The sequence below is a fragment of the Aulonocara sp. 'chitande type north' Nkhata Bay genome, linkage group LG15, assembly GCF_057382095.1.
Source record: "Aulonocara sp. 'chitande type north' Nkhata Bay isolate Kocher_YH1m ecotype deep benthic linkage group LG15, A_spYH_male_GT1.1, whole genome shotgun sequence".
Classification (NCBI taxonomy): domain Eukaryota; kingdom Metazoa; phylum Chordata; class Actinopteri; order Cichliformes; family Cichlidae; genus Aulonocara; species Aulonocara sp. 'chitande type north' Nkhata Bay.
In genome coordinates, this window is record NC_141358.1 from 29,541,041 (window position 1) to 29,685,219 (window position 144,179).

Genomic DNA, 144,179 nt, shown 5'->3' on the forward strand with positions numbered 1-144,179 from the left:
TTATATAGAGTCAGGGCTGACGTTTTTTTTTTTCACATACACTGGAATCAGGCAGGAGATGGGCTAGTCCATATTAAAAAAAAAAAGAAAGAAAAAAAGGTGGTGAAAAAAACCTCTTGTGTTTTATTTTGAAAGTCGTGAACGGAACTTGAGTTGGCTGAACGCGCTTGTTAAAGCTGGGCTGCTTCCCTGACTTAAAGCTGCTGCTCGGCAGTGGAGCTTCAGAGCGCCTTTGCAGCTCAGGAAAGTGGAAGCAGCTTCACGGGAATTTTTCTGTTTACAGCCCCAGCAGCCGAGCGGTTTCTTTTCTAACACTGAAATTGAAACGTGGGACCGTGGGAAATACACTGACTTCGGAATGACTGATGACTGATGATCAAAGAGTGAGTAAAAAGCCAACCCTTTAACACCGTTTTTCTGTTAAACGCACGTGCTTCATGTAAAGCATGTTTTCTGAAAAGGATTTTTTTTACTTTACTAATTTTTATTTTTCTATCATTCGTTTTAGTCACAGGGAATTCCCAGGATGAAATAAATAAATAAAAATAAAAAAATCTAATATTAATAACAAATGCATAAAGCTTTAAAGTCTCAGTTAAAAATGTTTTAGAACTTAAAAAAAGCATTTTACAAATCATTTTAAATGAATATTCCTGTAATTACAGCAATTCTTTTTCTCATTCATTTAAAAAAAAGTTTTATTTATTTCTCTTTTTTTATTTTTTTATTTTAGGCCTCCACAAATAAGTAGGTAAGTACATATCTGCAATCAGCTGGGTCTATTTTACTATTTTTTTTCTTGCTTTAGTTTTTACCTTTTAAAACAAGACACCACTAGACACCTTTCTGAATAATTTTGTTACATTTATTTTTTAAATGAACAACAGCTCTTTTGTTAATTGCTTTTGTTTCTTTCTCTTTATTTGCTCATCATTGAGTCTGGGACCACAGGTTCCACCCCCTTAAAGACACAGGTTTTTCTTGTCACTTGGCATGACCACTACATACAGTGGCGGAGCGGGGAGGGGGGGGGGGCTTACTGGGCTTAAGCCCGGGGTCTTTTGGAGTGTAATTTTTTCATAGTTAGATGCCTGGCTGACAACTGTATAAAGAAAAAAACTACACACAATATTCGAAGCACATAGTGCACACTGTGGGAATTTACGACTGTTCGTAAATCCCCCCTAATATTGGTATGATCCGAGCTCAGGCACTAAGCGGGGCGGGGCAGCTGCTGCCTGCCAGTCCGCTGTTGGAGAAACGGAGCTAGGCAGACAGAGGAGAACTGAAGTTTGACCAGGTACCAAAGCAAAGCATTCGTACTGTACAAATAATGTAAATATGACGGTGTATCACGAAAGATTGATATCAAACTGATCACTTGACCCATATTATGTTACTCGCTCTTCAAGTGAATCAACAAATGGCGAAATGAAAAGCCGAACAACAACAATGCTGTTTCTTTAGAGAGTCTCAGCTTACATGTGTGTTTATTTCATATTTTCAGTTGTTACCCTCCACGGCTAAATAAATCAGTTTCAGTAATGTACTGATATACAAGAATGGACATAATGAGCGTCTTTCAAAGAAAAAACTCTGGTAGTATTTTATATATTATGCTTTGAATGTTGTTCAGTATATTTCTATGCAAAACATGAGGAACTTCATTACACAGCAGTATATTCACAGTTTAAACCAGATACTTACCTACACTTTATGGAAAACACAAGAACATTTTTTTACTGTACAACATTAATTTAGAGTAAACTTGTTTTGTTTTGGATAAATAAATATTGAAATATCGTTTGAATTAGTTAAATGTCAGAATAAAGAGAGACAGAGCTGTCTATTTTTATCACTTTCATCAAATTTAGCAGTACATGTACACTAAGTTTGTTAATTAATAAGAAAACTCCAGACGATTCCATTCTGAGCTGAAGAAGCTTCTGATAAGTTAGTAGAGTCCATGTGAGTAAATTGGTGGCACACCTGTGGATGCATATAAGGCAAAACACAGAGCCTGTTTCTTTGAAATGGGAAAATCAAGAGATGTCAACCAAACACCAGAAACAGAACTGTGGAGCTCCATAAGTGTGGCTCAATTTTGAATACAATTTGGTGCCATTTACAATTAAGAAATACAGATAGTTTCTCTCTTTACTCTTAAAGTTAACAAATATGTTTTTTATATTTATCAATCTAAAAAAATAAACATTTAGTCCAATTTGATGTTAAAATTAAAATTTGATCTGAAGAGTGTGTAAATATCTGGTTTCAACTGTATATTTGATTATTGTAAGCACAAAGAGGAACAGAGAGGGAGAGAGAGGGGAGATGGAGAATGAGGACAGAACAGAGATGGAACAAGAGCAGGTGAGAGACACATGTTAGTCAAATGGTTGTTTACCAAAAGTATCACCGTATCATAGGTCCTCATGTATCTCGTACCTAGTGTTTCTTTTTAGGTTTGCAATTTTTCAAATTCTACATTTATTAAGTTATGCAGGCTTGTTTGCACAACAAGGCTAAATAATTATATAAACTTTTCTCAATCTAAATAGTGTACTTTGGTAGAATTAAAAAGTGCAGGTCTACGATGATTTTCAGTGCTACTATCATCTAGTTCTAGTTCTGATTCTGTCTTGGTTAAATCCCAAGTAGTCCTGATTTTGAACTGTTGTAGTCCTGTTTTAATTCCGGATCAGTTCAGGGTCTGGTTGAATTGGGGTTTAGTCCTCGTGTCTTGATACAGCCCCGACTTTGTTCTGCCTTGCTGCTTAATTAAAAAACTAGTTTAAGGTGTCCTGCATATGTGATATATTTTTTTCCCTATATGAAGTCATCTTTGAACAAAACTCAAAACTACCCTTTAGGGCTAAGCCCCAGGTGTTTCAAATGTCTGGCTCCGCCTCTGACTACAGACATAGTAAAATGTTCAAAATAAAGTCATCCACAGGCAAAATTAATATAATAATTCCTTAGTGATGTTGGTCAGCTACTGTAGACCCCAGAGAGGTCTGTCTCCTTGTTAAACATAAACAGATGGTCATGCAACTCTAGTAATATTCTCATCTGGGATTTGGTGGAAGTGGTGCATCACAGTCACTGAGCAGATGAAAATCCGTTCACTATAGCTGTGTGTTACAGCTGGGATCATTACATTGCAAAATTAAGTTCTTTCCCCCATAACTTAATTTTTTTAGAATAATAAAATATTAAGTGATTGTATTAAAATGAGCAGAAGTGTGGTATAGCCTAGGTGTCTGTGAAGGTTCTCAGTCATCCAGGTCATCGTAGTCAAAGGAGCTTGCAAAGAATATAGCCTAGGGTTTAAGGTGGGATTTGGCAGGTGTAGGAGATGTGCAGTGGAGCATGGGAAAAGGAATCTCTTACAAATGACAGATGTAAAAATGTATGTTTTTAGTTCCAGTAGATTTTTCTTTGTGCGCAGGCTGTGATCAGCTGATCTGTGTCACAAAGAGCCATTATTTCCTTTGATAATAATGTCTTATCTTCCTCTCCCGTCCTCTCATTCTTACATTTTTTTTTTTTCATTTTTGGGTGTCACACTTTAATGTTTTTTTTCCTTTCCCTGATATGTACAGCATTTTTACACAGCAAAATTTCGCTTTTAAGACATCATGTGTGGCATATTGCACAGAACTAGAGATACACTGATTTAATTTCTCTGAAAGTGTGACCCACTGATACGTATTTTTGCTAATTTTCTATCTAACAATTATAACTGACAACCTATAGAAGCACAAATAAACTTGTTTTCATAATAACATAAATGATTAAACTACAATACAAAACAAAAACCAGTATGTTACTTGAAAGAAATATAGAAAATTTACTGAAAATTAGTTGCTTGGGCGATATGACCCGAAATTCATATGTCGATATTTTTTAGCTGGATGGCGATATACGATATATATCTCGACATTTTGTTTTTAAGCCATAAGTTAAGAACAAAAAGAGTTCTTAGTCAAAGCTGTGTCCCAGATGTCACACAGGCACTTTTATTAACATACAGCTCGGGGCGGTCTGCCTCTCCCCACCGCAGGGAAAAGGGTAACACCACCTGGGTCTGGGTGCAGTTCCCCCCTCCAGGGGCAAGGGTACCTAGACCCGGTTCGTAGAGTACGCTTGGGGAGTGTGATCGTGTGTACAGCGTCTCTTTATGTCTGTCTCCATGTTGGTTGAGTGTGGAGTAAGTGCATATGAGAGCATAAGGGTGGGGATGGATGTTTGTGTCTGTGTGTGCCTGTATGTCTGTGTCTATATGTCAGGTTGGGTATCAGACGTCACCTCTCTGGGGACATCTCAGGCCCTCCAAGGTTTGGAGGCCTATCTCCACCCACCACTTCCCCTGCCGGTGGCGGACTCCCTCAGACATCGGTGCGTTGGTGGTTCTTTGTGTCTGGGGGTGGGCGTCCGGGTACACACCGGCTCACTCCTTGGCGGCCGCTTATCGGGGCCTGGAGCCTGGGGCTCGCTCGGGCCACTTCGGAGGTGGGGTGCCCCCGGCCTCTCGGCCTGGGGCTCGGTCAGTCGGGCACAGCTGGCTGCCGGCGGAGCTCACGGGCGCGTCACTGCAACTCCCCCTGGCTTCTGCTCCGCGGCTGCTGAGTGAGCCCTCATCTGGGACTCTCCTCAGCTCTTACTGGGACAGTGGCGCGGCTGCCCCTCTGTTGGTCTTCCTTGGTCTCTTGTGTTCTGGGGACCTCTGGATGTCTGGAGTTTTGATCTCCTCCATACCTGCTTCATACCCTGGAGGACGGGGCTGTGGCCCCCCACACTCCCTAGCAGATCGTTACATGGAGAAACCTTTGGAATGCAAGCATGCTGATCCACACAGGTATGCACACAGGTGTACACACGGGTATTCACAGACGCGGACTACAGCTTTCTTGGCTGCTGCCTCAAAGCACATTGTACGCTGTCTATCTTGCGTGCTGCACAATATCGTTTATTATTTAGTATCTACTGATATCTACTGCTAGCTAGTTTATTGTGATGGTGCTGTTTTTTTTTATTATGTTGCTCTTTGTTGTTTGCTTTCTCTTCTGTTTTTTTTCTCCATACAGGTGACCCAGGTGTTTTTTTGTTTTTTTTTGTTTGTTTTTCTTTCTTTCTTCTCCCCCTTCTCACCGTCTCTTCTCCCCTTTGGTTTTCTTTCTCTCCCTCTCTTTCTTTCATTCTCTCTCCCTGTCCTATCCCCCAGTCATGTCTGTCCCGTTTGTAGCAACTGAAAATAAAATAAATTCATAATTATAATAAAGGTCAATCAAATGGACCAATATGGCAAGGCCATGATGATCCACTTGGTAAAATAAATCCGCTTGGCATCTTTCTTGGCCTTAAGACAACAATTCTGATGGCTAAAGATCCAAACGGGACACAAAAAACAAAAAAACCCCAAAAAAAACATACAGCGTAGATGTACATGAAGAAATTACTCAAAAATAAATTATCAGCATTTATTAAATAATAATGCTCCATAAATAAAAGAAAACAATGTTGTCTTTGTGCATAAAAAAAAAAAAAGCTCACAATTGTGCAGTCAAAATGTAAACTAAAAGACACTGAGCATAATAACAAAGACAGATTTCACAGCTGCTCTATTCCCAAGTTCTACTGCGTGACTGACAGGCTGGAGTTTGAAATCTGCTTCATAACCGTGTCTCTTAACAGGTGCCATTTATGGTCCTTATACACACAATACGGTAATATTACGTTGAAGCACAGTACGTATTACTCCGCGAGGCTCCTGACTATGGTAGCCATAATGCTTCAACAATGCATTAAGCAGTGCGACTTCGTAGCTTACCAAAGTCGAACTAAAGCATTTATTGACAGATTGCTGAGCGCTGTGTACCACATAAAATCGGTTCGCGGTCAGTAAGCACAACCAGAATTCATACATAAGGCACACTGTCGATTTTTGAGAAAATGAAAGGATTTTAGGCCATGCATGTCGTTAGCGCGGTTAGCTCGCTAACACGTCGACGCTGAACAGCCGCACGCACGGGGCGGTCCGCGGTAAGTCGTTAATGGAGATTTGCTGTGTCCATCTTGTCGTTGCCTGCAGGTGAAGCAATGGGGGAGGGGGAGTTGTGTTCAGTGAAGGAGAGGCGAGGCCCAGTAACGTTGCATAGTGACAAAAGTGGATGAAAGAGAGGCAAACTTGCGGCTCCACAAGTATAATTATAACGTAACATATACTATATCGATATAAACGATATTGTCACATCTTATATCTCGTATGAAAATATATCGATATTTTTAAAAAAACTCGATATATCGCCCAGTCCTACTTTACCCCCATATGACATATTTTACCTCGCTAAACTTAAGCAGGTGCAGGAGATTTCTATAACAAAACAAGTATCAGTTACATCATTTTTCAGTATGTTTATAACTTCACCAGATAAGAGGATTTGTCTCTATGTCTCCATAATTGTTCTCATAACTGCTTTGAACATTTGCTTATACCAAGGCTGTTGGCTTGTAGCTTGTTTGCTGATTTTGGATAGCTTTACCTTTAGCTACTTTCCTTTTTTTTTTTTAGCTTCTTTAAAGTGTCAATGTTCATGTGGGTGAGGTCAATTTAAAAGTCTGGTTAGATTTGTTGTAGGGCTGCTCAATTAATCGAATTTTAATCACGATTACGATCTGGGCTTTCAACGATCATTAAAAATGACTGAGCCGATTATTAGCCCCTCCCTCGTTTATCCGCGACACCTTAAAGGCCGGTCCAAACCGGTCGTGGCGCAAAAAAGGTTGGAGACCGCTGATTAAGAGGACCCGAGGGAAGCTCGGAAAGCTAAGCAGGAGTTATTTGGAGAGGAGAGTGACTGCCGTTGGTTGAAAAGAGAGGTAAAAAAAAAAAAACTTCAGTGGTGTTGCACACTATTTTATATTATTTTTTAAAGTCATTGTTAACCCTTTAAAGCCGGTCAGAGCAGCACGCTCCGTTTTGTGTAACTATTTTTAAATCCCTGTAGAACCGGAACCGCGTAAGCTAGCGCAATAATTTGTTTTGCATATGAAACCGGAGGAGTTGTACTTACATCTGATGCCATCAGCTTGTCCTCGGTCATGGTTTCCTTCCACATATAGCTTTGCAAAAATTGCATAAAAAGCGCTTGCAGGAACAAAAGCATAATATTCCAGAAACACGCTTCGCCGATCAGCTGTTCTTAACACTTCCCACCGTGAAACAGACGTCAGCGCGAACTATCACATGTCCGCCATTTCCTGGCCGAAACCGGAAGTGAGGTCATTTTCGCGGAAATGTAGTTTTTTACTTGTAGGCCTTAAAAGCCTATACTGGTCATGTTTGACTTTTCTGAATAGTTGCTGGGATGCTTAGAACTCGAATTGCACTGCTGGAAATAGTTTATTTTGATGCACATGCTGTTTTCTTTGCAAATTTGCATCATAGGATTGTTTTTTGTTTTTCCTGCAGTATATAAAAATTGGTGTATCTCCAAAATAAAACTATGAACACACTCAAAATAAATTTCCTGTTGTAAACTATTTTTTGCAACTTTTTTGTATTTAAAGTTTTGAGGGATAAACCTCTTAAATTTCTCCAAGTAATATATGTAAAAAAACAAACAAAAACGATTTAAAATTTTTTTTTGTAGTTTATTGCACTTTTTTGCAATTAATGTAGTTACTATGGACTTAATGCATACATATTATTAAAATATGGGCTATAACAGTTGTATAGCAACTTGAAATGCTCCCATAAATGGCACTACAACATGTAAAAAAATAATATAAGCTCTGGCGGACTTGGTTCTATAGTAGGTCTTAAAGGGTTAAATAAATATCGTCAAATAATCGAGATCTCAATTTCAGTGAAAATAATCATGATTATCATTTTTGCCATAATCGAGCAGCCCTAATTTGTTGTTATGAATACTTTTGTGGCATTCCCCATATGGTTTAATTAGGAAAAGTTTGTATTTTCTCACAGTAATGGTGTGTGCACACCGAACGCGATTGACGCGAACAAAAACGTGCCAGACGCCCCTAATTTGACGCGTGCACATTCGCACCTTAACGCGTGTCCAACACAAATCAATCGCGCGTCAAAATATGCAATTTTGACGCGCGTGAACCGGAAATGTCGGAGGAATGTGGGAGGAAGTTGTGCCATCGAGTAAAACGTTATCAGTGCTTGCTGTACATACAGTGGGGCAAAAAAGTATTTAGTCAGCCACCGATTGTGCAAGTTCCCCCACTTAAAATGATGACAGAGGTCAGTAATTTGCACCAGAGGTACACTTCAACTGTGAGAGACAGAATGTGAAAAAAAAATCCATGAATTCACATGGTAGGATTTGTAAAGAATTTATTCGTAAATTAGGGTGGAAAATAAGTATTTGGTCACCTCAAACAAGGAAAATCTCTGGCTCTCACAGACCTGTAACGTCTTCTGTAAGAAGCTTTTCTGTCCCCCACTCGTTACCTGTATGAATGGCACCTGTTTGAACTCATCATCTGTATAAAAGACACCTGTCCACAGCCGCAAACAGACTCCAAACTCCGCCATGGCCAAGACCAAAGAGCTTTCGAAGGACACCAGGAAAAGTATTGTAGACCTGCACCAGACTGGGAAGAGTGAATCTACAATAGGCAAACAGCTTGGTGTGAAAAAATCAACTGTGGGAGCAATCATCAGAAAATGGAAGACATACAAGACCACTGATAATCTCCCTCGATCTGGGGCTCCACGCAAGATCTCATCCCGTGGGGTCAAAATGATCATGAGAACGGTGAGCAAAGATCCCAGAACCAGGTGAATGACCTGCAGAGAGCTGGGACCAAAGTAACAAAGGTCACCATCAGTAACACACTACAACGGCAGGGAATCAAATCCCGCAGTGCCAGACGTGTTCCGCTGCTGAAGCCAGTGCATGTCCAGGCCCGTCTGAAGTTTGCCAGAGAGCACATGGATGATCCAGCAGAGGATTGGGAGAATGTCATGTGGTCAGATGAAACCAAAGTAGAACTTTTTGGTATAAACTCAACTCGTCGTGTTTGGAGGAAGAAGAATACTGAGTTGCATCCCAAGAACACCATACCTACTGTGAAGCATGGGGGTGGAAACATCATGCTATGGGGCTGTTTTTCTGCCAAGGGGACAGGACGACTGATCCGTGTTAAGGACAGAATGAATGGGGCCATGTATCGTGAGATTTTGAGCCAAAACCTCCTTCCATCAGTGAGAACTTTGAAGATGAAACGAGGCTGGGTCTTCCAACATGACAATGATCCAAAACACACCGCCCGGGCAACAAAGGAGTGGCTCCGTAAGAAGCATTTGAAAGTCCTGGAGTGGCCTAGCCAGTCTCCAGACCTCAACCCCATAGAAAATCTGTGGCGGGAGTTGAAAGTCCGTGTTGCTCGGCGACAGCCCCAAAACATCACTGCTCTCAAGAAGATCTGCATGGAGGAATGGGCCAAAATACCAGCTACTGTGTGTGCAAACCTGGTAAAGACCTATAGTAAACGTTTGACCTCTGTTATTGCCAACAAAGGTTATGTTACAAAGTATTGAGTTGTATTTTTGTTATTGACCAAATACTTATTTTCCACCCTGATTTACGAATAAATTCTTTACAAATCCTACCATGGGGATTCATGGATTTTTTTTTTTCACATTCTGTCTCTCACAGTTGAAGTGTACCTCTGGTGCAAATTACTGACCTCTGTCATCATTTTAGGTGGGGGAACTTGCACAATCGGTGGCTGACTAAATACTTTTTTGCCCCACTGTACCTGTGGGTGCAGCAGCAGGAGCTCAGGGAGCCAGGAGAAGCAATTGGGGATGGCTCTGCTGCAGAATAAGTTGGTTCTATCAAGAAAATATTAAATGTTAACAGGTTGAATACAATAATCATAGAGAAAGTATATACAGTGGTCCCTCATTTATTGCAGCAGGGGTTCTCAGAATAACTAGCCCCTCGCCACACACTTTATACACTGTTTTCCCCACACACGAACATTAGTCACAGTTCTCACAAGTTGTTTGTCAAAGTACAAACCTTTGTAGATTGCAAAATGTTAAAGTATTATTATGTCACGTTTTGCGACGAAATGATCACCAAATTCATTGCGACTTGCTCACAAAATTCATAATAATGTTGTTTATTTATAATAACAATTCTGTTATAAGTTAATATTGTAATTAGAGTTGATATCAGCTATTTGCTAATAGGTCAGTATTGGACTGTATAACAGCCGAAATATGAAAATTTAAAACAGTAGTGTTCTGAGTTTTGAGCTTTTCCACTAGAGAGCAGTGTGCAACTTTCCAGTTGACAACACTTATTCGGAATTACCAAAAACAGAACAGCTAGCTAATCTGATTCGAATCGTGCAGAGTGTAAGCAAGTAATCTATGAACTGTTCTGATAATCAAACAAGATTATTTTTAAATTGAATTGTGTTAGTAAAGACTCATAAATAACTACATGTAACAAATGTTGGGCAAATCTGTTTATGGTTCGTGTGTCTAAAAGAAAAAAAAATTGCCTGACATATTGGATTTTTGATATCACCAAGTATCAGTGTTGGGATTGGTTTTAAATCTCATACATCAGTCATGTTCTAATTGGTATTAAGTCCAGTCCATTCCCAGTGATCACGAGAGGAAACACGAGACTGAGAATATTTGGGAAATTAATTTATCTAATTTGTCAGAAAATAAATTATCTATCTATCTAAATGTCTATATTACAAGTTACACTGAAATGCTTTTTGAAATAGAAGAACTAAGGGCAAGGAAAATGTAATTATTTTTACATTTTTAAATTTTTTGCTTTAGAAAGACTTATCTGTAGACAGTGCTGCACCAGAAGGAAGAAGAATTGAACTTTGTTTTAGAAAGTACTTGAAAAGAGGGAGCATGCAATGGACACGTGATGAACTATTTTTTATCTCATAAGAAGCCTGTTTGTGTGCTCTGCAGTTGATTTTATTTTAGGCAAAGATTTTGCAAACAAATGTCAGTTAAATGTAATAACTGGGTAGTGTAAGTTGCACAAACCCCTAGTACTCAGTTACAGTAAATGTAGTTCGCAGCTGTGTTTAAATACATAAGTACTTGTGTAAATATATTGTAGTTAGTTACAAGTAGTTGTTTACCTTTTCAAACGTATGTATGGAAACTTAAATTGTTGTTGCTAGCCTCCTGAACTCATCTAAAGTGTACGGGTCTAAAATTAAGTGTGAGGCATGAGTTCTTTGGTACTTTTTTTCACCGGAAATGACCCTAAATATCAGTTTTCTGAGAAAAGGAGTCTTTCAAAGAATTTCAGAGAAGATTTGATGTCACACATGAAGTGCTACTGAAGTTACTGTCGCCGATGAAAATTATGACGCCATTATGATCAGTTGGGCATTCACAAAGATTCCTTGTATGAAGAATTGCTCCTAGAGCTGAAATTCTTAGAAATTCTTGGAGTTATAAGATTTTCTAAGAATTTGACCTTAAAGCTGAGACTGTTTCTTGTAGCAGAAATTATTTGCAAACCATCTTAGCCCTTGGGAGAAACCGTTTGGTGAGAAAATGATGACTTGTTGGAGGCTTAGGATTTTGTTTTAAACATTTTAGAGGACTATTTTTTTTTTTATTATTTTTTTGCTTGTTTGTTAAGCCACTTAACACTGACCTATGAATTATTCAGGTGTAAAAGCTATCAAACTCAAGGGATCAACTAGTTTTGTGTCTACACAAAACAAAATGTAGTAGAGATTTTTATTTTAAATTGTATTTTTAGACACGTTGTTACTAGTCTTGAGAGCATTTCTTTAGTTAAATCTACAAAAAATGCCCTCAAAGTAACACCGTTTGACAGGCATAAAAAATTATTATTTTTGTACCAGCAAGGTGATTCCCAAAGAGCTGTTAGCCAAAAACATGGCATATGTCAGCATGGTGTGCAGTGCAAAATGGAAAAATTGAAAAATCCTAACAAATGACATGGGACCTGGGAGATGTATCTTGCCCTTCAGTTGAGGCTGTAGTTTTAGAAATGGTCTCAATGGGAGGTTTGCTGCCAAGAAGCCAATCTGAGGTAATCTGAGACCAAATTACTCACCAACTGGACTTGAAATCAATGGTAACAGCTTTTATGGGGTTATGAATCCAAATTTGGAATTTTTCGTTCAAGTCGTCATTATGTATGGAAGATGTCAGGAGAGAGGTACAACAGTGAGTATCTACGCCCATCTGTAAAGCATGGGTGTAGCAGCTAGAACCCTATATCACACAAGAATGACACAATGTTCCTCTCCCAAAAGTCAAACTTTTTCTCAGTTTAAACATTTGATATGTTTTCTATGTTCTATTTTGAATGAAAAATGGCTTTATGAGATTTGCAAATCATGGCATTCGGTTTTGTTTTTACATGTTACACAGCGTCTCAACGTTTTCCAAATTGGGTTTGTAGATAGCTAATGACGTTAACATTAAGTTGTTTAACAGTTGTGACTTGTGTCTAAAAAAACATCCTAAAAATACATCATGTGCAGATGTTTTGACCCAGCGGGGGTCATTTTAGGTCAGGAATAATTTAATAATAATAATTCAACTCTGCTCCAGGGAGAGGGATTTATACTATGAGCTGTATTAGGAAATACTTGAGATTTTAGTAAGGAGACACTGACTAAATAGATTGTGCAGAAGCCTTAAGGAAAAACAGTAGTCTTAATCATGCCATCAGGTACCTGCACTGTGTGAAGCTTTTTTTTTTTTTTTTAAACTTATATGCCCCACTGTGAATAGTAGTTGATATGCTCCCTTCCAAATGTCTGCTCTCTTTGCTGCAATTCAGTCTATTTCTAGGCTTTTGTTTTTTTAGATTTGCTAATTTCTTCTAATCTAATGCATCTAACAAATCTAATCTACCACATCATGTTTTGTCATTATACTCCTATAGATATATGGAGGGTCGATTAATCTTTGTTCCCAGTTCAGGTAGAAGATCAAATACCCAAACTGGCAGTGGAAAATTAAAAATGAGTTAAACCTTATTAAATTTGGGCTTAATTATCTGGAAAGCTATTTCAGCAGTATTTCCGTATTTCAGCAGCTAGCATGCACCAAACAAAGGATGTGGGTTTTAAGAAAGTATTATTTTCTAAGTGACAGAAAAATGCTAACGTTCTGTGTTCTTTGAGCTGCAAAGAACACATAAGCTGTTATTGTGTAGTTTCCCTTGGAGAGAAAACTTCTTCACTAAGAGATGGAAAAAAGACATAATGTAAAGTAACAAAAGGACTGACCAACTGTAAATTTAATGCTTAGATGTAAGGTCCTTGTTCATTTTAACATCTTGCAGTACAAGTTGAAGTATAAGAATATTTTGTTGTTCACATGTTCACTGAAAGAAATTTGGTGAAATTTGCAATGAAGCCCTGTGTTTGACTGGAGCAGAGCAGCTGTGATGTTCATGATCAATATTAGGGTATAAATGTAAGGTAATGAAGCTGTATAGAAAGTAGACCTACTTTTTAGATTCCCTTTGGTTTTTCTGGTTTTTGTAACAGATATTTAAGCATTATTATGGCATAATATGAGGTTCATTTAGCTTGACAAAAAAAATTACCTGGTATAAATGTCCTCCAAAGACCTACTTTTATCTTTTACTTCAGCATTTACCAGAAAATGTTTTAACATTAGTATCTATACTTAGGCTTAAGTGACTAATGTGTATACTTATGCTTACTTTTCTTTGGTTATAATGTGAAACAGTGAAACAAAGAACAGTTCTGACTGCTCTGCTTGTGTTTTGCCAGTTTGATTTTTGTCAGAAAAAAAATAACCCTAGGATTTTTTCAGCATTATTATATAAAACATTCTTAACATAGAAGCCATATCCCAACATTTGAGACTGGAAAAAACAAAGCAGATGCACCATAAAAGACAAATACTCGCATCACACTAAAAGACCCTTTATAGCAGGCACGTGCGGGGGGGGGCTTGAGCACCCGCCCCTTTCCTGATGGGTGCCCAAAGTGCCCTTTTGTTGAGGCAACTTATAAAATTTTTTTTTTTTTTTTATGTGTGTGTGCGTGCGTGCGTGCGGAGTCCTGTCTGTGCCCCTCAGCAATAATATTTAACTATTAATCACAGTTTTGCTAAATAAAAGGATCTGGCTTGCATCAGCCACATGATCACATTTAACCAATGATCGCCCTTGACGGCAGAACGCGCTGGTTACGAGCCGGGAACGAGCTCACAAAAAGCACGCGCATTTTTAGCGGTCCGGAGCTGTAGGAGAAGCTAACACAGCAGAGTGAAGCTGACCCCCCACCCACTTGAAACGTAAAGGCAAATAGGCGGAGCGGTTAGTGCTACGTTTGTGCAGATTTGTGCAGGTAAGATTAGCGTTTGTGCTGCTACGGTTTCCGAGATATTAAACTTTATTTTATAGGTCATTCAAAGGTCACCATCCCCCCAGACTGCTCCAAAACGGGCCAAAATGGTCTACTTTTTTAGTGCTACGTTTGTGCTGGTTTGTGCAGGTAAAATCAGCGTTTGTGCTGCTACGGTTTCCGAGATATTAAACTTTATTTTATAGGTCATTCAAAGGTCACCATCCCCCCAGACTGCTCCAAAACAGGCCAAAATGGTCTACTTTTTTAGTGCTACGTTTGTGCTGATTTGTGCAGGTAAAATTAGCGTTTGTGCTGCTACAGTATCTGAGATATTAAAAGTTATATTTTTTGCTGATGACATCACCATCCCCCCAGACTGCTCCAAAACAAACCAAAATGGTCTACTTTTTTAGTGCTACGTTTGTGCTGATTTGTGCAGGTAAAATTAGCGTTTGTGCTGCTACGGTTTCCGAGATATTAAACTTTATTTTATAGGTCATTCAAAGGTCACCATCCCCCCAGACTGCTCCAAAACGGGCCAAAATGGTCTACTTTTTTAGTGCTACGTTTGTGCTGGTTTGTGCAGGTAAAATTAGCGTTTGTGCTGCTTCTGTTTTAAAGATATTAATGAAAATGTAAAGGTCAACCAGCCCCCCCACATTACCCAAATCCAACAAAAGTGGTATCAAACGTTTGTGCTACGTTTGTGCTGGTTTGTGCTGCAAAGATTTTCGTTTGTGCTGCTATCATTTTAAAGATATTAATAACAATTTCTAGAGGTCATCAGAGGTCAACCAGCCCCCCCACATTAATTAAATCAAACAAAATGGGTGTCAATCAACTGTGCTACGTTTGTGCTGGTTTGTGCTGCTAAAATTTTCGTTTGTGCTGCTTCTGTTTTAAAGATATTAATGAAAATGTAAAGGTCAAAAGGTCAACCAGCCCCCCCACATTACCCAAATCCAACAAAAGTGGTATCAAACGTTTGTGCTACGTTTGTGCTGGTTTGTGCTGCAGAAATTTTTGTTTGTGCCGTTATTATTTTAAAGATATTAACAAAAATTTCTAGAGGTCAACCAGCCCCCCCATATTAATGGAATCAAACAAAATGGATGTCAAACGTTTGTGCTGGTTTGTGCTGCAAAAATGTTTGTTTGTGCTGCTAACATTTTAAAATGTTTAATAAAATAACGTCTTGATGCGTGCTTAATCATCCAGGTAAGTAAATCCCAAAAGGTTGATTCTGTTCATCTGGACATTTTCAGTTGGAGAAACGTTTCGTCACTCATCCAAGTGACTTCTTCAGTCTCAGCTGACTGCAGGTTTCCCCAACCTTATAAACAGTACATTTGCATAGTGAAGGAAACTAGCCACTGAATGAACAATGTGCCGGGGGGTTAATTCCATGATTGTTAGTATGCAAATTCTTATGACCATTGATCAATGACAACTAATCAAAGCCTATTGATCAATGGCAGTGAGTACCATTCACAGAAAGTGGGGAATGGCTACAATCACAGCATTGTAGGATGGCGAAAGATGTACCCTTGGGCCCCCCTTCTCGATCCAGAGATGGTCAGCATCCTGACAGCCCGATGGACGAAGCTGTCTCTCAGTCTGCTGGTTCTGCCCCGGAGGCTCTTCAGTATCCTTCCTGATGGCAGCAAACTGAAGACGCTGTTGAAGGGATGAGTGGAGTCACCTGTAATGGAGACGACCTTCCAGATGAGGCAGGTGCAGTAGATCTCCTGGGGAGGGAGGCAAGAGAGGTCCCCACAATGCTCTCGGCTGCTCTCACTACCCGTTGTCATTTTTTCCTGCAGAACCCAATGCAGGAGTCATACCACACAGTGATGCAGCTGGTGAGGATACTCTCAACTTTGCCTCTGTAAAAGGTGCTCATAATGGGGGTTGAATCTCTTGTGCTTCTCAGTTTGCAGAGGAAGTAGAGTCACTGTTGGTCTTCTCCACATTCAGGGACAGGTTGTTGTTGCTGTACCACTCTGGCAGATGGTTAACTTCACCCCTGTAGTAGATCTCGTCGTGGGTCAGCAGAGTGAAGAGAAGGGAGCTCAACACACATCCTTGGGGAGCCCCCGTATTCCGTGTTCTTGGGCTGGAGGTGTTGCTGTTGACCCGTACTGTCTGCTGTCTTCCTGTCAAGAAATCTAGCAGCCCGTTATACAGCAAGGTGCTGATCCCCAGCAGATCCAGTTTGTGAATGAGTTGCTGGGGAATGATGGTGTTGAATGCTGAACTGAAGTCTATGAACAGCACTCTGACATATGAGTCTCTAGTGTTCAGATGTGTGAGGGCTGAGTGAGGGGCAGTTGAAATTCCATCATCGGTTGAGCGTTTTGACCGGTATGCGAACTGAAATGGATCCAGGTTGGGGGAAAGCAATAATTTGATTTGATGCATGACTAACCGTTCAAAGCACTTAACTTAATAATGATGGAGGTGAGTTTGACAGGACGGTAGTCCTTAAAGCAGGAGATAGATGACTTCTTGGGTTCAGTAATGATGGTGGAGAGATCTCCACACACTGTCTGGGGATTGTGTCACCACGGTCTGTAGAGTGGGCTTGTAGTCTGTGATGGTTTGTATTCCTTGCCACTGCCTCCAAGTATCTCTGCTGTCGCTGAAGCTTTGCTGTAGCTGATGCCACGTGACAGGTTTGCCCTTGCTGTTCTTAGACTCCCCTAATTCCCGGCTCTGAAGGCTTGCATTTTTCAACTTTAGGAGCATTTAAACCTGACCTGTGAGCCATGGTTTCTGATTGGCCCAGACAGTGATAGTCCTGGTCTCTGTGACATCATCGATGCATTTTGGGATGTAGGCAGTGACAGTTTCTGTATATTCCTGAAAGTCTGTGGTGTTGTCGTGTGTGGCGGCCTGTGGTGGAAAAGCAGTGCCTCTGAGGACCCTTCTGGCCACACCTGTACCTGCTTACGAACTGGTTTGGTGACTTTGACCAGGGGCCTGTGGGAACCCATGGCACACCTAGATTTCTGCCTGTACTGACCCTTATGCAAAATAGGTGGAATTAAGACAGTTCCAAAAGCAAACACAACTGATCAGTGCTGAGAGTGGTCCTGTTGCTGAGGTTGGGATGATCCTGTAATCTCTTATGAACGACCTCCAACGCTTCTATGACTGGGATGCAAGTGAAGACAGATGTAACATCTCTCTCTCACTGTACATGTACTGTTTATAAAATTAGGGAAACATAACCTGCACAAACAAAATAATTTGCAGGACAAATGTTTGACATCAATTTTGTTCGATTTGAAGAAGGTAGGGGGGGCAACTTCACTCACGGGTGTTTATAAGGTTGGGGAAACCTGCAGTCAGCTGAGACTGAAGAAGTCACTTGGATGAGTGACGAAACGTTTCTCCAACTGAAAATGTCCAGATGAACAGAATCAACCTTTTGGGATTTACTTACCTGGATGATTAAGCACGCATCAAGACGTTATTTTATTAAACATTTTAAAATGTTAGCAGCACAAACAAACATTTTTGCAGCACAAACCAGCACAAACGTTTGACATCCATTTTGTTTGATTCCATTAATATGGGGGGGCTGGTTGACCTCTAGAAATTTTTGTTAATATCTTTAAAATAATAACGGCACAAACAAAAATTTCTGCAGCACAAACCAGCACAAACGTAGCACAAACGTTTGATACCACTTTTGTTGGATTTGGGTAATGTGGGGGGGCTGGTTGACCTTTTGACCTTTACATTTTCATTAATATCTTTAAAACAGAAGCAGCACAAACGAAAATTTTAGCAGCACAAACCAGCACAAACGTAGCACAGTTGATTGACACCCATTTTGTTTGATTTAATTAATGTGGGGGGGCTGGTTGACCTTTACATTTTCATTAATATCTTTAAAACAGAAGCAGCACAAACGCTAATTTTACCTGCACAAACCAGCACAAACGTAGCACTAAAAAAGTAGACCATTTTGGCCCGTTTTGGAGCAGTCTGGGGGGATGGTGACCTTTGAATGACCTATAAAATAAAGTTTAATATCTCGGAAACCGTAGCAGCACAAACGCTAATTTTACCTGCACAAATCAGCACAAACGTAGCACTAAAAAAGTAGACCATTTTGGTTTGTTTTGGAGCAGTCTGGGGGGATGGTGATGTCATCAGCAAAAAATATAACTTTTAATATCTCAGATACTGTAGCAGCACAAACGCTAATTTTACCTGCACAAATCAGCACAAACGTAGCACTAAAAAAGTAGACCATTTTGGCCCGTTTTGGAGCAGTCTGGGGGGATGGTGACCTTTGAATGACCTATAAAATAAAGTTTAATATCTCGGAAACCGTAGCAGCACAAACGCTAATTTTACCTGCACAAATCTGCACAAACGTAGCACTAACCGCTCCGCCTATTTGCCTTTACGTTTCAAGTGGGTGGGGGGTCAGCTTCACTCTGCTCTGCTAGGGACCCTCCAGACGCTTTCCACGGACCTCTCCCCTCCCCTCAGTGATTCCAACCCGGACTGGCACAGTAAGGCGAACAATTCTCCAGTTCCTAGTTATCTATGCTCCAGTTTTCCCTTCAGATTATAACTACCTCCTCCTCTGTTACAGAATATTTCCGCGGCTTACTGACCTCCTCCCCGTCCCTACAACTAGCCTGATTGGCCCCCCCCTTGTCGCGTTAGGTCGCTTTTACGATTAAAATTCATTGTAAGCATTCCTCGCCCGTGTTTGTCTGCATTTTTGGGTCCACTTTCCTGATCGAACCTGATGGTTCATGACATCCCACTTAATCTCAGAGGCTTATTGGCAACCCACACATACTGAACATTATTGGCTGATTTAAGAAAGAGTTTTTTTTTAACCATCTGTTGTACCAAGGTCGATGTTGTTATTTGCTAAGACAGCATAACATTTTTCATTTTTACATTATAGCTGTAATGAATATTTGACAGTAAGGTATTAAATTTTACAAATTCAAGTTTTCAAGTAGTGCCTACACAACCTATTCTACCTCCAAAAGTGCAAGTGTATAATCTAATGTAACTTTTGGAATTAAGTGAGCTATTTTGCATGTCTTTTTGCCATTTGGTTTATTGGTTTCCCAACTGCTATAGTAATTTTGGCTTACTTGGCTGCTTCCCATTGCCATTGGTTAACAACATTAAGGGAGTTCTTCTCTGTAACTGCTATATTTCATTTTTGGATTGCTGATATCATATCTTACTTCGGGATAAATAGAATGGGCTTCCATGAAGGTTGTGCCAGCCATAAGCATATGACGGGAAAGCCTAATTAATTTAAATTTTTTGTCAGCTGATTATATTTTTCAATTTTTTATTATTATTTTTTTTAACAAAAGAAGCTTTTGCTATCAAGCTTCCCCGCAGAATGGCTTTCATTGAATCCCAAAGAATTAGAGGGTTCACTTCTCCGTTGTCATTTTCTTTAATGAATGTATCTATTTCTTGTTTAATATGTTCATTTGTAATAGATTCATTCAGATTTGGTTTATATTGTTTTTCATGCAGCCACACGATGAGGTTCCGTGCAGGTCATGTTCGTGTCTGTTTTCGTCATGCCATTTGGTTCACAGTTTCCATGCATCTGCACAGCACTCTGTTCATAGTTATTCCTTTCAGTCAGGTTAGTGTTTTTCCAGTTTAGGTTTTTTGTTAGTTGCAGTCTCTGTCCCTGTTATGTTTTGTCTACTCCCTTTTGCATCAGCCCAAATAAAGGCTCACTTTCAGTTTAAGTTCACTCCCGTCTCTTCGCCTGTGTTCGCGCCTGGGTCCACCACACACACTCTCCACACGTTGGCCGTGACAGAAGCCCTACATTAAGGCGCCAAACAGTTTTCCTTGGAAGTGAGTCCAACTGAATTGTCAGAAAAATCGTGTTATGATCTGAGACATCCGCTACCCCAATTCTACAGTCTAACACTCTATGACATTCTTCCTTTTGCATTCTTGTTTAATTTTTGCTAATACTCTGGCTCTTTTGATTGGATTTCCCAGGCCGTTAAGCAACATCAATTCCAGACACTGTGACATAGTATACTGTTGTGGAAATAAAATGATCCTCCACCACTGACCTCAAAAACAAACAAAACCTAAACCAAAACATGGTAGAACAAATAGATGAACAATTAAAGAGAACTGTAGAATTCAAAACTCGAACAACATTGCAATATGACTCCCAATATGAGGTAAATGACACACCCCCACACAATGATGAGAGGGAGAGCCTCACTGGAAGTGAGGGCTCTCTCTTAGAATCCGTGAGAACCCCGATCTGAGTCACACTCATCCTATCTTAAGTTGTTGGCTACCTCAAGGTATAGCAATTATACACAACTTGAACTATGAAGAACATATTAATTATTCAAGAGAGCCAGATACATATTTGGAGTGATTACGTTATCTGCCCCTACACTGAAATAGTTTCTATAAAGTCAAACCCTTCTCTGTTTCCTTGTAGTTTGTCGCGCACTCTCTGAATGGCTCCGTTGTTGCTTCTCCGGGTCGCGGGTTGCCATGGTGACGCTTGCTCCAGTAGAGACATAGGGTCAAATCCTCCTCTTTCGTGTGGCTCCTCCACCGTAAATCCTCTCCGCTGCATCTCTCGTACCGCCTCCGCCGGACTGTGGTACACCTGAGGGCCTGTGTCCCAGTGGTTCCAGAGTTTTGTAAATGGAGATTGCCCTTTTGTTTAAGTGTGCTTTTCACTTCTCTATGTGCACGGCGCTGTTGTACTACCGTAGCAGTAAAGTCATGGTCAAAACCAATGGGTTTGTCTTTGACAAGGATCTTCTTCTGCCATGCGTTTCTGAGGACAGTTTCCTTTGTTTTGAACTGAAGAAAACAGACGACAATGGAACGGGGAGCAGCATCAGCACCTGGCTTAGGACCAAGGGATCGGTGAGCCTGTTGTATTTGTGGGTCAGTGCCATCAGCCATTAGCCTCTTTCTTCTGATCACATTTTCAACAAAGCTTATTACCGAGCTGCCCTCTTCTCCTTTGGGGACTCTGTAGATTCGCAGGTTATTTCTTCTCGATCTAGACTAAAGGTTTTCTAGCCTTTCGGTTAGTTTCCTCTGCCCCATTAGCGATTGTCTCAGCGCGTTGTAGGCCACCGCTGACCAGCTTTCAAGCCCCGCCACTCGTGTTTCAGCTTCCTCAAGCTTCTCGTCGTATTCTTGGACTGCTAGCTTATCAGCCGTTAGCTGTTAGTTCATATCTTCTTTGAATTTCTTCAGGTTGTCTTTCAACTCACGCCTGAAGACTTCTTTGAATGCGTTGAAGTCAGCTTTCATCTCCGTCCGGAGGTCAAAGATTTGTTGCCTAATATTTTATATGACCTCTTGCAAAGAATTGAGATTGGTCCCCTCGCCATTTTCTTCATCGGAGTTTGCCATATCAGCGTGCGTGTCCTCTCGTTCTTCTGGAAAATACTGTTCAGTTGGTTCATGTATCTTCTTGTTCTTTTTCTTTGCCTCCCCCCCCCCGGCATTGTTTTAAACATAGAAGTAGTCAGAAAACTTGAAATTAAGGGAGAATTCGCTCGACCCTGAGGAGCTCAGAAATTACGCCGCCATTCTGCTCGCTGCCAGCCGGAAGTCCGCTATTTTTATTACTTTGAGTTATCCAAATTAATCAGGGAGTGGACTGTGGACAACTTTCATGTTGGCAACCACAGCAAACACCAGAGCACTCAAAAACCAAAAACTCTGAATTTTCAGCATGTTGTCACAATGCTTTATCAAGGTTCTTGCCCTGTTTGTAACCCATGCGAGCACACTACAACTGTTATCGATTTTTCCCCTATTTTTTTTTAAAATTTGATTTCTTTTGGTAGGCACTAGAACTGATTTAATGGAAGTTGATGTTTTCCTCTTCTTTGTGGGAGAGTTTTAATTTTGTTCTTTCTCTGGCAGTCAGGAAAAATGTGCAGTGAGTTTTCCTTGACTGCTACATTAATGTCGAACAGAAATGTTGACACTTGTGACATGTGCAGCTGACTTAGGCGCATATGGAGCATTCAGGTTTGCATAATGCAGTACGGAAATGTAGATTATGTGTCCTTACCTGATGTCTACATGTTTGCTTGTGAACAATTTTCAACTTAAGGAAACAGCTCCATTGTTTTAGCCTTTTCCTGTATTTCACAGGACATTCTCTGCTGATGGCAGTGATGGAGAACGCAACGTGGCCACATCCCTCATACCTCCCACATTATCTCCTCCGTGGTGACCCTTTCGCCTCAAGACTCTCCAGGGAGGCGGACGTTGTTGCAGCCCTTTACGTCTGTATCATAGGTGAGTCTTTTGTTAAGAAGAATCATCATGTTTGCATAAATGTCTGATTTTCTACCATTCTGCTCTATGTCCTACTTCTATTGGACGAGAAAACAGACTCAAGTTTGCTTTAACTAACTTTAACAAACGTAAAAAGATGCAACATACAGTTTGATTTTCTTGTCCTGTACAACAAAATGTGGTCCAAAAGGTTAGGGTTTACTTTAACTGACTCAGATGGAGGTGTACAATGGTCCCGTAGGGAAAATGGGAAATTCCATAACACTTGGACATGGTGTCAGTGTGACGTATATGATGAAAAATATTATGCTCTGCTGAACATAGTGTTGTAACTGAGATTACACAATGAAAACAATAAATAAAAACTCTGAGGTCTGAGGCATGATCGTGATGACCTAAATCCTAACCCTAACTCAAACCCTCTACCTAAAAATCAGAAGTTTTTGGTTTTATGAAATTGGTCAAAATTATTGTTCTACCTGAGACATAAAAAACTGTAGCATGAGGGTAGGGTTAGGGTGATGCATCATACTTCATGGAGATTTCAATTACTGATGGAAACCATTATTCAGCAGGAATAAACTCGGGGCAGATATCTATTTATAATTAAAACTGAATTACATTTACTGGGGGTACGGCATTATCAGAAGGAGCACGTGATTGGTGCATTAGGATGTCTCTAAGATCTAAACACTGCTCTTACAGTTTGGCTTTTCACTTCAGGTTTCCTCATTTCAGTCACATTTATACACATACAGGGAGTACAAAAGCCTTTGAGTGTCTCTACTTAAACCTACGGATGCTCCTTTTTGAGTTTGTTAGATTGCATGAGTCATTATTGTAATGAAATGGTTGCCTCTGTGTCTATAAATTTGTGTCATGTGAGTGGACCATTGGCACTCTTATATGTGCTTGATTGCAGTATAACGATGAGTCGTCCCAGCTAGTAAATCTGCACTGTGTATTTTCTCCAGGTACACATACCGTATGAGAAACGAGTAGCACAGCAATTGGAAAGTATGCAGACTGTAAATTGTATCATTTCCGTGTAATGTTAAAGGCTGGTCTCCTGGTCTTTTTTTCCCAAAGAATGTTTTCTTAATGTGAAGATGAGTGACTGCAATTTCTTAAGCCCAACAGAATATCAGATTCCTGACTTTTTTCTGAGAAAATCAAAGACCTTCTGGAGATGCTTCAAGCAGGCAGAAGTACAAAAAGTCATTGTTAAGATCACACTTGGTCACGGTAAAAGTTGTGAACTGACATACTGTTTGTCCCTTCGTTTTTTTAAATTATGTAACCATGTTTTCGCAGAAGTACAAATTCAGGTTTGTAATGGAGGCCATTTGTGCTAAATAGGGTTCATTGTAAGCAGCAAACTAAAAGAATACATTTCAGACTTTGAGGTAAATGACGCAAGCAAATGAATTTTCTGAGAAAGCTGCTGCCCTTTGATTACCTTCAACATGTGATCCATTACCATGGAATCCTAACTTTTGAATTATCTTCTCTTTTCTTTCCTATTTCCATCCTTATGGACTGGTGTAGACAGTATGAAAAAAAAAAAAAAAAACGTAACATTTTACGGGGCGATCGTGGGTCAAGAGTTGGGAGTTCGCCTTGTAATCGGAAGGTTGCCGGTTCGAGCCCCGGCTCGGACAGTCTCGGTCGTTGTGTCCTTGGGCAAGACACTTCAACTACCGCCTACTGGTGTTGGCCAGACGGGCCGATGGCGCGATATCAGAATCAGAATCAGAATACTTTATTGATCCCTGGGGGAAATTATTTTTTGTTACAGTGCTCCATTTTAAACCAACATTAAGACAAGACAGACAATACGCTAACTAAGAATAGTACAATATATACATACATACATACATACATACATACATAAGTCACTTATAAATAAATATTTGGAAAAGAAACATGTGTAGTTGTAGCAGCAAACAGTGTGTTAAGTGGATGCGTTGTACAGGGAGATGGCCACAGGCAGGAATGATTTCCTGTGTCGTTCAGTGGTGCTTTTCGGTAATCTCAGTCTCTCACTGAACGAGCTCCTGTGACTGACCAACATGTCATGGAGTGGGTGGGAGGTGTTATCCAACATTGTCTTTATCTTGGACAGCATCCCCCTCTCCGACACCACCTTGAGGGAGTCCAGCTCCATCCCCACAACATTGCTGGCCTTACGGATCAGTTTATTAAGTCTGTTGGCATCTGCGACCCTCAGCCTGCTCCCCCAGCATGCAACAGCATAGAGGATCGCACTGGCCACAACAGACTCATAGAAAATCCTCAGCATTTTCTGGCAGATGTTGAAGGACCTCAGTCGCCTCAAAAAATAGAGACGACTCTGGCCCTTCCTGTAAAGTGCTGTGGTGTTTTTAGCCCAGTCCAGTTTATTGTCAATGTGTACTCCAAGGTATTTATAGTGCTCCACAATGTCAACACTGACCCCCTGGATTGAAACAGGGGTCAAGTGTTTCCTGGTCTTCCTGAAGTCCACGATCAGTTCCTTGGTCTTTGCCACGTTGAGCTGCAGATGATTCTGCTCACACCACGTGACAAAGGAGTCGACCACAGCCCGGTACTCTGTCTCATCATCCCTGCTGATGCATCCAACCACCGCAGAGTCATCAGAAAACTTCTGAAGATGGCAGGTCTCTGTGCAGTGGCTGAAGTCTGTGGTGTAGAGGGTGAAGAGGAAGGGGGAGAGGACAGTCCCCTGTGGTGCCCCTGTGTTGCTAATCACCTTGTCAGACACACACTGTGGGAGACGTACATATTGTGGTCTTCCTGTCAGGTAATCAACAATCCAGGACACCAGAGAAGCATCCACCTGCATCGCTGCTAACTTATCACCCAGGAGGGTCGGCCTGATGGTGTTGAAAGCACTGGAAAAGTCAAAAAACATGACCCTCACAGTGCTCGCCGGCTGGTCCAGATGGGTGTAGACACGATTGAGCAGGTAGATGATGGCGTCCTCTGTTCCGAGACGAGGCTGATAAGCGAACTGAAGGGGATCCAGATGTGGTCTTACTATGGGTCGCAGCTGGTCCAGGATGAGCCTTTCCAGGGTCTTCATGATGTGGGAGGTCAGTGCCACGGGCCTGTAATCCTGGGGGCCACTGGGACGAGGCGTCTTTGGTACAGGGACGAGGCATGATGTCTTCCACATCACCGGGACCCTCTGCAGACTCAGACTCAGCATAAACAGTTTATGAAAGACTCCACACAGCTGGGGGGCACAGGTCTTGAGGACAAGGGGACTCACTCCAGGGCAGCTGTGGCTACAACTGTAGCTCGCTTCCACCAGTGTGTGAATGTGTGTGTGAATGGGTGGATGACTGGATGTGTAAAGCGCTTTGGGGTCCCTAGGGAGGACTTTTTCAAATCTCTGCTATAATTTTTGCTGCAGTATTCCCTAAATAAGAATTGGTATGTTTCAATTAGTTTTCTAGAAACTACAATACATAACATAAGTCAGACGTTCCCAGTTACAAGGATAGTGTAAGGTAGGAAGACTTTAGGACTAACGTGTGGCCCTGATGCTTAGTACTTTGCATTTGTTAAATGACCCATGTGTAGCTATTATGTTATTACCTTTTTACTGCTTTTTAAAAAAAACAAACTTGCTCAGCTTCTATTAGAGGCCTGAGAGTTTGAGAGTTCTGTGCAGTATCCTAGCTGTTTGAAGCACTGTTTTGGAGAACTTTGCGTTGCAGGGGGGCTTGCTGGTCACACAAAATGAGTTTAGTTGAAAATAACAAGAACACTACAACACTATTGTTTGTAGTGAAAACCATTTCACTAAAATTCACATTTTGAGTGAAATGAATGTTGTTGTAATGTCAAATTTTGCAATGGGAGTAAATTGGATATGATCTAATTAACAGGCCACCAAATTAAAATGTCAGCAGAAGACTAGTTTAGTTGCTGATACACATTTTACACAATCTTACATATCACACACACTGACTCATTTAATGACATGTCATTAAGTCACATGTCTGACAAAAAAAAAATGTAGTCAGCTTATTAGTGTGTGTTAAAATGGGTTGTCTGTAAACCTGAATATCACTGACAGACAGGGTCTGCTCTCTGTGAAAAATGTATACGGCAGGCATCCATGAAAGGGTCTCCTGCATGAAGGATTGGGCAGCACCAGGCCCCGACACGGCTACTGGTTGAAGACGCTCACTGCATCCCATGAGCGTCTGGCAGCACAAACGAACCTACCAGCCAATAACCTGGCTCAGTACCGCATGGAAGCTTAGAGCAGCTAAGATGAACAGGCACATGGCTCAATACATGAGTGGGGCACAGAAAGAAATAGCCCATAGCACAAGTCACCATCAAGTGTGGGATCTACCAAGGAGATGCGCGGTCCCCACTGATGTTTTGCATAATTATTGACAAGACTTACTACAGATACCGACTACAGAATGGAGCAGTTGTCAGCCACCTCCAATACATAGATAACATTAAGCTGTATGTCAAGAGTGAATGACACATCGATTCACTGATCCACAGCACCACTCTATATACACTACACTTGGAATGTCATTTGGATGTTTGGATTGGAGAAGTGTAGTGGGTTGGTAACAGAGAGGGAAGTTAGTCACAACTGAGGGGATCGAAGGGCGGCTACAAGTACCTGGGGATCCTGCAGGCAAATGGGAACAACGAAGAGGCTGCTAGAAAAGCTGCAACCACTAAGTACACCGAAATTTCTCATCCGTGGGATAATGAGGGTTTATTCTATTCAGTCCCGAGGAGTCCAGCTTGAACGGTAAGAACCAGATCCAGGCTATCAAACCTATGCCCTGCCCTGATCAGTTACGCTGCTGGGATAATAAGCTGGCCAAAGGAGGTGAAAGAAGCCACTGACATCAAGACCGGGAAGCTCCTGATACCACATGGAGGGTTTCACCCCAAGTCAAGCACCCAGATGCTGTATGCTAAGCGGAAGGAAGGGGGCATGGACTAGTGAGTGTCAGAACCATGGTCCAGGATGAGACACAGGATGAGAAACGAACATTGATGAGTACATCAGGAAAATAGCTCCATCATACGTCGTGCTCAGTGAATACCTCAGGCAGCAGAAACCCAAGAAAGAAGAGCAAGAGGAGGAACTATCATGGAAGGATAGGCCCCTGCACGGTATGTACCACTGGGAGATAGAGGAAGTGGCTGACATCCAGAAATCCTGCCAGTGGCTGGACAGAATACTAACAAACTTCTATCGATGCACCATTGAGAGTATTCTTACTGGCTGCATCACCACCTGGTATGGCAGCTGTAATGCTCTGGACCGCAAAGCTCTAGAGAGGGTGGTGAGATCTGCCAGCCATGCAGGATCTCTATAGACGGTGCTGCATGAGGAAGACGCAGTGGATCCTCTCTGATTCCAGCCACAGACTTTTCACACTCCTACTGTTCGGCAGGCGGTTCAGGAGTATTCAGACCCGCACTAGCAGACACAGAGACATTTTTTACCCACAAGCCGTCAGGCTTTTGAACTGCTGACATTCTATACACACGATTACACACTCACTACAATTACAGGACTACACACTATCACTTAAACAAATGCCAATTAAATGCTCATTGCACAAGTTATGCACAACCTGTAAATACTCTTGCACAAACTGTAAATACCAACTTGTCTTAAATTCTCTAAATATTTAATTTTTCTTCTCTCTGTTTCTCTTTTATCATTGTTATTATTATTACTGCTATTTTCTGTTATTTTCTTCTTAATATAACTGCACACTTTCTATATGCTTATGTAAAGCTGAGGAGCACGAGCCAAAGAATTTCATTATGGGTAAATGTGGCTACACTGTTTATCTGTACATGACAATGAAACTTGAAACTTGAAACAATGATGCAACATGTGAAATAACACAAGAAAGTGTTTTCTGTGGCACCCTGTCGATGAAGCAAGCAGCTGTTATATGTGATATTGTGATCTGGTACCTGGAAGTTTTGAAACAGTCTTTCTTTGCATTATTATTTTTATTTTCTTGCTACATATTCCAAATATTAGTAATAACAACTCATATTTTATTTTTGCTTTGAGATTGACTCATCTCACTTCAACATGTAACATGTGGTAGGTTTTGTGAAAGGGATTATTTGTACATTAGAAAAGTCCTTTTCTTAATCTGTCATGTACTACTCATTAGTGTAGTGAATATAAAAAGTACTGCAGACTTGTTCTTGTTTCTACTTTTTCTTGTTGTACTGTACCATACATTTTTGTTCAGTGTCTAGTGGGATGGGCAGGCACTTTATATTAGACATATTAGAAGTACATGTTTGGGGGATGTTTTTGAACCATATTATGGGCGGTATGATTACACTTCAAGTGTTTGTTTGTTTGTTTGTTTTTCTTATCAGATTTCACTGGCAATTCTACATTGCACTGATCATTAGATTTGAATTTGTAGCTCTCTCCTGATTGATGTAGATTGGGGGGATTCAAAGTAACCACCCAGATTTGTTATGAGGTCACGAGGCTTGCTTCTAGAAGTCTTTGCCTAAATCTAGCCAAACAGCAAGGGAAATTCGTAAGTGAAACTCGGCCTGACAACTACAGAACAAACCACAGTCTCCTCAGTAAAATTCCTGTCATCGTCTACATGCTGTGAGTGCATATTGTCACCCGGGGGAAAGTGTCAAAAAAATGTTAAAGAAATAGAATATTGGCAACTGTTGTTGCTCTTTTAGCTTAATCCCTACTTTGGAAAATGCAGACATTAGAGACATTTGAGCCGCATAATATTTGAGCCGCATAATGAAGATGCACAGTCTATTAAGTATTAATGGGCATATCAAAAGCACTAATAGCTGTAATTAAATTCTTGTACTACACATAATTACTTCTTTCTTTAACGTTACATTTTTATTATATGAAAAAAAGTTTTAATTGCAGGTATTAAATGAAAGAACTGGAATAAAATGGAACAAATAGCAAGTGAAGAACAAAAGTATGCCCTAGACGTTTTTGCCTAAACAGTCTAGCCAAGCAGCAAGTGAGAGTAACAGTAAGGTTGTAATTAGTCCCCAGAGGGTTACACACAAAATTGTCAGACTAAAGTGTATGAGACTTAATTAGAAATTTAACATCTTCTAGTTTTGATGGAAAAATGCCTATTTAGCATGTGCCTTTAAGTCCAGCTCTAACTTGAGATGTTAAAGAGAAAACATGGGACTACAGAATATAAGTGAAATAAACTTCTCACTGTCTGTTTTCTTTCTCATCCCCCACTGTGTATTTAGAGATGCACAATTAGTCCATCTGTGGTTTCCTATTAGCAATGTAATTACTTGAGTGTGAATTTAAATCTTTCAGCCACCCACATCTTCCCTGTCCTGTTCTAAGCTACAAGGGTTAATGAGGAAGAAACCTTGTGTTTGTCATTAACAGAGACAAATCTCATAATTCGGATAACATGTTTCAATGCTTCAAAGACCCACTTATAGTCAAAGAAGTTTTAATACACAGAAAAGAGTTGTCCTTGCTTTGCAGCAGTGACAGCAGCTCAAACTGATGATTTCTTCAAACAATGACAGACTTACACACATGCTGCCCTATAACAAGGATGGGAAACTAATTTTCCAAAGAGGCCATATTAGAAACTAGGACTGGGGATGTTGTGGAGGGCTGCACGAGGAAGCTCGCAATTCACTTCATCTTATGCCGTGGCCCTCCACAACAGTCCCAGTTTCTCATGTGGCCCCTTGGGAAAATTAACTGCTTACTCTTGTTCTTGTGAGATTTTCATTGTTTACAAGCTGAAAATAGCAAAAGGGTAATGTGCACAGAAGCAGTTTGCACAGCCAGTGCCTGGAACTCCCCACAAAAGCAAAATGTGTTCTGATAACATCAGCTGGAAGTCACATGAGACCTTCAGGCTCACATATTTTCAATCACACCAGTGTCTGTAGATTTCACTGTACTCTTAATCTGCAAAACACATGCACATGATAAAAACATCTTCACCAAATTTACAACACACGTGTAGGATTTTAAAGGACATGGAAAGATGGAAAACAACCAAGCACAGAATGCCCTAATACATAGTGGAAACAAATAATGACATCAGTGCCAGCACAGAACACAGTTGCTAACACAAACCACAACCCAAATCTAAAACGCATGGCAAATATAGCCTGTTATCGGACAAAGTGAAGATAAAAACAGAGTGTAATAAGTTAATGTCTGTTTGCTCTCCCTTTGGCTCATTTCCATGAAGTAGGAGATTTGATTTCCCCAAACCATTTACTAGAGGTAAATCTGTCTGCCTGAATCCAACAGTAAATTCAGAACTGTAAGACCAAAATATATGTGTGAAACCTTAACTGAAAAGTAACCACTTGTAGTTTCTAAAAATGTTCCTGTTGAGCCTGTGGCTGAAACACAGCCAGACTCTGATGTTTCTGTAATTAATTTCAGGTTGCTGTGCTCTTTGATTTCAGGAATGTGCAGTTTTTTTCTGTATTTTGTTGTTTTTACACTTTTCAGCTTATGTGTTGCCAGCTTGATGGTTTTCCCCCATCTTTATCTATTTAGAGGTATTTTCTTAAGTTGGACTCTGTTGAACTGTCAGGGTTCAGGTACTGCTGTCAGCTTGTCATGATATGATTTCATTAAGGAAAAAGTAAAAAAAAAAAAAAAAAAAAAAAAAAAAAAAAACAGCTGCAAAGTGAAACCAAATGAGTAACGCATGTTTAGATACATTTTTGGAAATGTAAACATTTCTTGTTCTTTATATGTCAGGCCCATGCTGATAGTGTTCACTTTGAGTTCTGCAGTGTTTGTAATTATACGTTAATGACATTAACATACATTACCCGAGTTTGTGGCTGTCTGTGGCTGTTAATTTTTTTTAATTGCTAGCTAATTTCTCTTGACAGCCTCTGTCATTAAATGATAACAACTCACACAAACATAACTCCTCGTGAATAGAAGGAGCATTAAGCACAAGGATGGCAACTAATAACAGAATTAAAGTTTATGTTGGCATTTATGTACTCCAAGTGACTTGAGGACCAAAGAGGTCTGGAGACTCTCTGACAGATTCTTCCAGGTATGTAACTTCAGCACCTTTAAAGGCTTTCTCGAACTGCATGTGCATGTGCACTGCCATTGCCAGTAGAAATACAATTAGCAAACTGGCTGCAACAAGAAGGAGGAAATTGTTATTGGAGCTGTGTGATTGTTGTGTGTTACTGTTTTTTATAATGACAGAGTAGCAAGAAATGTTGTTTACCCTCTGAGGTCTAAGTCATCATCAGTGATGACCCCAACCCTTAGCTCTGAACCCTAACTTCTTGTTAAGTAGATTTCTTTTTAATGTAAATAGGTTTTTCACATTACTGTGAAGGCCCTGGAGAATAATGTAAAAACGGTAATCAGAATGGGAGGAGGAAGATCGGGTTGCGTGTAGAACACTTGATGGACACTGGAGCAGCTCTTTGCACTCACAGTCAGAGTGAACTTGTACTTTCTTGCAACCCTATTTCTGTTTATTCTTTTTCTATTAATTCTTTGCTCTGTGTCAATGCCTCAATAGCAGTTTGAAATAGCGCAGTGAAAATGTTGCTGTATTTCTTCAATAACATAATCAAGTCTGAATGTCACTGTTGCTCCATTAACTTGCTTAGACACCAACATCCACACTGATCTAGATCAGTCACTGTACAATTAAGTCACTCAGAGGTTCCTCTTACAGTGGAGGTAGTACTACAGCAGTACTACAAATTACCCAAAAACTGGTTTTAAAACCGCCCTGCGACAGACTGGCGACCTGTCCAGGGTGTACCCTGCCTCTCGCCCTATGACAGCTGGGATAGGCTCCAGCGCCCCCTCGACCCTGAAAAGGAGAAGCAGAAGCGAATGGATGGATGGTTTTAAAACCTTTGATATTTCATAGTTCAGTGCTAAAACACAAAATAAGGAGAAAATCCCTCCTTACAGGAATTTATAGGGTTATAGAAGCTGTGAGTTTGATATGTCGTCCATGTACCATATTCAGGAAATATAATTTTCCATTGGTTTTAAATTTGCCTTTAATGTGGGATGTCAAGTGTTGGCTGTGTGACAGGCAGGTCGTGGACCCAAATGCACCACTTGGGAAACCGGTATGACTCAAAATATCAGTTTAAGTGCCATCATTCACAATAATACAGGAAAACCAGATTATACACAGGGCAGGGACTCAGAATATCAGTAGATTGTGGGAACAGTGAACAAGGAAACACAACCACGAGGGATGACATGACAAAAGACAATAGTATACTATCAATAGTAATTATGAATGGAAGAAAGGAGGAAGTGAGAACTAGAAAGATAATCTGGAGTCAACAAAATATTTGACTTAACAAGTAGGGTCCCCGTTTAACCAATGATAATTAGATAACCTTAACCACATGATTATTATTGCAACTTTGAATACGAAGGTCCTCTTTTCATACACATATTTCTTCTCACAGATGCTGTCTGCCTTGTCTTTGTATTCTGCAGCTTATAATAGTAGATACTCATTTGTTTTTGTAGACTTTAATCTAGTTTGTGTAACAGACACGGCCACTACTTCATCTTGGAGATAAATTTTTTAAACACGAGAAGTAGATAATCTTTTTTACCTGGCACTGATGAGTTACTGTATATGCTTGTAAATTCAGTAAGACAGGTGGCCTAATTTGATTTTCATCTATCTTACAATGTGACTGAGATACCGGAGAATAGAGCGGCTTAATGTATGATGACAGAAACAGATGTACAGAGCAAAAGGCAGCGTGGGGGATTCATGTTCTGTTTGTTGTGGTTTTCCATTGTTCCTTTTATTCTTGTGGGAATCCTCTTACAGCCCCTTCTTGGCACTGTGTCTTTGCTATTATATTTTTTCCTGGTGCTGTGCATCAAATGAGTACATGGAAATGTGGACTCATTGTGCTATTAGTTAAATTATTTTTCCTTCAAGTGCCCTTATAAATAAACCCTCATAAATGAATCTGGTTTATTCAGCAGTGAACAGAATGTGTGTGCAAAACAAACATGCTGAATAGGAAGCAGCTGACGGGGTGGCCGCTTTATCCCACACAATCTCTGCCATTTCAGTGGTTCAGTGGGGAGATGGAGTGTTACTAAACTGTGGTTTCTGCATGTCTTTGACACTTCTTCTGATTCACTATTTTCATTAATTATAAAATTAATGAAAATAGTGAGTTAATGTCTGTTTGTGAATCTTTTTCATTTGATTAAAATGGTGGAGCTTTTAAGTGGAGGAGTAGATTTGCATTATCACATTGTATTCAGGCCTGGTTAATATTAAGAAAATGACAGTTTTCTTCGTCTTTTTTTTGTTTTACTTTTTTTTTTTTTTAATTAGATTTTCATAAACAAAACACACACACACACACACACACACACACACACACACACACACACACACACACACACACACACACACACACACACACTTTTCACACAAACAAACCCATAAATCTTCTTGCTATCAGATTCTATGTAACATACTGAACTGCATTCCCTCTCAGGAGAGATCTCGCTATGTCTCCATCAATACATAGGCATTCCAGAGTGTGAATAAAGCTGCATTTGGCTTATCTTATTTAACCTTATCTACATGTTCCTGTTTCATCTTGTGATATCATCCATATCATTGGGAAAATGTTGTACAAGACATGGATAGGGAAGAAAGTACCGAGTGTCTCTGTCAAAGACAGAGAGTGTGAGAGAGTAATGTGTTCTGAATTCCCAACTCATTTCCTGTAGCTGTATCATGCACTGGTCAATTTGACACACAGCAGATTAAAATGACCCTCAGACCACTGGGAAATACCCCAATGCCTTTGAGACGCTGTTTTATTTTGAAATAAACCTGCATGCAAATAACCTATGCATGCAAACAGCTTCTACAAACATTTGAGAAAGAATCGGTGGCTCTCAGGAGCTCAGTGAATTCCAGCGCAGTACCGTAATAGGATGGCGCCTAAAAATTTCTTTGCTGCTAAAAATTGAAAATTCAGCTGTTAGTTCTATAACTCTAAGCTTCATGTGGCCTTCAGATTAACTCAAGGACAGTGTGCCTTGAGTTTACTGCTGTAGTATTTCACCATCGTCTGAGATCAGTTGTAATGCTGTTATTTCAGGGGGAATTGAATGTTACATTGTGACATAGTTTGTGAGGAATAAAAAATGGGTTATTATGCCTTCTATTAATAGACAAACATATGTCTTTACGCTTGGCATCCAAACCCACGAATAAAATGGAACTGAAATTATGTAACATTATATAAAATATTTGATATTAACCATAAAGAGTGCTGGTGGTGCCGGATCCAATTTTAAAGCACATGTCAATGTAGATATGTTTAGTAGATGCATTTAAGTCTAAATGAGTCCATAATTCTTCAATATTTAAATCCAAACAGTGAGCCACCTCTTTGGACTTTTTCAGTTTCATATTAAAGAAAATCCAAAATTTAAGCAAGAGGGAATAACATTTCTCAGGAGAGAACTTAGCCTGTCCTGCTGCTCTGAACATGTTGAAATAATGAACATCAACACTCTGTTTTAGGTCTAATTTTGGGCTCTAAAACTAGGAACAACAAACTCATTGTTTGAGTCTCAGTGTTCCTGTTGAAAATCATACTCACAAACTAACTTGTGGGGTAACTAACAAGCTAGATTAGTTAGCCGTTTGTGAAACACAGAGGCTCTGTCAAGATTTGGGCCTGCAGTTTAAATAGTGGTATTGAGCATCTGGTCAAAACTGATGGAAAGTACTAAAAAATACTCTCTTGATTTTGATCTACCATGAAGAATGATGGGAAAGAATCTGAACTAATGGATAATTGGTATGATCGCAGTCTTTCTTTCTCTTTTTCAGGAATCATGTCTGCAACAGGGAATGGATATGTCATTTATATGACCATGAAACGGAAGACCAAGTTAAAGCCTCCTGAGCTCATGACTGTTAACCTAGCCATCTTTGATTTTGGCATATCAGGTACTACATCTCTCAACGCAGCTATATTTGTCTACAGGAGATATAGACTGTGTGGTAGCTATTAGTATCACATATTATTTTTCAACTAGGAGAACTACTGTTCATTACTTGATTATAAACTGTTTGCATCAAGTCAACTCATGTGTCTTTACTCCTTAATTTGTACTTATTGTCATTATACAATGCATGTAATTTCATTGAGTAATAAATACAATTATTATATTGCTTTCAAGTAACAGTACTACAAAAACTGTGATTGTGCTTGACACTATTTAGGAATTTAAAATCTTCAGTATTAATTATGCAATATCATTTGCTACTTATAATTTGAGTCCAAAGCAAAAAGGTAACTTGTATTTAATACAAGCGTTAAAAGCAGCATCTAAACTTGGTGAAGCATATAAGTCACTGCTCTCTCATCTACACAGATCGTACAGTGGTTGATTGATTAGGAGCTGCTGTGTTCCTGTGTCTTTAAGGTGGCAGATATTTTACACTTTAAATTGCAATTGCTCTAGAAAGTTGCTTTAACCTGTGTTAACTAGAAAACTATATTTTTTAACAATATGCAGTATTCCAGTTAAGTTTTGTCCTACATGTTTTTAGTGTCTACTGTAAGTTATATTGTAGTTACACTGAGTGAGCCAGATCAGTCTGGAGATAAGCAGTAGTGTGTCATGTGACTTATTACATTTTGACATGTGTTTCCAAACAGACATGTTTCGTACTTAAAGAGTTTTGATAGCTTTGAAACGTGTCCTATCATTTCAGGCTTTCCATATGGAAAAGAAATAGTAAAAACTTATATGTGATTACTCATGAAAATGGCCACTTTCTCATTACTTTCATACATTGCTTTAGTAAGTATCCAAAACATACAAGTTTCATTACATAATTTTTCAAGGGATCTTATATCTGTTTTCACTCTTATATGCTTTTCATACAAGTTTCACACAAGACAGATACAGACTTTATAAAATTTATATATATCTTTTCCATATGGGTTACCTCGTGCCTAACTAAGTTGACTGTCAGGTCTGTGTTGCACTGCAGTTCATTCATGGCTACCATCATCAGGCGAAAGGCTCTGCAAGAGACCTGAAGGCAGAAATGAGATTCAAGTCCTACTCCCCACTTGTTACATGCTGTAATTCTATTTGTTAAAAAAAGACTAAAAGAGAAGAGCTGAATAAATCAAAGCATAAACATGATAGAATAAGAATCTTATATCTAAAATGATTACAGACACCACATTCAGCTGCCAAAAGAGTAAGGAAAGACACCAATAGATATGATAAAATACAACATTTAGTATTTTTTCATATACAGATTAGTCCAGTAGAGTCTAACATGACTTTTTCAATGTCCATTTCACACATAATGAGACTGTAGTCAAAAGTGCTCCGCTGTTAACCCTTTTAAATGTGATGAAGAGGGTGATGGATGTACTGAATGCAGTTCCTTGTTTTGCAGGAACCTTGTATGCTGAGGCTTTTCGTAGTGAGCAGCATTGTTCCTAATCTCAGTTTTATGATGAACGCTTTTACACTCTTAAATGCCACATTGACTTGTTTGTTTGAACCCCGCATGTTCTAAATGAACATGTCACACCTCTGTATAGTGTCAACTAAAAAAAGATTTTGACCCACTTTGATTCAGTGAGTTGTGAAACATGTGTCCTCCTACATGAAAGCTTTGATTTCCTCTCTCAAGCGCTGCCCCTGCTCAGCCAGCTCAGTGAAGAACAGGACATCCCTTTATGCTGCTTCAATTTCCTGACAAGAGGGCAGGAAAAAAACAACACTTCATGACTCCTGACCTGATGTCGCACATCCATTTCACTGTCTGCTAGGGCTATAGTTGGTGTATTCTGGTCCGAATCAGTGGATGAGTTTGTAAACATATAGCTTTTCCCTGTGGTTGAGTTTGTTTTCATGCTGCCAAATTATATTTGTGGTGTTAATTTCTTTATTAGAGTTATTTTTACCCTACAGTTAAAGGTTTAATTAATTAAAAAGAGAAGATATAAAAACCCCATCTCCCTGATGAAGTCAATGGAACCACATCATCTGCAAAAAGCAGAGATGAGATCCTGAGACCACTTAAGCCTTCAGCCACTTGCCACCAAAATATCCTGTCCATAAACATTATGAAATTTTTTGTCTGCAGTGCGATTCCCCCCCCACTTCTTTAAGTTGGCAAAATACATAATACTAAATACAAATAGACTGGTTGGGCAAAGTCCCACACATACTCAGATATCCTGGAGAGAAAAAGGAGGCGGACCAACGAGTGGAATGAAAACCACATTATTCCTCCTAAATCTGACATTTGACTAGCAGACTCTGTTCTGGAATTTCTTCTCGAGTACTGTGATGAAGAACTTTCCAGTCACTGGGATTGAAATGCTTGATCCTTCCTTCCACAACCTGACTATATCCTCAGTTGAAGCCAGCAGCACCACAAAACCACTATAAAGTGTGAGCAGGACAGTGTTTACACCCCTGAGTTGCCAGATAAAAGGGTGATGGAAAGTCTTGTTCCATGGTTAAAAAAATATAAAGCAATATTGAAGTATCAGATACGCACAATAGATTTCAGCCTTAACTATTCGAGGGAAAAAATGACAGCATATTACTGTGAAAATGTTAGGAAATGTTGAGAACTGGTATAACTAACTGATGAGAACTAACAAACAACAAGCAACCTTGAAAACCATTAGAAAGTCAATCAGCTATCTTCAGTGGAAAGGAAGGTGATCCTAGTGTGTTACAAAATGTAACTGGTCCTTAATGTCAATGTATTTCTCATGCTCCTCCTCTCTACAACATTCCTTGTAATTTGGGCTGGCCAGAGTAATGATATTAAATATTAGGTGTGGACGTGTATCTAATGTCCAACAACCCCTTAAGCAAGAAGTAAGGTGGAATTTTTATCGTGTTTCTTACTGCTTCCCTAACCCGATCTGAATATAAATTGCCCAGCATCAGTCAGCTCCTTTCCCCACCTCACTCAGGCCACCTTCACTAAAGCTGTATTAGCTCACCCTTAGCATTTTCATTGATTCATTTATTCACAGACACAGGATAAATTAAATAATTTCCATCCCAATAGCTCTTTCCTCTCCTGGTGAGATTGGGCTGTCTGTCTGTTTCCTGGCTTTACATTTCATTTTAAGATTTTAGGCCTTTTTGTTGCACTGCATCCCATATGTTGTTGTTCAGACTGAAATAGTTTCAGATCAGGTTTAGTTTAAATCCCTTCAGAACACAGAAGACAGAGAATAACTTCTACTTTCAAAAACAATTTATTCTATATTCATTCTTTCATTTCTTTTCTTTCTTTTGAATCATTTTCATTTTTAATGAAAAAAAGATTTTGGACCAAAACGTAATTAATTTGAATATAAAACTAAAATTAAAACATATTTACATGTTTGTTTGTTTGTTTTGTCTAGTGTCCATAGAGTAATTTCAGTCGTCTAGCAAACAACCCTAAACAAATAATAATAATAATAATAATAATAATAATAATAATAATACTAGCAATACAGGGTGCGCCATTTATATGGATACACCGTAATAACATGGGAATGGTTGGTGATATTAAAGTCCTGTTTGTGGCACATTAGTATATGTGAGGGGGCAAACTCCTCAAGATGGGTGGTGACCATGGTGGCCATTTAGAAGTCGGCCATCTTGGATACAACTTTTTTTTTCCAATAGGAAGAGTGCCATGTGACACATCAAACTTATTGGTAATGTCACAAGAAAAACAATGGTGCGCTTGCTTTCAATGTAACTTTATTCTTTCATGAGTTATTTACAAGTTTCTCTTTGTTCACAGCCATTGACATGTCGAAGAGTTTAACATGTGAGGAGCAGATCGAAATTGTGTTGATATCTGGTGAACGCAGTAACGGGGTCATTGCAGCAGATTTCAATGCAAGACACCCTGCGAGACCACCCATCTCCCATGCTACAGTTCAGTGTTGAATTTGCCAAAATGTGGACGCAAGAAAACTGTCACTAATGAAGAAACATCAGTGGCTGTCCTAGCTTCATTCAGCAAAAGCCCACAGCGTAGCACTCGGCACATGTCACTGGAGAGTGGCATTAGCCGAACATCCCTTCGGCGGATATTAGCTACTCACAAATGGCACCCTTACAAACTCCAGCTACTGCAGCATCTCAACGAGAATGACCCAGATCGGTGCACAGAATTTGCAGAATAAGCAAAACAAAAATTGGAACAGGGCTGTCAGTTCACGAAGGTTTCAAATAATTGCTCTGTCTGAAACATGGTTAGATGAGAATAGGGGTTGTAATTTCTGTATTGAAGGGTACGATTTATACTTTGTAAATAGAACTAAGAAGAAGGCAGGAGGGGTGGCACTTTTTGTTAATTGCGATTTGAAATGTAAAAAAGTTGAATGTGTGTCTGTGGCTATAGACGATTTAATGGAGTCTGTGACAGTGGAATTGGATATAGAAAGAAGAAGTAATATAATTGTAACGTGCATATATAGGAAACCGGGGTCACAGATTGAGTTATTTACAGAAGCAGTAGAAGACTTATTGAGTAAGGCTAAGGGAAATAAGACTGTATGTTTATGTGGTGATTACAACATTGATCTTTGTAAAGAGGCAAATGATAAGGCTTCGTCAGATTTTTTTGAATTATTATTTGGTAAAGGATTTTATCCTTTAATCATAAAGCCGAGTAGAATAACGGATAAATCAGAAACACTAATTGATCATATTTTAATTAATAGTTTGGAGAGTAATATTATGAGTGGCCTCATCATGAATGATATAAGCGATCATCTACCAGTCTTTTTTACTTTTGATTTAAATATGAAAAGAAAGGAAGAAGTTGGTTTCATGAGTCATAGAAGGGTAAGAAATAACGAGGCAATTAACAAGTTTAGACAAGACCTCATGGAAGTGGACTGGAAGGAGGTTTATGTTAATGAGGTCGACGTTGCATACGGAGCATTTTTAAATACATATTTGGCCTTGTATGATAAACATTGTCCATTGGGATCATTTAAGTATAAGAAAAAGAATAAGAATATGAACCCTTGGATAACTAAGGGTCTTGCAAATGCGTGTAAAAAGAAAAATAATTTATATAGGGATTATATAACAGAGAACTAAGAATGCGGAAATGAAATACAAAGTTTATAAAAATAAGTTGGTATTAATATTGAGGAAAGCCAAGAAAGACTACTATAATAAACTTTTTCAGGAAAACAAGAATATAATTAAGGGCATTTGGAATATTTTTAGGGAGGTATTGGGTAACAAGAACACACCCTTAGATCGGCCTAATTATTTTATTAAGAATAATCAAGTTGTCGAAGACAAGACTGAAGTAGTAAACGAATTCAATTCCTTTTTTGTAAATGTTGGACCTACTTTAGCAAATTTAATTAGGAAAAATGACGATCCAGAATATGAGGAAGCCTGGAAAGGAGATAATAGAATGGTTAATTCCACATTCTTGGCCGATATTACCATAAAAGAAATAGTAGCAATTGTAGAAAATTTTAAAAATAAAAAATCTACTGACTGTGATGGTATAGACATGGTTATAATTAAAAAGACTTTAGATTGTATAAGTATTCCTCTTTGCTATATTTTTAATCTTTCGCTACAATCAGGAGTATTTCCTGATCGAATGAAAGTGGCAAAAGTGATACCCTTATATAAATCAGGAGATAAGCATAGTTTTAACAATTATAGGCCAGTGTCTCTTTTGTCACAGTTTTCAAAAGTGCTTGAAAAACTCTTTGCGCAAAGACTTGATAGTTTTATTGAAAAATATCAACTAATAAATGAAAATCAATTTGGATTTCGTAAAAATAGATCAATGGCATTAGCATTGTTGACTTTCATTGACGATATTTCATCTGCAACCCATAATAATAAATATACAGTGGGGGTATTTGTTGATTTAAAAAAAGCTTTTGATACGTTACAACATTCTACTTTGATTTCTAAATTGTATAACTATGGTGTGAGAGGAGTGGCATTGAATTGGTTAAGGAGTTATTTAGAAAATAGGTTGCAATATGTACATTATCTCGGCAATACTTCTGAAAGATTGAAGATTGTATGTGGCGTTCCTCAAGGTTCTATTTTGGGACCTAAACTTTTTAATTTATATATTAATGATATCTGTGATATATCAAAAAGTTTAAATTATATTTTATTTGCAGATGACACAAATTTTTATTGCTCTGGAGAGAATTTGGAAGATTTGGTTGAAATTATGACTTCTGAGATGTTAAGATTAAAAAAATGGTTAGATGTAAATAAATTATCTTTGAAACTGACAAAAACTAAATTCATGATATTTGGCAATCGTGTAAAGGAGGATGAAGTCATTATGTCCATTGATGGAGAAGTGATTGAAAGAGTTACTGAATTTCGTTTTTTGGGTGTAATAGTAGATGAAAATTTGACGTGGAAATCTCATATTGAGTATATTAGAAAGAAGATGGTTAAAAGCATTTATATTTTGGGAAATGTAAGAGATTTATTAGATTATAAAACAATGCGCATTTTATATTTTTCATTGTTTTTCTCATACTTTAGTTACTGTGTTGAAGTTTGGGGGAATACATATGAGAATACTATAAAACCTCTAAACTTATTACAGAAGAAAGTGATACGAATGATTCATAACGTTACATATAGAGAACATACAAATAAATTATTTATAAAATCAAAATTATTAAAATTAGGAGATTTAGTGAAATTACGGACACTATTAATTATGTTTAAGGCTAAAAATAATATTTTGCCCTTTAAGTTACAAAGAGTATTTTTAATGTGTTCAGGGGGAGAAGATAGTAGAAGGAAATTTTATTTTAAGCATCAGTTAGCTAGGACAACACAAAGATTAATGAGTACAACGGTTAGGGGTATACGACTGTGGAACTCTCTTCATTATAATTTAAAGAATTGTATAAGTTTACATTGTTTTAAAAAGTGTTACATGCTTAAAACGATAACTCAATATGAAGAATGCGAATGAAATTGGAGTTCATTGAAAAAGGATCCTTTATAATTTTTTGTTTTATTTATTTTAATTTTATTTTTCTCCTTGTTACTATGTGGAGTGGTATATTCTGATTGTAAATTTGTTGTTTGGTTTGGGTTAGGACCGGAGAGAAATGTTAATATTAGTTTGTTCCCTGATTTTTGGTGCCCACTTGTAATATAAGTTGGATTGTAGATAGGGGGCAGGGTTTAATAAGAATATTTTCTTCTTCCTGCTCCTTTTCACACATGGTTGTAGTGCTTTATTGATAGAAAGTGTGGTTGATTTGTTTGATCTGTTGTACCAAGTGTGAAATAAATAAATAAATGAAAATGAAATGAAAGAAGATCTTGTTCAGCGATGAGGCAAACTTTTATGTGAATGGTGAAGTTAAACAAACAAAACCGCCGCTATTGGTCTGACACTAACCCACATTGGATGGATCCCTCCAAGACTGTTGGAACAACAAAAGTGATGGTTTGGTGTGGTATATGGGGTACAACGATAGTGGGTCCATTCTTCATCAATGGAAACCTCAAGGCCACTGGATATTTGAAATTGCTACATGATGATGCGTTTCCCTCTTTATGCACTGAAGCTGGCACGTTCCCTGAGTTTCTCCAGCAAGATGGTGCACCACCACATTATGGGTGCCAGGTCCGAGCATTCCTAGATGAACAGTTTCCTGGAAAGTGAATTGGTCGTCGTGGGCCAGTTGAATGGCCCCCAAGGTCTCCCGATCTGACCCCCTTAGACTTTTATCTTTGGGGTCATCTGAAGGCATGGTGTGAAGATACGAGATGTGCAGCACCTGAAACTACGGATACTGGATGCCTGTGCTGGCATTTCTCCTGCGATGTTGCTATCAGTGTGTGAAGAGTGGGAGAAGAGGGTTGCATTGACAATCCAACACAATGGGCAGCACATTGAACACATTTTATAAGTGGTCAGAAACTTGTAAATAACTCATGAAAGAATAAAGTTACGTTGAAACCAAACACATCATTGTTTTTCTTGTGTCATTACCAATAAGTTTGATGTGTCACATTGTATCCAAGATGGCCGACTTCTAAATGGCCACCATGGTCACCACCCATCTTGAGGAGTTTGCCCCCTCACATATACTAATGTGCCACAAATAGGTCTTTAATATCACCAACCATTCCCATGTTATTACGGTGTATCCATATAAATGGCCCACCCTGTAGTTTTGTACAGTAAAAATGTAAAATGTTATGGGAAACCCCAGCCTTTAGAACACTAAAACAATTGCCTTCTTGCAAACTTTACTTATAGCTGTATGTTTATATATTGTTTTGCTTGTTTGGAGTTAGAGGGATCCATACATTGAGATTTCAAGCTATTCTCTTTAATTCAAACACTTAAAAATTTGTCATTTTGAATGAAAACTTGAGATAAGTGCATGTTTGATTTTTATCTTCACACATGATTTCTTCAACAACTAGACGTAGACTGTATAAACTGCAACGAATAAATAAAAGAACAAAACAAAAAAGTTATATCTTTGAGTGGTGCATTGGGTAGCATTCCCCAAAATGCAAGGGGACACTAGATGCTTTACAGTAGTAAGATGTTTCTTTCTATACCCTCTTTCTAGCACAAACCATCCATCTGCAGCTTGGGTCTTGCTTTTTGGGTGTTAGCAGGATTGGCATAAGTGCTACAAAATTTGCATCGAGGTTGGTAGACTGATTCGCCCAGCTACTCCAGCTTGCATGCCAAATTATCCTTGGACAATATACTGAACCCTGACATGCTCCGCGCGCGCGTGTTTGTGTGTGTGTGAATATTGCACAAGTGCATCAAAGGTGCTTAGAAAGAAGCTCTTGTATGAATGTGCATGAAACTGGATGAATGATTCTTGTAGTCAAAAGCTTATTGAGTGCTTATTTAGAGTAGAAGAGCACTATATAAGTACCAGCCCATTACCATCCAGTTGTGATTGTAGAATGCCTGTAAAGTACTGACATTGATGAAATGGCATACACCTTCAGTGTGCTTTTTATATGATGAATTTTGATCATCATCTGCCTGCTGTGCATGGATTCTGTTTGCACATATTAGCGTGGGATGCTGACCTGTGTGCCCCACGCTGTGCAGACAGTCTGTAGTTAAACCAAAAAAGACCATGTGCACACCGAAAGTGAACAGAGCCAGCTTATCAACCCATGTGTTTCCCCTCTAGCTACTTGTGCAGTTGTCCTGCCTCACAGTAAGTGTTTTTCAAACCATCCTGCTGTCCTCTGCTGCCTTGTGATATGAATGATGACATCGCTCTATTGAGAAAAACTTAAGACTTTTATTCAAAATTGGGTCAGTTGAGTACTCGCTTAAAGGTCAGAATGTCTTGCTACACTTATGAACCATATCAGCCAAGAATTCTGAATCATGCTGCAGTGATTAGCAGTGTTTTGGAAGACTTAATATTACATCTTTATTAGGTGTACATTTAATTAAATTTGATTATTCCTGAAAGTGTGTTTGCCAAAAGCCACAACACTGGGGACTAAAAGAATGAAGTCAAATTCACCTGTTATTTTACTGACTGGTTGAGGCTAGCTTCTCTTTGACTAAGAGGGCAATATGAAGCTTTATTCCATTATAGAAATGTAATTGATAGCTGTCTGCAAGGCCTCAACTCCACTAACTGGACCTCTCAACTGTGTTTGTGCTGTTGTTGCCTTTAGAAGATTTCAGTGGAGATACCTGACAAATAAGCTGCTTTGTAAATGGTAAATGGAGTAGTTCTTATATAGCGCTTCCCTACTTTATCTGAGCACTCAAGGCGCTTTACACATCTTGCCACATTCGCCAAAGCACTCTGTTCTAACATTCACACGCCAATGGATGCATCGCTAGTATCTTGGATATTTGGCATGCAGACTATAGTAGACAGGGATCAAATAAAAACCACCGGCCTTCTAGTTGGTAGGTGACATCCTCTATCACCCAACTTAGCCCCAGTGAGGACTGATCTCACAACCCCTGGTTTAGAAAACCAGTGTTCTAACCACTGAGCTATGGAGGTTTTTCAGTTCAGTCTATAAGTTTAGTACTTAGAAGTGTGTCTATGTACTGCAGCTTTTATGAAGTAAGCTAGCTGGCATTAGCCAATAGCATCACAGTCTAGTTCAAATACCTATATCCAAAAAGCTAACACAGTTTTCAAAGTACTAACTCTGAAAAGTTCAGAAATCAATGGCTGATGCCACGGTGGTTAAAACATCAATTTAAAAATATGTATATTTTTTGTAGGTATTAATTTTTGAAAGGAATATCATACACTACATTAAACTATGGTCAATTTAAAGGCCACTATTTTTACTGCTGCAACTACTACAAGGATAATTTACAGTATGTGCTTTGCAGATCAGGGTTGTGTCCCTCACCTCAGGCATCGATTATTATGATATCTTGCTAATTGAGATAATATTATGCATATATTTTATAGTATATAGTTTCACTGCATCTTTGTAGATAGCTAAGATGTAAGTGTGTGTTTATGGTGATCAGTTTTTTTCTTTTTGCAGCGACTGAAGTTAATCTCAAGTTGTTGTTTAATCGTGTGTGTGTGTGTGAAAGTGTGTATAGTGGAGGGCATGCTCAAGAGTGGAGAAGAGACTTATGAAAACAGCCTTAACTAGCTTATTAGTTGAACTATAGGTCCACAAAAAAGAACCAGGCAGATTTTATGACATTATAAAGTTTAGCTGTTAAGACCTGTCACCGTATGGTCACTACTTAAATTTGTTCATTGCTGTAGGTGCACGCTAACCCTACTTTCGAACATACTTAATTGCAGCTATATTGGCTAATCTAACAATCTAACAGCGAGTTGATAGGTGGTGTCCAAAACAGTACAGGTGGATGTTCAGTTCAATTCATTTTTATTTCAAACATATACATTCACCAACATTCCATAATATCATTCCATTCAGTTGTTTGAAAAGGAGTAGGCAGAAGTATCTACTTTTGTTAGGATGCCTGGGTCGTTGACCCAGGGTTTTGAGTTTATATATTATTTATCATTTCTATGCTTTGGTTTCTTTGTTAGAGTTATGTCTTATGGTTTGTCTCTGTGTAATCCTTAGTTGCTGTCTCCCCTGTCCGCTATATCCCCGTGTCCAGTCAGTGTCTGTGTCTGCCCTGGTCCCACGTCTCTGTTCCCTCTGTTGTAGTGCCTGCATGTGAGTCTGTGTCTTTGGTTCAGTCTGTGTTATGTGTTTCCTGTTTTACTTTGAAAGTCCATGTCTGATGTTAATGTATCTGGTTTCGCTTCCCCTTGTCTCGTTAGGCCTGATTTGCCCCAGCTGTGTTTCCCTCCTGTTACCCATTCCCTGATTGCTCCCTCTGTGTATTTAAGCCCTGTGTTTCTCTGTGTCTGTGTCGTGATCTACCGTTTATTTAGCTGTGTGTTCTGTCAGTCCTCTGGTTTAAGTTTAGTTTGATTTTTCCCCCCCAGTTATGTTATATTTTGAGTTTTACATTAAAGCTGTTTTGAGTTCACGACTGTCTCCGGAGTCTGCACCTTGGGTCCTATTCCTGTCTGCACACAGCCACATGTAACAACTTTATTTACCCCCTTATTTCTTTTTTTGAGTTTTATTTTAAACTGGTTTAAACTGTTTATGCTTCTGCCGTTAAGAATATCCATTAAAAAGTCAATCTATAATATGAAGTCTTATTTTTGCCACTGTCAATTGAGCTTTTTTTTAAATTTCAGTCACAGTGGTTGATAACCAATAAGTACCTAAACCGTTACACATGAATGGGAACAAAATGGGGGTCTTTGGGAACTTCTCAACTGATTTTGATTCTAATTCCAATATGTATATTCAAAACCATCTATTCATTGATGCAGTAAATAGAAAGGGGCTTCGGTTTGCTTTGAGAGTCTCTTGCACCAGTGAAATGCTAAATGAAGCATTATTTATAGATTTAATTTTGAGGGTGACTTCAGATTGATTCCAGAAAGACCTGAAAATAAGCAATCTTTTAGATGCAAGGGAAGTGTTAGGGCAGTATGACAAGACAAAATATGTGTAACTGAGTTTGGACATTAATTCAACTTAGTTAACCCTAACTGAACAATGGTTTTACAGTTTAGAAAAGACAGGCATCCTTGACGTGACCCAAACAGTGAAGGTTGCCTCATACGACACGAGTGCATACGCCCTGAGCGGCTCTTCCACGGTGTGACTCCTGGACCTTTTGCTTCATGTCAGTCCTCTTTTTCTGTGCTTCTCGTGATTCTTTCAATTTTGAGTCAGATGTCAAGATTCAAGATCCTTTTATTTGTCACGTACATGTCAATATTTTAAATTATGATTTTAGTCTCAAGCCACATTCTTAAGTATTTTTGTAACAAAGAAATATGGCAAAATGGAAACTTTAATAGCAGGATGGTTGGGTGAGTGAGAATTGCATAGTTTAAAAGTGATTAGAAGGAAACCTGGGGCCAAAAAAATAACTTGTTCAGCGTTATTTCTGCCACCAGCAGCTGTTATCATTGAATCAGCTCTGATAAACTCACTGTAATGTTACTACATATGTATTGGATCTGGGAAAGAATGCTAAATATTGGTACCACGATGCATCAGTGAAAATTAACAACATTTAATATTTAGATGGAACAGTTGAGATCATCGCTAAGATAACATGGATAGATGTGTTAATTGTTGGTTTTTTGGTCTACAACTGCAACTATATCTTTTCTTATTTCAGGAGCTGCTTCAGATGCTTTCACATCTTCACTTTATTTCGTTTTGCATGTGGAATCATTCAGTTGATTGCAGTGAGGTGCCTTTTATAAAAAGCCCCTTTTATTCAGTAGTGAGTTCACGATGTTTGTTGGTCTGAGGGTGTCTTTTTAATGTAATTGATGAAAATTGTCTCAGAAAAGGCACAGAATACATTTTCACTAGACAAGATCTACATTTTTGTTTGTAAAACACTCCCCTATCGAGGCAATTTTACTTGAATCACTGAAAAAATGGTTATTAATATGTGTAAGTGTAGAGATAGAGTTTTAGACTCAAGATCGATAGTGTTAGTTTAGTCAGGCCAGAAAGTCAGGCTTGGATGTAGTCACAGCAGGTCATCATCATCAGCTGATAGCTTAACTAATCGCCTGCTACACATTTTGTTGACTGCTACATATAGTGCATCTTAAATCAGCTACTTTAGCTTGCCTACAATTCCTGCACAGCTGCAAGCCACTTTGCAACCCACCTCTATCTCAGCTGTAAGCTCATGAGACATTATAATGTTTAAATTTACACTGTGCAAATTTCAGTGTTAAGCATAAATTTAATCTAATTTGTTCATCAGTATTTATTTTTTCCTGATAGTTATCAAGTGATTTTTGTACTGTTACCTAAGATAGGGTGACCATATTTTGATTTCCAAAAAAGAGGACACTTGGCCCAGTCATGAAGAACTTTAATAATACTGTTTGCCTAAAGAAAATTTTAACATATTTAAGCTATGCCGTCTCTGTGCAGTTAATGAATGGTGAAATAAAAAAAATGTGATATAGGCTGTTACAAGTCAACAAGGGCAAAAAAAATAACTTAAAAACTTCTGGAATTAAATAATGGTACAGAAATAAGGCCTCATCTCTATAAGAGAAATTACCAGTACCGGGATGGTACAAGGGAAATGTTTTTTGCAGTTCATCTGAAAAGCTGCAGTTGTGCTTTGACATCTTTTAAACATCACTAGGCGCTGCTGCACACTGTCTGTCCCGTCTGTGAGCACAGAACAGCCACTCACAAAGCAGCTGCTCGGAGATGACGTCACACATATGGGTCCTCTGTAGGAAAATCTGGACATTTTCATTAATCTCGAAAATCCCCCCCGGACGCCCCGGACAGAACGTGAAAAGTGGATGGTTGGTCACCCTACCTAAGAATGTAAATAAGAAACTGACAAAGCTTCTGAGTCTGCTAGTGAAAACAATGCTTAAGTGTCTTAAACCTATTCTGTCTAATGGCCATTAGGGGGAGACTCTTCTGGTTGCAAGAACACACACAATTCTATAAAAGTCTATGAAAAATGGCCTTTAAATTCAATATAATATTGATTTTCTAAATTATGGTAAAAAAAAATGATATGAAAGGTGTGCCTTAGGGTGGGCCTACTATTTCATTAACAAATCAGTACTGTAGGGCTGGGCCTATCATACCGTTCACGGTAATACCGGTATAATGTTGGGCAACGATAAGAAAAGGAAATATCGCGATAGAATATGGGTAAAATGCGCATGCGCAGTGCCTTTGTTTTCATACGCACATGGCGGAAAAAGCATGGAACGACGGAGCATGAGAAGGGCGAAAGCGGATCATTGAATGAAACAGATGAACCAGAATTGGTTTGTAAGAATGCTGCAACTTCAGTGGTATTCAACTGATTTGGCTTTCGTCCGTCAGATACACAACAAAACACTATTTTTGGTAGAGCATGCTAGCGAGCCGTCGTTATTACCGTGTTTTTTGGAAAATACAGCGCACTTAAAATCAATCCTTTGATTTTTCTGAAAATTGACAGTGCCCCTTATAATCCCGTGTGCCTTTTGTATGAATTCTGGTTGTGTTTACTGACCTTGAAACGATTTTATGTGGTACACGGTGCTCGAAAATCTGTCAAATGTTTTAGTACGACTTTGCTAAGCTACAAACCCGCACCGCTTGATGGATTGTCGGAGCATTACGGCTATCGTAGGCAGGAGCCTCGCGGAGTGATACGTACTGTGCTTCAACATAATATTACCGTATTGTGTGTGTATAACCTCTTTTTAAGTTTTGTGGATATGTTACGTGGTTATGCTGAGGATATGTCGGCCAATTTCCACTAGAAATGCCTTTTGGTTAAACTGTCAGCAAGGAATTTGCATTTGCACTGTTAAATTTTTATATAACTTTAATGCACATAAAAAACAGCTGCTTGTTTAAGTGAAAATACATTGATTTTTTTTTTGCACTAATAAAGTTGTGGAGTTGTAAAGTATTTTGTCTAGTGTCAATTATATCGTCAGTTATATCGTTATCGCAAATTTTCAAATGTATATCGTGATAAATATTTTTGGTCATATCGCCCTGCTCTACAGTACTGTATAAGCAGGAAGGTCCCTCACTGATCACATCCAGTTTCCAAACATCATGACAGTGCAACTACTCAGCTTAAAACCTCACAACTAGGGCTGTTCGATATAACCATATATATCGGATGACGATCTGCAAACGTCTATTGTTTCATATTACGCTATCGTTTGTTTCGCGGTTTCGCAAAATAAACGACAAGAATTTTTCATCATTTTTATGGTCACTGTAGTATTAATTTCTAAAAGTTCTCTCTTTCTCTTATATTTAATATATACACTACGGACGGACAAGTGACTGCTTTTATCCCCTATCATTAGCAACAACGACGGTAAAACCATTGCATGGCTCCGTTGTCCACTTGTTTATTTTCCACATAAACCTTTCACAATAAAGCTGAAGATCCTGTTGAGATTTTTCAAAATAAACTGAATCACGTGAAAGAGTGTGCAGAGTGTTTACAGATCAGAAGCAAAAAAGAGCCGTCAGGTGCTAAAAAAATAAACCTTAGACTCAAACATTAGAACAGGCTTTTTCCCGCAGCACGCCATGTAATACATACTCACAAAGAAAATGGCGGGCGTTTCAACTGTCTAAAAATGTATAGCTTTGTGCATCAGTCAAAACACTTGACTCCAGGTACATGATGCCCAGCTGAAAACACTTCACACAAACCGAGTTGCCCGAGATTCACAGAAGTTACAGAAAATGTAAAATTTTTGTGACATATATCATTGTCGGGACGATAAATGTCTTATATCGGGATATGAGATTTTGGTCATATTGCACAGCCCTACTCATAACTATTGTGCAAAGTCACTGTGGCTAAGTATATACTTTAGTATATACAGTATATGTACAACCAAAATGCAGAAGCCCTTTTGTTCTAAACTAATTAACCATTACCTCCCAATATATTCCCCGCTCCTTTGTGCATTTTTAATTCATCTTAAAAGGAACTTTCTGTCAGTATATATACTATTTAAATATACTATCAGCAGAAGACCTCAGTGCCCTCAGAGTGTTTTTTGTTTTTGATTTGACTGTTGGCTTTTAATTACTTTCCTGTCAGCTTACACAACTATGGATCAATACATGCATAATTATTAAAATTTGGAAAATGAGTGAAAATAATTCATTATCAGACACCATTTGTGGTGATGGAGGTGATATAATTTTATTACATCACCTCCATCACCATCATATACATTCATTTAAACATCGTTACATATTTATACCTTCCATAATGCTCCATCCTCTGTGTTGTAATCTTGACTATTCCTCTTTGGTTTACTGGCTTTCTCACTAAGCCTTTTTCACTGGGCCTTACAAGGACATGCTGTGGTCTCCCTGATCATTGTAAAAACAATACACCATAAACAAAAGCTAGTACAGTTATGCTTTTGGCATTTGAAAGATAACACAATGGTCAGTATAAATATAAAACAGAAAGCTTTACATTTAGTCATATTCATAACGGAAGAAGAGTCCAGGACCAGTTTCTCTAGATTAGAGGACACATACATTAACATTATGAATAATCTCCATTATTGAAATTATTTTTTTTGCAGTGCAAGAAATAAAGATTATGAGGTCATTTAGACGTGCTTGTAATCTAGGATGGATAGTAGCATCAAAAACTGGTTGCCGTAATGAATTACAATTAAAAGATATTCAGTATATTCATGAGCAACACTTAGACCTCCCATTAATTTAATAAAGGAAAAATCATGTTATCTGGTAGTTGCCACGAGGAGTGTGATCAGAACCAGTGCACAGGGGTTTTGGGATGTCTGCTCCGAAGTCCAAGTGCAACGTCAGAGTTTTATCCCTGTCTTCACCCTGACTGTTGAGAGCCTGGCCTGAAATAATTTTGGTCTTCACTCTGCTCTGATGTAAGAGAGCAACTTTTAAATGAGCTGACCTTAATGTGGAGTGCTGGAGGGAGGACAAGAATCCTATGGATTGCATACAAAACATGAATCTTGAATTGGTTATCCCGGATGGCTGAGTATGGGAGAGCTCTGTAAAGTTTGCGATTTCCAGTTTGCATCACATTTTTTCCAAGTTTCATACAGCTTGGAGAGTAAATGGTGAGTGAAGACACTGACTTGCTACGGGGGAGTCAGTGTCTTCCATGCAAACTGAATGTGGCAGTCTGCTAAAGACTTAACCAATCACAGATTTTCACCTAATGACAGCCAGCAGCCTCCAAATACCACTCACCACCACTCACACCACCAGAATGAAAATCCCCCATTAGATACTAGAGGTTGACTGGAGGTTGTTAACCAGCTTCTAGGCTTATTTGACTGAGGTCTTAATAAATCTGGCCCTTAATCAACCGATTGTTTCATTTCAGCAGAATTTTAGAATGTAAAGCTTTGAGAGATAACTTTTGTTATTGTCCTTATGCTGTCTTACCATGCCACAGCCTTGCTGCTATATCTCTGAATAGAATAACAATTTACATATTAATCCTTTCCTTGTGACCTAGGACAGCAATGGTCAACATTACACAAACCAAAGAGCAAACAAAAATGTTATTTGTTTATGGGGGTAGAAATCATGTCATGACTGAGAAATATATGTAAGTCTTGTTAAGGCTAGAAGCAAGTGAACAGGGGTGTGGAAGTGTGTGTATAACCCCTGCTGGTTTTCAGTGATTCCAAGAGAATATTTGGGTTATCATGTCTGGAATCCCGACTAGAGATTCTTGGAACGCTGTGGCTTTTTGCCCATCCAGCTATCTAGGAAGAGGGCCCAAATCTGACACAACAGTCAGGAAGTCAGTGTGGTGTGAGCGATACAGTGGATCTTTGTGTTGAGCTCTGTAGCCCTTGTGGTGTGTGAAGGATATTTTGATCTCAAATCCCAAGACAATTATCTGTCCACCATAACCTTCACATAAACTGTCTGCATTTTACGGAAGATTCATTACAAGAATTACTCCTAATGCTAAAGTCAGTATTATCATATTTTCCTTATTGCTGTTCAGTAATGAGAAACTAAAGTGAGTTGTTACAAGAACTGTCTCATGTGTGATACAGGACATGGAGGGAAAAGTCACGTTTAACTTTTATCTCCTGTTGCTTAAACATGCAGCACTCATAACTGTTGTTAAGGCTGCAATCAAAATTATTTTCCCTTGCTGGGTATATGATGAAAAAAATATAATGGCTTTCTTTTTTTAGTAGTATGTTAGATTGCTGTATTATAATTAAAACCCATATTAGGATGTGAGGTTAGCATATGTGGAAAAATTCAATTATCCTTCTGGGAACTTTATAATGACTGTATCTAAGCAATATTAATGCAAATATTGCTTAGGTTTGTGCAAGCTTTTTATAAAATACATAATAATAATAATGGATTGCATTTATATAGTGCTTTTCTAGACACTCAAAGCACTTTACAATTCCACTATTCATTCACTCTCACACTCTCAAATCTTAATATAAAATGAGTAACAGTAGGGTGGAGATTGAGTAAGGCTGCACTTTTTATAGCGATCTCGTATAGAAAACTATTCCGCGCTTTTATAAATGGCTCCGAACCGTAGTAAAGGGAAGTCTGGCTAATATGTCGGGTTCCGTGTCGTGCTCATAACCAAGCTCATAAACTAGCATTACTTTGTTGTCTGGGTTAACTTTGCTAGTGAGAGACAGAGAGAGGCATTGAAAGGCCGCTCCAACAGAACTTATTGTTTCGGGGAGAACTCGAACACAGTGCAGTCGAGACTTAATAGCTTACTTACAACTGGGCTATGCACAGGGCTATGCCTGTCACACCCTGCCTATTAAATTAAAAAAATTTAATAATTATTTGAACAATAATTTTAAAAAATATTTTGTCACATCATTATGCGGGCTGAAAGTAGAGGTGACATGGACCGCAAGATTGAGACACAGCCTCTTAATGCATGCTTTCTTTGGGTTTCCACCAGTGTGGAATTACCAAAAATTCCACGCCTAACATATGAAACAGGAAAAACTGCCATGTAATCCATTTATTTCAACAAAGTACTGTATTCTGAATACCACCTTTTTAAATGGTAACGGAATACAGTTACTCATGTTTTGTATTTTAAATACATAACGCCGGTACATTTATGCCGTTACTCCCTAACACTGACCGTGACTGTATCTTAATGGTAAGGCTCTGTTAAAAAAAGATTACAAAGACAGTTACAATTATTAAATTATGTAAATAAAGAATAACATATTGAATTTTAGGTTTAGGAATTGAGTCATTTAACTTTTGAGCATTTAAGCATTGCAGAAGGAATAGAGTGTCGAACATAAAGGGTTTGCCAACCTTTAGCTACAGTTCAACACCAACAAACACAGCAATGTTAAATGCATTACTTCAGAATCAGAATCAGAATCGTGTTTATTGGCCAAGTATATGTGCAGACACATACAGGGAATTTGGTTCCGGTAGATGGTGGCTCTCAAGCACAGCAATGTAAATCACACACACACACACACACACACACACACACACACACACACACACACACGTGTCTATATATACACATTACACATACATACACAAAGCTATGTAAACCAACTATAAATAACAAATCTAACTTATATACATAAAATACAGAAATGAATGAGGTGGAATGAATACTACAAAATGTACATAAGCTGCAGTTGCAGTCTGGCAGTGGGAGCAGTGTGACAGGTCAACTGTTAAGAAGGGAGATGGCGAGGGGAAAGAAACTGTTCCTGTGTCGGGTGGTCCTGCAGGCTTCTGTACTGTCTGCCAGAGGGCAGCAGATCAAAAAGTCTGTGTGCAGGGTGTGAGGGGTCTGTGATGATTTTCCCTGCCCGTTTCCTGGTTCTTGAGAGGTACAGATCCTGGATGGAGGGCAGGGGGGTGCCGCTGATCCTTTCTGCTGCCCTTACAGTCCGCTGCAGTCTGCTCCTGTCCTGTTTAGTGGCTGCTCCATACCAGACTGTGATGGAGGAGCACAGGACAGACTCAATGACCGCAGTGTAGAACTGGATCAGCAGCTCCTGTGGAAGACTGTACTTCCCCAGTTGTCTCAGGAAGTACATCCTCTGCTGGGTCTTTTTGAGGATGGAGTTGATGTTGGTCTCCCACTTCAGGTCCTGGGAGATGGTTGTACCCAGGAACTTGAAGGTCTTCACAGTTGACACAGGGCTGTCTGATATGGTCAGGGGGAGCAGAGTTGAGGGATGTCTCCTGAAGTCCACTGTCATCTCTACAGTCTTAAGAGTGTTCAGCTCCAGATTGTGCTGACTGCACCAGAGTACCAGCCGCTCAACTTCTTGCCGGTATGCAGACTCATCACCATCTTGAATGAGGCCAATGACAGTGGTGTCATCTGCAAACTTTAGGAGTTTGACAGCTGAGTTCTTGGAGGTGCAGTCGTTAGTGTAGAGGGAGAACAGTAGTGGTGAGAGGACACATCCTTGAGGGGCACCAATACTACTTGCATTCAACATTGCTTCAAGCAGTTTCTTCTATCTTTTGCTCTCCTACATCCAGTCATGTTTCTGATCTGCAGCTATTTAGCTCTGTTGTGATATGTTCCACAAGGTTTTCTCCCTGAAAAAATAGAATGTATGTTTCAATATGGTACATGTTGTCTGTTTACCATTTTCAACCAAATATTTCTCTTTGTCCCATCCCACTCCAACACTACCTTCTTTTATGATCTTTGTCTTCATCCTTTTTCTCTGCCCACACACTCTCTTTTTCTGTTCCATTTCCCTTTCACTTCTCCTTCTACTCTGTCTCCTATTTTTTTTCCTCACAGTGACAGGAAAGCCCTTTTTCATTGTGTCTAGTTTATCCCACCGCTGGCTGTTTGGCTGGGAGGGATGTCGATTCTATGGCTGGGCAGGCTTCTTCTTTGGATGTGGGAGCCTCATCACAATGACTGTGGTCAGCCTGGACCGGTATCTCAAGATTTGCCATCTCCGATATGGTGCGTAACTAACAACTCAGCAAATTTTCATAAACATCAGATGTTCATATACACTTACATACTTTAAAGGGAACCAAAGTATTTTGCCAGTATCTCAGAATTAAAAATACCCTGACTGGGAGAGCAACATGGGGTTAGTATCTTGCCCAAGGATATTTGGCATGCAGACTAGGGGTAAGCCAGGAATCGAACCACCAAGCTTCCGAGCAGTGGGTGACCTGCTCTGCCGCCTGAGCTACAGCCACCCCTGTAAACATACAAAAAGACGTACAAAAAAAAAATGAACAGAAAATGAGTGGCTGTTGCTTGAATCTTATTCGACAGATTTTACCTAACCAAACAAAAGCAGATGCAACCACCAGGTACTTACTTAATTTTCCAGTATGCTTATAAATTCACCAGTATGCTTATAAATTCACCACATAACAAGACATCCATCCTTTTTTCTCCGTTTTATCTCTGTAATTTTTTTTTAGAATTGATCTTTTTCTCATACTGAGGCTGCTGGCTTGTGACTAGCTCTGAGCTTTAGCCTCTTAAAATGTAAATTTTTAGATGGTTGAGGTAATATAAGTTTCTGATTAGGTTTATTGTTGAATGTGTTTATGATGGACCCCCTGCAAATAACTGTAATAAATGCTTTCAGTCACAGTTACAATGCTAATTTCATTTAACATGTACAGATGTTGCAAACCTGGAATATGTACAGTGGTCCCTCGCTATAACACGGTTCACCTTTCGCGGCCTCGTTGTTTCGCAGATTTTTTTTGTGCAATTATGCATGTTGTTTTTGTTTGTTTGTTTTACAGCGCATGGTGTTCTGGGTACTGATTGGCTGTAGACCATTGTCAATCAATCTCGTGCTGTGTCTCCTGTACAGTACAGAATGTGTTCAGCTTGTCAAATTTACATAAATATTTTGATCGCTAGCAGTGTGTTTCTGAAGTGCTGTACTGTATGTTTGTAAGTTTTATGTCCAACAAACACAACGTCAACGAAACGTTTTTCACCGTCAAAGGCACCTGGGGTGAAAAGTGTGAACATTTCCATGCCTGTCTGAGAAAAGTGTATAAAGTGTGTAGTGAGGAATTTTACAGCCTTAAAACATCTATAATAATTGTAAAAAAATGGCTCTACTTCGCGGATTTCACTTGTCGCGGGTTATTTTTTAGAACGTAACTCCTGTGATAAACAAGGGACCACTGAATTTGTTGATTTTCATGTAAAAAAGATATGAATAGGTCTGCAGTCTAGATCCAAACCTGTGACTATAACTACGTATTTAAATGATCACAATTTAATAAAAGGAGTTATTCCTGAATCACTGGCCATTTCTTGACAAGGTTTAGATTTACCTTCACATGAGTTATAGGCCATAAATGATGCTCTAACAAAACATCTGTAAGCCTGTATTGCACAAATATCTAGGTTCATGATCTACTGTAAGTGCTCCCGTTACTTTTTAATTTCCATTCAGTTCCCACACCATTATAGTGTACATTACTATAATGGTGTGGGAACCCCCCATCATAAACATCAGATTAAGGGGGGCTCCCCATCATCTGATCCCTGCAGTGTTTTGTGAAACAAAACAGTGCAGCACTCCACTGCACTGTTTTGTGAAGGGATGGGGCTTTTAGCCTCCAGAGTATAGTATTTGTTATTAGCCTATAACCACAGCTAAGCCGTTATAACACTGTATTGTAATTCTTTTAAATTAAATTCCTTTTCAGTCATTCATAGTCAAACACAATAATACAAATGTGTAAGATCCCAGAATTAAAATATTCCACTACAGTAGTTTAATACTTTTTTTTTGTTTACTGATGTCAACAACATACCTTTTGATGTGAAGAGTCATTGACTACAGATGATTATTTTTTTTAATACTCAGTATTTTTCTAGGAATTTTTGTAAGTCTCTTACTACATCTAATGCTCTGAATCCTTTTCACTTGTGGCATAGAAAATTAGTCTGGCAGTCAAAATGTACCATTTAACCAACATTAGTCTTGGGGTTTCTTTCTCCAATCCTAGGTGCATGGCTAAAACGCCACCACGCGTTCCTGTGCCTGGCCTTTGTATGGGTGTATGCAGCCTTCTGGGCCACAATGCCCCTGGTGGGCTGGGGAAATTATGCTCCGGAGCCCTTTGGGACCTCTTGTACCCTGGACTGGTGGTTGGCTCAAGCCTCAGTGTCTGGCCAGAGCTTCGTCATGGCCATTTTGTTCTTCTGTCTTATACTCCCTGCAGGGATGATTGTCTTCTCTTATGTTATGATCATCTTCAAGGTCAAGTCATCTGCTAAAGAAATTTCACATTATGATGCACGCATCAAAAACAGCCACACCCTTGAGATGAAACTCACAAAGGTAGGTCCAACATTAGTGATCATGGAAGTGGAACAAAGAGCAAAGATTTTTGAGTGCTACTCAGTCCAAATTTATGATCAGAATATAATTTTGTGTCCAGGTGGCAATGGTGATCTGCACAGGCTTCTTGATAGCCTGGATCCCTTATGCAGTGGTGTCAGTGGTGTCAGCATTTGGTGAGCCAGACTCAGTGCCCATCCCTGTGTCTGTTGTTCCTACGTTGCTGGCCAAATCCTCCGCAATGTACAATCCCATTATCTACCAGCTTGTGGACCTGAAAATCTCAGCCTCCTGTTTTAAGGTTATGAAGAAACAAAGGCATTTTAGAAAGTCAAGGTAAAACTAGCCTTTATACATACATAAAGACATTTTCTGAAATGTTTTAGCAGTGGGAAAATTTTTCCTTGATGCTTTCTGCTAGAAAACAATCTTTAGCCCAGAACAGATCATGGTTATAGGATTTCACCCTTTCAAAAACCTCTTTTGGAGTCGAACAAAGCCTTGGCAATCAGGATTCAAAGAAAATAATCTGTGCTCAAAACTATTTCCAGAAAAGTGTTTAGCACAAAATATAGGATTAATGCTGAGGCCTTGAGATTAGTCAGCAACCCTCTGGCAACCTCCGGTCACTGGGAGAGAATGTGTATTCATTGACTGGGAGAAATCCCAGATCCCAAATCAAAGAGTATGGTGCACCTGAAATCTCCTTGCAATTGCTTTGGTGACTAGCGGATTGCTGTCAATGATAGTTTGCATGGCACATACCAGCCTGTCTGCCATGCCATGCCAGCCTGTCTGTAAAACTTAGTAACTAATCAGCAAGCAGCAGCAAGAAACTTGGAAATATGTGATGAAAACTGGAAACAAAAGACCATGAAGACCATTTACCATGAAAGTCAATGTTGGACCTTATGAAATTTGTTGGTTACAGCGGTAAGGGTACAAGCAACTATGGGCAACCTCAGCAACCTACTACTAGTGATCAAAACAATCACAGGGAGATTTTTGCAATGTATTCTGTTTTTGACCAGTTTCACGTAGTGACAGTATGGAACCGCCCCCAGTCACCTGCCAGCTGGCCACATCTGGAACATTAGATTTTTCCCTAGTAATCAGTGCTTATTAGAGGGCCAGTGACTGGTTTCTAGGCCTGAGTGACTAGGTCATAGCAATCTATTTCACAGCACTACACAGAAAAGCAACCTTTAGCAACAACTTACAGTTGGTCAGGGAATACTCATTTTTCTCTTGTGACCTGTGGTTTCTAGGTGGTCTGGTTGCCCACTGACCTCTAGGTTTGTGTGATTGGGGCCTTAGGTTTTGGAGCAACCTCTATAAGGTTAGGAATGAGTTTTATTTTAGCCACATGCTAAATAGGTACATTTCATAAAGTAGAGACGCAAGCCTTTAGGGATTGCGTCAGGAAGGGCATCTGGTGTAAAAAATCAGATCATATATGTGGAACTACCTGTTTAGCTGCCCCCCTTATGTACTTGGGGGCAGCTAAAAGAAGCTAGTTAAACTTTCAGATAATATCCCAAATCTTTTGATTATAGTTTTTATTGTTGAAACCTTTTGCATTTGGGTGTTTCAAATTGACAGAAAAGTGGACATTAACCAAACCGAAGCCAACCCTACTGGTAAACAATGACCTTAGATAGTTTAAAAGTTTTATACTTAAAGGTTTGCTTCCCAATTTTTATTTTTTGCTTGTATATTGGTGAGCTTTTTTGGTCTGACTATTCTATCATATGTTCACATCTCTGCAGGTTCTATGCCATCTCTGGCTCATTAAAAGAAACACCACCAGCCAAAGAGGTCCACATTGAAGTGTGAGACAAATGTGAAGCTACATGACTTCTTTTTACCGCTTGTATTTTGGACAGTTGGACTTGTTCCCTGTCCTATGTGCTCTACCAATCACTCTCGACATTTTCTGTCACATTATGGACTGCATACATTTGTTCCCAAGTATCACAGCTTGGTTTTGCACCCACACCGGATATCCATGTAACCCTCAGCTCCCAACTTCTTACTTGGAAAACATCTTTCCTATGTGGTGTTCTTCCCATGTGGTCACTTGAATGGTGTTGTTTTACATTGGCAGTGTGCATGTGATAAACCCACTCTTTCAGCTCCCTCCCCCCCCCCCCCCCCCCCCCCCCCATTATTACAGACACATTGTTTGTCAATGTTATTAGCAAACAATGCACATCTTACTGACTTACCAGCATTTTTGCTACCAGCTCTTCGCCACTGTCAACCCAAAACTTAAGATATACCTTTTTTGGTGGAGAAAAAAAAGGTAAAACTATTACAAATATTTCAAAGGTTTAATTTAAGCATATTTCAAATGCTCAACTGCAATTTAACACTGCAACAACCTTAGCACATGTAAGTCATGTGCCAGTGTGGCCTCAAGCTCAAAGTATCTTTACTGTTGTCCTTCGTACTCTTACACGTGTGGCTTCTATACTGTAAATATATATCAAAAGCAAAAGGTACTGGATCACCTTACTTTCTATGTTTTCTTCAGCTTTTTACTACACAGAACCGGTTATGTCACTTTGATTCATAAAAGTAGTTAAACTAACATTGTTACTTTTAAAACAAAGCCAATTTATCTAATTGTAGTGAATTTTTGCAGAAACCAATCATTTAAAGTGACAACACCTAAAGTTTTTTTAGTTCTATTTTTCAATATTGTGGTAATGGGCACAGAAATAATAATAGTTAAATCAGGGACCATTTTTATTGTGTTCATTGTTGGGTGTCTTTTTTGCTAATGCAAGAAATAACAGGATTCATTAAAGAGTAATGCTGAGAATCAAATTTTAAAAAAAATCTTGTACATGTGTAATAAGTATGAAATTATAGCTCAGAGGCAATGAGCTTTATCTTAGCAGAACAACAAGTAACACTACTACTACTTGTTTAATCCAGGTACCAGTTCATAAGTCAAAGGTGATAAATTATTGTTTCTTGGGCAGTTGTGTACTAAAACCAATTGTAACATTTGTTAAAGATGTAGTTTGAGATTTCAATTAGTCAGCTTTTGATTTCTCTGTAGACTAGATTTTCAACTTTTAGACTTTTCATCTAGCCTTTTCTCCTTGACTGCATTTTTTGTACATTTGTGTTAAGCTAATTTTGTTTCTCAATTGTAGCTTCATACTTATAGATAAACGAGAGTGACATCTCTCAGTTGACTGAGAAGACGTCTAATTTAAGCATCGTGTGAGACAGTGCTATTGCTGGCAGTTAATTGGCTAGCTAGCAATTGCTTGCTTGCCATTGCTACTTATATGCTAATAGAATTGCATCCAAGCATTGGGAAGTCATTTATATCTAACTCTGTGAGTTCTAAGTCATTATCAGTGATGACCTTAGTCATGCTTGTGTATTCCTTCCCTTAGCATAGCCAAATACCTACCCAAAGAGATATAAACATGGTACCATGAATCTCCCATTAGGCCCCAGAGGGTGAAAAACTGTCAATGCGTTTTTCAAAAATTATGACTAGAAGCATGTTGCTATCAGCAATCTTCTCAACTTGGGTGTATTTGGTTTATTATTTTATGTTTCTGCACATACTTGAGGTCTCTCATTTATGAAAATGTTTATGGAATTTATGTTTAAAGGTCACATGTATGTTTCAGGATGGAATATAACCAATGGTTAGAAATGTGCTTTACTTGTTTTAGCATTAATAGCTTACACAGCTTAACTCCACAATAGCTACTTTGTTATGGGTGAAGAAATGAGACTGAAATGGTCGATTCTCCACTGGCAAACACAGGATCTCTTTGATGCTCTGAACATTCAACGGCAGAGTCACCTGGAAATGAAATAGATCGAGTGGGTGGAATCAGATCTGCTTGCATCATTAGAGTAAATCAAATTTCACTGTGCTGGCAAACAAAGATGGAGACAAAGTGGTTGATCGATTGATAATATGAGTCTTACACCTGAGGAAAGTCCTCATAATGAAGTGTTAATTATCTTTTGAGATGGGCTGAGGTATCATTTCTGATTAAATAAATCTAATAATTATGATAAATAGATTACTAATTCGCAGATTGTTGCTAAAGTCTTGCATGTCAGGCATACTTGAAGTCTGTATCTTCATATTTTGACATATTTTAACATTTGTTAATTTTTTAGAATGAAGATTATAGTTATGACTAATGACCTTTACATTTTTTGCGTTAAAAAAGTACTATAGCAGTTAGGGCTGGGCCATATTACAGGGAGTGCAGAATTATTAGGCAAGTTGTATTTTTGAGGAATAATTTTATTATTGAACAACAACCATGTTTTCAATTAACCCAAAAAACTCATTAATATCAAAGCTGAATGTTTTTGGAAGTAGTTTTTAGTTTGTTTTTACTTTTAGCTATTTTAGGGGGATATCTGTGTGTGCAGGTGACTATTACTGTGCATAATTATTAGGCAACTCAACAAAAAACAAATATATACCCATTTCAATTATTTATTTTTACCAGTGAAACCAATATAACATCTCCACATTCACAAATATACATTTCTGACATTCAAAAACAAAACAAAAACAAATCAGCGACCAATATAGCCACCTTTCTTTGCAAGGACACTCAAAAGCCTGCCATCCATGGATTCTGTCAGTGTTTTGATCTGTTCACCATCAACATTGCGTGCAGCAGCAACCACAGCCTCCCAGACACTGTTCAGAGAGGTGTACTGTTTTCCCTCCTTGTAAATTTGATGATGGACCACAGGTTCTTAATGGGGTTCAGATCAGGTGAAAAAGGAGGCCATGTCATTAGTTTTTCTTCTTTTATACCCTTTCTTGCCAGGCACGCTGTGGAGTACTTGGACGCGTGTGATGGAGCATTGTCCTGTATGAAAATCATGTTTTTCTTGAAGGATGCAGACTTCTTCCTGTACCACTGCTTGAAGAAGGTGTCTTCCAGAAACTGGCAGTAGGACTGGGAGTTGAGCTTGACTCCATCCTCAACCCGAAAAGGCCTCACAAGCTCATCTTTGATGATACCAGCCCAAACCAGTACTCCACCTCCACCTTGCTGGCGTCTGAGTCGGACTGGAGCTCTCTGCCCTTTACCAATCCAGCCACGGGCCCATCCATCTGGCCCATCAAGACTCACTCTCATTTCATCAGTCCATAAAACCTTAGAAAAATCAGTCTTGAGATATTTCTTGGCCCAGTCTTGACGTTTCAGCTTGTGTGTCTTGTTCAGTGGTGGTCGTCTTTCAGCCTTTCTTACCTTGGCCATGTCTCTGAGTATTGCACACCTTGTGCTTTTGGGCACTCCAGTGATGTTGCAGCTCTGAAATATGGCCAAACTGGTGGCAAGTGGCATCTTGGCAGCTGCACGCTTGACTTTTCTCAGTTCATGGGCAGTTATTTTGCGCCTTGGTTTTTCCACACGCTTCTTGCGACCCTGTTGACTATTTTGAATGAAACGCTTGATTGTTCGATGATCACGCTTCAGAAGCTTTGCAATTTTGAGACTGCTGCATCCCTCTGCAAGATATCTCACTATTTTTGACTTTTCTGAGCCTGTCAAGTCCTTCTTTTGACCCATTTTGCCAAAGGAAAGGACGTTACTTAATAATTATGCACACCTGATATAGGGTGTTGATGTCATTAGACCACACCCCTTCTCATTACAGAGATGCACATCACCTAATATGCTTAATTGGCTTTCGAGCCTATACAGCTTGGAGTAAGACAACATGCATGAAGAGGATGATGTGGACAAAATACTCATTTGCCTAATAATTCTGCACTCCCTGTATACCGTTCACGGTAATACCGGTACAATGTTAGGCAACGATAAGAAAATAAAATATCGCGATAGAATATGGGTAAAAGGCGCATGCGCAGTGCTTTTGTTTTCATACACATGGCTGAAAAAGCATGGCGGAAACGGAGAATAAGAAGGGAGAAAGCGGATCGTTGAGTGAAACGGATGAATCAGAAGTGGTTTGTAAAAATGGTGCAACTTCAGTGGTGTGGAACTGGTTTGGTGTTTGTCCGTCAAATACACACCTAAGCACTTTGTTTTTTGTAGAACATGCAAGCGGGCAGTCGTTATTGCCGTATTTGTCGGACTAAGGTGCTTGTAAATCTGGGAGTAATCTGGGTCCTAAACTCCGTCAAACGAACACTGCAGCATCACTGAGAGTTAAAAACTGTCTAAATTCTTTCATCTTTAATAAAACGATCAGCATTGCTGCTTTACCAGACGTAACTATGAAGTTTAACATCCAGGCATCCATGAAAACAGAATTTATTACATTTAACAGAGTTAGAAGTTAGCAGGAAGTTATCAGAAGTTAGCTCGCTAGTTTTGCTAGTTACCTAAGCATGATATAGCATGTTCTGACTGAGAGATTTCTGAAAAAATTCAAACGTACAGCTCTGCTATCACTTCCAACATAAATGAAGACAGGAAACTAAACAGCAGTGACATTTGTAAGGTTACTGAAGTTGGGCTAGCTGGTATATAATGATGTGCTACGTGATCGCTAGCGACACAGCTATGTTAGCATAACATAAACAGTGAAGCTGGAGGATGAACGCTCACTTTTCCACTCGATAAAAGTTAACGTGAAGGTTCCTGATAGTTAGAGACAAATGCAATCGCATGGCAGGATGCTGTAAACGGACCAAACTTCAGTCAGGAATCAATGGTACAGAAGTGGAGGAAGCAAGAAGAATGAGTTGAATTAAGTTTGATTTATCTGACTGCTTTGTTCCGCTTAATGTGTCTTATAATCCTGTGCACTTTATGGTCCGAAAAATATGTATTTGACTTTTTTATTTGGCACACTGCAGTTTAATGTTGCAAAGCACCTGTTTTTAACTTCAGTGGATATTATACATGGTTATGCTCAGGATATGTCAGCCCATTTCTACTGGAAATGTTTTTTGGTTAAACTTTCAGCAAAGAATTTGCATTTGCACTGTTAAATTTTTATATAGGTTTAATGCACATAAAAAACAGCTGCTTGTTTAAGTGAAAATAAATGGATGGGCTTTTTTTTGCGCTAGTAATGTTGTGGAGTTGTATTTTGTCTCGCATCAATTATATTGTCAGTTATATCGTTATCGCAAATTTTCAAATCTATATCGTGATAAATATTTTTGGCCATATCGCTCTGCTCTACTAGCAGTTTTGAAAAGGACTTGTCTTGGCTTATTTACATTGACATGTTACAAAATGGCATTTACTATTTTGTTGTTTTTACCTTTAATGTATGACTTTAAGAGCTAATTATGTATGTCTCTTATCGTGGTTAATGTAGCAGATTCCTGAGCAAAATAGCAAAAAAAAAAAAAAAAGTTATAGATCAGTTGCTGGATTCTGGAACCTCGCTTTGACTTATAGGTACCTTTTAGTTTTTAGGGCTTTAATTTAACAGATCACCAAAAGTTGGATTGTGGTAAAAATAAATAAATAAAAATGTTTATTAAAGCAAAAATGTCTTACATCAAAAATAAAGGGATGCGGGTGGTATGGGACACCATGCAGAGACTCAGCAGCCACTTTCTCTTCCAGTCTAGAATTAAATGCACATAGTGTTTTTAACGCTGGTTTCTTGCTTTGAGAAACTTACATTCTTGGATTCATTTTCTGTGTTTCCTCTTTAGCCACATAAATGTTATTTACCTTACATTGCAAGATGTAATGTGGAGTTTTCCTTTATAGAACAGCTTTATCTTTAAAGCTACTGATTCTAAATGTATGTATTTTAATAAGGTTTTAAAATTTGCTAAAGAGATTTTAAAGAAATTTATTTTTACTCAATAGAATTTGAAGAAATAAGCTGCTCTGACTTAATGTTCGAAACATCTGTGTATTCTATCAACACAATAGTCAATCATCTGAAGTTGAACTAGAGCTGGGCCATATTTCAGTGTAAAAGCCAATTTTACCACAAGATTTTGCAGTTTGTGAGGTGAGTCAAAGCAAGTTGTTAAGACATATTATTTAGAATGGGCTAGGAAAAGTCAAAGCCCCTCAATGAACTGGGAGAAGAATTAAAAAGAAACATGTAAAGTTAAAAGAACAGCCGCACACGTCCGTTGGTGGTAAACATTTTTGTCAGAATTTGCAGATGATGGTTACAAAAATGACCTTTAAAGGTGGTTAGTTTCACCCATAACCAATATGCTGGTCACGTTTAGGAGCTAAAAAAAAACGATCACAAGTTCACTTAACCTTTGGTCAAATTGTGTCACTTCAGCAAAGGAAAAAAATCAATTTTAACATGGATTTATAAATGTTTAAATGCAGTTTTATAAAATATGTAAAACTGAGCCGGTTTGTTTTTTAACAGGCAGAGATGACTTTGACTGTATAAGACACTTCTGAAAGCACTGGGTTTTTTATGTGTGTGTACATGTTTACTGTTGTTCAAGTGACATACAGGAAGTGCAGAATTATTAGGCAAGTTATATTTTTGAGGAATAATTTTATTATTGAACAACAACCATGTTCTCAACGAACCCAAAAAACTCATAAATATCAAAGCTGAATGTTTTTGGAAGTAGTTTTTAGTTTGTTTTTACTTTTAGCTATTTTAGGGGGATATCTCTGTGTGCAGGTGACTATTACTGTGCATAATTATTAGGCAACTTAACAAAAAACAAATATATACCCATTTCAATTATTTATTTTTACCAGTAAAACCAATATAACATCTCCACATTCACAAATATACATTTCTGACATTCAAAAACAAAACAAAAACAAATCAGCGACCAATATAGCCACCTTTCTTTGCAAGGACACTCAAAAGCCTGCCATCCATGGATTCTGTCAGTGTTTTGATCTGTTCACCATCAACATTGCGTGCAGCAGTAACCACAGCCCACTGTTCAGAGAGGTGTACTGTTTTCCCTCCTTGTAAATCTCACATTTAATGATGGACCACAGGTTCTCAATGGGGTTCAGATCAGGTGAACAAGGTGGCCATGTCATTAGTTTTTCTTCTTTTATACCCTTTCTTGCCAGGCACGCTGTGGAGTACTTGGACGCGTGTGATGGAGCATTGTCCTGCATGAAAATCATGTTTTTCTTGAAGGATGCAGACTTCTTCCTGTACCACTGCTTGAAGAAGGTGTCTTCCAGAAACTGGCAGTAGGACTGGGAGTTGAGCTTGACTCCATCCTCAACCCGAAAAGGCCTCACAAGCTCATCTTTGATGATACCAGCCCAAACCAGTACTCCACCTCCACCTTGCTGGCGTCTGAGTCGGACTGGAGCTCTCTGCCCTTTACCAATCCAGCCACGGGCCCATCCATCTGGCCCATCAAGACTCACTCTCATTTCATCAGTCCATAAAACCTTAGAAAAATCAGTCTTGAGATATTTCTTGGCCCAGTCTTGACGTTTCAGCTTGTGTGTCTTGTTCAGTGGTGGTCGTCTTTCAGCCTTTCTTACCTTGGCCATGTCTCTGAGTATTGCACACCTTGTGCTTTTGGGCACTCCAGTGATGTTGCAGCTCTGAAATATGGCCAAACTGGTGGCAAGTGGCATCTTGGCAGCTGCACGCTTGACTTTTCTCAGTTCATGGGCAGTTATTTTGCACCTTGGTTTTTCCACACACTTCTTGCGACCCTGTTGACTATTTTGAATGAAACGCTTGATTGTTCGATGATCACGCTTCAGAAGCTTTGCAATTTTGAGACTGCTGCATCCCTCTGCAAGATATCTCACTATTTTTGACTTTTCCGAGCCTGTCAAGTCCTTCTTTTGACCCATTTTGCCAAAGGAAAGGAAGTTGCCTAATAATTATGCACACCTGATATAGGGTGTTGATGTCATTAGACCACACCCCTTCTCATTACAGAGATGCACATCACCTAATATGCTTAATTGGTAGTAGGCTTTCGAGCCTATACAGCTTGGAGTAAGACAACATGCATGAAGAGGATGATGTGGACAAAATACTCATTTGCCTAATAATTCTGCACCCCCTGTATTTGACCCTTTTGTTTCACAATGTTCAGTCCAATGTTGTGCTCAACAAAAACACGCCAGTGTCAATCACAGTTAGCTTCTCTACAAGTCATCTAAATATGGCACATGTAGAGCTAGAAAGCTGAAAGCCAATAAATGAGGTTTACCACTCACAGAATGTACCTATTTTATTACTTATTTTCTTTTTAATCAAGTCTTTATAACTAGACCATTTTTAAGTTCAGAACACAGAGAAAACTAGTATAATTAAGCCAGTCGGCAACAATTTTACAGTTTGAGCAACCCAATCCGGTCAAATCCAATCAAGGCGTTCTTTTATACGATTGGATGTAGGGGACTGCATTGTATTTTTGTATTTTAATGTATTTTTATATTGTGCATAACCAGCTGCACTTTACAATATATATTCTTGATAAAATCTTCACAGAGGTATTCAAAACGTGGTGTATATTGCAGGCTGTTGTATTAGATTACCTTTGGTTCTCCTTTGTTCTCAGTTTCCTTGGTAGGTTTTTAGCTCCCTACCTGCATCTATAAATGCTTGTTGACGTATTTATGAATTATTTGACTTATAGTGTACATATTACATTGGCTTAAATTTATTTAAATACTTTTGAGAGAACTGTTCTATTTCTTCATTCCTCTTTTTGTTTTTGAAAAGATGTTGTGATTTCAGTTGTGTCTGCATGGGTGAGTTTTCTTTAAGAGTCAGGAATGATCCAGCTGATGATTATGCACAGAGAAAAATTCGAACACAGGTTGTCATCTGGTTGCCCCTCAGTTCATGTGTAAAATCTTTCGCATCCATTACGAAGTTTGCAAATGAATTATTTGAAATCCTGAATGCCTGGCCTGTCGGATAATGATGACTGTATTGGTGTCTTGTTTGGCTTAGAGATAAATCTCAGGTATTGGCTGTTAGTTGTTTTAGTGTTTTGCTAGACTTTTCAGAATGAGGTCAAAATGTGTAAATTGTATTGCAGAAAGAACAGGGAATTTGAAACGTTTGAATGTTTGTAATGCAGTTTATTGGCACACAGTAAAATATAGATGTAATGTGGTTTTGAGCAAGTAACAGAACTAAAACTACATTAAAAAGTCAAAACAACATTAAATCAATTGATAAAGATGAAAAACGGTTATCAGTATTACTACTACTACTAATAATGATAATACCAGAGCAAAATATTTAGAAATTGAGATATTTTTGGCAGTAATGAGACACCATACATAAGGCACATGTGGTTATTTTGTTTGTGTGGTTTGACTACCTTCAAAACTCTACAGTGGGAAAGATTACCTTTATCTTATGCCAATGTCAGTAGAATTTGTAGGTTTACTATATTCATTTTTAGTCTAACTTAAATTTAAAAGCCCAACTTAAATTATTTTTATTTATTTTATTTTTCTGTCTCAAATTGTGATTCTAATGATTCATTTCAAAAGCTCTTTAAGGTGTCAGTCACACAGACCTACAGTATAGATCATTTGGCAACCATATGGCAACCTGGGGTTCAGATGTAGATTTCACAGCGACAGTGAGCAACCTCTTGCAACTGGTTGGCAAATACTTATTTTTCTCTTGTGCAGTTTCCAACTGGTCTCTAGGTCTGTTAGTCTAATACAAACACTGTATGCACATGACACTGTGTCCTCCAAAGAAAATCAAACGTGATATAAAATGTTGCTTTTATATACATTTCTATGTCTTGTCAAAAGGCTCACATATAGTGCCCAAAAAGTTGATTCCATTGATCTGAACATCAGTGGAAGAAATGTTTCAGTCATTGTGCAAATGTACTGTTTATAAGGTTGGGAAAACCTGCAGTCAGCTGAGACTGAAGAAGTCACTTGGATGAGTGACGAAACGTTTCTCCCACTGTAAACGATGTCCAGATGAACAGAATCAACTTTTGGAAATTTCCGTACCTGGATGATTGAGCATGCATCAAGACTAGGGATGGGTCTTGCCATTATGGCACCGGTTCTGACATAAACGGTAGTAACCAGACCGAAAAGCAGTGCACATTTCGGTGCTTTATTTCGGTGTTTTTTTTTCCTGAGATGTCACACACTTTGGATTCTAGCCAATCATTTTACCTTTGTGAGCGTAGTAGGCGGGCCCCGGTTCGTACGTTCTTTTAGAGCAGAGCTACAGATTAAAAATGCCCAAAGCGAAGCGGTCAAAAGTCTGGCTGTACTTCACAGCAAAAGATGCAAACTCAGCAGCCTGCAACAAGTGCTTTAAGCTGATACTGTGCAAAGGAGGTAACACCTGCGCCGTATTTGATGACTTGCTGCGAGACCGAGCACCGAGCACATCTACTGCGGGTCGGTTGCCTGTTATCGACCCGGAGTTAGCAACATCCCCCAAAAACCTGAAGATTAGAGTCCTGGCCCCTAGCCTGCCCTGGATGATGATGGCATGGCATGTTTTTGGACAAAGTTGGTGTTTTTTCCCATTGTTTAAGCACTGCTTCCAGCCAAGAGTGATGCCATAAATCCCCTATAGCTGCAGAAAAGGCTAACATTGTTATCTTTTTACAAGAAACAGCTGAACATGAGAGGTTTTTGGACCAATTTTGTGTTCTCCATTCTTTAAGCACCGGTTCAAGCACCGGTTCGAGCACCGTTTAAGCACCAGCACCGGTTCAAAAGTACCAGTTTGGTATTGGTATCGGATAAAACCTAAACGATACCCATCCCTAATCAAGACTCACATGTAGTGATGAGACTGTATAACAAATGTGTGTCGATAGTTCTGTGCCATTCCAGTGAGTAACAATTGTGTGTTTCAAGTGTATTGCACACTGAGTACCTTGTTTTGATTACCTGTTATATATTGCAATCATGCAGTAACTTGCAACTCTCTTGTGTTATGTGATTTCTTGAAAGATGGTGCAAATAAAGGTGGAACAGTGTATTGTGATGAAAATGTTTTTTTCCCCTCACTGTGTATATCTTTCAGCACTGCTCCCTCAGTCAAATACATTCTCTCTGCTTTGAGCGTTGACTAATGTGTGTTGAATTGTTACATTTAACAAATGACCTGCTTTGCATTCTGAAGATGCGAGAAGTTTCAGATGAACAGAGTAGATGATTTCAGTTTTCCAATATCTATGAGCAGCTATCAAATCCAAGTTCAGCTCTTTAAACGATATCCAGATCTCATGAAATATTGAGGGAACATTTGGCTATGAAACTCCTTTTTAGTCAATTGTCCAATTACATCTGAACATAGAGGACTATGTACAGTGGCTTGCAAAAGTATTCAGCCCCCTTGAATTTTTCCACATTGTGTCACATTACAGCCACAAACATGAATCAATTTTATTGGAATTCCACGTGAAAGACCAATACAAAGTGGTGTACACGTTAGTAGTGGAATGAAAATCATACATGATTCCAAATATATTTTACAAATAACTGAAAAGTGGGATGTGCATAATTATTTAGCCCCCTTTGGTCTGAGTGCAGTCAGTTGCCCATAGATATTGCCTGATGAGTGCTAATGACTAAATAGAGTGCACCTGTGTGTAATCTAATGTCAGTACAAATACAGCTGCTCTGTGACGGCCTCAGAGGTTGTCTAAGAAAATATTGGGAGCAACAACACCATGAAGTCCAAAGAACTCACAGGACAGGACAGGACAGGCTTAGGCTACAAAAGCAGGCTTAGGCTACAAAAAGATTTCCCAAGCCTTGAACATCCCACGGAGCACTGTTCAAGTGCTCATTCAGAAATGGAAGGAGTATGGTACAACTGTAAACCTACCAAGACAAGGCTGTCCACCTAAACTCACAGGCCGAACAAGGAGAGCGCTGATCAGAAATGCAGCCAAGAAGCCCATGGTGAGCTCTCTGTTATTGTTATTGACTGGACCATGTCTGATCAATAACCCTCTATAACTCACTGGTGATTTGTGAACATAAATCTTCCTGAAATGGACTACTTGGCAGACTTAACTCTAAAAGCTTCTGCCATTGACCTGATGACACCAGTGAGAAATGCTGTGTACAAAATCAAAATTAGGTCAAAGGAATTAGAGCTAGCTAAACGAAGGAATGTGTGCTTGTCTAAAAACCAAGGAAACCAATCAGGGCAAAGAAGTTCATACTGTACCACTTGGGATTGAGAGTCTTATGGTCAGCATAAGTCTCCTGCTAATACTCGTGTTACTGCATGACTGAATTTGACATAAACCAAATCTAAATGACATCTGCAGTATGTGTCTTGGTGATGCAAAATATACTGCTCTGAGCTTAAGGAGGGATAGTTTCCTACAACTTGAGCATACTGAGCACAATGTGACTTTAAGAAACATACAGTCCTGTGAAAAACTCATCATAAATCTCCACTGGCTCCTGGTCAAGCCACACATTACTTACAAGATCCTACTTGTTACTTATAAATCCCTCAATGCTCTGGCTCCTCAATACCTGTCTGACCTGCTGCATCCACACAGGCTCTGACACTATGGTCCTCAGCTATGGGTTTGGTACCTGTCCCTTGGACCAACATCTATACCTTTTGAGGACAGAGCTTTCACTGTGGCAGACCCCACCCTCTACACCTCTCTCCTATTTGAATCTGTAACCTTTTGTTTTTATATACTCTTTTGTAAAAAAATTATTGGGTTTCTTGAAAGGTGCGTTACAAATCTAAATCATCATCATCATAATAATTGGTAGATTTGTGCCAAGTTTTAACTGTCAGTAGATGGCCATAGAAGTGACTTTGACCTGGTGTAGTTCATGATAAACTCTGTGACTGCAAGATGCTCTGGTCCTCTGGCTGCAAAACAGATTCCATCACTCCGTTATCACCGTGCTTGACAGTAAGAGGTATTTGTGCTAACATTCTGTGTTTGGTTTTCTCCAAGTGTGGTACTGTGCATTAAGGCCAAACATCTCCGCTTTGGTCCAAAGGAAATTTTTCAAGTGGTGTGGTTTGTTCAGATGCAACTTTACAAACCTAAATCATGCCGCCATCATCTTTTTGGATGGAAGTGACTTTCACAAACTTGAATACTCTAGAGTCATTTTCTCTGATTTGGTGATTAGTGATTTAGTATATGTGATATGTTGAATTGAGGGGCAATTTTACCATTTATGCCTCAGATGGCAAAGGACACATTATACATTTCTCTGAGACCTCAGTGGTTAACTGGGAAAATCCTCAGAGGTAAACTCATTGATTTTGGAATTTCTGACTAATTCTGTATTCTCATGAAGTAATTTAACCATATCCAAATCAAAGCCCTCCGCACCCCTTGTTCTCTGAGCAAACAAATATGTCCATTTTTTCCAGCTCGGCCTCTGGCTTGATTCTTTAATATCTATATCTTGAGAAAAAGTAACCTGTTTTCTGTGCACTCTCATTATAATTCTACCATAACCTCTGAAAACATAATGCTACCTGCAATACAGTTGTTGTGTGGCAATAGTGTGCAGAATGTCTGTGTTTGAGCAAAAGTTATTTAGTGTGTAAACTAAAGAAAATAATGGGGTGCTACCCCTCAGCCTCCCAGTAGATGCACCTATGGCATCATTTGGAAAATCCTCGGTCTTTCCTGATTCATTGTGTTCACAAAATTTCAGAAAACCTGACCTTTGACCTTGAGATCAGGGTCAGAGTCAAAGTTGTCTGAGATTTTTAGTAGATTTGTCTGTGATAAGAATGTTACAATCCCACATTGCCTTTTTCTTGCGTTAACATATTCACAAGATGTTCAGAATTGTGATGGGTTTTGAACTCATCTGAGATTTTGTAGATGCACCTATCACTACATCGTGTTGTTCTCAAGTTATCAATTTCACAAACGTGAGCGTCCAGGACAACACCCTATCAGCCTATTACGGATGAGGGGTAAAAAAGGTCCAACAAATTGTTGTACACACAGAGAAAAAAACAACAACAACAACAATTATATGCAAGCACTTTGGTGACAGTGGGAAGGAAAAACTCCCTTTCAACAGTAAGAAACCTCCGGCAGAACCAGGCTCAGGGAGGGGCGGCCATCTGCCGTAACCGGTCAGGGTATAACAAGGTAGACAGGATAAAAGACATGCTGTGGAAGAGAAGCGGAGATTAATACCAAGTATGATTCAATACAGAGAGGTCTATTAACATATAGTGAGTGAGAAAGGTGGCAAAGAAGAAATACTCAGGGCATTATGGGAATCCCCCAGCAGCCTACACCTATAGCAGCATATCTAAGGGACGATTCAGGGTCACATGATACAGCCCCAACTATAAGTTTTAAGCCTAATCTTAATAGTAGAGATAGTGTCTGCCTCTCAAATCCAAACTGGAAGCTGGTTCCATAGAAGAGGAGCCTGAAAACTAAAGGCTTTGCTGCCCATTATACTTTTAAATACTCTAGAAACAACAAGTAAACTGCAGTGAGAGCAAAGTGTTCTAATGGGATGATATGGTACTATAAGGTCATTAAGATAAGATGGGCCCTGATTATTTAAGACCTTGTATGTGAGGAGCAGGATTTTGAATTCTGGATTTAACAGGGAGCCAATGAAGAAAAGCCAATATAGTAGAAATATGCTCTCTCTTTCTAGTCCCTGTCAGTATTCTTGTTGCAGCATTTTGGATTAACTGAAAGCTTTTCAGTTTTTAGGAGTTTTTAGGACATCCTGGTAATAATGAATTACAGTACAGCCTAGAAGTAATAAATGCATGAACTAGTTTTCAGCACAACTCTGAGGCAGAAATACAAATAATATATAAAACAAGTCATGTCAGAGTGCTAGTTGCATTGTAAGAGGCGCAGAGTAATGATTATGAGCACAAATGTTTAAAATTCAAAGGTCTTACAACAGTCAACTTACTGGACAAAGAAAGGCAATTCCCAAAAAACAGCTACATCTAAAGTAGGTAGGTGGGTATACATATACAGAAAACATTTACATTCCATTTCTACAAGAAGCCTGTTTAGAAAATGACCACACAGTTCAATATTATTTGAGTTACCAGGGCTTTGTATACACTGCCCTCTTGTGGCCACCCAGGAGAACAACATGACCTTGTTGAGACAACAAACATTTAAATAACATAACATGTGAGGTTGTTGTTTTTTTACAGCTCTTTTTGGACAAATGAGCTCTGCTATCAGTGCTTGTCAGAGAAAGTCATTGTCCACTGAGCTTCCAAGAACGGTAATGCCGTGTGGCGTTTACTCTCAATGTGCCATGTTCTCTGGATCCTCCCACACTTCAAAGACATGCATATTAGGTTAACTGGTGATTCTAAAAGGATCAAATTGCACAGAATAAAATGCTGTCTGAATGCATTTCAATAAGGAGAGAATTGTTGTGTGGCCATTCTGGATATATGATAAACAGATTTGATGCATTTGTGATGTCTTACTGAAGACTCCATAGCTTTTCTTCCAATGTAGTTTAAAAAGTTAGCTGCTTATCCACATTCCTCAAAACTTTTCACTCCCTTCTCAAAACCTGAATGAAAAAACTAAAGTGAGAAAAACTGCAAAGGGACTAATTTGGTCCATGAACCCCAGGTTTGTTAAACTAAGCATTTACAAAATGTCATAAAATTAATTGCACTTTCAAATAACCTTTACTGCTTACTAAAAATTATCATTTCATATTTGTCAACAGGACAATGATTCCTTAATAATTAACTTTAATTAACTGTCTAATTACTGTTTATTAATGATGGTTATTATACAGCCCTTTAAAAGGCTAGAGGTGGCCCTTTAATCGAGTCAAATTAAAGGGCCACCTCTTTAATTTACAAAACTGTTGACTAAGAGCTCGATATTTGAAGATAATCTCTTCCTTTTGTGTACAGTGCTTTGTGACTGCCTGCCAATGAAAAGTGCTTATTAAATAAACTTTACTTACTTACAACTGGTTAATCTACTGTCATTAAAATGAATCGATCAGAGTGGATCTGTCTTCACCTGTCTTGTTTTTGGAAATAAAACTAATTTCAAACCTGACAACCTAAGATCCAGAAAATCTTCATGTATAGTACTGCTGGTTTGCCAGCAGTACTATACATGAAATGCAATTTTCATATTTGGTGAAGCCATCCAGTGGGCTGGACTGGATGTTGTGGCAGCCCTGATTTGTTCCTTCACATCTGAGCCTTAGTGAACAGTTGACATACTGACCAGGTAGTGTGCAGAGGATCCACTAGGTGGTGTGATTGCTCTTCCTCTCTGAGCTCAAAAGCTGCTGATGCTCAGAAGAAGCAACTTCAGCTTCCCCAGCATGATGTCACGGTCTGGCTGGGGCAGACCGTATGTGTTGCAGAGGAGGACTCAAACGCAGACCAAAACGTGGTGTGGATTAACAAAACAAGCCGTTTATTGAGACTAGCAACGAGGGTACAAAATAATAGGGCATCGGTGAAAACTAAACAATAACCTAAACTGGGTGAACTAATAACAAAACATGAAAAACCTTAACCATAGTGAACTGACATGGATGAGCAGACGACCTGACAACAAATGACTGAAAGCACACGGACTAAATACACACAGGATGATGAAGGAAGTGGGAACACATGGGGAAACAGCTGGCACACATGAACATAATGACGTCACCGTGGGAGAGTAAAACTGAACACGATGAACACAGAAACACCAGACCTCTTCACAATAAAACAGGAAACATAAAGAGACATAGACATGACAACCCGAACTTGACAACGTAAGACACAGACATGAAACGCATGAAGAGCAGGGGAGATTTAACATAGTTGGAAACACAAGGGGAAAATAATAAGAACTAGAAACACCTAGGCATGATAACAAATGAACTTAGGAAACCTGATGGGCTTACATAAACTAAAACTCAAAACGCTGGGTCAACAGACCCAGGATCATGACACATGACTGATAGAAAAATCTCTGTATTTCTTTAAAAGAGCTCTGAAAATGGAGCAGGAGTGTTCTCTCCCTCTAGTGATTGAATATTTTTCCATATTTTCTCTGCTGGGAGGAAAAAAAACACGAGCTGCTGTGATTTTAGGAGATATAACAGTCACATAACGGTGCTCTTCCCACAGCACCATGTGCAGTATCCTTATTCTCCACCCTTATCTCATCCGTCCCGCCTTCCAATTTCTGTGATATTGGCTCCCAGCAAGAAACCCTCCACACACCCCAACATGTTTATTATTTCATTATTTGGCTTTTCTTAAGTTGGGGGTGAAAGAAAGTAAAAGGGGAAGGAGGCCTACCCTAGAATGAATGAATGAATGTGAACCTACAGGTAGCAGTTATACTGCCTGTCTCCAATGTTGTTTTGAAGTGGCGATTGCAGCAGTACCAGCTGAAGCAGGAAGCTGGCGAGATGATAAGGAGATAAAATCCAGGGCTTCCATGAATATTTTATTTTGGGAGAGATGGGAGAGGGTGAGAAGCAGTTTGGACAAAAAAGAAAAAATTGTCAAATTGAGGTGCTTCAGCTGGCTTCAGCTGCTGTCTGTCTCTTTCTCTCTTCTCATCTGCTTGTCTCCTTTCCCCCAACCAGATGGACTAGCTTCATTATCTAACTGCTTTTTAAAAAGCATAGACCCCTAGCATAGACCCTACTGTAGCACATGGACACAAGCAAGCAGGTGGTGTAAACCTAATGGTAAATAGAGCCTCCAGAAAAAGCTCAGAGCTCCCTTGCAGTTCATTTCTTCTGCTTGAACAACATTCTTCCACAAATGTGTTCCTTGATTTGATGTTTGGATGGTGGTGCTCAGCTGAGCTGACTTGTAGTGGCTGTGAAGGCTACAGCTGTGTGATTTGTACAGTCACCAACCATTCAGTTACCTGAAGGTCTATGTGGAAGCATCTCAATTATTTTATTTATCTCGATTATTTATTTTTTTCCTAACTATAACCTACCTAAACCCAGTTAAACTAAACTTAAGAGTGTATGAAACCATTTCTGAGACTTCTTAATGTCTTCTTAATGGGTGAGTTATACTGGAGAAGAAATAGGACAGTATCCTCCTTGTGGCCAGGAAAAAAAAATCTCCAGTGTACCTACTATTGTAATTCTGATCCAGTATCATATATAATTCTTTGTCTTTCTGATGTTTTTAACAGAAGAGTTTTTATTTATTTACCCTTGCATATATTATTTTTTGCCATAACTGCTCATCTTTATAGACTAAGAACAGATCAGTTTCACTGAAATCCAGTCTGTAGATGTGAAGATGTGCCTCAGGAGGTAAATGAAAGGAAAAACTAATTCTCTCTTACTGTGATTATAGAGGCATAAATTAGACATATTTTTATAGTTTATTTGAAGCAGATTGAACAAACTAATTCTCCATATTGCTCAACAATGTTCCATATTTTCATATTTTTATCCTTACCCAGATGCATTATATGCATGCCTTTAACTTTGATTTATGATGGGAAGCTTTGCTGAGTATACACATACCATGTGTTTCAGCAGTGTTCAACTTCCCAATTTAATCATTTCGCATTTTCACACACAAGGAAGGTGCCCAGTAAAACTTCAGCTTTTATCCATTTGTTAAAAGGTGGCAACGCTAAAGCAGTTGGTTAATTTGCTAAATGATCTCTTTATGGTTACAGTCTGATGAAGTCAGCAGCAGCTAGCTTTTGTTTCACTGCACTTCTCAAAAGATGTCAAATTTTATTTTGCCAAATTTTAGTCTTGCAATAAATTAAGTAATTGATATTGGTTGCATTTTCTGCTTCTTGTTGACGACAGTACAGCACCAGTAGTTGAGATGTGATTCCACAGGCTTGGCTGTAGAAGGTAGCATCTGTATGAAGAAAGCAGTAAAACAGAGAAGCTTACTGGCAGTCTGACTGCAGCTTACTTTTGATGGCATTAGCTTAGCCTGCAGTAACACTGTGATGTTGGTCGTTTTTGACCAGGATATATCCTTTAGTGCACACATTAAGAAAATATGTCAGACTGCATTCTTGCATTTAGGCAATGTCTCTAAAATTGGAAACATCCTGTCTCAGAGTGACACTGAAAAACTAGTTCAGGCATTTATTACTTCTAGGCTTGACTATTGTAATTTAGGTTGTTCTAGAAGTTCCTTAAAAAGCCTAAAGTTGCTAAAACTTTGAATGTGTCCCCAAGTGCGGTCACAAAACCATCAAGCGCGACAATGAAACTGGCTCACATGATGACTGCCCTCTTCCGAGTCACCAGCCTCGGAAATCACAAGTTAACAACACAGGACTGCGACAAGCAGAAGAGATTTATTTGGGCCAAAAAACACAAGGAATAGAAATTAGAACAGTGGAAATCTGTGCTGTGGTCTGATGAGTCCAAATTTGAGATCTTTCGTTTCACCCACATGTAACAGGTATTACAATTAAATAACATGAGATATGAATTAAATTATTGTCTCGACAACTTTGGACCAGTATCAGAAAGTTCTAGGTAAGACTATAAAGCCTTGAAAGGATCAGCAGAGAAGGAACCACACGATGATATTGATTTGATTTTATGTGATTTGAATAGAAACTGTATTGAAAGTTGTAAAGTTTACAAACCCTGCCTGTCTAAAGCCGGCTTCCTACAGTGCACAAACGCACATTAAAGGGCTCAAAATTAAAATCAAAACAACATCCTCTTAAAGGAAATTCTCCAAAGAGTTTCAATTAAAGAGCTTCCGCTCCTGTTGCTCAGTCCACTTCTCTTTGGAAAGAGAAATTAGAGTTCCTTGTGTGTGTGTGTGTGTGTGTGTGTTTCTGTCCATTGGTTCTAACACTACCCGGGTAGATTTTTAAAGTGTTAGTCTTATCTGTGTCAAAGAATGTAGTAATAGTCCTGAGGTTCGCTGAAGATGGATCCCACGGCTGGCCACACCGTACTCTAGTCCGTCTACAGTCACTCTCTTGGGATTGGCTCGCCACATTGGTCTTCTCGGTGTTAAGCAGTAGGTTGTTTCTGTCGCACCAATCAGCCAGACGATCCACCTCCTCCCTGTAGACGGCCTCATCATTGTCACTGATGAGGCCAATCACCGTGGTGTCATCTGCAAACTTAATGATGGTGTTGGAACCATCATCAGGTCTGCAGTCGTGGGTGAAAAGGGAGTAGAGGAAAGGGCTCATCACACAGCCTTGTGGTACACCGGTGTTCATCGTGATTGTAGATGAACAGTGGTTATCCAGCCGGACATGTTGGGGGCAGTTGGTCAGTCAAGTATTGCTCAAGTATAACAAATTATTTTAGTTATACAATGTCTCAACCATCATGAAATAACTTGAGTTACATCACACAAGGTCTTAGTGCAACAGAAAATATACCTTATATTTACCCTTTTGGGAATAAATAAACTTATAAGATTCACTCTCCCATATTTATCCTTTTAACAGCTTGCTTTTAACTGTTCTTCTTTTTTCAGATATTTCAACCTGAATTATTTCTCAGAAAAATACATCAACTTCTTTAAACATTAATACATCAACAGGGTAATGAGATCCCTCACATTTTATAATCACATTTTATGAACTTTTTGCATCTTTATTAAATGAATTAACTTCTAAGTCAACAAAACTGAAAGGGTGCATTTAAGCACTACATGACAATATTACTGCTTCTCCAACGTTTTGGAAAGCTAACAAACTCAGATGAATCACAGTAATGTTAGAACACAGAGAAATCGCTAAGCAGTAGCTTAATACTAGCGGTTAGCTGGGCACATTTTAATGTATACTTTAGCACTTAAAATTAAACATCTGCACATCAGTGATGTTACAGTACTTTAAACATAAATATCACAACTCCGACTGGTTTTGTTTTTTAAAGCAGAAAATATATTAACAGCAGTCAACTACATGTCTTTATGGTGCTAACATTCATGTAGCATCCCTTACCGGAGCTCGTGGTGAAATAGCTCGTCCGGCTGACGCAGCTTCCCACGGCCGTATTTCACAGATCTTAGATCCTAATAAATAGCCATCTGTTAACAGCTAGTATGTGAAGATAAATTGCGAATTTAACTTTTATTTCAGCTTTTCTTACCAGGATCTTTCAGCTAATTTGGCGGTTGCCTCGTGAGTAATGGCTTCCACAACAGGAAATGTTGACTAACAGAAAGTCATCTCGCCTCCTAGCGGCGGGGAGGGAATATTACACCTCCAACCTTATGCAGCAGCACAACCCACAAATCTGATGTGGGTTACACACACAAATCTACATGCATGATTCCCACTGTAAAGCATGGAGGAGGTGTTGATGGTGTGGGGGTGCTTTGCTGGTGACACTGTTGGGGATTCTTTCAAAATTGAAGGCACACTGAACTAGCATGGCTACCCAGCATCCTGACCAAGAAGGAGGGTGATAGAGTGCTGTGCCAGATGGATTGGCCTCCACAGTCACCTGACTAAAAACCCTTTCGAGATGGTTTAGGATGAGATGGAGAGCAGAGTGAAGACAAAATGGCCAACATTTGCTCATCTCTGGGAACTCCTTCAAGACTGTTGGAAAACCATTTCAGGTTTGATCCCCGGCTCCTCCAATCTGCATGTCAAGGATCCTTGGGCAAGATACTAACCCCAACTTGCTCTCCGATGCATCCATCAGAGTATGAATGTGTATGAATGTCATTAGAAAGCACTAAGTGTAGATAAAGTGCTTATGAGAATGGGTGTGATTGGGTGAATGAGGCATGTTGTATAGAGCGCTTTGAGTACTCCGTGAGAGTAGAAAAGTGCTATATAAGAATCAGTCCATTTACCATATAGTTTTGATGCCTTCAGTGAGAATCTACAATGTAAACAGTCATAAAAATAAAGAAAAAACATTAAATGAGAAGGTGTGTCCAAACTTTTGACTGGTAGTGTAGTGACTCTTCACTTGGGATATGTCATCCTGAAAGTAAACTTGAACCAGTTGTGTTTTAAAACTGTTTAAAACCTGATGTTTTTCTAGAAATAACAGTCATTAGGGTACCTAGACCCGGTTTGTAGAGTACGCTTGGGGAGTGTGATTGTGTGTACAGCGTCTCTTTATGTCTGTCTCCACGTTGGTTGAGTGTGGAGTAAGTGCATATGAGAGCATGAGGGTGGGAATGGATGGATGGTATATGTGTGTGCCTGTATTTCTGTGTCTATATGTCAGGTTGGGTGTCAGGCGCCACCTCTCTGGGGACATCTTAGGCCCTCCAAGGTTTGGAGGCCTATCTCCCCCTACCACCACTTCCCTGCCAGTGGCGGACTCCCTCAGACATCGGTGCGTTGGTGGTTCTTTGTGTCCAGGGATGGGCGTCCGGGTACACACCGGCTCACTCCTTGGCGGCCGCTTATCGGGGCCTGGAGCCTGGGGCTCGCTCGGGCCACTTCGGAGGTGGGGTGCCCCCGGCCTCTTGGCCTGGGGCTTGGTCACTCAGGCACGGCTGGCTGCCGGCGGAGCGCACGGGCGCGTCACTGCAACTGCCCCTGGCTTCTGCTCCGCGGCTGCTGAGTGAGCCCTCATCTGGGACTCTCCTCAGCTCTTCCTGGGACAGTGGCGCGGCTGCCCCTCTGTTGGTCTTCCTTGGTCTGTTGTGTTCTGGGGGCCTCTGGATGTCTGGAGTTTTGATCTCCTCCATACCTGCTTCATGCCCTGGAGGACGGGGCTGTGGCCCCCCCACACCCTCTAGCAGATCATTACATGAAGGAACCTTTAAAAAAACAAAACAAGCGCGTCCATGCTCACAGGTGTACACACGGGCGATCACACCCACAAACTACAACCTTTTTGGCTTCTACCTCAAAGCACACTGTGTTCTGTTGATCTTATGTGCTGCACAATAATGTTTAATATTTAGTATTTACTGTCATATTCCCATATATCATTGTGATGTTGTTTATTCTATTACTCTTGTTCTCTTCTGCTTGTTTTCTTTTTTCTTTCTCAGCAGGTGATCCAGGTGATTGATATATGCATTTTTTATTTCTTTTTTTTTCCTGCTCATTCTGTTGGTTTTTGTTTTTTGCCCTTCTCCCCCGTCCCTCTTCTCAGCTGTTTCTCTTTCCCTCTTTCTTTCTCCCCTTCTTTCCCCCAGTCAAGTCTGTCCCGTATTCAGTAAATGAAAATAAAATAAACAATAAAAGGTGAATCAAATGGACCATTATGGCAAGGCTGGGATGGTCAATTTGGTAAAGTAAATCCGTTGGGCATCTTTCTTTGCCTTTAGACAACAATTCTGATGGCAAAAGAGCCAAACGGGACAGGCAAAAAAATAAAATAAATAACAGTCATTTTTTAATACTGAAACCTAACCAAGTCATTGTAATTATAATTAATAAGATATTTTATATTAATAACATATTAAAAGTAATTAAAAGTAATACAGATGGAGTGTAAAACTCTGTCGCATGTATGATATAAATTATGGTCTGTGGTGGTGTGAGGCATCAATGTGAGACCCTTTGTTACGCAAGTAACAACATAATTGTAACTGTAATGTAATTACTGAATTCATAGATAGATAATTTCATGGATAGATGAAAAGATGCAGTGGAATGACTTTATATTATTTTGACATGAATCAAGATTTTAAGCTTCAAATGTATTGATAATTTAGCTGGTCTCATGTGTTCCCAGGCATCAAAGAGAAGAAAGTGACAGCACAAACAATAATGCTCCAAACAAAACAAGCAAACAAACAAACAAACCAACAACTTCTATCACACACATGAGTGAGCCCTGGCTTAACTTCAGCTCCCAGTGATCATTCTGTTCCATGTTGCAGTTTACGCTTTGATTGGGGTCTTATATCATTGTGTTAACGAGATCTCTCTTCTCCGTTTTTCTGACCTCATTATGAAGCATTTGAGTCCTGAGGGATGATCGCTTCAAGCAAAACGAAAAGAAGTGCTAACCATTGTTGGGTCTGCGCTTCCACAGGCCCCGCTGGTTTAGAAACTTATTTCTGTTAATGACAAGGAAGCAAGACGAACAGCGATTTTACTTGCGCAAGGGAAGGATCTCAGACCAGCCCTTCTGCCCTCGGTCAGACCACTTCGACTCCGGTCTCCGCTTGCAGCCTTTTATTGAAAGCAGTTACAGTACACACAAGCACCACCCATTGTAAAAAACCCCTATGGTTATAAAAGATAAGGTACCATGTGTTTTATGTGTGTGCACATGTAAGCATGTGTGTGTATGAGTGTGTGTATGCCTGTGAGAGAGAGAGAGAGTGTGTGTGTGTGTGTGTGTGTGTGTGTGTGTGTGTGTGTGCGTGCGTGCGTGCGTACGTGCACTGAGTGTTTGTGTTTGGGAGTGCGTTTGTGTGATCTCGTGCCCACAAAAGGGTCATAAAAGCAGAAAGCTTACTAAACAAGAAAACAGAACCCTCACATAGTATGTGCCTATAATAAAACACTACAGCCTCCCCCACCAGCAGGCTGGGGAGGTCAACAGAAGCAAAAGAATGTCTTTGATCCTATAGTTTGAACCAAGACTTACAAATTTAAGTAACACAATGACAACATTTAACAGTTTGACTCAGGGGCGATTCTAGGATTAGAGCTTTGGGGTAGAGATGGCACGATACCACTTTTTTATGTCCAATACCGATATCATAAATTTGGATATCTGCTGATACCGATATGAATCCGATATAGTGTGTTTTAATCAACAAAACTGTTTTTTAAATATCTTGCTGCATTTTGTATAAGTTCATACTCAAGTTTAAAACAACAACTACACTAAAGCTATTCTGTTATACCTGTATGCAAAAAAAAATATTTCATAGTTCAGCAATACTGATCAATCGAATAAACTTAAACCTACACCATCCTCCCTATTCTGGTATTTTAAAGAGTACTTAGCGTAAATATTAAGCAACCTAACTAATAGGGTTCCAACTCCCAGCAACAACAAAAATAAATAAATAGAAAATAGGGAACCACCCCTCACGCTCCACCTCTTGATGCTTAATCGATGTAATCAACCTTAATTTGATGCAGTGTGAAAAAAAAATGCACAGAAATCAATTATTTTTCAAGAAATATTAAATAGATTCAACATCTTTCTTCAACAAAATTGCAGACTGCACAGATGGTACCTTCCCAAAGGAAAAAGTACTATAGCTTACTAGGGTATATATATTAGACTTAATAGTCACTATATACAGTAATTGACTTCTATTCCTTTTACATCAAATTAAAACTTTGGGTGTCAGATAATTATTTATTAAAAGCTAGACATTTTAAATGAGAACAAGAAAGAAAAGTATGTCTTTGTGCCCCCTTTTCCCTGTTAATGCCCTATCGGCCCCCCTGGCTAAAGTTTGCTAGATCTGCCCCTGTACAGTTACCAGCCGCCAGCTACGTAGAAAAAGATCCTGGTGTAGAAAGTAATATTAAATAAATTCTAACAACAGCTTATCAAGCTTAAACGTGCTGCTGTTGTTCAGCCGCTGGTTTCCTCTTTCTGGTGCAAAGTGGGCCAAAAACAAACAAGAGAGACGGACTCGCTACAGAAAAGCCGATCAGCTGATCACTAAACAGTTTCATGATTGAAGTAGCAGCAAGAAGAGGCAGTCGCTCCACATATCGCTTGTTAAGCTTAACGCAGGAATGCTTTACAAACATTCAGAGATGGACTTACACACTTGCTTTACTTCTCTCGGGGATAACTTTGTCGGAGATGAAATGCTGGGTTGCTAGCGAAGCTCCAAATGCTATCCAGACCACGACAGGTCCCGCATGCCACAGCTGCTCTATCACATGATGCATACTGCTCCGACGTGCTAACGTTCTGAGGTGAGTTACGGCGTGTTGCAAGTTTTGTGAGGTGCTTTCGTGATATTTAATGGATCGGATTACATTTTTTATTTTTCTCCGATATCCGATCCAGTAATTTAGGTCAGTATCGGACCGATACCGATACGTAATATCGGATCAGTCCATCTCTACTTTGGGGGTGCTGAGCACCCAGAGAGCTGCCCAGCCAGGCAAGATAAACTTTAAACGTCACGATGAGACGTCTTCCCTGTCTCTGTCAGTCCCTGCATCCTTAAATGTCTCCAATTGTCCTGAGTTCTCTATAACTGTCTCCTTGGTGCATTTAAACCCCTGTTCCTCCCTGTCCTCATCGTCTGTTGTCTTCGTCTCTGTTATCAGTCATCATAATTTTACCATCTCTGTGCAAGTCTGCAAATTTCTTTATTAAATCATAAGATTCTTAAATTCATCAAGTCTCTCTGTGCCTGGGTCCTCATCTCAAAACATGACATCATTGTTTTATACATTTTAATACAATTTAATCCCCACATTTGTGAAAGAAAAACAAAACACTTTTTTGAAATGTCTGTAACAAAATCATCAAATCTGATAAAGGTTATTTAAATGCTGCAAAAGAAGAATGGATTGGAATAAAAAAAATACATATACATAAATACATATCCTAACCTTAATTACTGGGGGAGAATAATGAACAATGTTCCCTCTAATTTCTCATGTGTCTGAGCGAACACACAAACTCCCTCAGCGATCCCTTGGACCACTGTGAGTGACATCAGACGTGTGCACTGTGGTGATGCCAGCATCGAATCCATCCAAGTTACATGGTTTATTAAAATCAAATCAAATTACAGCAGTTACATTTATGTTAGGCTACCTTTAATTAACTACTTTTAGCCCACTTACAATGAAAATGTAAAAATTGGAAGTAAAAATAACTTGAACTAAAATTTCGAAAACACAACTTTCTTACTTTTTTCTTTTTATAAAGCTCTGACTTGTATTATGAGTATGAGTCTGTGGTCTGGGAGAGAGTCCTGTAACTCTCTGTCTGCAAAATACAGTATATAATGACCAATGTTGGGCAATTAATTATATAGTTACTTCTTCAAAAAAGTTACTGAGTTTAGCAAACAACGTTTGTTGCAGCTATTTTTTTTAAATGCAGCCAATGCATTTTTAAATAGACATTTAAAACTATTTACAGAACAATCAGCTGTTCTGCATCAAATTTGATGCCACACAAATTATTTGTGCCACTCCAAAAAATTATTTCTGTTCACTATGAGATAAAGGAGAACAGCCTGATACCTGCAGGCCTGACAACAGGAGATGTATCACTCCTGTAACACCTGTAACATTCAGCAGTCGCCTCATTGTTCTGACACACACAACAAAACTATTGACTACATTACACACTAACTACACAAGATTTGCGCTAAATGTCTCAAATCTCTCACATCTCAAAACACCGCCGTCACTCCTAAAACTTCCCCCTGTTTCTTAACAACTAGATGCCAAGTTGCCATATCATTTTTTGATTGGTCGACATGGTACTTTTTTGGACGAATAGGAAAGGGGCAGCGGAGAAGAGGGGGCGGGGTTGTTTTCTGCTCACAGGCGGAGAGAGCTTTTTTTTTTCTTATAAAACGCCGTTTTTACCGTTTCTTCCCGCAGTAAATATAAACAACGATAGTATTCGCATTTCTTTTTATCACAACTCCGGTTTTACGTGGCCTATCAACACAATTTAAAAACTGTTATAAAGTCCACACTTTTCCCGTCAATTGTTCTGTCTGTCCTGCTCACATCTCCAATGGTTGTACACGTTGTCATTAACGTGGCTTCACTCCACATCAGCCACGCCGCTTTGCTAGCTAAAACACCGGTGTTGGCACATAAGGACGCTGTCATAGCCTGTCAGCGACGTTGATTGGCTTCGTATATACGAATCACATTATTGGCTGGGCTATGGGATATGGTGGCATCGTTCTAATCCCATAAGGAGCAGCCAGTCACTTATTGACTAACACTGCAACACAGAATTGTTAAAGTATTAATTTCAATTCAGGTTAGTTTTTTTTTTGTGCGCAACGCAGATTTGCCAGCAGTGCGCAATTGTGCACGTGCGCATCTAAGACTATGTTCACACTGCAGGCGAAAGCGCATCAAATCCGATTTTTTTGACCCTATGCGACCCATATACGATCATGGTATGACAGTGTGAATGGCACAAATCCGATATTTTCACATCCGATCTGGGTCACTTTCGTATGTGGTACTGAATCCGATACATATCTGATGTTTTAGAAAGCGACTGCTGTTTGAACGGTCATGTCGCATTAAATCCGTCTTTTACGTCACTAACACAAGACAGACGCCAATTATCAGCACCGGAGAAGTGCCCGAGAAGACATTGCGAACGCTTCCTGGCCATCCGGTGAAACTGCTGGGAAGACAACGTTGGAGAAACGTTAACATTTTATTTGTACTATATAATCTGAAGATTCTGACAAATATCTGCAACTATCCTTTGAAGCACCGCTCCTCTCCATTAGAGATGTCAAATATAAGACCTGGGGGCCAGAAAAGACTCCAATCTGGCCCAGTGGATGTCTTGGGAAATTTTGTACTTTAACTGTATTTTCAAAAGTTTGATAGCTTTCTACCCATTAAACCACAGGTGTCGAACTCCAGGCCTCGAGTGCCTGGTTTTTGATGTGTCCTTGATCCAACACAGCTGATTTCAATGGCTAAATGACCTCCTCAACATGTCTTGAAGTTCTCCAGAGGCCTGGTAATGAACTAATCATTTGATTCAGGTGTGTAGACCCAGGGTGAGATCTAAAACCTGCAGGACACCGGCCCTCGAGGCCTGGAGTTTGACACCCCTGCATTAAACCCTTCCTCAGGGCTATTCACAATGAACCACAGTAATTCATTTACAGATGTCTGTAATTTTACACACATTCTTACATTTTAAGCAGAGGTGTGGACTCGAGTCACATGACTTGGACTCGAGTCAGACTCGAGTCATTAATTTTATGACTTTAGACCTGACCTTAAAAAATGTTCTAAGACTTGTGACTTGACTTGGACTTTTACACCAATGACTTGGTACTTGAATTGGACTTGAACCGGTTTACTTGAAAAGACTTGATATTTTACCCCAAATATAAAATTTAACATGCATATTATATAGAGATTGAAAATGTGACGTCATTCACGGGTAGAACCGCAAAGGATTCTGGGAACTCGTGGCAAGCGGTACTAACGCACGCAGGCTTTCAATTAAAATCAGTTATACAGCGATAAAAAGAAACACAAAAATGTCAAGAAGCCGTTGTATTATTAACTGCAATAGCCGGTCGCATGACAGCCACGGGAAGCCGACGGGTAAAGAGATCGGTTGTTATCGGATTACGTCGTTGAAGAGAAATTGTTCAAGCCATGTTTCCGAAATAACAAAGACGCGACGGATGGCCTGGATTGCAGCCATTCAAAGATCAAATATAACGTCCCAGAACACTCCAGCTCACAGGTTAGTCTGCTCCAAGCATTTACACGAAGGTCAGTGTTTTTTAGTAGTTAATACGTCATTTTCATAACATAATTAGTGATATAGGTTACAAGCAAGTCTGGCGCTGAACAGAAATTGTGGCGCTATGCTCCTTTATTTATTGTGCATAAATAGTGAATTGTCCTGACACAATATTGCGTTTCGCTTCTGTTATTATGGTACATTGACAAAAACATATACTTTTATTCACAGGATAAAACAGGTTTTTTGTATCACTAATTGCCCAGTACGATTACAGCATACAATATTGTTGTCACTGCTACATTTCTGTAATGCTACCAGAAATTATTTCCACTGCTAATTAATTACCGTTGAGCTCAAAGGTCCTATTAATAAACGGTTAAGGAATGTGTATTTATGACGACAATTTGTGAGACTGGTAAACTTATGATACGTACGATGGTCTTTCGTTCTACACGGTGCATTTCAAGGTCCTGTACCCATCCGTCGGTAAACTGTACCTGGGCTTGTTGCAGTGACCTGAAGTTACTAAACTTCATGAGTGTATGCACTCACTCCAAGAACCGTATGATTATAAATATGCATATAAATATGCTAAGATGAGATAGCTGACTTCATCTAACTAGCAAATGTTGTCCAGGCTACGTTGGTGATACATTTTTTTTTAATGTGTATGATATTTTTGTCATGCGATTTTAAAGCTGGTCCTACAACCGCATCCAAGAATAACATGCAGCTTATCTCAGAACTGTTGGTGAAAATTATTCTTGGAGCTAGGTTTAATTGAGCTGCATTTTAAAGAGGTGCAATTTCACAATTTGTGTATATTTTCTAAGTTCACTATTTTGTCATGTGTTGAGAAAAACACAGATTTTAAAATTACATGGTCTAATATTTACATTTAGCATATAACTGCAACATTATTTTTTCGTTTTTTTTTTTTTAAAGAGTCGAAAGGACTTGAAATTCAAAGTTTCAGACTTGTGACTTGACTCGGACTTTTACATCAGTGACTTGAGACTCGACTCTGACTTGCCTGACATTACTTGAGACTTGACTTGAGACTTGAGGATAAAGACTTGAGACTTACTTGAGACTTGCAAAACAATGACTTGGTCCCACCTCTGATTTTAAGCTCAAGAGTCATGCTGACAGATTTCTTTCATTTACTACAGCAGCATTTGTTTACCATGTAGAAACAAATGATTTACATAAATAGTATAATTTGCTTTTTTTCAATGCCGCTTTATGGCCATCTGGCAACATAAATCTTGTATGTGTAAAAAAACAGACACAAAAGGCAACAGTTAATTTATCAATAAGTAGGCTAAAATTTTCTAGAGAGATTATCAGTGTATCTCAGTCTGCAAATTTAATAGTCTTCAATACTCTTAGTACAACCCCAATTCCGAAAAACCCATAACTTAGTCACAAGTGAATACTTGTGAAAACGTCAAAATTTCTACAGTGAGAAATGTACCTTTTTGAAAAAAAGAAAGTCATTTTAAATTTGATGGGAGCAACATGTGTCAAAAAAGTTGGGACAGGGCCATGTCAGCAGCTCCAGCAAACAGAATCATGCTCTGATTACACCCGGTTGTACCAAATGTATTTGCTTTGCTAAAAGGAGCTCTATTAACTCTCTATAGGTCATTTTGGTAATCAATTTCTTTTAATCATATTCATTTTTATAACAAGGCTTGAAATTACAAGTAAGAAGAAAGGAGAAGAAAGCAAAAAAATAGAAAAAAAATAAAAGGTCCAAGATTCATTTCCTGCATCCGAATCAGTACAACGGGTCATCAGCTGCTACATCTGTACATTATTTCAGTGCTGTGATTAGGTGTGCCCACGTGTGCGTGTGTTTTGCCAGCTACTTGATAATCAGCCCCCAGAAAGAGAAAGGTCCAGGAGGCCCAGGCCATCCAAAGCTCCCCAACACCTCCCAATGTCACCTCCCAACCTGTATGCAGCAATCATGCACCTATGAAGTACGCACATCCTGGGTGAAGCAGCAACCAGCAGTTTACTGTCCTCCAGAGTGCTGAAGTTAGTGGAAGGACCCGAGATATATTTTCATGACCTTTAATACTGTCTAGAGAGTAACTTGCAAAGAAAACTGATCAGTGAAATGTTTGTAATCAATGATTCGTTATTAAGTGATTATTGAGAATTCAGTTTTTCCAAACGCTCCCGTGTTCATGTGAGATTAGTGCAATTGGGTTCTTACTTTAGTTAGCTGAGATAGCTCATTTTTATTACTCCAAGCAAAGACTGCAAGCTAGGGGTCAACTGCCAAGACTCTCATTTAAGTCCCATACAGCATAGAGTACCATATCACACTCTCTTGTTTTTTTTCAAACAGGAAATCCCCATTTCTCTTAAGAACAGCTGCTAAATGTCTGGGAACACTGGAGACCAGTTACTGGACTTTTGGAAGACATATTTAAGTTGGTGAAAGGTTTGGACTGCAGGCAGGCTAATTCAGCAGCCAGACTCTTGTACTACAAAGCCAAGCTGTTGAATAGACATAATAGATAGAATAGGTTTAGCGTCAAGCATTCAGTGTTGGGATGGGAGCATGTGCTGCTTTAAAACCTGCATATATCTTTCAGTACTTTCTACTATACTATATATAGTATATATGTATATATTGTGTGTGTGTGTGTGTGTGTGTGTGTGTGTGTGTGTGTGTACACACACACACACACACACACACACACACACACACACACACACACACACACACACACACACACACACAATAAATAGATAGATAGATATATAGATATATAGATATCTGAAATGCTATAGACCTGAAGATGCTAATACTCTACGAATAGCCCTAGTGTAAGTTAGAGGACTGGATCTTCCTCAAAAAGCAGAGAAGATGTTTATTATTATGGATGTCATTTTAGAAAAAGCATTGCATGATTATTAGATAAATTGAAATCATTCAGCCTATAGCACAGAAACGAGCAAATATCATGGGTAATAACATACAATACAAGTCAATAATAAAGACAGTTTTAGTACACTCAGAAAAATTATGGTTCTTAAATGGTTCTTCAGATGTCTTCATGGTTCTTTAAAGAACCATCATACGTCAAAGAACCTTTTTATTTTGTGGATGGTTCTTCAGCTATTACAAATGGTTCTTTAAAGAACAAAAGGTTCTTCATCCTTAGCTATCTGAGTTTGTTGGTGTAAAATGGCATAAATAATATTCACTTTAATGAGGGTTTAAATTATACTGTGTGTTTTATTTGTGTGCGGGGGGGGGGGGGGGGGGGCAGATGGTGGGATACTGAATATTCAAATTAAAGTTAGAAACACTTGCTTAAAAATATTCTGATGGCAGGGGTGGGTGCCAAAGCCTGAAGACCCCCAGCACCCACCCTGCAAACCCACTGATCACAAATAATGTGGTAACAGAATATAGAATTTATTATTAAGCCGTTTATGAATATGGTGAATTTATAAATTAACAATCCATTCGGGGGATATTAGACAGATTCAGATACTGATCTATATCAGATCTCTCTCTCTCTCTCTCTCTCTTGCTCTCTCTCTCTCTTGCTCTCTCTCTCTTGCTCTCTCTCTCTCTCTCTCTCTCTCTCTCTCTCTCTCTCTCTATATATATATATATATATATATATATATATATATATATATATATATATATATATATATATATATATATATATATATCATAATGATAATACTAGTTACTGTGAACTTTACAAACCACCCAGCAGTATGTAAAGTCAAATTATAAAATAATATAAGTAAATAATAATTGCACATGTGATCTGAGTACTTGTTTATCACTGCGCAATTTATTATTATATGTGTCAAGCCAAATAAATGACAGGGAGAGAGAGAGACGTTAGAACACGTAGTACAACCAAAGGGGGGGGGCAACTGTAGGGATGCGCATGCGCACACAGATCGCGCGAGCCTTGAACTTTCTAACGGAAAGAAAACTTTCTCTCGGACGTTGCCAGTGGATAACAGTCTTCAGTACCTGCTGGTCTTTAAAGGATTCTGGATTCCTGGACTGTTGGAAAAGGTAAAACATTTTCATAAAACCTTTTTATTGTTTTGTTTTTGTTACTCGTCATTGTAGCTTGCTGTTAATGTTGTGCTAACAGTAATGGTTAGATACGTTAGCCTTTGACGTTAACGCAGTTTAGTATCTGGTATAAAGAACTGTTTTCCTAACAAAACCACTGTTACAATTAAGTGAAGGTGCTCCCAATTAATTTGGCCTGTAAAATATGTGGCTATATTGCGTGCTGCGTACATAAACTAATGTCAGCTAGACAGATATTAAAATTAATAATATGGTTAAAGTCACCAAAATGGCGCCTGAAGCCTGTTGTGTGAGCTCTGTGTCTGGTCTAGAAACTCAGAAATTCAGTAGCCTGTACTTTGAATTGTGGAGTAGCTGTATAAAATACAGCAATGCATAAGTGTTTTGAATAAACAGAAATGTGACACATGAGAAGTTGTCTTTGACTGTTACTGTATAACTTATTTTCAGAGTAGTTGACAAATTATGCTCCAGTCATTTGATGTTACCAAGATAATGTCCGTTTTTATTATAGTTAAATTTTTTTTATGTACATTTCATTTATCCAACATCATATATTAGGCAAAAAAGAGGTCATTATACTAACAAGACCAGATAATCGAAAGCATAAAATAATCAATATTTATCTGAAGAAGGCTTAAAAGTTAGAATAAACGGTGGTATAGTGGTTAGCGCTGCTACCTCACAGCTAGAAAGACTCTGTTCAATTCCCGGGGTCAACCGGGTGCCTTTTTGTGTGGAGTTTGCATGTTCTCCCTGTTTCTGTGTGGGTTTCCACCCACAATCCAAACATACATATCTGAATGACAACCCTGCCATGGACTGGCAACCTGTCCAGGGTCTACCCCGCCTAAAAAAAACAGCTGGGATAGGCTCCAGCACCCCTCCGATCCTTATGATGATAAAGCGGCTTGGAAAATGAATGAATAAAAAATAAATACGTTTTTGATGTCACAGAATAAAACAATGTAATGGCATTTTGTTTTGTTTTAACAGATCATGGCTCAGCAGTGGACTGTTGGAGAAGTATCTCTTTGGCTTGGGGAAAATGAATTGGCAGATTATCAACAGGTCTTTGTAGGTGAGCATTTCTATGGATGTGCCATATCAGTGTCCACAGTGCTCCACAAGAAAACCAACATATGAAAAACTGCTGAAACATCAACAGATATACCATGAAAGTGAATGTGGATTCTTCATTGTCTGCAGACTAGAAGACTGTCCCAGAAAGTTTTTGTCTGTGAAATCTTTGAAAAATCACACAAGGAAGAAACATAAATATCAGAAACAAGGATTAGAGTCTGCCCCAGACTGTGACCCTGTCATCCAGGAAACTGTTGAATTTCCCCAATCATCTGAACGAACTCTGAGTGAACTTGTAGAGAACTTTACAGAGACTGTGAGAAAACAACTGGCATTGTTTTCCTTGAATCTTCAAGAGAAAAGTATTGTAAATAGAAAAGTTCAAACATTTGTTCTTATTGAAGTAGAGTCACTTTTCAAGTATTTTATTGAAAACTATAGGGAGATATTTTCTAAATGTTTGCAGACTCTTAATTTTGATATATCAAGTTTTCATTATATTGATGACAATAGTTTGGTAGAACATTGCTTCAGTGCAGTCAGCAACACATATCAACTAGACAGATACTGTGTTGAGAAATTAAACCTGATTGAACCTGTTGAATGTATCCTGGGGATAGATCCTTTTACTGGGAAACAGGACACTTTTCAGTATATGCCACTTCTAAAAGTCTTAGAATTAATATGTAATGATCCTAACATTTTAAGACAAATTTTTAGGCCAGAATCCCGTGCTCCTGAAACCTTAACAGATTTTAGTGATGGGAAAATTTACAAAGAAAGTGATTTTTTTTAACACAGACAACCCACATTTGAGAATTCAGTTGTACAGTGATGAATTTGAAGTTGCTAATCCATTAGGATCAAAGAAACGTCTACATAAAGTGTCTGCATTTTATTTTACTTTGGGAAATATTCCACCAAAAGACAGATCTGTTTTAAGACATATTCATCTGTTGATACTTGTCAAACATAGATTGGTGAAAACATATGGATTTGAGAAAATATTAGAACCATTAATTTGTGACCTACAGGTTTTGCAAGAACGTGGATTACGATTAAAATTTGAAGACAGACAGTACTGCATCAAAGGTGGTCTGGCCACAATATCTGCAGACAACCTAACCTCTCACACACTTGCAGGTTTTAGCTGCTCATTCAGTAATGGTAGAATATGCAGGTTTTGTATGTGTCATTACAAGGACCTGTCTAGGATCATTAGTGAGGGAGATTGTGTTCTTAGAACAAAGACTGTTCATGCATACCATCTGCAATGTGTTGAAGATGACCCCCACTGTAGGTCAGTGTATGGTGTAACTGGCCCATGTGCCTTCAACAAGCTGTCATATTTTGATACCACAAATGCATTCCCACCTGATGTAATGCATGATTTTCTTGAGGGGGTCATTCCTCTTGTTTTGAAGTCTGTTGTAAAAGCCTTGCACGAGGACAAAACCGTTACTATCCAAGAGGTGAATGACAGCATAAGGACTTTTAGTTTTGGACAGAATGACTGCACCTCCAAACCTGCTCTAATATCTGAGAAGGTAGCACTGGATGGAAATATCTCTGGAACTGCTGTTGAGAAATGGACATTATTTAGGACTCTGCCTTTCGTCATAGGCTCCAGGATTGAAAAGGGTAACAAGTTTTGGCAGCTTTATCTTTTGGTTCGAGAAATAGGAGAGATTATTCTTGCTCCAACCATCAGCACTGACTGGATTAGTAATCTACATGAACTGATCACTTACTTTTTGACAGATTTCATCAATCTGTTTCCTGGTGTGTTTACACCCAAGCTGCATTTTCTGCTACATTATCCTCAGCTCATCCTTGATTATGGGTCACTCCGCTCTCATTGGTGCATGAGGTTTGAAGCCAGACATCAATATTTCAAGACAGTAGCAAGAATCACCAATAACTATATTAATATTTGTCAGACTTTGGCAAAGAGGAATCAGCTTCGTCAATGCTGGGAGTGGCAGCCTGAACGGATCATCAGGAGCGATCATACACAAGCAGCAGTTAATAACTTATCACTTCAAGAACTTCCAGTGAACTTGCAGATTTGTTTGCAAAACTTGGAGACAGCCGTTACTGTGGATGAGAAACTCTGGACAAGTAAATGCATCATTTTAAACTCTGTAAAATATGCAGTTGGAGATTTCTTCATTTTGGAACTTGTGCATGCAGAGCAAATTCCACTGTTTGTGAAAATAGTCCTGATTGTGTATATCAGGGCCAACTGGTTTCTTGTTGGAAGACTTTTCACAACACTGGAGTTTATAAGACACCTTCAATCATACCACATCAGAGAGACTGATGATCTGTTGATATTCAAGCCTGGGGATGAGGTAGACTTTCATGCTTTGGACGCATACAGATGTGATGGTCAAGACTTCATTACACTGATCCACCAACCTTTTAAGGCAGTCCATACCAAAGTTAGGTAAGATACATCCTAAACCATGACTTTTTAGTTAGGAGTTGTCAACCACTGTTAAAATGATTTTAACCACTTTTTGGCTATTCCACAGGTCTGTCATCATCTATAGTCACTAATGAACTCATAGCTGTTTTTTTAGTAATGTTTTATAATATTTTTATTCTTTATCTTCGACATGCTCATTTCTGTTTTGATCGTGTCTTATTGTTTTTCTGTGCCACAGACAATGAAATCGATGGATCGACACTTCTGCAGATGACTGAAAGAATGAGTGAGCGTCTTTTTCCAAAAGTGAAAGACCAAGTGAAATTTTTGTCTGCTGTAGAGAAGCTGAAAGAGTGAGTCTTAAGTTGACTGGTTGATTCACTGAATTGTACATTCATACAATCCAGTGTTTCCCCTCCCCTAGGTTTATGGTGTTGGAGGGTGGGGGCAAGGGGTTGACGCAAGCCCTGTTCTGTTTCTCCAGCGTTGATGTGCATCACACACCCATTTACTTTCAAATTGAAATGTCACAGCCACTCTTACTCTCTGTTATGATTCTGTTTCTGTAGTTCAGCAGCTGTTATTGTACGTTTTAAATATGCGGATATTCCTGATGCAGGACACAAGGACACGTATATTCATGTCTTGTAACAAACTCTAAACATACTTCTTACTTCTTCTTGCAGTGGAAGGCAACACAAAGAAAAGCATACTGTGTCAGCACTCCAACCTATGTTTAACTGCAAAGTGCAGTTTCCTCCAGCTGTGCTCACTGCGTTGACCAATAAAGATGCAGCACTAAAGTCACCCACCAAGAACAGACTCAAAAACATGCTTATTCAAGCACTGTTTGACCACTTGAGTAATGAGACAATGTAAGTCTATATATAATTAAGATTTGATCCATTTAAAATACAGTATGTACATCAGAATTTAAGTTCATCATTCAAAATTTGCAGGTATCCCTCTCATGTGCAGTATGTAGACCTTCTGAGGACTGTCCTTCTGAGTTTTCCTTTTTTGAAGGAGAGTTATGGCTCTGGATATGTAAGTATTCCTGAAAAGCAAACATTGATACAATTGTCCAACAAATTGTCTTTGAATTGCCCAATTATTGGCTAATGAGTGTAACATGCTAACATTTTCATTGCTACATATTCAGAGGTTATCTGTTCCCTTGTGGCCACTACAATACAAGTATTAGTATTGTGATTTTTGAGGCAGATGTCGTGCAGTATGGTCAAACAATAAATAAAATATCAATTGCTCTTTTAAATTAATTGTTTCATTTCTCTGTGAATTCTCAAGTGAATGGTGTGAAATTCAGCATTATATTAGCTCTGTTTGCCTTTGTATCAGGATAGTGTAGTTTTTGTATTTAAAAAATTTAATTTGAAAATAGGGCAGGGATAGCTCAGTAGGTAGTGTGGTTATCCCATGATCGGAAGGTCGGGGGTTTGAATCAACTGAACGGCTACCCTGAGGTACCCTTGAGCAAGGTACCGTCCCTACACACTGCTCCCCAGGCGCCTGATTAGTGGCTGCCCACTGCTTCACTGAGTGAATGGGTTAAACGCAAAGAGAGAAATTTCCCTGTGGGGATCAATAAAGTATACATTATTATTAAAAGGTAGAGGTATTAACATATAGACTGAAAGATCATGACGAGTATGCTTGTAGGACATATTGCCATTAATACTTTATCTACCTTTTATAGTGTATTTAGCCAATCTAAAGTGCTCCAAACCTTTATATCATGTGTTCGATCAACTCCTAAGAGTTAAAGAAGAGATCTGTAAATAGGAACTAATTAGGTTATGACATGATTACAGCAAACCTACCAGCTTTATGTCACTCAAAGTTTTCTGGTAAATGTCTTGCATAAAGGGAGGACCTAGTTGCACCTATTTATGAATAATTAGTTACATTTTTATCATTTGTAGGATGCTCTGCATGAGTCTCTCAGGAACAAGTTTAAAAAGGAAAGAAGACCACTAGTAGACGTAGAGGAAATTGAAAAAATGAGACAGAAATACTCAGTTCCAAATTCAGGAAGAAAAAGATCATCAGATATCCAGCCCTGTATCCTTTTGAAAAAAACCAAGGCAAGTTAAATATGCTCAATGTTTGTTTGCCATTTTAAATTGTACATAAAAGTTAAAAGTATTGTTTCTTTGTTTTTTCTCTCAATATTTGCTAAACTTTTTAATAACCAGGATATCAATCCTCTTGACGATGGGGAGGATGAAAGGAGCACCGACCAACATGTATCAGTGATTAAGCAAGAGTGCCAAAAAACTAGGCCAAATGTGGATGTCATTCAAACGCACCTCAGGAAAATACAGAAGTACAGAACACACTACATTCTTCAGCATACTACTGAAGAGGTTCTACGAGAATTCCCATGTCTCACTATCCCTGTTGTGGTGAGTGTTTTATCAAAAACTGCAGCAAAAAACAACAATAACAATAGTGCACAGCAAAAACACGAATATGTACTGATGTGCTGCACATTTATACAGACTTCTAATAATCATGTACCTACAGGACAGGCAAAGTGACTGACTCAGCAGATTTCATGAGTAATAAAAGTACACTAACAGAACACTAACAGAAATTGCCACATTGACTATGTCTTTCTCTTTGGTTTTATTTTCATGCTACAGGATAATTTTGGACTAATCTGATGCCAATGATAGTTTTTTGGGAAGAATAGTCTAAACATCCCTTTTGCACAGCAATGTGTACTTGAGAATTAAAGTAAACAAATGCAAAATTATAATTTCTTCTCTAATGATAATTGATGTGTGAAATAATGATTGTTCTGGTTTGCTATATAATGGTATATATTATGGTACAAAGCTAATATGTATATGTTTATCCTTTATTTTAGCTTCTTGAAGAGGCTTCCATGTTACTTAAAACTGATGTGGACAAAAAAGTAATCCGAGGATTCAGTAAGTTGGCAGCGAAGCTTGTGTCAATAGCCCCAAACAGCTACCTTAAAAGCCTCTGCTTAAAATCTGTTGATGAGAGCCAGACAGACACTGAAAGAAAAGGTGAGGGCACTTGGCAATAATGAGCAAAAACATTTTTAACTCCTATCTCAGATACCACTTTTTAAGGTTTCACATACAGCACATTAGTAAACACAGTGTCCCTTACAACAGCGGTCCCCAACCCCCGGGCCTCGGACTGGTACCGGTCCGTGAGTCGTTTGGTACCGGGCCGCGAGAGTTGAGGCTCAGGTGTGAAATGTATAGTTTTTCAGGGTTTTTATCAGTTTTCAGCGTTATTTTGTTATCGTTTTTATCGTTTACTCGGTTTTCCTGGGTCTTTTCACGTGTGTTATGAATAAATTTTCTTTTTTTCGGTACCGGTACTAGTTTTATTTTGTTGTATTTATCCGCGACACCTTAAAGGCCAGTCCATGAAAATATTGTCAGGCATAAACCGGTCCGTGGCGCAAAAAAGGTTGGGGACCGCTGCTTTACAATATCCACAGACTGACATTTCTCCTGTCTCGTCTCTGCAATGATGTACTTTAAGATTTAACTGATATACCCTCGATGCTATATGTAGCATCGTTACATATGTAGAGTCGTTACTATACAGTTCCACCAGTTCTTTGAAGGAGAGTAGGTGTGGATTTCATCAAAAAAACGATTAATTACACCATTATTCGAATAAGTCAAGGAAATACTCTATGAAGATTTTCAGTCATTCACACAATGTTTATCCCAAAAAATGTTCAGTGGCAGCTAGACTTGCTTTGCAAGTTCTTTAGGACTCAAATTATTTAAAGCTAGCAACTTACAGAACTGAACAACATTCTGGGGGTTTTGTATAAATGCTTAACATTTACACTGAATTACACTGAAAAGTTAATTAGGTATACATTTACTGCACTAATGCTTATGTTCTGCAAGACATTCAACTCCTGATAAAGGCACTCATATGGCCTTTACACCTTTGTATTAACAAAATTGGCCAGAAAATACTTACATATTTCTCTTTATTTTTCAGGTCAGATGGTAAACACAGCTGTTCTTCTCCTGCCATCTATTTTCAAAGAAAATGCCTCTCATCTCTTCGTCATAAATAAGGTAAATTTATATATTTTTTGGTATGGTGAGAGGGGGGGGGGGGGTCTTGAACAAATCCAGTATTTTACAGGAGTTTTATACTTTCATTGGGACAGCTGTTGTTTATACTTATTTAAACTATACTCCTCATTTCAAGAATTTAATTTCTGTTTCAGGATCCACACAGCCCGATACCTACAATCGTACTCAGCAGCAGTGACGGCAAGCCCTTGAGTGATTCAACTGAGGTCAATGTCCAGATGGATGGACAAAAAAGGATTCTGGACAGTGGGGAAATGGACATTTCATTGGCGATGGGTATTGTCTTCTCCCTGTACCATGTCTACAATGTTGCCTATCCAAGTGAACTAAAAAAGACATTTTGCTTTTTGGAGGCATTTGTTCTCAACTTGGGAACTCTGACTACACCTGTACCAGTAGCTGTGCAAAGAGTGGCAAATGCATTAAATATCTCATAGATTGCCAGCATAGTGCAGGTGAGAGACTGAAATTATCCCAGTGTGGACTAACAAAGGACCATGAGTCTCACATTAAACTTAACTTACATAACTTAAGGCTGCAGTTCATTGATAATTTAAATAAAAAGATTGTTCTTGAAATAGTTTTACTGAAAATGCAAACATGCTGATGAAAATGTGTTGTTTAATTGTCTGTTATGAAAGTATTGCTATTTCTAATGTAAAAATTGTTGTTTTATCTATAGTATAATATTTATATGTATTTATAGTAAAGATATTTAATTATTACTGTTTAAATGACTTATATGCTATTATTAGTAGTGGTGTTGTGCTTAGCATTAAAATGTCTTTTTCTGTAATACAAAGTGCCAATAAACCATTAATATATGTCTATGTGCTTGTATTTATTTTACCCTACTCAAATTCAATTTATGATACATTTTATTTTGAAAGATTTAAAATGGTTCTTTAAAGAACCACTCAAAAAAGGTTCTTTAAAATGGTTCTTTTAAAGAACCATTTGAAGGATCTTTTTAAAAATGGTTCTTTGAAGAACCATTTCTTTCAGTGGTTCATTGAAGAACCTTTAAAGGTGCCCCAAAGAACCATTTCTTGATGGTTCTTTGGGGCACCTTTGAAGGTTCTTCAATGAACCACTGAAAGAAATGGTTCTTCAAAGAACTTTTGTTTGAAAGGTTCTTTGTGGCACCAAAAAAGGTTCTTCTATGGCATCAGTCTAAAGAACCACTTTTAATTCCAGTTGGCACCTTTATTTTTCTGAGTGTATAGTATGTAAATGTATTTAAAGTATAAAAACTTAAATGAAATGGGACCACTGAGAGATCATGATTATGACTTGGCTTTCATGGCAACACCTCTGTTTCTGTGTTGCATGACACAAAAACATGGACTACGTCCACACTAATGCGTTTTCGTTTGAAGAGACATACCCTAAAAGACTGCCAGCTGTAATTGCAGCAAAAGGTGGTTCTATAAAGTATTGACTCAGGGGGCTGAATAATTACGCACACCCCACTTTTCAGTTATTTATTTGTAAAGAATGTTTGGAATCATGTATAATTTTCATTCCACTTCTCACGTGTACACCACTTTGCATTGGTCTTTCACGTGGAAATCCAATAAAAGTGATTCATGTTTGTGGCTATAATGTGACAAAATGTGGAAAAGTTCAAGGTGGGCGAATACTTTTGCAAGCCACTGTAAATAGAAGCAAAAAAACACAGATATGTCTGTGAAGGTTCTCAGTCATCCAGGTCATCAAAGGAGCTTGCAAAGAAAGCTTGCAAAAAAACACAGACAGTTATCACCTAATTCTGTCGTTCCAGGGAGCTGTGTGAAACTTTTGGGCCTATTTGTATTTCATAGTTTCAGGTCTCTTGCCTACAGCCAAAATGCTTCTGAGGAGAATGTAAAAAATATGTTTTGGCCCAAATGGTGTTAGGCGCTAATTTTCAGATAGCAAATCTCACTAAACTATTCGTATAGTTTTGATGTAACTGGATTTGTATAAACAGGACTTGTATCAATTATGAGAAAAAATTTCAATTTATTTAACGAGAATTTGACCTTCCTAGAAGTGGGGAACTTAAAATGCTACAAAGTTAGATGTTATTTCTTTAAGCAGATTAAAATGTCCCTCAATTATTTGTTTTTCATTTTCTTCCCTTACTTACTGATACTTACTTGATACTTACTTCCCTTCCCTTATTGAAAGTACTGTAAAAGTATTCAATTCAATTCAATTTTATTTATATAGCGCCAAATCACAACAAAAGTCGCCTCAAGGCGCTTCATAGATACAGAGAAAAACCCAACAATCATACGACCCCCTATGAGCAAGCACTTTGGTAACAGTGGGAAGGATAAACTCCCTTTTAACAGGAAGAAACCTCCAGCAGAACCAGGCTCAGGGATGGGCGGCCATCTGCTGCGACCGGTTGGGGTGAGAGAAGGAAGACAGGATAAAAGACATGCTGTGGAAGAGAGACAGAGGTTAATAACAGATATGATTCAATGCAGAGAGGTCTGTAACACATAGTGAGTGAGAAAGGTGACTGGAAAGGAAAAACTCAATGCATCATGGGAATCCCCGGCAGCCTACGTCTATTGCAGCATAACTAAGGGAGGATTCAGGGTCACCTGGTGCAGCCCTAACTATATGCTTTAGCAAAAAGGAAAGTTTTAAGCCTAGTCTTGAAAGTAGAGATAGTGTCTGTCTCCCGAATCCAAACTGGAAGCTGGTTCCACAAAGAACTTTCACCACTGTAATCAAACAAAGTTATCGTAAACAGATGAGAAGATAAAAGCTTAAAATTTATATCAAAATGAGTCTAAATACCAAAAATTAAATATCTTGGAAATGGTAACAGCGGGGGCAGCACGGTGGCACGGTGGTTAGCACTGTTGCCGCACAGCAAGAAGGTCCTGAGTTCAATTCCACCATCAGGCCGGGGTCTTTCTGTGTGGAGTTTGCATGTTCTTCCCGTGTTTGCGTGGTTTCCCTCCGGGTACTCTGGCTTCCTCCCACCGTCCAAAGACATGCAGCTTGTGGGGATAGGTTGATTGGATAATCCAAATTGCCACTCGGTGTGAATGTGAATGCGAATGGTTGTCTGTCTCTGTGTGTTGGCCCTGCGACAGACTGGCGACCTGTCCAGGGTGTACCCCGCCTCTCGCCCTATGACAGCTGGGATAGGCTCCAGCGCCCCCCGTGACCCTGAAAAGGATAAGCGAATGGATGGATGGATGGATAGTAACAACGATAGTTTGTCATATGGAATAACACATTTTGTCTCTAAACCAGACAATTTCTGAAATATTGTTAACCAGTCATCGGCCTGCTGAGGAGTCTTTCACTAAAAAGAAGCATATAAATTTTCACACCAACTCTGGACTAAATCACAGAGAAATGTTAGCAGTTAGCATTTTACAGTTAAGTTTTACAATCATAATATCAACTTAATAATTCAACTAGGTACTATTAGTGTGAAACACTATTATTTTTGTGCTAAGAATTATTTGCACCAAAAACTAATGACTGCTAAATGCTTACTAATATCTTAGCTAGATTAAATTTTTTTATTCAGTTTATTTGTTTTTATTATCTAGTCTTTTCTTGTTTGCAACTTTTTGTTGTTGTCTTATTGTAGATGGACCCTAAAGCTAACAACAAGTCAGTGTTTATAGTTTTGAGGCACCAAGACCATTAAGAGGGTTTCTAAAGAGTTGTGGGGAACCATGGAGTCCTTTTTAAACATATGCCTTCTTTCATCTGTGCAATACCTCTAAAATGAAATACGAATCTCAAAATGATGCGAAAAAAGTAGCTTATCCATTTGTGACCTCCTGAACTATTCTAACTTTTTATTAGCATGCTGTTATTCTGCTGTAAGCCCCTAGTCTTACAATTCCCCATACCAGTTTTATGTCAGCATTTTCAGTAGGTGTTGTTTCTCAGTTAATGAGTAAATTGCCATTTTATCCAATATACCTTCATGCATCGTGATTCTACTGCCCGCTGTCATCATCAGTCCTCTTCATTGCTTTGTCTGTCTCACTTTCAGGTTTGCCATCACACAAAAATGAAGAGGCAAAACATCTATTGTGATAATTACTATTAACTAAACCTAAGTAATAAAGATAACGCCACAAGAAGAAGTCCCTGTATAGTTATTATTTTTATCTAAAACTGGGAAAAATTAGAGTTTATTCAATATTGTTTACATTTTTAAAAACTAATTTTGAGCAAAAAACTCACACATAAAGCTAAAGTGTTTCTTGATTAAAATGTTGCCATTTACATCATTAAGTCTGACAGCAAACAGGTCACATGTTTTGGGGTTCTGTTGTGTGTTGTGACAAAACCCATTTAAAAACAGTCAGGTGCTCTCTGTTCACAGATGTATCCACTTTTACATCAGTCTCTCCTCCTGCAGCAGTACTATTTTTGCTGGTGGAAGCCGACATGCTGCTGAGCTGCACAGTCAGTGAGTGTGTTTACATGTATTGTTAAGAGGCCTGTCATGTTTTTTCTTATTCATTGTTGAAGATATGATGTAACCTTTATGAAACACAGACACATTTGCCCTGGATGTCCATGCATCATGAGTTTTCTACGAACAAAGCAGTAGTTTTAAAATCGGTAACACTTTAGAATAATGTCACACTAATAAGCATCAGTCAGGTACTAGTAAGGAGCATTACTCCTCCTTAGTATGTAATTCATAAATATAGATATAAATATCTCTTCTTTTTTAATAAACTGTTATATAACTGTACCATTGTATTATTTATAAAGTCTAAATGAGTATTTAGATGCACATTTACATATACTGTATAATGATTAAGATATGAGCAAATTTTGAGTGTCTTAATAGAGATTTTATTAATATTCATTTTAATAGTGAAATTCATGATTAATAAGGCAGTTACTAGCAGGGCTGGACTGGGACAAAAAAACTCGGCCCGGGCATTTTGACTAGAAACCGGCCCACCAGGTATTATAGGAAAAACCATAAAGCCTTTGAATGAAAACAAACGTCGTTGTGACAGTGATGTACACTGTCTTGTTGGTACATATGTATCAATCTAATAAACTTAAACCTACACCATCCTCCCTATTCTGGTATTCTAAACAGTACTTAGCCGAAACCCAAAGACTGCTTGGTTGAGTTAACTTCCTGAACTATCTACAACATATGGTGGAAACCTGAAATTAAGACAGAGAAGACTAGACGTGAGACATGACCATTACTGAATATTAAAAATAATAAATGACAGACAATGGGACAAATCGCGTTTATTTTCAGCTCAATACGAAATGCGTAATATTAACTGTGAATACCAGAGGATTCCGTTTTTTACGGGACGACAGGCAACTCTACTAACTAACCATATGAATAACATAAAGTTCACCAGTAACATCATAGCACCCACCCAACTGTATAGAAACTCCGTCATGCTAGCTAGTACGCAGCACGAGTTATTGTAACTGACTGTAAAAAGTTAGCACAACGAAGTCAAAGGAGCTTGCAAAGAAAAGCGTCTGGACTTCTTTAAATTACTTGAAGACGTTTCACCTCTCATCCGAGAAGCTTCTTCAGTTCTAAGGTCAAATGGTGGAGAGTCCCAGATATAAACCTAGTGGGAGTATCCCCCCACAGAGGGACAAAAGGACCCCCTGATGATCCTCTAATCGCCTGAGCCAAGGTGTGAAACTGGGTGTGGCTCAGGGGGTTTAGAGGATCATCAGGGGGTTGGTGTCCATGTTTGGAATGATCCGCAAACCCATTTTTCACATCACACATGTGCTTCTGACAAATATGCAGCAACTGAATTAAGTTTTCTTGTCAATACAAACCAAAATGCTTCCGTATAATTAGCTTCTTGAATCTATGCCACACAGAATTAAAGCAAATCTGACAGCAGAATTGAACCCAGTACTAACAAGGTGTATCTAATGAAGTGGCCAGTGAGATTCATTGCTTTCTTTTACATAGGGATGCATTACGATTTTTAAAAATGTCTCACATTGCCCCATAAATACAGGTTTGCTTTGAAGTTGCCTTATAGCAGTCTTCCTCTAGTGCTGTAATCAGAACAAACTACTTAGCTTGACTAAATTTTGTAGATGCTAATATACTTTTATACTTGTTCAGACCTATATGTGCATAAGCTTTATGCGAAAATGACATGCAAACATGTAAACAAACTGAATGCTAGTATTGAGTTAAAATTCTGCAGTCAGTACTCTATTACCATTATTCAACAATTTTGCATTTAAATATCCAAGCTTTAGTCATAAGAAAATGATCAATAAAAGCAAACTGTGCAAACAATTTGTTTTGTTTTTTACTCATGGATTGTCCTATAATTAGCTAAATTTTAAATAGGCCCTTTGCTTCCTATTTCAAACATTCTAATTTTGGAATGGATGATGGACTTGGTGGACAGAAATAGATGGCAGGCAGACTTTTTTTTGTCACTGCATTATCCTCTTCTTTCTTCATAAAACACCAAGCGATAAAGTATACAGTCAGCTGTACGCCCAAGACAGGGACATAGCAGGGGAGCTGCGGCATGAGGAACGATAGAGACTGTGTGATGAAATAAGTCATGAGAGAAAATATCTCAGAGGGATCCATCATTCTTGTCTTTGCTTTTTCTTGAATTGGGATGTTTTAATGCCGTCACTGAGAGTTTGTTTTAAAAAAAAAAGCTTGGAAGAATAATGAAAGGCTCAGAACAAATTTGGCTCTGTGATATTCATTACTGATGTCATTATGCACAAAAAACTGAAGTATTTTAATTTTGAATACGTTAATAAGTCGTTTAGATTGGGTTTGCTCGGGATCTATAGCACACATAAATCAAATATTTTGATAGCAGTTGGGAACAACTGCTATCAAAAGTGCTGCTACGCTAGCAGTTAACCCTAAAAGGCTAACCTCAAGTGTTTACTCTCCATCTACAGTAGTGGCTGTGGGAACTATTGCACTGTTATTTCATATGAATGCATATGATACTATTATTATCTTCATATTACAGTTGACAATGGCATGATTTAAAATTATAATATTTTTTGCAGAATTGTACAAATACGTTATTAATCAAATTATCAACACATATTAGTTATTAGTTTGATTCCCAGTTTTCACATACATAGGAGAAATAATAAGAAAATATATATGAAAGGACTTGTATGGAATGATATTTATGTCATAACATATGCACGAGCAAAAATATCTGACCAAATAATTTCATTTCACAGGCGCAATTAAATTCCTTGCACATAACTTCAGCAAACCGCTCCTGTAGAACTCGGCAGCCACGTGCACAAAGAAGCCAGCGCACACGTGAGGATGTGATTGGTCACTTTGACGGACAGTTAAACTGCATTACATTGTGGCAGCGACAGAAATGCTGTTTTTAAACTGTATTTGTTTATATTTTGAAAAATAAAGTTTGCCGTTTGAATTATCAACAGTTATGGTTTGCTGTACGGCAGTGGAAATACTGACTACTGTCACAGGATTACTTCACTGCTCAAGAAATCCTTTAAACAAGATGATTCTAAGGCAGTGGTTCCCAAAATGTTTTTGCTGGGCCCCCCTTTGTTTTACATGAAAAATGTTGCCCCCCCCCCCCCCCCCCCCCCACGCGCACACAAACACATACTCCAGCCACACACACCCATATTTTGCTCCATTGCGGTTTATTTCACACCTCAAACATTCAGTAAACAATTAAGCAAATACAAGTAATCTGCAATAAATTACAGATAGTAAGAAAATAAACTACTAACTCTTTTATGCTACTTCCACACCTACACGGGTATTTTTGAAAACGCAGCTGTTTTGTGGATGAGGAATACAGAGTTCGTCACGCAACGTCAAAGGTATGTGCCTTTTTTCACGTCACGCTGTGCGCCACGTTATTGTTTACATGAGATGAATTGCAGAATGGCAGATAGTCAGATTAACAGTATTTTGTCTCTGAGTCATTCCAAGAGAATGGTTAAAATTGGACTTGGATGTTTTCACATTTTTTACCAAAATGTATTATTTATATGTATATCCCACATCATTAAGGATATATTTAACTATCAGAAAAATGCATTTTCCCATCTCAGGCATTAGTTTTCTTTTATTATTGATCATATTTTCAAGATGTAGTGACTGTAAAAATGTAAAAATGTCCATAACCCCGTTATGGACATTTTGGAGGCTCTCTGAATATTATCTTAAAATGTATTTCTAAAGAAATCAATATGTTTACATTAATTAGATGTCACCCATACCAATTCAATAATTTTAAATAGAAAAATGACATAAAATCACACATTTTTACTCTCTTAAATCCTGAAATGTAACTAATGAGTGAACGCAATCTTGTCATTTTTCATCAAAAATTTAGTTTAACTAAGAATTGTAATCAAAATCAATGATCAGATGATAGCGCTCAATATTTTAGACAGAAATCCCCAAACATTAAATTATTTTTTCAACATTTTAACAAAATAATATATGAAAATGTAGGTGTGACGGGGTTGAGACTAGCATAACAGGGTTGAAGAGACAAATACAGCTTTACATATAAACAGTTGTTTACTCTTAAATTCAATGTATAGGGCTTACCATTAGCATTATATCTCACTTTGTAACCATAGGAAGGACACCAGATACAAATTGCAGTAGAATTAAGTTTTATTAATCTAAAGTAAAAACAACCACAACAGCACATTAACAACTAACAAACATTGTAAAGTGAATTGCTCAAATGTAACATAATGCGTGTGTGTGTGTGTGTGTATCAGGGCTCTAGAGTGCGACCAATTTGGTCGCAAATGCGACCAAACTTTTTAGTGGTGCGACTAAAAAAAATATTTGGTTGCACCTGTGCGACCAAATGTTCGGGTAGCAAAAAAAAATAAAAATAAAAATCTGCAACCTTCCCTGTGGTCAACAACAGACACACATTATGCCCCTATTGTGGACTAAACCAATCAGAGATAGTAAGGGGCGGGACCTCTCTGATTGGCCGTGGTCCAGTTGAAAGTGCAGATGGAAGTGGGAGGTGAGTAGCTTGAATAAAGCGATATCAATTCATTAAATCCTGAATCGACTTTTAAATATAACTGTGTTTTGCCAGAAATGCCAGATTCTCAGATTAAAGCTCACAAAACCATTTCAACAACAACCAAACAGCAGATGAGAGCAGGTACACGGACTCCACACAAAGACGTAAACGCAGAACGGACCCGACGCATCAGAATCAACTTTGTCTTTCTCGGCTTTCTCACCCGACGGCCCGTAGAAGGACACGCTGTCGGAGCTTAGCGATTCTGATGCGTCCGGTCCGCGCTGTGATTACGTCTTTTTGCGCTGATTCTGAGCTGCAGGTTTTGTCTCTCCAACCAAAATTCACCAAGCCAGCACCAAAAGAAGCAGCAAACTGCGCTTCACATTTGATCAATGTCGTCATGAATTTTGCTGTTTTGCTTCCACGACTATTAAAATCACACTTCATGCACAGCTAGCTCTCTCTATCTCTCTCTGTACTTCAAGAACAGTTTCCCGTCTCCAATCTCTGTTTTCTGTATTATTCATTTGCTTATTACCCACCAGTCTACCGTTGTTTACAGCGCTGTTGGCTGCTGTCTTTTTCTTTTCTTTTTTCACTTAAATGACCTCGGACAAGAAAGCCTATTTTTTCTGTTGTTCAATACTGAAGAAATTTAAACTTTATATGCAGAACATTGTAGAATATTTTTAAGGTTATCTGCTATAAAAAGCCAGACCAGGAAAATCTCCTTCATGTTTTTCTGTGTTTTATTCTCAGTTACTTTTACACAAAGGCATCTGCTGTGATGCTCACAATTCTGATGAAGTCTCACATGTATCAGTGCTGATATGAAGCCCCAAAGTGGACCACCTGAACTTGAAAACTGTATTTACAGCTGTAGTTTTCTGAGAATTCAACATGTATCAAAGTCTCCTCCCCTGACATGTTGTTCTTCAGCTCACGGCAGAAGGCATACTGCTGCTTGATATTAAAGTGATGCATTTTAAATTTCTTTACAAAGCTGAGGAAGAGCTCAATGAAGTCCTCTTGTGTGCCCTCCAAAGATTTCTTGACTGTCACCTTGACAGTTGCCTCCATCTCTCACGCTCACTCTGCAGGTATCTCTCCCTTCTTTCAGGATCAGCTTTAAGGCGTTCCCGATACTTCCTTTGCCTTTCTGCTGCTGTTGTTGGTGCCATCTTTAACATGGAACATAAATCACATTCAGCATGCATGCAGTATAAGAAGGGTGATTGAATATAATAATAATTAATTTAAATAATTGGATAACTTAACAACCAAAGTATTAAAATCTCAACCCCATCACGATCTCACAACACCGTTACAATCAAAAACATAACAGGGTTGAGTGTGACTGGGTTGAGATTTTTGCACAAACTGGCCGCTGCTCAATATAGTGAATACCAGACAGAGAACACATGGCATGCATGAAATTCAAAATCACTATATATTCATGAACTAAGAAAGAACTTTTTCATAAGTTATAGTTTTATATATTTTTTTCATGTTACGGTGTTGAGTCATTGAGGTTGACAACCACAATATCACAAGATAAATGACTAAAATAAAGGAAAAGATGGGAGCAACTTGCCTGTCTCTGTGGTCCTGTTGTCCAAAAGACTTCAGTGATGTCACTTCCTGATGTATATGAAATTCTGGATCACACCATTGTATTTATGGGGGTGGGATCATTCATGTAACGGGGTTGAAAGGTTAGTCAGGTACAGGAATAATTGTGATTTTAATGAATAATTAACAATTAAATTTGAAAAAAAGAAATATTAACAGCAAAAGAGCACAAATAGATGTTTAGGTTGATACCAAAATTTATTGACTTTTTAAATAATTTTATTTGGTATTTTCAAAGTAAACTTTCATCAAGGCCATGAGGGACATGACAAAATAGATGGTGTCAAATGAAAAAACTGTATTAAAGGGTACATTTCAATATATATGTAAAGCTGTTTAAATAGAAAGTTTGGTGACCCAATAGATGAAATACACCATAAGAGGTGAGAGGGACTCAAATTGTGCCATTTTCATGGAATGACTCCTCTATCTTCAGGTTTTACACGCTTACATATAAACACGCAGTTACTGTCCCTCTATTTAGAAAGGCAGAGGCTTCACGGTGTAATTATTTTACATGCAGTTGTTTTTTCCCTGCGTAATAATGTTCAACATTGCTATCAATACATTTTTCAAAAAATGCCTCTCTGTGCAAAATGGGTTTAAAAACATAAACAACTGTGGGATACTGTTTGTCCGTGATTTAGACAGGGGGAACAAATCATGGCAGGATCAGCCTGATGTTATTTGTATCCCACTGTAACTTTACTGTATAAAGAGCTAACATCTCCAAAATGTCAGGAGTAGTTAGTCATTACAACAAGTGTTTGTGAACTGAAAATCAAGAATGTGGAACACTGTTTGTCCGTGATTTGGAGAGCCCAGCGCTGCTCCCGAGGAAGGGAAAACCAATTCTGCAGGGGAGACCTACCTTGGCACTTGCGCAGGTGAAACCAAAGACTAGAAATTTTAAGCCATTTCTAGTCTTTGGCTTAAAATGAAGTTGTTTTGTAAACATATTCAGCAATGCTTCATCTCCTGCTTTGCGTTTGTGTTTGTGTTTGTTTGTTTTTTCACACCGCGCCCCCCCTTCAATGGTTCTGCGCCCCCCCTAGGGGGCCGGCCCCACACTTTGGGAAGGTCTGTTCTAAGGCAAGTTGTGAACCCTCTGCACTGCTGTCCCTTTAACCTGTTATACGGTATTACGTAACTTCTAGGATTTAGAAAACAAACAAACAAAAAACTCATAACAACTGTGCATTAATGTTCGCAGAGAGCTACCTGCGAGAGCTGACACTCGAGTGTGACTTCTACGCGCACGGGTTGTTAAATTTACGTGCAAGGAATTTAATTAAGCCTGTGAAATAAACTAAGTTGCTCAGATTATGTTTTTGCTTGTGCATACTTATGACATAAATGTCATTCCATAGATTTTGATGCCTGTGTGCTATCTACAGTACACTGGTATGACCTTAGGAAGTGGCAATGCAGCAGATTGTGATTTTGTTTTGATGAGCTGCCAAAGGATGGCAATGCCTATCTCATCCCTGCAGCCTGTTAAATTAGAACATATTTCTTTCTTCTCTTTTTTTTTACTACTCATATCCACAAAGGGAATCTCAGCTCTCCCTGCTTCTCTTTGATCTCTGAATAGTGTGGGAGGAAGCTTGGCGATACAGCTTATTCCTTTACATGGAGTGGTGGATTTAATATATTCTGTTACTCCTTTTTAAATTCACCCAAGTTAGTCCCTGATTTATTTATTTATTTTTTTAATGAACTACACCATCTGGGAAGCAGTGTTGTATGGGAGCCTCTGGGAAAGCTGCTCTGTGCATCAAGAAACATCCAGCTTACCACAGGTTGGTCTATGGGAGAGTTCAAGGACCAAATCAAGGTGGAAGACACAGCCAGAGGAAAAACCAATAACCATGAAATTGCCTTACACTCAGGTGTGTCCCAGTGGAGGATCACTTAACTCGTGGCTTCATACAACTATCAATTTGTATTTGCGGCATTCCGCACACTGCTTGGGAGTGATCTGGTTGTCACAATAAAACACAAGCACAGGCTCAAATTACTGCATGGTACAATAAGCAAGTTTGATTCAAAAGCTCTGCAAAATGACATATTGACCAGCCATTAATTCATCTTTAGAATTATTAATAAAGTGTGTCTTCTCTATAAATATATTTTGTTCTCTCAGCAAAGAACTGCTCATTATGATTCTAATTTTCCCTTCCCCATCACCTTCATTCACACAATTTATTCATATTCGGCTACAATCCAGATTTCCCCTGAAGCAGGTTTCTATTACCTTGTTAACAAGATTAGTCTCTTGTTCTCCTGTTGAATTTATTTCTGACTTAGGAACCGTCAGACCCAGCTGAATACATGGAAGTATTACATTTTTAAAGTAAGGTGTTGGGGATGAAGGTGTTGTTACTTTTTGAAAGCTTATCTAACAAAGGTGTCACGTAGGGGAGTGTGATCTCACACATTGCATGTAGTTATTTAAGTTTGCAGAGTGTTGCCCGAGCTTTTAAGAAAACATTTTATATAAAAGATGGAAAAATCCACTTTAACTTCACCCATTGATTTCTGGACTCTGCAACATTAGCATTTTGACTGCCACCATAACAGAATTTAAATACAGAATTGACCCTATGCAGAGGAGAAGATGGCGCAAATGCTAGCAAGCTTTTTTAGAAGAGCTGGCAACCCACAGTGGTTGTTTTTGTCCAAAAAACAAACAAAAATGGTCGTTGACGAAAACTATGGGGAAATACGAATTCATATGTGAGTAACAATATGAAATTCAAGCCTTATTTATTAGATGACTCACTTAAAATAAAATACAGTAAAAGCGTAGCTTTTGAAATACCCAAATGAAAACCTTATATGAGAAGAAATGGACAAATTGAATACAATACAAGACAAGACGATTAAAAAGGTAAAATCTTCTAATATCTGAAAATATGCTTGTTAACATGTGGCTAAAATGCAGCAAAGCTCTTAATAATTCATTAGTGACCTGCTGGATGCTAAGTCTAAGGAAAAACTGAATGAAGCGGCTACAAATTTGAACTAAATAAAGTGATTTTCATTAGCAAGGTGATACATTAGTCCCACTTCTACTCTCTGTTTTTATTAATGATTAATTGATTATTGAATAGCACTTTGACTCCATTAGAATCAAGCTTTCTCTGCTTGAGGTATTTTGTTGTGTTTGCTTTGGCTGCACATCATACTGTGGATGCAATTCATGCAGAAGTAATCAAGGTAACAAGGGCAATTATTTATTGAAAATCCATCAGCTGCAAGTTATTAATGTTGAAATACAATGTATGCTTTCCCCTGAGTCTGAAAAATTACACTGGCTCTAGGGAAATATTAGAGAAGAAATGCTACAATTAAAGTCTTTCTCTTTAAGCACATGTGTGTAAAAGTTGGGATGTGGAATTGGTGGTGGAGTGTGCATGTGAGCCTCAGACAAGCACAGATTGAGAGCGATTTTCCTTGTTTGACTTCTTAACCAGGAGATAAATGTGCTCATGTATGTTAATGCACATGTGAACACGTTTAAATTACTTGGTAAATAAGATATGGACAGGTAAGGAGAAAAAAAATGGCACGAGTAAAGTGTTTATATGTAATCACACACAAAACACCCCCCAGTTAAACTAACACCAAGCCGGCGACCCACATCCATCCCTCTACAACACATTCAGATTTGTCACTGTCAAACATGTAATTTCAGCAGCAGTCAAAATAAATTGCACAGCCTCCCACAGTACTGTATTAATAATTTACAAATCACAGTGGAGCAGAAAATAGGTGCACATAGCCCCACCAGTGTGTGATCAGGCTGGGATGTGTGCCATTTCTCAGCAAGCCTCTCACACACTGCTCCCCACCTATGAAAAATGTGACATGTCAGTGGTGTAATTGTGTATGTACGGCATATTTGAGTGTGCACATGTCAGTAAATATGTGTTAAATTAATATGTGCATTTCATTGAATGTGAATTATATGTGAGTGTGTTTGTGTGTATTTTTAGAGATTTGGCCTTCATGTGTTATTCATATGATATTAGTTAAGAAATAATATATGTGGACATGTTACACATAGCCACTAAGAATCAATGGTGAAACTATTTTAAACTGCAGGTAACCATAGCAACCACTCCCTGTCACTTGTCACTAAACAGGCAGCCAACTGACAACAAATATGCAGGTTTAAAAATAGAACTGGCCAATACAGGCGCCAAATTCCAGAGCTGAAATATAAAGTGTTTGTACTACAAACTGCATTTTCTCGAATGGCCATTTAAGGCTGGGTCTAAAAATGAGCTTGTCTCCATAGAATTCTCCTCTAAAATATCAAACCTTCAAAAAGAAAATATTAAAAACAAGTAAGTGAACCAGGCTTGCCACTGTGTTTGTACTGCTCTGGGCTCTGTACAGCTCTTTTAAGGTCTTGATGTTGACTTTTTTCTTTTTCACTCATTCAGAATCATTGTCCTGTTGCATGAGCCAGACTTGTCTAAGCTGTAGCTGTTGAACAGATGGTCTCACCTTTGATTTATTGGTCTACAGAGGATTTTGTGATTGACTCCATGACTCCAAGGTGTTCAGGTCCTGTGGCTGTAAAAAAAAAAAAAAGCCCACGTCATCACTCCTCCACCACCGTGCTTGGCAGTTGTTATGAGGTATTTGTTCTCATATGCTGTATTTGTTTGTTTATTAACAAACGTGGGACTGTCTATTATAGCCAGACATCTTACTTTGGTCTCATTTGTCCAAAGGAACTTTTAGAAAGAAGCGGCTTCCTTAAGGCAATTCTTTTCAGACTTTTCTGATTGTACTCTGATGAACTTTAACATTTAATCTGCTAACTGAGGCTTGTAGACTCTGAGATGTAGTACTAGCCTTTTTTGCAGTTTCTCTGAGCACTGGGATGATTTTACTGCTGAGCCATAAAAACCAGGTAGATGTAATAATTAACACACACTTCCTAAGGGCATGATAGCGAACCTGGATAAAAAGAATGAAAAGGCAAAGGTACCACCTATAGATGCTTTTCGTTACTGATTAAAGCCAAAATATTAATTTAAGGATCACAAAGTATCACCATCTATCCATGCAGATTCAATGGTCAACAAACATCCATAATACAGGCTTATTAAAAAAAACATTAAGACAGATTGAAGGATTTGTCTTCACATTACTCTCAGCTGTCCTTCAAACCCACCCATAACAGTCTTTGTGCTCACTGAAGGGCTTGGTTGCATTTCTGGTTGTTTGGCAGCGGGTCGGTTTGAGGCTCACTAAACCTTTCCAGAGAAACCTGAAAAGTCCATATTTGTTTGAACATCTGCAACAAATACATTGTTAAGCAGTGCAACCTTCTTAATGTAAGTCTGACTGGAAAACAGCATTCGTGTTTTATTTACTAAAAGAAGAAAACATTCCAAACCTTTACTGTTTATATTTATATGTGTGTGTATATATATATATATATATATATACATATATATATATATATATATATATATATATATATGACAGATATATATATATATATATATATATATATATATATATATATATATATATATATATATGACAGATATATATATATATATATATATATATATATATATATATATATATATATATATATATATATATATATATATATATATATGTGTGTGTGTGTGTGTGTGTGTGTGTGTGTATATATATGTATATGTGTGTATATATGTGTGTATATGTATATGTGTGTGTGTTACAGTCCATATGGCTTTCAAAAATGCAACCATTGATTTAAGTAAACGATTCTGTTAATGCACTAGATTATTAAGTAACACTGTCTTTTACTCTAAATTCCCAGGCCTGCTCTGTGATTAATGATGGACTGTTGTCGGCTGTCTTCCTCCCAGGGGAAACATCTTGGAAAAACCTCTCACTGAACTCCATTAGTTCCAAAAGCTCTCTGCTTAGTGTCAGCTTGGTTATATAGAGGGTGATGTGGATGGGTTTTTTTTATGTTTATATGTAATCGATGAGTGTAGTTTATGTGACATCTCTGTTTTTTTTTCTTTTCTTTTTTTTTTTATCAGACACAAGCACAGCCTCTCCGGGAAATTAAACATGGGTACTGTTTGCCTGACTGCTGTTAGTGGTTACAGGTATTTAATGTTACTCACATATGAATTTTGTAACATGCCAGTTTAAAATATATCAAGAGTAAAGACTAAACTTGTCCTTACACAACGAATAACTTCACCACATGCAATGAGAAAAATTGTGGTTTTTAGATGTTAGTTGAAATAATAATAATAATAATAATGATAATGGATTTTTAATTCTGTCAGGTTCAAGTTATCAGCACCGAAAACCCCTACACTAGCCCCTAATCCTTTGGAGAAAAGCAGGAAGTGCTTTCTTGGAAATAATGAAACATGTTTTCAGTATTTTTATAATGTCAAATATAACTTGTCCCTTGATTGCAAAAAAATTTGACAACATCCATCCATCCATCCTTGTCCACTTACAGATACAGCCACTCAAAACTGAGGTCAGCCGGCTGGGAGACCACCCTCCTTTCTTTGGGGCGTAGCTACTTTCCACTATAAACACAACACTTTTACTCAATTGAGTGTCACCAAGAGATGGCGGTTTCTTCAAATAAATTGGACTTGGATAGTTAGCTACACATGATTTTTTCAGTATTATTGTCGGCTCTTTACTTTAAAACAGGGGTCTCAAACTTGTGGCCCGGGGCCATTTGTGGCCCACGTTACCCCTACTTGACGTGAAGAAATATAATGCAATTTGGCCCTTTTTTGTCTTTTGTTTAGTGCAATGTTAAAATAAGTTCTTTAAAAAGCAAAAAAAATTTTAATATGAAGGCAACATGAGCAGAGAGTACAAGTATGTTGAGGGATTGGCTGTGTTAGTTCAGTGAGAGAGTTATTTATTAAAAAAAAAAACTCAGCATTGTGCTTTGACTCAAGAAAGATGGCGCCTGTCACGATCCTGGGTCTTTTGAGCCTGCTGAACCTCGTCCACCTCTGGTTTGGCGTTGGCGGCCACCTTCCAGGACTTGCCCAATCGCCACCGCTGGCTCCATGGCTTGCCTCCTGAAGTGCTTCGTCACCACCGCTGGCTCTGTGGCCGGCCTCCTGAAGTGCTTCGTCGCCTCCGCTGGCTTCGCAGCCGGCCTCCTAAAGTGCTTCACCACCCCACCGAAGGAAATGGTCTGGAATACTGGTCAAGCTCAAAAATTGTGTGGCGACATGAACGGCTACATTCCCAGCTCAAGAACCTTGCCCTGGACAACAAGCGGTTTATTTCCTGGCGTTCCCTGGAATCAACTCCCCGTTGGATCATACCAGTGATTCCACATCTTAATATCCAGTGCCTACGGCATCGGTCCCCACGTTTTGCAGGGGTGGAGTGGATTATCAAAACCTATGTCGATCATCTCAGCTGGCAGGGAATCATGTGCTAGCTAAACTGGCCCTGGTTAACCCTAGGTCGCTAGCCAATAAAACCTTCATTTTTTCATCTCTCGTAACTTGGATTTTCTCTTGGTGACTGAAACTTGGCTGAACTTGTGTGAGTTGAGTCCATTTTCTGAACTTGTCACCCCAGACTGCAACTACCTCAACTCACCCCGAATGACCGGTCGAGGCAGAGGATTAGCCACTGTTTATAAAAACTGCTTTAGCTGTCGACACTTAACAGCTGACGCTTGAACTGCAGCTATTTGAATTGCACCTGCCAACACTGGTGCTATGTGCACTGGTGTATCAACCTCCTAAATATAATAAGAACTTTATACAAGATTTTTTGAATTCTTGGCAGGAATTTTACCAAAGTATGACAGTGTTTTAATCACAAGGGATTTTAATATTCATGTTTGCTTCGCTGCTCTGCTGACTGATGATTTTTTAAATCTTAGACTCTTTTAATCTTGTTCAGGCCCATTGCATAAACGCGGTCATACCCTGAAACTTGTACCTTCTTGCGGCCTGTCACTCTCTGACTTTTGAAATTTGTAACATAAATTTTTCGGACCATATGCCTGTACTATTTGCAGCGTTGGGGAGTAAGGGAATACATGTACCGTCGTTACGTATTTAAAATACAAAATATGAGTAACTGTATTCCATTACAGTTACCGTTTTAAAAGGTGGTATTCAGAATACAGTTACTTTGTTGAAATGAATGGATTACGCGGCGGTATTTCCCTGTTTCATGAGGCTATGAACTCTATATTTTTGGTCTCCACGTAGGTGGAAACCCAAACAAAACACATATTAAGAGGCTCTCATGTCTGTGTCTCAATCTCGCGGTCCATGTCACTTCTACTTGCAGCCCGCATAATGACGTGAAGAAATATTTTTAAAAATTATTCACAAAAATGATTTAATATGAAGGCAATAGGCAGAGTGTTACAGGCATAGCCCTAAAGAATGTAGCCTCATGGGCAGTGTAGTCCGTGCTGCAGGGAGAATGGACTGCCATACCCGTTATGTGTCTGTGAGCACCAGGGAGGGAGACAAAGAGTCGAAAAGTAAGAGATGTCACTGACCAGAAACGGAGATGGAAGCCGACACAGAACCCGACGTATTAGCCAGAGGTCTCTTTACGGTTTTATGCCTTTACGGTTCGAAGCCGCGGATAGTTTTCTATATAAGATCGCTGCAAAAAGTGCAGCCTTACCTATTGTCCACCCTACTGTTACTCATTTTATATTAAGATTTAAAAATCTAGTTGCTATTGGTATGGTGAATAATGTTCAGTAAAAGTAATAAATCACACAGCAATAGTACATTCATGTAGTTGTAAAAAGCATGATAATATATTAAGTAATCCAAAGTATTCAGAATACGTTACTCTCATTGAGTAATGTAACGGAATACGTTACAAAATACATTTTGGGGCATGTATTCTGTAATCTGTAGTGGAATACATTTTAAAAGTAACCTTCCCAACACTGACTATTTGAGTTTCCTCTTCAGGTCAGTCAAGTAGATCAGCAATGCCCAAACTCCGATCTCGTACGATCAATTCAAATACAGCAGATCACTTCGCCTGCTTCTATAAAAATCTAAATCATGCATTACCTGCTAAGTGGCCCACTTACTTGACCACTGATAGCCTACTTTCCCAATTTAACTCAGCTTGTTAGGAAATACTATGGTACCTAAAACCAAAAACCCAACGTGGTTGAATAATGATACCAGAAAATACAGACAGGCATGTAGAAAAGCGGAATGAAAGTGGAAAAAGGACCGACTCAAAGTTTTGTTTGAGGCACTTCGAGAATCCTTGTCAAGTTGCCAGAAAGCAGTAAGAGCAGCAAAAACAAAGTGTTTTTCTAAGGTTGTGTCTAACAACTATCATAAACCTCATATTTTATTTGGTATTATAAATTCATTTCTTAATCTTCCCACTAGTGATTCTCATATAGCAGCGAACATAACATGCGAGAATCTAATGAAATTCTTCAAAATTGTAGACATTAGGTCTCCCATTATCCCTCCCATTTATGACCCATGTGTTTATACTCCAACTTCAGCCATTTTTGATTACTTCGAGCCAGTGTCTCTTTCATTACTTGATGAAGTAGTCAGTAACTTGAAGCCTTCAAATTGTACTATGGATATCATTCCACCTAGCTTACTGAAAGAAGTTTTTGATTCTGTTGGTATATGTTTGCTTTCCATTGTTAATAGCAGTCTTCAGTCTGGGTCCGTCCCCTCTGATTTTAAACATGCTGTGGTGGAACTCATCCCAAAAAAGCAGAATCTGGACGCAACAGTCGTATCAAATTACAGACAATCTCTAAATTGCCTTTTTGTCAAAAGTTCTGGAGAAAATTGTCCTTCTACAGCTCCAGACCTTTTTAAATCAACATGACATTGGCGAAGTATTCCAGTCTGGTTTAAAAATGCACCACAGCACTGAAACTGCTTTTTTTTTTTTTTTTTTTTTTTTAAAGGTTTTAATGACCTTTTAACTTTTAACCTCAAGTTCTGTAATAGCCTTTATTGTGGTATTACTTCTACATTAATTGGCCGACTGCAGCTAGTCCAAATTGCTGCAGCACAGCTCCTAACTGGCACGTGCAAGTGGGATATCATGTCTTCCATACTTGCATAATTACATTGGCTGCCAGTCAGCTTTCGAATTGATTTTAAGATTTTAATACTTGTTTTTAGTGTTAAATGGAACTTTAGTGTTAAACACCTGGACTTGTTGTCCGGGTGTTACATGGACTAGCTCCTATATATCTTGCTGGGCCCTATTTCAGGAAGACGGTTTAGAAAACTCAGAGTGAAAAACGATACTCAGGGTTGAGTAACCCCGAACTGTCCAACTCGGAATATTCGGTTTCAGAAAGGCTGATAACAATTAGTTCAAGTTAAACGCGCGCACGAGGATACATAAAGCCCTGATTAGTGGAGCACAGATTAAGCGAGTCACCATGGAGACGGAGGGAAAGAAGGCGCGGTCAATGTATTTTACAGCACTTGAGGCCGAAATTCTGATGGCAGTATATGGCGATAACATGCAAATTTTGCGGACAAAAAGTAACACAGCCTCAGCTGCAAAAGAAAGGGAGCATGCATGGCAAAACATAGCCGACAGAGTCAATGCGTGAGTGTTAATTTAAACATTGATCTAGGGATTTTCACCCATTTAACACGTTATTTTATTATATTTTATTTTATTTTATATTTTATACATTTTATTTTGTGATGTGACGTGAGCGCAGGTGCAACCCAACAGGCCCCAAACGTTCCTGGCAGCAAGTAAAAATGAAATATAAAAATATAGTCCAAACAGGTAAGGTGTAATTGTATCATGGGCCATAGTGCTTGGTCTGTTTGTCCGATGTAAATCAATTGCAGTTAGAGGCTACATTAATTTCCCCTCTGTAAGCACTTATTGAAATTATCTGAGCACATTACAAGTACATATTTGCTTACTCTGTATGCTCGAATGTGACCCGTTATAGCCAACAGAAAAAAAGCGGAGGCCCGAAAAACAGGTGGAGGTCCTCCACCACCACCACTCACAGAGCCTGGCCACTTGGCTTCCACATTTGTGATAATGTTGGCAGCATCACATATGATCTTCACAGTGCAGAGAACACAAATTAGCATCCATTACTATAATGGAATTATTTGTTAGTTTGAAATGCTACAGGGAACTATGTACCTGTACATTAATGCTGTGGAAAGACTTCCTGTTCACATAGTCTCCTTCCTTTACTGAAGGAGAAATGATTGGAATGTGAGTGCCATCTATACAGCCAATCACGCCTGGGAACCGTGAAAATAAATGTAAAATTTAAGTAGTAGTTCAAGTAGTAGTTCAAGTATCATCATGAATTAAGTTTTGTTCATCCTGATACCTGCAATTTTGTGGAATCCCTCTTTGATAAATCTTGTGGGTCTATGACCAGGGAACACCACAGACGAGTGCAGGAGACATTTCAGTGTAACTGTAACATTCCTGACTGCCCGACAGACGGTAGCCTTGGAAACGTGCTCAGCGTCACCAATATTATACAGAAAGCTCCCGTTTGCAAAAAACCGAAGTGCAATACAAATAATATGTACAGAACTGAGAGAATGTCCGCGATGTGTCACATGAGCAATATTAGGCCTGAGGATGTTATTCAAATAAATTATAGATTGTGCTGAAAAACGATGACATTCACACAGAAAATCATCAGGAAATGATAAAATGTCCAAACGCGCTCTAATCACTCTCTCCCGGCGGAGAGCTCTGCGGAGAATTTGGGCTTCAACATCTACTGGCTCTTCAAGCAAGGGACACGCCATGTCTGACACTTCCTACAGTCAGGTTTCCGACAAAGAGGCGGAGAAGGTCAGGGTTAGTTGAAGTAAACCTGCTAGGGGGCAGGTTAGCTTCACGGAGTGTGTCGTCATAGTAACTCACTCAGAATTAATCTAAACTCGCTTTGTGAAACCGAAAACCCAGAGTTTCCGTTAACTCAGGGTATACTTACTCAGAGTTTGCACTAAACCGGCTTCCTGAAATAGGGCCCTGATCTCCTAACCTGGGCCCTATTTCAGGAAGCCGGTTTAGAAAACTCAGAGTTAAAAATGATACACGGGGTTAAGTAACCCCGAACTGTCCAACTCGGAATATTCGGTTTCAGAAAGGCTGATAACAATTAGTTCAATCAACGTGGAGTTGCTTTAACCCCAAGTTAAGCGCACGCACAAGGATACATAAAGCCCTGATTAGTGGAGCACAGATTAAGTGAGTCACCATGGAGACGGAGGGAAAGAAGGCGCGGTCAAAGTATTTTACAGCGCTTGAGGCCGAAATTCTGATGGCAGTATAGGGCTTTGGAGCGTGATGTCACGGGGCTGGGCGATAACATGCAAATTTTGCGGAAAAAAAGTAACACAGTCTCAGCTGCAAAAGAAAGGGAGCATGCATGGCAAAACATAGCCGACAGAGTCAATGTGTGAGTGTTAATTTAAACATTGATCTAGGGATTTCCACCCATTTAACACGTTATTTTATTATTTTTTATTTTATTTTTTATTTTATACATTTTATTTTGTGATGTGATGTGAGCGCAGGTGCAACCCAACAGGCCCCAAACGTTCCTGGCAGCAAGTAAAAATGAAATATAAAAATATAGTCCAAACAGGTAAGGTGTAATTGTATTATGAGCCATAGTGCTTGGTCTGTTTGTCCGATGTAAATCAATTGCAGTTAGAGGCTACATTAATTTCCCCTCTGTAAGCACTTATTGAAATTATCTGAGCACATTACAAGTACATATTTGCTTACTCTGTATGCTCAACTGCGACCCGTTATAGCCACTAGAAAAAAAGCAGAGGCCCGAAAAACAGGTGGAGGTCCTCCACCACCACCACTCACAGAGGCTGAGCAGTTGGCTTCCACATTTGTGATAATGTTGATCTTCACAGTGCAGAGAACACAAATTAGCATCCATTACTATAATGAAATAATTTGTTAGTTTGAAATGCTACAGGGAAATATGTACCTGTACATTAATGCTGTGGAAAGACTTCCTGTTCACATAGTCTCCTTCATTTACTGAAGGAGCAATGATTGGAATGTGAGTGCCATCTATACAGCCAATCACGCCTGGGAACCGTGAGAATAAATGTAAAATTTAAGTAGTAGTTCAAGTATCACCACATCATGAATTAAGTTTTGTTCATCCTGATACCTGCAATTTTGTGGAATCCCTCTTTGATAAATCTTGTGGGTCTATGACCGGGGAACACCACAAACAAGTACAGGAGACGTTTCAGTGCAACTGTAACATTCCTGACTGCCCGACAGACGGTAGCCTTGGAAACGTGCTCAGCATCACCAATATTATACAGAAAGCTCCCGTTTGCAAAAAAACCGAAGTGCAATACAAATAATATGTACAGAACTGAGAGAATGTCCGCGATGTGTCACATGAGCAATATTAGGCCTGAGGATGTTATTCAAATAAATTATAGATTGTGCTGAAAAACGATAACGTTCACACAGAAAATCATCAGGAAATGATAAAATGTCCAAACGCGCTCTAATCACTCTCTCCCGGCGGAGAGCTCTGCGGAGAATTTGGGCTTCAACATCTACTGGCTCTTCAAGGAAGGGGCACGCCATGTCTGACACTTCCTACAGTCAGGTTTCCGACAAAGAGGCGGAGAAAGTTAGGGTTAGTTGAAGTAAACCTGCTAGGGGGCAGGTTAGCTTCACGGAGTGTGTCGTCATAGTAACTCACTCAGAATTAATCTAAACTCGCTTTGTGAAACTGAAAACCCAGAGTTTTCGTTGACTCAGGGTATACTTACTCAGAGTTTGCACTAAACCGGCTTCCTGAAATAGGGCCCTGGTATTCTCCCCCAAGATCCTTGAGGTCTGCGGACCAAATGTTTTTGGTTTTCCCAAGGTCCAGATTACAACACAGAGGAGACCGGGCATTTGTTGTGACTGCACCTAAATTATGGAACACGCTGCCCCTGCATATCAGGACCTCCCCAACACTGGATACTTTTAAAACCTGTCTAAAGGCCAACTTTTATTCTCTGGCCTTTAAATCAATATGAGTCTTTTACTATTGTTCTTTCCATGATTCTATTTTCTCTTAATCTATATTTTATTTTATCTGGTATGTCTTCTGATTTTACTATTTTATTGTACAGTACCTTGGTCAACAGCTGTTGTTTTTAAAAGTGCTATATAAATAAATAAACTTGAAAAAAAAAACCTAATGTGTACACTTATGTCTGCATTTTTATTTTGTTAAATACAAAAAAAATATAGCAGAAGTGTAGTAGGTTGCAACTTCATATTTTCATTTATTTCTTTAAACTCCTATGTGTCAGGGCTCTGTGTGCGGGCAGGTGGAGATGTGGATCCAAGTGCAGGACTCTCAGACGGAAATATAACTGAAAACCACAGCTTTATTGCTGGCACCAACAAAACAGAAATCAAACATGAAAACACTAACTGGAACACACAGTCAGGATCTGAGGGTACAACACAACACTGGGTTGAGGACAACACAGGGTGGTAATCAGGGAATGGGTAACAGAAGGGAGACACAGCTGGGGGAGATCAGGGCTAACGAGACGGGGGAGCTAAGCTGCACACACTAACATAAGACAAAGACTTTCACAATAAGACAGGAAACAACTTGATATTCAGCTTTTGTTGTTTCTGTTAAAACCTTCAACTTTTTCAAGCATAAAGCTCTCACAGTTATCCCAGAATTTTTAAAAAAGACTGATATCTGATGTCGGAGTTTTCATGAACGCAGCTTTGTGTTTAAAACTGTTTCTTGACATAAACTAGACACTAGAAACTAGTCCCTAAGGACCCCAAAGCGCTTTACATATCCAGTCATCGACCCATTCACACACACATTCACACACTGGTGATGGCAAGCTACATTGTAGCCACAGCCACCCTGGGGCGCACTGACAGAGGCGAGGCTGCCGGACACTGGCGCCACTGGGCCCTCTGACCACCACCAGTAGGCAACGGGTGAAGTGTCTTGCCCAAGGACACAATGACCGAGACTGTCCAAGCCGGGGCTCGAACCGGCAACCTTCCGATCACAAGGCGAACTCCCAACTCTTGAGCCACGATCGCCCCGGTCATTAAATCAAGTGGAAATTACTTAAGCATATTTTAAGTTACTCTCTGTTATAAATTCAACATGATGTTAACAAGTTTGCAGATGTATTAACAACAGTTTTATTAACATACTCTGGACTGCATACTAACAGTAATGTAAAAATCTAAAAAAAATCCTTTGTGAATATCTTTTTAAAGAACAAAAACCATTAATGGCATTCACTAAGAAGGTTTCACAGACAGGCAGAGATGGACGGTTGCTGCTTGTCTGTAGAAGGTATTTAGGTATTTAGGTATTTATTTATTTATTGTCATTGTCAAGAACAATGAAATTGCGTTTGGGGCTTCCATACAACCCAAAAAAAAGAAGAAAATAATAAATACCCCTTAAAACCCAAGTGTACATATTTAACCCAGTGTGACTCCAATGCAATAAGACAATCCTTAGCAATAATGTTCGTAGAAATTCAGACAAAGACCTGAGAAACATGACAAAATACAACAAGGCAACCCATTCAATATTATTGTACTGTGAGATATGATATCAGATATGATAGTTATCTATTTAAGAAAGAGGGGGGGGGGGCAGGAGGGGGAAGAGAATAAAGATATGATGCACCAATGCAGACCAGTTCATTGCTATTAAGAAGTTGGATATGGTTATTGTCCGTGAGAGGGGGGCAGAGAGTTCAGGAGCCTCACAGCCTGTGGATACAGGCTGTTGGCCAGTCTGGATGTTCTGGCCTGTATAGACCTGTACCTTCTCCCTGAGGGCAGCAGATGGAAAAGGTGGCGCGCAGGGTGATGTTGGTCCCGCAGGATACTGTGCACCCTCCTCAGACAGCGAGTGGGGAAGATATTACTGATCTCTGGCAGACTTGTTCCAATAATTCTGCCAGCTTCTTTCACCACCCGCTGGAGTGCTTGCTGATCGGCCTTGGTGCAGCTGGGGAACCACACTAGAAATCCATACGTCAGAACGCTGCTGATGGCACAGTTGTAGAAGCTGCTGATGGCACAGTTGTAGAAGTTCAACATCAGAGATCTGGGAATGTGTGCGCTCCGCAGTCTCCTCAGGTAGTAGAGGCGCTGTTGGGCCTTCCGTACAACTGAGGTGATATGGTTGCCCCAGGACAGGTCCTCGGTCACAGTTACCCCCAAGAATTTAAAACTGCTCACCCTCTCCACCGCCTCACTGCCAATGAAGAGAGGCAGATGGTTGTTATGACCCCTCTTCCGGAAATCTACAATGATCTCCTTGGTCTTTTTGGTGTTTAAGACCAAGTTATTGTCGTGGCACCATGACTCTAGTTGTTGCACCTCTGTCCTGTAGTTTGTCTCATCGTTGTTGGATATAAGTCCGAGCACTGTAGTGTCATCTGCAAACTTAACAATGAGATTGGACGCGCAGGAGGAAATACAGTCATGGGTGAAGAGAGTGTATAGCAGAGGGCTCAGAACACACCCCTGAGGGGCACCGGTGTTGACCACAAGGGTGGAAGAGGTGTTCTTACCCACTCTGACACTCTGTCTACGGTTAGTGAGGAAGTCCACAATCCAGTTGCACAGAGAGGAGTTAAGTCCCAGTTGGTGGAGTTTGGGACGGAGTTTGTATGGCCGGATGGTATTAAAAGCCGAGCTGTAGTCTACAAAGAGGAGCCGTGCATAGGTGTTCCTGTGTTCCAAGTGCTTCAGTAATGTGTGCAGCACTGTGGCGATCGCATCCTCGGTTGACCGGTTCTCCCTGTATGCAAACTGGTGCGAGTCCAGGGATGGTGGAAAAGCAGCTCTGATGTGTTTAATGACCAGTCTCTCCAGGCATTTGGCGGGAATGGGGGTGAGTGCCACAGGTCTGAAATCGTTCAGACATGTGACATTTGACTGTTTTGGGATGGGAACGATGGTTGCTGCTTTGAAACAGGATGGTACCAGTGAACAGGACAACGAGGTGTTATATATAGAGGTGAAGACGTCCGCCAGGTCCGCAGCACAGTCTTTTAGCACCCGGCCCAGCACTCCATCCGGCCCGGCCGCCTTCCTGGTGTTAATGCTCCGGAACACACGCCTCAGCTCATGAGTGCTCAGGACCGGAGCAGGGTCGGTTGAGGGGAGAGGGGACAGGACAGGGTCGGTGTTCTCCCTGTCAAAACGGGCATAAAAGAGATTTAGATCCTCAGCCAGAGTAGAACTGTCGGCTGAGGGTGATGGTGTTCTTCTTTTGTAGTCCGTGATAGCCCTGATGCCCTCCCAGACCTGCCTTGGGTTTGTGTTGTTCTCAAACCTGGCCTCGATACGCCTCCTGTGCTGCTGCTTGGCAGTCTTGATGCCTCTTCTCAGGTTGGCCCTGGCAGCACTGTATGCCTCCTGGTCCCCGGATTTGAAAGCGTTGTTCCTTGTTCGAATAAGTTGTTGAACTCCGTGTGTCATCCAGGGTGGATTATTAGGGAACACACGGAATCGTTTCCAAGTTGTTACATTGTCCACACAGAAACAGATGTAGTCCAAGACAGTGGAGGTGTAACTGTCCAATGCGACACGATTGTCAGTGTCCTGCACCTTGAATACATCCCAGTCTGTGCAGTGGAAACAGTCCTGAAGCATCGGAATAGCATCCTGCGGCCATGTTCTCACGGTTTTGGTTGTAATCCCAGTGCTCTTGATCTTTTGTGTGTATATTGGGTGTAGCAGAAGGGAGAGATGGTCTGACAGACCCAGGTGGGGATAAGCCTGGGCTCTGTACGCATTCGCCATGTTGGTGTACACCTGGTCCAACGTTCTATCTCCTCTGGTAGCACACTTCACATTACGGTGGAAATTGTGAAGTACAGATTTCAGGTCCGCGTGGTTAAAATCCCCAGCCGCAATAAAGACACTGTCCGGGTGTGCTACCAGGCTGTTATTGATGCTGCTGCTCAATTGTGCTAACGCTAGCTTAGCATTAGCATCTGGTGGAATGTAAACAGCGCAGATGTAAACGGCAGAAAATTCCCGAGGGAGATAGAATGGACGGCACTTTAACACCAACAGTTCTACCTCTGTACTGCACAGTTTTTCCGTTACCGTGACGTTCGTGCACCAAAGGTTGTTAATATAGATGCACAGCCCCCCGCCAGTCTTCTTACCCGAGTCCGCAGACCTGTCGGCTCGATAGGCGGTGCGGCCTGCTAGATCGATAGCCGCATCGGGAATGGCGCTGTCCAGCCAGGTTTCAGTGAAAATCATGCACGAACAGTTATTAAAAGTCCGTCGAGTGGCGATCTGCAGTCGTATTTCATCCAGTTTGTAACGGATTGAACGGGCGTTGGAGAGGAATATGATCGGGAGTGGTGGTTTAAACGGACTAGTCTTTAGCCGTGCCCACAGGCCTCCCCGCTTGCCTCTCTTCTGCCTCCGCTCGCAACGTCTCCTCCTGCGGCTTGCTGTTGCGGGTAGCCCCGGGGGTTGCTTAACGATCTCCGGGGGGATGAGATACTCGGATGTTAGTTGAAGATCTCCACGGCTTAGTTGTAGTAGATCATCTCTGTTGTATTGAAGTAACCCCAGACTGTGTGAAATAATACACAGTACCACCAAAAGTGCAAAAGTGTAGGAGCTCCGGGCCGCTGCGTCTGTGCGCGCCGCCATCTTGGTTCTTATTTCACATCATTAAGAGGTGACAATATGCAAATGAAGCGCGGCAGCTGAACAACAAGCACCAAAATGAGAAACTCAAAAATCCCTCATTTGAACTTTGTTATAAAGTTGGGGAAAATACAAAGTGTAAAAAATAACTGTGTTCCTTAAATACATTCTGTCAGTGATTCCTGGAATACTGTTTACATGTGTCAAAATCACAGAGAGGATACTTGGGCCTGGGTTTGGCAATCATTGACCTGCTGTGGATGGTTGGAGAGCCTTTTGAATGGTCACCTAATGTGTGACAAAGGAATCAACTGTGATGCTAATGAGAGTCTGCGCTCTCTTATCCATCTGCAAAAGTTGGAATATTACTGTTATTACTACTGTTAAGACATCTACGTAATATATTTAACAAATTGTGTTATTAAAGTTTGTAATTATATATTCACCGATTCAGACGGGTCCTTCCACGCTCTGCATGTCTCTGACACAAAGGGAATTGTCAGGAAAGAGATGGCTGTTTGGAGATACACCCCTTTTATTAATATTTTGAAAAACAAGTTATGGGTACATATTTGCATAACTTTTTAGGTATATGTACAAGTAGCGGTAATTACAAGTACGAAACATGTACTGTGCTTCATAAATGAGTAACAAATGTAGTACATAACAATAACCTACAGCACACCAGAAAAATAGATTCGGACTACCTTTTAGGCTCAGGTGCAGTGACACGGCTTTAACAAGAAGAAAAGTCAGTCATTCACCACCATCTTTCTCTTCTTCCTGCAAACTAAAACCACCGAAGTCCTCTTCTCCAGTGTCGGAAACGAATAGGCTCAGGGTGGCTTCATCATCCACTCTCAGCTTCTTTCCTTAGTTGTCACTTTCAAAACCAAACAAATCCTCGTTGTCAGTGTCAGAGTCGAACACCCTCTGAAGGGCCGTGGCGGTGTCCTCCTCTCCATCATGCAGCAGTCCAGCCCTTCGAAATCCGTTGGTGATCGTGGATGTTTTCACACTTTTCCATGCTGTCAGATTCCACTGGTGCAGTTGAGCATAACTTGCTTTTCACAAGTTTATCGGCGCTCGTCATCCACGCCTTCCCGCTGAACGCGTAGCGCTATTTTGAAGTTTGTTTTCCGCGCTACTTGTACGGCACTATGTTCCCTGGTGAATGGACATGTGACCAACACACCACTCTTGAACCCCGATACTGTGTGTCTGATCATATGCCCTTCCGCCAGGCAACGTAGTGCCGTACAACAGCGGAACAAACAAAACAAATAGTCTTACGATATGACAAAAATCATGGACAATCCATAGAAAAGCCGCACCTGACTAAAAGCCGCAGGGTTCAAAAGTAGAAGCTTATAGCCCGACAATTACGCTAAATGAAATTTGTATGTTTTGGATACTTACTAAAACAATATATGAAAGTAATGAGAAAGTGGCCACTTTCATGAGTAAATCATGTAAGCCTTATACCGAAGCCGCTGCATTGAGCTGCGGCTGCAAGGTGGTTGGTGCCTGCCGTGGTGGTAATCCCCGAACCAAATGGTGGACACCAGAGGTGAAGGGAGCCACCAGGCTGAAGAAGGAGTCCTATTGGGCTTGGTTAGCCTGTGGGACTCCGGAGGCAGCCGACAGGTATCGACAGGCCAAGCGGAATGCAGCTCGGGCAGTGGCTGAAGCAAAAACTCGGGTGTGGGAGGAGTTCGGAGAGGCCATGGAAAAAGACTCTCGGACTGCCTCGAAGAGATTCTGGCAAACCGTCAGGGTTCTCAGGAGGGGAAAGCGGTGCTCTACCTGCACTGTAGTGCTGGCGGAGCGCTGCTGACATCGACTGAGAAAATTGTCAGGCGGTGGAAGGAATACTTCGAGGACCTCCTTAATCCCACTGACACGTCTTCCGAGGAGGAAGCAGAGTCTGGGGATGAGGGGAATGACCCGCCAATTTCCGGGTCATTTCCCCATTGCTACGGGCCATTCGATCCCTATACAACCGTTGCAAGAGCTTGGTTCGCATTGCCGGCAATAAGTCGGACTCGTTCCCGGTGGGTGATGGGCTCCGCCAGGGCTGCCCTTTGTCTCCGGTTCTGTTCATAATTTTTATGGACAGGATTTCTAGGCGCAGCCAAGTGGCGGAGGGCTTTCGCTTTGGTGGCCTCAGAATCTCGTCTCTGATTTTCAAATCAAATCAAATCACTTTTATTGTCACATCACATGTGCAGGTACATTGGTACAGCACATGTGAGTGAAATTCTTGTGTGCGAGCTTCACAAGCAACAGAGTCGTGCAAAATACAATAATGTAAACAAGCAAAATACAAGAATGGCTACATCTGAAACTAATAAATATATGTACAATATATAATAGTATATGCATTTCTGGATGTGTATACTAAATATTTTTCTACGTGTGTGTGTGTGTACACATATTTTACAAATTAAATAGAGTCAACAATAAATAAAATATCTAAAAATATACATTAAGAAAAATATATGATTTTTGCGGATGATGTGGTTCTGTTGGCTTCATCGGGTGAGGGCCTCCAGCTCGCACTGGAACGGTTCGCAGCCGAGTGTGAAGCAGCGGGAATGAGGATCAGTACCTCCAAATCTGAGGCCATGGTTCTCAGCCGGAAAAGGGTGGAGTGCCCACTCCGGGTCGGGGATGAGTTCCTGCCCCAAGTGGAGGAGTTCAAGTATCTCGGGGTCTTGTTCGCGAGTGATGGGAGAAGGGAGACGGATTGGGGCTGCAGCTGCAGTAATGCGGACGCTGCACTGGTCCGTCGTGGTGAAGAGGGAGCTGAGTGTAAAAGCGAAGCTCTCAATTTACCGGTCGATCTACGTCCCTACCCTCACCTATGGCCACGAACTGTGGGTAGTGACCGAAAGAACGAGATCGCGGATACAAGCGGCAGAAATGAGCTTCCTCCGAAGGGTGGCTGGCCTCTCCCTTAGAGATAGGGTGAGAAGTTCGGCCATCCGGAAGGGGCTCAGAGTAGAGCCGCTGCTGCTCCACATCGAAAGGAGCCCCCTGGGCGCCTCCTGGGTGAGGTGTTCTGGGCATGTCCCACCGGGAGGAGGCCCCGGGGCAGACCCAGGACACGCTGGAGAGATTATATCTCTCGGCTGGCCTGGGAACGCCTTGGTATTCCCCCGGATAAGCTGGAGGAGGTGGCAGGGGAGAGGGAGGTCTGGGCCTCTTTGCTTAGGCTGCTGCCCCCGCGACCCGGCCTCGGATAAAGCGGATGAAGATGGATGGATGGATGGATGGATGGATGGATGGATGGATGGATGAATTGAACAATAACCTAGAGGAGGTCTGAGTCATCACCGATGATGACCCCAACTCTACCTCTGAAGACATACTGCATGCTGCATCTGTTACAACAGCATGGCCTGTCTGCAGCAGTTTGCAGTTGGGCCTGGGCCCCCTTTCCCTGGCGGGTCGCGGAGTATGGGAGTGCCTACTGGGGTCAGCGGGGGAGCTGGCCCCAGGGAGGGGTCACCTGCCCCTCCCTTCCTTCCCTCCCCATCTCCAGCTGCCTCCCTCTTCCCGCTCCACCACAACCACCCACACATGCAGGGCCTTGGAGTAGGGGTATGTCACCAGGGTGCAGAGGAGGCTACCCCCCCCCCCCCCCCCCTGTCCCCTTCTGGCTGCCTCTGCCTCAATTTTATCCCACAACTTAGACATTCACATTACTCACACTCTCATTACACATACATATAGGATCTTGGGGGTGGGCACGCTACACGGAGTCCAAATTACCATCAGGGTGTACACCTCACCCCTGGCGTCGTTGCCCACCTCTCAATTTTGAATACACGTAGACATTGAGGGCTAGCAGGAGGGACTATGCGCTTACCTGCTGCTCTCTGGCAGGTAGCTCCATGCCCTCCTGGGTTTTAATTGCACCTTAGAACACACATGCATCAACACTACAATGAGCGGGTGGAGGGAGGTTTGGAGTCTTCTCTCACCCCCGTTCTCTGCGGCCTGCTGGAGCGGGGGGGCTAGGAGGAGTTGGCTGTCTGGAGTGTCGGGCCTCCCTGCTGCTGCGGAGTCTGCCTCTCCCCACCGCAGGGAAAAGGGTAACACCACCTGGGTCTGGGTGCAGTTTCCCCCTCCAGGGGCAAGGGTACCTAGACCCGGTTCGTAGAGTACGCTTGGGGAGTGTGATCGTGTGTACAGCGTCTCTTTATGTCTGTCTCCACGTTGGTTGAGTGTGGAGTAAGTGCATATGAGAGCATGAGGGTTGGAATGGATGTTTGTGTCTGTGTGTGCCTGTATGTCCGTGTCTATATGTCAGGTTGGGTATCAGACGCCACCTCTCTGGGGACATCTCAGGCCCTCCAAGGTTTGGAGGCCTATCTCCACCCACCACCACTTCCCCTGCCAGTGGCGGACTCCCTCAGGTGTCGGTGCGTTGGTGGTTCTTTGTGTCTGGGGATGGGCGTCCAGGTACACACCGGCTCACTCCTTGGCCGCCGCTTATCAGGGCCTGGAGCCTGGGGCTCGCTCGGGCCACTTCGGAGGTGGGGTGCCCCCGGCCTCTCGGCCTGGGGCTCGGTCACTCAGGCACAGCTGGCTGCCGGCGGAGCTCACGGGCGCGTCACTGCAACTCCCCCTGGCTTCTGCTCCGCGGCTGCTGAGTGAGCCCTCATCTGGGACTCTCCTCAGCTCTTACTGGGACAGTGGCGCGGCTGCCCCTCTGTTGGTCTTCCTTGGTCTCTTGTGTTCTGGGGGCCTCTGGATGTCTGGAGGTTTGATCTCCTCCATACCTGCTTCATACCCTGGAGGACGGGGCTGTGGCTCCCCACACTCCCTAGCAGATCGTTACATGGAGAAACCTTTGGAATGCAAGCATGCTGATCCACACAGGTATGCACACAGGTGTACACACGGGTATTCACAGACGCGGACTACAGCTTTCTTGGCTGCTGCCTCAAAGCACATTGTGCGCTGTCTATCTTGCGTGCTGCACAATATCGTTTATTATTTAGTATCTATTGATATCTACTGCTAGCTAGTTTATTGTGATGGTGCCGTTTTTTTTATTATGTTGCTCTTTGTTGTTTGCTTACTCTTCTGTTTTTTTTTCTCCATACAGGTGACCCAGGTGTTTTTTTTTCTTTCTTCCCCCCCTTCTCACCGTCTCTTCTCCCCTTTGGTTCTCTTTCTCTCCCTCTCTTTCTTTCATTCTTTCTCCCTGTCCTATCCCCCAGTCATGTCTGTCCCGTTTGTAGCAACTGAAAATAAAATAAATTCATAATTATAATAAAGGTCAATCAAATGGACCAATATGGCAAGGCCATGATGATCCACTTGGTAAAATAAATCCGCTTGGCATCTTTCTTGGCCTTAAGACAACAATTCTGATGGCTAAAGATCCAAACGGGACACCAAAAAAAAAAAAAAAAAAAAAAAAAAAAGGCAACGTCCTTTCCTTTGGCAAAATGGGTCAAAAGAAGGACTTGACAGGCTCAGAAAAGTCAAAAATAGTGAGATACCTTGCAGAGGGATGCAGTATGCAAAGCTTCTGAAGCGTGATCATCGAACAATCAAACGTTTCATTCAAAATAGTCAACAGGGTCGCAAGAAGCGTGTGGAAAAACCAAGGCGCAAAATAACTGCCCATGAACTGAGAAAAGTCAAGCGTGCAGCTGCCAAGATGCCACTTGCCACCAGTTTGGCCATATTTCAGAGCTGCAACATCACTGGAGTGCCCAAAAGCACAAGGTGTGCTTCGGGTTGAGGATGGAGTCAAGCTGAACTCCCAGTCCTACTGCCAGTTTCTGGAAGACACCTTCTTCAAGCAGTGGTACAGGAAGAAGTCTGCATCTGATAGGTTTGTAGCTTGAACCTATTCGCTGGAACGTTGAAGGCAATATAATTACACAGCAAGCAAGACACGAAGTAGGCAAAGTTCTTCTTGTTACTCATGCATGAGGGAGACCTGCCTGGAGCCAAGTGTCGTTCCACCACTTGACCTCCATCAGACTCTCAGCCAGGTTCCCCATAGCACTCCTTTTACTGTGGGTACATGAATATGCATAGGGTCATTAACATATAGCATATTACATAGGTATACATGTGAACAAAGAATACTCTGTGTGTGTGTGTGTGTGTGTGTGTGTGTGTGTGTGTGTGTGTGTGTGTGTGGGGTACTGCTGATCAAAGGGTCATATAACATGAAAGCACAAAAGCAAACATCCTTGGTCAGGAAGAGGGTAGTCTCCCCCTCACCCTAGATGGTTCACCCTAGATAACATGGTGAGGAAGTCCAGCAGTTCATCTAAACAAAAAGCACTTAGACTAGAACAGACGTAGCTACGTTAATCCTACTGTAAAACAATAAGACAAGGTATGACCTCTCTCGTGCTCCCAGAGTGCTCTCTAATGCACACAAAGTTTGCAGACTATTAAGGATCAAAACTCTACCAATCTACAACTAATTATAAAACTCTAAGCATATATAAGTAGATATTTCTAAGCATAAATGACAATCAACAATACAAAACCTAACAGCATCCTTCAAGAAAAACACGATTTTCATACAGGACAATGCTCCATCACACGCGTCCAAGTACTCCACAGCGTGGCTGGCAAGAAAGGGTATAAAAGAAGAAAAACTAATGACATGGCCACCTTGTTCACCTGATCTGAACCCCATTGAGAACCTGTGGTCCATCATCAAATGTGAGATTTACAAGGAGGGAAAACAGTACACCTCTCTGAACAGTGTCTGGGAGGCTGTGGTTGCTGCTGCACGCATTGTTGATGGTGAACAGATCAAAACACTGACAGAATCCATGGATGGCAGGCTTTTGAGTGTCCTTGCAAAGAAAGGTGGCTATAATGGTCGCTGATTTGTTTTTGAATGTCAGAAATGTATATTTGTGAATGTGGAGATGTTATATTGGTTTCACTGGTAAAAATAAATAATTGAAATGGGTATATATTTGTTTTTTGTTAAGTTGCCTAATAATTATGCACAGTAATAGTCACGTGCACACACAGATATCCCCCTAAAATAGCTAAAACTAAAAACAAACTAAAAACTACTTCCAAAAACATTCAGCTTTGATATTAATGAGTCTTTTGGGTTCATTGAGAACATGGTTGTTGTTCAATAATAAAATTATTCCTCAAAAATACAACTTGCCTAATAATTCTGCACTCCCTGTATGTGTATCCCAGTCCTTTAAGTATAGCAATCAAGGTCCCCTTGCTTTAGAATTTTAGACTCATGTGCACATGTACCATTGTTTCACAAAAACACGTTGAAACCAATTTACAGAAGTCCCTGAGTGAGCCTTGTAAAACATTTGCCTGCACAAATATCTCATAATTATCCACAAACCTCACTCTACCTGAGGCAGCAAATGAGAGAAAGCCATTCTAGCAGCGCCATTAATGGCTTCACACTCTCCGAACATATCCACCTGCACTTCATATCATCCAAAAGCCAATTTTATAAAACATCTTTCATAATTTATGTGAATGTAACAACACCTCTGTAAACTGTGTCACATTTCCACAGCCTCAGAAAGGCTCTGGCAGATGTAGGGCCAGTCTTTCTAACTGAAGTCAATACATTTAATGTCCACTGACAGTGTTATCAAAAAAAAAAAAGATTAGGAGAACCATTCAGTTAATTTCTAAATGTGTGGGCTCCTTAGAGGAAAGAAAGGTCCGAAATGTAAAGAACAGATAAAACAGGCTAGTGAAGTGGGGCTTCATTGTAGGCAGGAAAATAAGTAAATGTATTTATTGGCCTTTTCCAGTAGTGTCCCTCCTTCCCCCAGAAACATCTCCCCTTCGTCCTTTCCCTACGTTTCCTTCCACATCCATGCTTTCTGTACCCAATCAATTATTCAACATGCAGGTTTCACAAGCTCTACCTCCCACTTTGCCAACTGCACGGCTTGTTGTATGCTCAGATAAACACAGCTACTGTAGGCTGCAGACACCAGCCAAGCTACGACCTGCACCTCCACTCACAGACCTGCAGGACTATTGCCAAGGGTGTATACTGTCTGCAAAACCACTATTTATTCCCAGCATCTCTGTTTGATCTGGAAACTTTAAAAACAGTTTCTCAGGGGACCAATAAAGTCTGGCTCCAAATTCCCATAGAGCCCCATGTTAATATACTTTTTCATTTTTAATATTGTACAGTTGAGTATAACTGTACAATATTAAAAATGAAAAAATATTACTGCTGAGAAGTAATGAAATATAAAATATAAAGTATAAATATTTAGTATAAATACCATACTTCCACAATAAAACTAAAATAAAAATGTCAGATATCTGCGCTTTACTTTTGTATTTATAGCTATAGGATATAGCTGATTTGGAGCTTGAACTTTGAATTTGAAATTAAGGTAAAAATGAAACATAACAGACGACTCTTGTTTTCACCCGTAGTCTCTTCATTCCTATTGCAAACGAAGAGATGAAAGTGGAAAAAACAGATATTTTATGGATCATGTATAGCACGATCTGGAATGATCTGGAATAATGCTTTTGAGACAGATTACTTGTGTTTTTTTAACAGCTCAGCAAATCCCAGCAAACACAAAATGTTTCTGGTGCAGTTGCTATTTTTTCCAATGTGAGATGCAGAAAGATCTAAGACAGATAGGAGAGGACGAAGAGAGATTAGTTTTAGTGGTGAGGAATGCTCGCTGACAGTTTTTCATTTGGTTCCACCTTTTCTAGCTTTATACTATTGTAGGGTTTGGAAATCAGTCGTCGTAGCTTATGTAGCATCTTCTCACAAAAGAGCAGCATCCCAGCTCAGCAGATGAACGGAGATCACAGTAGAAATTATTATTATTATTAGAATCAGAAATAAAGTTAAGATAAAGTTTGTATTTGCTTTTATCAATATTATTTTATCAACATTAATATGACCCACAGTTAAATTACCATGCAGTTTCAGAGGCTCTACTAAGTTGAATCAGTAGCCTACTTCAGCTTTTACCAGAATACTTCTTAAAACTATGTGTACTTCACCTCAACCAAAACACACATATGTATATATAAACATCACATAAAGGGAAAAAAATCCCCTCGGAAAAGCCATTACAGTTTTCTGCCAAACAAAATAAAACTGCAGTAATGGCTTTTCTGAGGGGAATTTTTTTCCTTTCTTTGATTTATTTTTTTGGTAACTCTGCATATAATGAGAAAAATAATTATTTGCGGAATTCACTACTGAATTTGTAACTTTCCTTACAAAGAAATAAAGTCTTGAATTTTTATGGTAATTCAATTTTAACGGAGAGAAAATTTCAGCCAAAATTCCAGAAAAAAACTAAATTCCATAAAAGTTATAAACCCTCAAAATATGATTAGAAAACCAAACAAAAAACAAAGCAAAATGGGGGTTTATAAATCCAATTGAGATGCTGAGGGACCTTAAACAGGTCATTCAAGCTTGAAAATCCTCCAATGTGGCTGAATTAAAAAATTCTGCATTGAAGAGTCGGCCAAAACTCCTCCACAAAGATGTTATAGCAAATACTTGATTTCAGCTCTTAATAAATAAATTATCTTTTAAAATATGAATCTTGTATTTATTCCATTTTTATTTGTCTAATTTGTTTGATAATCTGAAACGTTTAAGTGTGACACAGCACTATGCATAACCCTGTGCAGAAAGAATCTTTTCTGCTCCCAGTTTTGGATTTTAACCACATGCACTGCCGCAATATATATTTATCAGCCCTCTTGGTTGGGGCTGTCACTTTTACAAAGGCTAATTCCAAAAGGCGGAAATAATGAATGGCAGATGATCCAGCCCACAATAAGAACACAGTGCTACATGCCACTATTGCTCTCAACCTCCTGTTTGCATCAGCCTGTACTCACTTCAAATGTGGGGAGGTAAAAATAGCAGCAGAAAGATAAAAGAAGACAGAATGTGTGTAAAAATGGAATACAAGAGGCGTGCCTCCAATCCCAGAAATAGAAGCCAAATCAAAATAATAGTGATCACAGTCTCCTGTGGCTGCGGCTGAACATTTCAAAAGCACTAGCAATACTTTGTCGTTCACTTTAAGCAGTCACATTACTATGTGCTTTTAATGTGTGTGCCTATTGTCTTAGGCGTGCGCATGCGCCAACCAGCGTGCAGCCTGTTACAGTCGCTCCTGCTTTTCTCTTAGTTTAGCTCTTTTTTCTTACGTATTCTTTTTTTTTTCTGACTTGTATTTTCCTCCGTTTTCTATCTCTTACTCAATCATGTGGATTGAGAGAGTTTTTGTTCTTCTGGTGGCCGTGGAACTGTTACTTTTATCATGGAACGGGACCGCGGCACATCTCCTACACGCACGGACTGTTTACTCCAGAGATCAGCTGATCGCCCTGATGCCGGCCGGCTCGCTGGCCAGGCCCGCAGAAGTGCCCGCAGAAGTACCAGCTGAAATTTGGAGGAAAACACATCGGGGATGCAGAGGTCAAGGACAGAAGAGAAGAAAAAAGGTGACGGTGAGACAGCGGAGGCTCGAAGCGAGGAGGAGGTTTAAACCGTGTCTGCCGTCTATCGTGATGGGAAATGTGCGATCGTTGGCAATTAAAATCGACGAGCTCTCAGCACTGGTACGGAGTCAGAGGGAATACCGAGAGTGTAGCCTGATGTGTTTCACCGAATCATGGCTGCACCAGGACATTCCCGATGAGAATGCTTCCGTGGAAGGCTTCCACACTGTTCGGGCGGACAGGGACAGCATCGCTAGCGGTAAGCGTAAAGGAGGTGGGCTTGCTGTTTTAGTTAACAACCGGTGGTGTAACCCTGCCAACATAACAATCAAAGAAAGGATTTGTTGCCCGGACACTGAACTGTGTGCTGTTGGACTCAGGCCGTATTATTTACCCAGGGAATTCTCTCACATCATCTTGGTGGCTGTTTATGTTCCCCCCTCTGCTAACCCCACAGCTGCATGTGACACTATCCACTCTGCCATAGCTCGGCTACAGACTCAGCACCCGAGTGCCTTTATTGTGATCTCGGGTGACTTCAACCATGTATCACTGGACAATACACTACCAACATTCAAACAATATGTGGACTGTCCCACCAGGGGAGAGAAAACTTTAGACTTACTGTATGCTAACGTCAAGGATGCATACAGCTCCTCCTCCCTCCCCCCACTTGGTAGGTCAGATCATAACCTGATTCACCTCACCCCCCGCTATGTGCCAATTGTGAGGAGGGAACCTGTGACCACCAGGACTGTTAGGAGGTGGTCAGAGGAGGCAATAGCGGAACTACAGGGCTGTTTCGAGGTGACCGACTGGGAAACACTCTGTGAGCCTCACGCCGAGGACATCAATGGGCTTACTGAGTGTATCACAGACTACATAACTTTCTGCACCGACTCCATTGTTCCAGCTCAGACTGTTCATTGTTACCCAAATAACAAGCCGTGGGTGACTAAGGACATCAAAGCCCTCCTCAACAACAAGAAGAGGGCTTTCAGAGGGGGCAACAAAGAGGAGGTGAGGAAGGTCCAGGTGTTACTAAAGGACAAGATCAGAGAGGCTAAGGACAATTACAGGAGGAAGCTGGAGTGGAAACTCCAGCAGAACAGCATGAGAGAGGTGTGGAGGGGCATGAAGACCATCACTGGATTCAGGCCAACCAACAGCAGGGGAGCTGAGGGAGGTGAGAATAGAGCCGACGAGTTGAATCTGTTTTTCAATAGATTCGACACCACAGTGTCTGCTCCTACCCCCACAACCTCACCTGCAGTCAGCCTGGAATCCAGAGCCACACCACTGTGCCAGCCTCTCTCTTCACATGTTGCCTCCTGTGAGATTCCTGACACCCCTCCCCCACCCATCACCTTCACTCAATACCAGGTTGAGATGCAAATGAGGAGACTTCACTCAGGCAAGTCTGCTGGACCAGACGGAGTGAGTCCCCTTGTCCTCAAGACCTGTGCCCCCCAGCTGTGTGGAGTCTTTCATAAACTGTTTATGCTGAGTCTGAGTCTGCAGAGGGTCCCGGTGATGTGGAAGACATCATGCCTCGTCCCTGTACCAAAGACGCCTCGTCCCAGTGGCCCCCAGGATTACAGGCCCGTGGCACTGACCTCCCACATCATGAAGACCCTGGAAAGGCTCATCCTGGACCAGCTGCGACCCATAGTAAGACCACATCTGGATCCCCTTCAGTTCGCTTATCAGCCTCGTCTCGGAACAGAGGACGCCATCATCTACCTGCTCAATCGTGTCTACACCCATCTGGACCAGCCGGCGAGCACTGTGAGGGTCATGTTTTTTGACTTTTCCAGTGCTTTCAACACCATCAGGCCGACCCTCCTGGGTGATAAGTTAGCAGCGATGCAGGTGGATGCTTCTCTGGTGTCCTGGATTGTTGATTACCTGACAGGAAGACCACAATATGTACGTCTCCCACAGTGTGTGTCTGACAAGGTGATTAGCAACACAGGGGCACCACAGGGGACTGTCCTCTCCCCCTTCCTCTTCACCCTC

At 39.7% G+C, this 144,179-nt stretch overlaps 2 protein-coding genes and 2 long non-coding RNA genes across 7 annotated transcripts; 3 read left to right on the top strand and 1 right to left on the bottom strand.

The window, feature by feature from the left end:
- Nucleotides 1–228: 228 nt before the first annotated feature.
- On the top strand, nt 229–61,410 carry opn5 (opsin 5). Of its 3 annotated transcripts, XM_086264164.1 has the most exons (8): nt 229–383; nt 734–751; nt 22,579–22,725; nt 35,649–35,768; nt 56,730–56,900; nt 58,937–59,271; nt 59,372–59,607; nt 61,041–61,410. In XM_086264164.1, the coding sequence occupies exons 3-8, from the start codon at nt 22,593–22,595 to the stop codon at nt 61,105–61,107; spliced, it is 1,062 nt and encodes a 353-aa protein (XP_086120290.1). In that variant the 5' UTR covers nt 229–383; nt 734–751; nt 22,579–22,592; the 3' UTR covers nt 61,108–61,410. The 3 variants fall into 3 exon arrangements, with proteins under 3 accessions (XP_086120290.1, XP_086120291.1, XP_086120292.1); XM_086264165.1 differs by lacking the exon at nt 734–751; XM_086264166.1 differs by lacking the exons at nt 229–383; nt 734–751 and adding an exon at nt 18,868–18,935.
- A 19,848-nt stretch (nt 61,411–81,258) lies between these two features.
- Nucleotides 81,259–82,311, bottom strand: LOC147313335 (uncharacterized). The gene is made up of 3 exons (XR_015124978.1): nt 82,269–82,311; nt 82,121–82,191; nt 81,259–81,314 (listed from the first exon to the last, which is right to left on the bottom strand). It is a non-coding gene; the product is annotated as an uncharacterized LOC147313335 (long non-coding RNA).
- A 12,182-nt stretch (nt 82,312–94,493) lies between these two features.
- Nucleotides 94,494–103,012, top strand: LOC147313336 (sterile alpha motif domain-containing protein 3-like). Of its 2 annotated transcripts, none has more exons than XM_086265438.1 (10): nt 94,494–94,590; nt 95,611–95,695; nt 98,367–98,481; nt 98,815–99,003; nt 99,088–99,175; nt 100,072–100,233; nt 100,345–100,554; nt 101,022–101,187; nt 102,155–102,234; nt 102,390–103,012. In XM_086265438.1, exons 2-10 carry the CDS (start codon nt 95,614–95,616, stop codon nt 102,690–102,692), a joined length of 1,395 nt encoding a protein of 464 aa, XP_086121564.1. In that variant the 5' UTR covers nt 94,494–94,590; nt 95,611–95,613; the 3' UTR covers nt 102,693–103,012. The 2 variants fall into 2 exon arrangements, with proteins under 2 accessions (XP_086121564.1, XP_086121563.1); XM_086265437.1 differs by having other exon boundaries at nt 94,495–94,590; nt 95,611–98,146.
- A 14,146-nt stretch (nt 103,013–117,158) lies between these two features.
- LOC147313337 (uncharacterized) lies at nt 117,159–119,151 on the top strand. Its single transcript, XR_015124950.1, has 3 exons — nt 117,159–117,280; nt 117,465–117,577; nt 118,762–119,151. It is a non-coding gene; the product is annotated as an uncharacterized LOC147313337 (long non-coding RNA).
- The last annotated feature ends 25,028 nt before the right edge of the window (nt 119,152–144,179 follow it).

Bases quoted from the DNA above. Each gene is read 5' to 3' on its own strand.
- opn5 (XM_086264164.1), top strand. From the start codon at position 22,593: ATGGCAGTGATGGAGAACGCAACGTGGCCACATCCCTCATACCTCCCA. The intron at 35,769-56,729 runs GTACTACATCTC...TTTTCCTCACAG, and splicing joins CTTTGATTTTGGCATATCAG to TGACAGGAAAGCCCTTTTTC. The intron at 59,608-61,040 runs GTAAAACTAGCC...ACATCTCTGCAG, and splicing joins AGGCATTTTAGAAAGTCAAG to GTTCTATGCCATCTCTGGCT.
- LOC147313336 (XM_086265438.1), top strand. From the start codon at position 95,614: ATGGCTCAGCAGTGGACTGTTGGAGAAGTATCTCTTTGGCTTGGGGAA. The intron at 95,696-98,366 runs GTGAGCATTTCT...TCTGTGCCACAG, and splicing joins TTATCAACAGGTCTTTGTAG to ACAATGAAATCGATGGATCG. The intron at 100,555-101,021 runs GTGAGTGTTTTA...CCTTTATTTTAG, and splicing joins GTCTCACTATCCCTGTTGTG to CTTCTTGAAGAGGCTTCCAT.